The following is a 144179-nucleotide window of genomic DNA, read 5'->3' on the forward strand; positions in this document are numbered from 1 at the left end:
TGAAAGAATACAATAATGCTAGTATTTAGAGATGATCTATTAAGATTTTTGTGAAAAGGCTTATCTTGCTTTATACACATGATCATAAAAACATTTTATTTTTCTAGTAGAAAACAAGATTATATTTTTTTAGCTTAAATGGTTCTTTAATTTGTTGTGACAGCAAACAAAATCACATATGTCATTCTGCTTAATGAATGTACTTCTTTGGGAATGGAAAGGTAGGGAATGATGACTTCATGCTGTTGCCAAAATGGTACTAGATTCATACAATCATTCTGTTGCGGCTTTTATGTATTTTTCACTTCTGAGTCTTTCCTAGTGTCTGAATTCACACAGTCTAAATGAGAAAATGATTAGTCATTACAGTAAAGCAGGATCTTCTTGATGATTTCTAGTTCTTTTCAAACAACAGTATCTATTATCAATTAAACAATTTCAGATAGAAATGTAAGCAAATGGCTAAATTGCAGGATGGTGGGAAAAAGAGGAGATGGAAAAAGATGGGGGGGTATTTTAGGAATAAACCTAGCTTAGACTAAACTGGAAGTCATAGCTGTGCTCAGAGGCAGTGTCTTGTGAAGAAGTAAGAAATTTAGTAGGAAGAAAAAAACTGGGCAGATGAAACAATTTAAATGAATTATAACAGATTCTAGAGTCAAGGCTATAGGTTGCTACATTGTACAATCCAGTGTAGCATATTATGATGTCTAGGTGTAGAGGTCAATACTGGCCAGCAGGCGGCACAGTGGCTCATACTAATGTTTAGTGAAGCCACTAGCTTTCTTTACCCAGGACTGCAGTTTACAGAGTTCTTAGCTAGGAGAATTGTAAAGAATATTGATTTCTTTTCATCTGAAGTCTTTGATGAGAATTGTGGCATATAAGAGATTGGGGGAATATTCATGTTTAATGGGAAAGGTGTGAGCATTGCAGAATTCAACATTGCCAATTCAATTCTCATCATAGAGAAGAAAGTATAGACTGCAATGAGCAAGCAATTCCCATCAAAATTCTAGCAACCACTCCTTGCTTAAGTGGTCCACTCTAGAGGAAGGGTGACAAGAGACACAAGTTCTTTCCCCACAGTTCTTCCTTGTCCTGTGCTTCATTCACCCTGGCTATTTCTATCAACTGCACCAACTCACTCCAAAATATTCTATTTGTGCCCCTCCCCAACAGAATTGCCCCAAAAACAGTTCACTAAGTTACAGCTCTCATTTAAGTAGATGATTTGGGAATCATGTATTTGGAATAAAATCAGTGATTGAAAAGTGTCAGCAAACAGATCATGTCAGACTAACCCAATTATTTCTTTTCTGGACAGGGTTATTAGACTGATTCAGAAGAAAGGTATAGACCTTGTTTACACAGATATATCAAAGCAGTTCACAAAGTCATGCCATTCTTATTAATAAGGTTAAGAGATATGGACAAAATAATCATAAAGTTAGGTGGATTTAAAACTGAGTGGATGCATCTGCCATTGTCTTTGAGAATCAATATATTGAAGTATTGGGCAGCTAAAGTGGCACAGTGGAGAGAGTGCTGGGTCTGGAGGCAGGAAGACCAAAGGTCAGATCTAGTCTCAGACACTTACTAACTGTGTAACCATGGGCAAGTCAGTTAACCCTGTTTACAGTTTCCTTATCTGTAAAGTGAGCTGGGGAAGAAAATGGCAAACTTCTATGGTATCTCTGCCAAGAAAACCCAAAAGAGGTCATGAAGAATTAGACATTATTGAAAACAATTAAACAACAAAAATGGTAAAGTGGAAAGGGAACTGGATTTGGAGGCAAAGAGACTTGGATTCAAATGCTAACTCAGGAAAATATGATCCTGGGCTCACATAACCTTGGAGTGCCTTCAATTACAAAATAAGAAATATGAGTTTAATATCTTTAGAGGTCCCTTCCAGTTCTAAATGGATGCTTCTATTTTTTTTTACTATGGTATATTCACTTGGATGGAAGTCTTTAATGGAGTACCCCAGGATTTGATACTTGATCTTGAACTGTTTGATGGTAGTTTGAATGAAGGCATAAATGACACATTTATCAAATTTACAAATGACTTAAACCTGGGAGGGATAGCATTTGGTTTATATCTAGACTTTCAGAATCTCTACAATAGTTGGTATGGCAGAAGGAGCTCTGGATTTGTAGTGAAAAGACCTGAAGTCCAATTTTGCTTTATTTGCTTACTACCTGTATAATCTTGAGGAAATCTCTTCTCTGTGCTGCTTTCCTCATCAGTAAAATGAGGGGGGAGTTGGGTTAGAAGATCTATGAATCCCTTCCGTCTCTCAACCTACAATCCTGACTCTTGATATATGCTTTAGATGAATGAATGGTTGGGCAGATTAAATAAGATAATGAATACAATGTGCTGATTCATGTTTTTTAAAAAATTGATTAATTATTTTATTTTCATCCATATGTACATGTATATTTTTAAGTTACAAAATTTCCTTCCATTATCCCTCCCTTCCCACTCACCTCTCCTCAGTAGTGAACAGTTGGGTTAGCATTGTACATACATATTTTTGATAACCAAGTTTTGATTCATGTTTTAAATATTGCATGTAAGAGCTATCAGAAAGTATCAGAAAGTTGTGAATCTAACAATTTTTGGTGATAACATGTTCCCCATCTCCCAAAATGTATTTCCTTTGTAAGATGTAACAAATTATTGCTATTGATCTTGGCCAAAAGTCTAAGTAATTTCTTCTCTCCCAATTTCTGGCTAACTGCAATAAAATTTCCTTACAAAGGAACATCACACAAAGGAAACAATGCCCAAAATTTATAAGATTCCCACTGGATCAAGTTTAATTGAAATAGTAGCAGTGCAGGAATTATGATTGCAAGAGAAAAAAATTATCCTTGGGAAACATATATCATTTTGAATTGTGAAAAATGCTCTTCTAATCAACAGTTGGGTCACAGTGATTATTTCAGTGGACCTATCTAAAATGATATGATGGAAAGCTTGCATTCTTTTCTGAGGTCTATGTTTTAAAATATATTTTGAAACCTATTTCTACCTGAATGTGTTCTCAGTCCTCAGAAGTCTCCTAAACAATTTCATGGAAGCCAAGAAAGAGGATGTTATTGGGTTCTCATTGGTTTTCCTAGATGTAGGGAGAATCTGAAGAGGTCAGGAGTTTATTGAGAGAGGAGGAGGAGGGGGGAGGAGGGGGAAGAAGGAAACTGAGAGGAGAGAGAAAGACAGAGTGAGAGATGGAGATAGAGGAAACTAGATAGGGTAAGAGAGAGAAGAGAATGGAAAAAGAGGGAGAAGGGTAAAAAAGGTTGGAAAAATAGAAAGCCTGGGGCACACTGCCTTAGGCTTTAAAAACTAAACAGAGTGATTTAGATTTTATCCTAAAGGTTTTCGGAAGCTGCTGCAATTGGTTAATAAGGGAGTCACATGTCAGATTTATGTTTAAAAAAATTACTTTTGTAGAAAAGTATAGAATGAACTAGAGTGAGGAGAGATTTGATCCAGGGAGACAAAATAAGATGCTGTTGAGATAATCTAGATGAGAGGCAATGAGGATCTGATGGAGAGATGAGGTTTAAGAGATTTTGTGAAGGTAGAAGGAGCAAGGTTTGACAACTATTGGATATGTGGGGTAAAGGAGAATTAGCAGTCCAAGATAATGGCACAGTTAATACACTGGGAGATAGATGGATGCTGCCACTTCAATAAAAATAGGAAAGTTTAGAAAAGGGAGGATTTGGGGAAAAGATAATGCATTCAGTTTTAGACCTGTTGAGAGTTTAAGCTATCTCTGATACGTTTACTTTGACATGTTCAATAGGCAATTGGCAAAATGTAACTGGCGCCCAGGGAAGAGATTAGGTCTAGACAGCTCAATCTATAAGTGATTTGCCCAGAGATAATAGAGAAACCTATGGGATTCAATGAGGCTACCATTCATAAGGTTACCTGTATAGGTTAGAGAAAAAAGAGAACCTAGGGCAAAACCTTGGTAAACACCCACAATTAGGGGCCTTGTTGTGGATATTGGATATTAGCAAAGGGGACTGAAAAGGAGTGGTCAAACACAAAGGAGGCAAAAGAGAAAAGAGCAGTATGACAAAAACCCAGAGAGGAGGAAAACGTAATTAATCTTGTAAAGCAGAAAGGTTGAGGAGGGAAAATCCCCAGAAATACAGGAAATAATAATTTAGAAAAATTCTAGTTGCTATTTTTTCAGTCATAAAGAGAAATTTTCATGGTATAACACAGTGGTATGATCACCAAATTGAAGTACTCTGCTTCCATTGTTTGGTGCTGTGAGAGTATGTGTGTGTTTGTGTGTTTGTGTATGTGTGTGTGTGTGTGTGTGTGTGTGTGTAAGTGATTCATAGAGCCACCAATTTTTACAAATGGAAGGGACTCCAAAAACCATAACCTTTTTCCTAAAAGGAATCTGCACTATAAGATACCCCTGGAAGAGATCATACAGCTACTCCTTGAAGGCCTCTACAGAGTGGGAACCCCAGGGCAATTGATTCTCCTTTTGAATAGCTATAATGATTGATAACTTTTTTCCTGATGGTAAACCCAAATGTGACCCTTTGAGATTTCTACCCATTACTTATGGTTCTGTCTTCTAGGGCCAAATAGAACAAGACCTAATTCTCTTCATCAACCTCTTAAGACTGACATATGAGTACAGCTATCACAAACCCCCTCCCTAGACTTCTTTCTAGGTTGTACACATCTGGTTCCTTTTGTTGATCTCCATCTACCATGGATTCATGGGTCTTTCACTAGCTAGATACTTTCTTGTGGATATATTCCAATCTTTCCTAATCCCTGGTATGCAGTGCTGAACATGATAATTCCAAATGTAGATTTGACTAGGACAAGGGGCAGAAGCACTCTCACCTTTTTATTCTGGATCTCTGACCTTATCTCTCTTAATGGAGTTCATCTCAGCTGTTTTGGCTGCTACATAGTACTACTGACTCTCATATTTTTTTTGCTGACTCATTTTGATCTCCCAGTCCACTAAAACCCCTAGATTTTATTCAGTCAAACTGTTTTCCAGACATACTTCTGCCATCTTGTGATATGTTAAATCCAAGAGTAATTCTTGACATTTATCTTTTTTGAATTTTTGACATTTATCTTATTAGATTCAGGACAATGTTCTAATCTGTCAAGGTCATTTTAGATTCTATATCATCTGAAGTGTTATCAATACCTTCCAGTTTTGTCTCATCTGAAAATCTGAAAGGTGTTCTCATCTAAGTTATGGATAGATGTTAAACAAGAACCAAATATAAATTCCTGGGATACTCTATGGGAGACCACCTGCTGAATATAATGGGCTGTCCATTAATCTAGTCATGCAAGCATTTCTGAATATGTGTGTATGTAAATAACTGAATTTAATTTAAAGTGTACAAAATTATGGCATTTCCTCTCAGCTACCAGTTTCATAACCCTATCAGTTAAAGAAATAGTTTTAGTTTTGGTAGTATTTGTTCGTGATCAATTCAAATTGGCTAATTAAAATCTGTGCTTCTTTTTCTAGATGTTCACAATTGCTTTAGTAATCTGATTTTTCCCAAGAATGAAAATCATACTGATAGGTCAATTAAAATTTTTTTTTTTTTTAGATTTTTCAAGGCAATGGGGTTAAGTGGCTTGCCCAAGGCCACACGGCTACGTAATTATTAAGTGTCTGAGGCCGGATTTGAACTCAGGTACCCCTGACTCCAAGGCCAGTGCTCTATCCACTGGGCCACATAGCCGCCCCTCATAGGTCAATTTTTTCAGATACTATCCTTTCCCTTTTTTTTTTTTAAAGAGATGATGTTTGCCTTTTTTCAATCCAGGAATATCTCTACTATTTTCTACAATCTTTCAATCCCATTCAGAAGTTATCATTCATCTGGTCTGGGTGACTTGAATTCATCAAGGGCTGGTAGGTTTGTTTCTTTCTATTTCCTGACTTATCTGGGGTATCAATTCTCTGTTAGTAATTTTTGTTCTTTCAAAATATTGCAGGGGGTGGCTAGGTGGCACTGGGGGCAGGTAGGTGGCGCAGTGGATAAAGCACTGGCCCTGGAGTCAGGAGTACCTGGGTTCAAATCCGGTCTCAGACACTTAATAATTACCTAGCCGTGTGGCCTTGGGCAAGCCACTTAACCCCATTTGCCTTGCAAAAAAAAACTAAAAAAAATGGCAGAAGTCATTCTCTTTTTCAGAAGAAATATACTAAAATTAAGAATTGAACACCTTTGTCAGCTATCATTTTCACTGCCCCATACAATCCTAAATCTTATTTCTTCTTTGAACCTCCTTTTCACCCCAATAAATTTTTAAGAAACAAAAAACAAAATTTGCCATTACTAAATGTTTCATATTTGAATTCTTTTTCCTTAACAGCCTTGATTCATTTTATTATTTTTAGCATTTCTTATATTTATGTTTTATACAGATCATTTTTTTTTAGGTTTTTGCAAGGCAAATGGGGTTAAGTGACTTGCCCAAGACTACACAGTGAGGTAATTATTAAATGTCTGAGACCGGATTTGAACTCAGGTACTCCTGACTCTAGGGCTAGTGCTGTATCCACTGCGCCACCTAGCAGCCTCTCTATACAGATCATTTAAAATCTAAGTGGAATGTTGAGTTGGATTCCCTTCCATTCACAGATCAAGTTTAATAAGGTCAGACATAGTAATCCATTTCATTTGAAAATGAGTTTTAGAAGAGAATTTGAATATAAAAAGGAGAGAAATTATTTTGTAAACAAGAAATGTTGGGAAAGTTAGATGAAAGAGTCATTTTTAAATGACAGAAGTGTATCCTCAGTTGTAAGTCAGAAGATAATAGATGTAAAGATAACTTTGTATAAAACTGACTAATCCTTACAGACCTGAGTTCATTTACAAAATTAAGGGATTGGACTAGATGATCTTTGATCTGGGATTCCATGATCTGGGATTTGGGGGAAGATAAGATGTGACATGAGTTTTTCTTAATTCTTGAGGCAAAGGTGCCAGAAGCTAGACTTGGAGGAGGGAGAGGAAGTAATTTGTGGTGAATGAATCATTAATCCATGCATCTGGAGTTGAGCAAAGAAATAAAATACAGATCAAAACTGTGTTCTGTTTGGCAGCTTCTCAAGTCCGTTTCTTTCTGGAGGCCAGCAGTATTCTTAAATTGAATGTTTGGCTAGGATACAAAGATGGAGATGCTGTCACAGTAACACAAGGGATTATTAGTCCATATGACTTGCTAGTGGGGTTATAAACCACTCGACTGTGATATTACTTTTAGAAAGGATGCTGTCGCTCTGTAACTGATGTCAAGAAAAGTTTAAGAAAAAATTCCAGTAAACTTTAACCCATACCAAATGCTATGGCTTTAGGGGATTTTTGATAGAAATGAAACTCTAATGTCTTTAAAACATTGAATTTTAAATCTTCTCATTCATTATACAATAAGGTAACTAAAGGACCAGTCATCTTTACTTTGTAAATTCATATCAAAGTGGAAAAATATTATAAGGTCATTGTCAGATTTGAATATCATGGGTTTCCTCTAAATTCATTAACAATTTCTCTCAGAATGTCTTTAATATTCTGCCTTAAAAATTGGAACCTTTTCTCAGCAGGAAACATAAAATGTTCTATCACCTATAATTCAAATAATTCTAATGGCTACACTAGGCTCATGAAAAGAGTTTTTTTCCCCAAAATTGGTAGATGATAAAGATTGGAATGATGTTTTCTGGTAAGTTGTATTAAATGGATAGTTGGATGAAGGTCCTGTGGCAAAGCCAAGGGCTATTAACACAAAAATATTCATTTTCAGAAAATTCTGGGCCTATGTGTCATTATTATTCTCATGAATTCAGAAGATGGAAAAAGTGAAGGGGAAACAACCCAACCTGCAAAATTATGTGTTCAGAAGTTAAGGAAACATCTGCCATTGGGTCAAAGTTCCTTCTTTCTGTTTGTAGTTGCCTTCAAATCTTTTCTTCTGCAACCATCTTCTTTCTACTTCTAATCTTTCCACATGAAATTATGGTCAATTGCTTTGCAATCAAAGGAAATCTGGAACATCAAAATTGGGAATTTTTGTTCTCTTGAATTTCTCTCTCTTTCTTTCTCTCTCTTTCATACATACAACACACACACACACACACACACACACACACACACACACACACACTCACTCACTCACTCCACCACCACCACCACCACCACCACCACCACCACCACCACTACCACAACCAGACAAGAAATTTAGAAGACTGTACTTAAGAATTTAGAGTTAGAAGGGATCATAGAGAACTTCCAGTCTTGGAGCTCCTAACTTTTTTAGTTTCATGGACCCTTTTGGCAATTTAGCAAAACTAGTATCTGCTCTCAAAATAATGTTTTAAAATTTATAAAATAGATTGGATTGAAAAAAAGAAGACAATTATTTGAAATAGTTATCAAAATATATTTTTTGAAATGTTCCAGACCTCAGGTTAAGGATCTCTGACTAGTCCAACCTTTCCATTTTATAAAGAGGTCGACCTAGGTAGAAAGAAGGGCCTTGTTCCAGACAAATTTTGGATTTGAACTAACTCCTTTGACTTAAAACTTTTCAATTTACCAGCAGTCATCAAAAAGAGGCCTCACAAAACTACAGCATAGTGAAGGGAAATAAAAAAGAAGCAACAAGTAAATTATAACTGAGCAAAGGAAAAAGGGCTGTGCACACAGAGACCCAATAACTGTTTGTTGAATTGAATGGTTAACCAAAGAGGAAAATGGAGAGAGCTGTAAGTGAAAATACTGAGGAGTGTTTTTAATTGGCACCAACAGCATGGTGCTTCTTTGTGTAATATTTCCCTCTTGCACACTCAGCATGTATCCCCCTTCCTAAATGATGGTTGGCAGTTCTAGATGGAAGTCACAAGTCAAGTGACAATGATAACATCAGGTGTGTGGGTGGTTAAGGGCAGTAAAATTGAATACAGGGAAAGGGATAAGAAAAATAAAGATTTTCCTGGAAATGTTTTTGATATACTAAAATTTCTTCTGTTTTGTGAAAAAATTCATTCCTAAATTTCCAATTATTGTATAGAATCACAGAACTTTCAATTCCTGTCATTTTATAGTTATCAAAATTGTGACTTAGAAGAGCTTCTGTTCAGAGAAATTCCAACTTATGTTCTTTTTGTACAGAGAAAATGGTAATGATGTTAAATTTTGTGAAACTTGTTGATATTATAGATAGTGAAATGCTCTTTAAGTAAGATTTTTAAGTTTGTAACAAAAATCACAGAAAATCCAGTCCTAGAAGAACGTTCAAACATTCAACTTTGTTTCATTCAGTTTTTTACTCAACAACAAATTCTTAGGAGCAGTTAAATAGTACAGCTCTGGAGTAAGGAGGATCTGAGTTCAATTTAGTCACAGACACTGTAATCTTCATCAGATCACCAACTGTGACTACAAGAAGCCAAACAAATAAATGAACCAAAAAAAAAAAAAAAGGAATTAATTCAGAAATAAAAGATGCATGTGAAAAAGTAAACAATAATACTGCCCATTAAGGAGAAAAAAATTATAGGTGCCAAAAATCTTTTTAGAAATAGTAAACCCTAAAGAGATTGAGAAGAGGCAAAACAGGGTGATTATAGATGTCTTCAGGGAAGAGATTGAATTTGAACTAGGCCTTACTGGATGAGCAGAATTTGGGTATGTCATGAAGAGGTAAATGGATTATTTAGATGGAGAACTCATCAAACTTCTTTAATTCTATGTCCAGAAAAAACATTTTCAGTTTTATCTTATAAAAGATTCCTAGAGACAAGACTTTCAATTCAATTCAATAAACACTTATTAAGCATCTATTATGTGCCAGTCACTGTCCTAAGTGCTGGGATACAAATTAGAAAAAGAGACAGTACCTGTCCTGGAGAAGTTTACAATCTGGGGGGGAAGCTAACACATAAATGGAAGCTGAAAAATTGGAGAATGGGGTGTCTACCAGGAGGTGGCCAAGAAGAGGTGTTGATAGCAAAGAAAGTTATGGAGCAGAGGCAAGATTGAGGCACGAAGGCAGGAATTCCCGGAAACTCATTCCCCCAAAACTCCAAAAGCCATCAAATTATGACTCTAGACAAAATCTTGGGGGGAAGAACCCACAGAAAGACTGAAATTTCTCAGTCCAAGACAATTTAGAAGATCTCCAGGACAAGTCTGTTCCACCAGTGCAGCACAACCAAGCTGGACACTTGAGTCCATGGCAGAGGGGGTGGTTTAATTAACAGGAAAAGCTGGAAGAGGTGGTGAGAGAACTCTGTTGTACCAGAATGAGTGCAGAACAGAGCATTTGCCTCAGAGCACCCCTTCAGTGAGAACCTGCAGTGGGAGATGGCATAGCCACCCAGCACATCCAGAACTTTCAGCCTCTCAACCATAGATGGTAAAGGGGTAGGGGGAGACTGCAGAAATCTCTCTATTCTCTCTGGGGCAGGACTCAGCTGTTTGCCCACACTCAGATCCGGGTTGCAGTTTGGGCTCCCAATCATCATAGTCAAACAGGGACCATCCTCACAGCTCCAGGGCAGAGGGCAGGGCCTGAAGCCTCTCATAAGACCTTGGAGGAATTAAGATCCCTGTGGATTGTCCTCAAAACCCCACAAAGTTTTGGAAGTGTGGTAAATCAGTCATAGGCTGGGGAAATGAGTAAATAACAGAAAAAGAAGAATATGACCATAGAAAATTACTTGGTCCCATGGATGATTCAGAAGATGACAAATTTGAAAACTTTTGCATCCAAAATCTCCAAGAGAAATAGAAAATGGACTCAGGCTATGGATGAAATCAAAAAAGACTTTGAAAAGCAACTAAGTGAGGATGAGGAAAAATTTGGAGGAGAAATGAGAGTGATGCAGATAAATCACAAAAACCAAGTCAGCAACTTGGTGAAAGAAATACAAAGAATACTGAAGAAAATGATATGTTAAAAACAAGTGTAAGCCAAATGGAAAAAGCAACACAAAAGGAAAATGGGGAGAAGAATGCCTTAGAAAGCACAATTGGCCAGCTGGAAAAGGATATTAAAAAAAGCTCTCTGAAGAAAATAACTCCTTCAAATGCAGAATGGAACTAAAGGAAGTGGATGAGTTTGTGAGAACCTAGGAAGAAATAAAATTGTACCAAAAAAAACTAAAAATTAGAAGAAAATGTGAAATATCTCATTGTAAAAACAATTGACCTTGAAAGCAGAACCAGAAGAGAGAATTTAAAAATTACTGGGCTACCTGATAGTCATAACCAGGAAAAAGAGCCTAGACTTCATTTTGCAAGACATAATACAGCAAAACTACCCTGGGATCCTAGAAGCAGAGGGTAAAATAGAAACTGAGGGAATTTACTGATCATCTCATGAAAGAGATACCAAAAGGAAAAACTTAAAGGAATATTATAGCCAAATTTCAAAACTCCCAGGTCAAAGAGGAAACTAAAAGCTGCAAGGAAACAAATAATTCAATTATTGTGGCTCTATAATCAGGATTACACAGGATCTGGCAGCATCTATATTGAGGGCTCATAGGTCTTGGAATATGATATTCTGGATCTTGTTTTACAACCAAGAATCAGCTACCCAGCAAAACTGAACATCATTTTTCAGTGGAAAAGATGGAGTTTCAATGAAGCAGGGGACTTTCAAACTTTCCTGTTGAAACAACAAGAGCTGAACATAAAGTTTGATCTCCAAGTACAGGAATCAGGTGAACCACAGAGGGGGTGGATGAGAAAGACTAACTATAGAAACTTAGTGATGTTGAATTCTTTGTATTCCTGCAGGGGGAAAAGATACTGATAACTCATATGAACTTTCTCATTCATAAGAGCAGTTATAGGAGCATATATAGACAAGGCACAGGAAGGAGCTGAATATAATGGTATAATATAGTAAAAAAGATGGAGTCAATGGATGATAAAGGAAAGTACTGGGGGAAGGGAAAGGAGAGGAGGAAGATATTTCACAAAGGAGTCAAGAGGAAGCTTTTACAATGGAATGCAATGGGGGAAGACAAGGGGGAATGAGTGAGCCATTCTCATCAGAAATGGCTACTTCTGATGAATAATATACACAATTAATAGGATATAGAACTATATCTTACCCTAGAGAAAAATGAGTTAAAAGGGATGGGATAAGAGGGAATGGAGGGAGGGAAGGAGGGAATAGGTGATAGAAGAGAGGGAAGAGTGTGGGAGAGGGTACTCAGATACAACACACTTCTGAGCAGGGACAGGATGAAAAGAGAGAAAGAATAGAATAAATGAGAGTAGGATGGAAAGGAATATAGTGGAGGGAAATACAGCTAGTAATAGCAACTATGAGAAAATTTTGAATTAACTTGTTTGGTGATTTATGATGATGAAGGCAACTCATCTCAGAGATAGAGTCATCGGAATCTGAACACAGACTGAAGTACATTTTTTTCTCTCTTTTTATTATTCTTTGAGTTTCTCATCCATGGTGGGGGAGGGGGGTTTATGATTACTCTCACAACAAGATTATTGTAATAATATAAAAGAAAACATTTTTTAAAAAAGAAAAAAGAATGGAAAGTTACCTAAAAGACTGTAAACCCTCTATAAGGGAAGGTTTTGGAAGATGTTTAATTCTTTGCCTTTCAGTACTCCAATATGAGGGGAGAGACAACTGAGGGTGAATTGAGATGCTGAGTATCAATATTGACTTGAGTCAATCTTCATAGTGATGAGATTTCAAGTGATTAGCTTGTCCTTGCAAAGGGTGGGGAGGAACCTTTGGGGAGGGATAAACCAGGGTATGAAGTTCTGTGGAGTCAAAGCCAAGAAGAGTTGATGATGGAAAATAGAGAAATATGTACAATAATTGCAATAATGTAATGAAAATAACATTGAAAGGCAACTAATGTTTGCTTCTAATGATCAGTATAGGTCCTGAGAATCAGATGATGAACATACCTTCCTCCTCTCTTGTGTAGAGTAGAAGTGTCAAATGTGGGGCAATAGGAAGCCTAGAGTATATATCCACAATACTCTGAAGTGAGCCTGAACCAAATTAAAATATATTGGGAAATATTTAGCAAAATGAATAAAAATAAAATTGATCATGATAATGTTCATATATATGCTTTTCTAAGGCAATATGTAGTCTGTAGTCATCCTCACATAGGAATGGAGTGGCTCTCATTTCTATTTGAGTTTGACACCACTGGAGAAGGGGGGTGCATAAATTCTCAACCTGGCTTGGTGTTGGTTGATTTTGCTTAACTGATTTTTCTTTGTTACAAGAGAAGTTTGGATATCGCTTCATGTGGCAGAGATAAGGTTATATTTATGTAAATTATTGTGGTGATTTGAGTCTGTATCTCCTCTACTTATCTCCAAATCTGCCTTGATCTATTTATTAGCTGGGCAATTCAATTAATTATTTTGTACCTCAGTTTCCTCATCTTTAAAATGAAGTGGTTAGTTTCTAATGACTGAAGTCCCTTCTTGCTTTGAATCCATGCGACTGTATGTCCTCAACCTGGAAGCAGCCCGGTTATAAAGAGCTATAAATGCCCAGCTGGACTTTATATTTCATTCTGGAAGTAATAGTTTTTTTTGAGTGGGAGGAAATGGCATAAATAGATCTATTCTTTGAAAAAGCTCACTTTGGCAACTGAACCGAGGAGGAACTGGAGACTTGAGGCAGGGGATCAGTTAGAGGACTATTGATTGTATTAGTGCTGGAGAGAGATGATAAGGGCCATAGTTTGGGATTTGTAAAAATAAAGTCATCAATAATACTTTTTAAAATTAAGATTCTTAAGATTTTATACATGGAATTTTTTCTTCTGAGGCAAATAGTGAAAATCTTAGTCCTAACCAAGAAGTACTTTAATTTATGTTTTGGATACTACATATAATAGCAAATAGTTTTCTTGTGGAGGGAGATTCTCTGTGAGTAGAGAATATTGGTCATTTCACATCTATGGTTTTTGAATTTTAAGGAGAATGTGAAAAAAAAAGGTGTCACTAGAATGCTACCTTCCACAAAATCAGTAAGCAAGAATTAACACCAGATGGTCAGAATGGTAAACTTTTGCTTAATACAAATGTGTAAATAAAATATTAACCTGACTGTTTGCCACTGAGGGGATTTTGTAACTTAGAAATATACATAGGCATACAGATGAATGTTGAAAAATAACTTTCATAACATGTATTTGGAAAAGTAAAACAAATACAAAAGGTTAAACTTCAATCAACCTACCAACTTTGCATATCTACTGTGAGCTTAGTGTGTGGAGATCTCAGAATCTTCAAATAAGTCATTGATAATTTATGAATGAGCTGTCGACTCCTGTTGCAGCAGGATTTAACTCAGTCCCAAAGTTCCTTAACTCTGGTGCATTGGGTTTGTTTTTCTTCCTATCTGACTACCAACCTTGCCTTAGTCTTGGTAAATAGGTGCCTTAGTGAGTAGAACACTGAACCTGAGATCGAGAAGATTTCTTCCTCAGACACTTTATTAACTAGGCTTAGCTCCCTCATTTTTCAAATGAGAAGATTGGAGTTCATGACACCTAAGGTCCCTTTGATCTGTCTCTAAATCTTGGACCCTGTCAGTCCCCAGTTCCAGTATATTCATTCTGATTCCTATAATGTTTATTTAGCTTTTTATCACCACTATTTCTTGACATTGAGCTTCTGCCTTGGCTCTAATCTTTGAGTGTGGTTCAGATATCATACTCACTATTTTGCCTTGATTCCAAACTTTAGTATATCATTTGGGTCTGAATTATTCCCTTGAAGGGTTATTACCTTTCAACTTCAACTTTAATAACTCACATTTATTACTATTAAAAGCCTTGCCTTGACTCTCCTAGTCCTGGCTTCCAGCCTTCCTCCATGAATCACTGCCTCCTATTGTACTGTTGTGAAAAGAGGAAAACATATTTATTATGTGGGTTTGAGATAAAGCCTGCATCATTTAGTTTGGACTTCAAGATGATAGGAATCAAGATATCTACTGCTTGCCACCTAATATTAGTGTAACCCACTGAAAGGAAAACTAAGTGGAGAAAAAAATTTTCCAGAATATTGAAATGACAAAATCTAATTAAACAACTCTATAAAGGTGTGCGATGACATGGTTCCTCATTTGAAAAATGAGGGAACTGAGGAACAAAACAATAAATTGACTTGTCTGAGGAAGGATTTTAACTGAGATCCTCTTGATTTCAGGTTCAGTCTTCTATTCACTATGCTACCAATTTATCAATGCAGGGTTGGTAGTCAGAAGAGAAGAGACATAAATTCAGTGAACCAGGGTTAAGGAACTTTGTAACTTTAGACAACCTGAACAAGACTATCAGGCATAATGTATTCAATATTTGACAGAGGTTTTTTTTACTGGAGAATTGGGTTTAAGTAGTTTGGATGGATGAAATTGAATCAATGAAAAATTTTACAGAATAAGAAATATCTACTTAAATATAAACATATTTTTGTAGACAAAAAACACTTCACAGAATATTTATTATGGTATATACAACATACTATATTAAGCACTAGGAAAGATATTAAGATAAATAAGACATGGTTAGTAGTTCCCCAAGTTTATAATCTAGTAAGGAGATAAATGAATGAGAAATAATTTAATAAATGTTTATGATGTGTAAAGCAGGAGAAAATCATGATGTCTATTCTCAAGGAGCTCACATTTTAATGGAGGAGACAATACATATAGACATTTTCAGCTTCAAGTGGATGAAAAAGTCGAATGGATTTTTGGGTGCAATGGAAAAGATTAGGATGCACATTCTTTATTGTCATTCCTCTTGATAAACCATATCTATTTCCAATGTTAAACCAGTTGGCATTATCAAGGATTTTGGTGGTGAGAACTTTCTTTTCTAGGTTTTTGGTAGTTGTGGTTGCCAAGAAATGGGGTCTGTAGAAGAAGTTGTTACTACATCTCCATTGGTGTCATGCTCTATTGCATTAAGGCTGGAAGAAGGACCGCTGATGGGGGACATTGCAATTTCTGGGGCAAATGTGATATTTTTCTTTTAGTGGCAGTTGTTATGAGAGAATTGGCTGTCCCCCTCCTCCATAAGAAGTGATTCTTGTGACAATGGATATGTGTGTTGGGCTAGAAATAAAATCAGTGGTCTGAGAGCAATGGTATTCAAAGAGCTTTTGGGTTCAACACCTTGGATTTTCTCCAAAGTCTGTGAGGAGTTGATGGCTTATGTGGTGATTGAAGTTTGACCCACCTGACACAAGTTTCTTCCTACTTGTCTCCCAGGTGACTCATCTACCTTGTTGGTAGCAATAATATGTACACAAGGTAGTGTCATGTAAACAGATAGTAATGATAAACATTAGAATAAGAAATTTGAATGAGAAGACAAAATGGTATGAGATTAAATGAAGGAAAAATTTCCATCACAAAAATATTTTTCTATTTTTTCTGAGGGTGTACAATATATAAGGGGGAATTAATATACTGCTGAAGGTCTCAATTTTCTCATCCTTAAAATGAGGGGGTTTTATGTAAGCTAAATACTGTTATGACAGCAGCAATAAAATATTTATAAAATACTTTAAAATTTCCAAAGTGCTTTGCATACATTATTTCATAATTTTACTTCTTACAGCATATGGATACTACTAATAATGAAGCACCTTTATTTTTTCTTTTTCAACCTTCTTTAATTTATTTATTTATTTTGAATTTTACAATTTTCCCCCTACTCTTGCTTCCCTCTACCCAACTCCCCACAGAAAGCTGTCAGTTTTTACATTGTTTCCATGTTGTACATTGATCCAAATTGAGTGTAATAAGAGAGAAATCATATCCTTAAGAACTGTAAAGTATAAGAGATAGCAAGATCAGATAATAAGATAACAGTTTTTTTCCTAAATTAAAAGTAATAGTCCTTGGTCTTTGTTCAAACTCCACAGTTCTTCTCTGGATACAGATGGCATTCTCCATTGCAGATACCCCAAAATTGTCCCTGATTGTTGCACTGATGGAATGAACAAGTCCATTAAGTTTGATCATCAGCCCCATGTTGCTGTTAGGATGTACTGTGTTCTTCTGGTTCTGCTCATCTCTCTCAGCTCCAGTTCATGCAATCCTTCCAGGCTTCCCTGAATTCCCACCCCTCCTGGTTTCTAATAGAACAATAGCGTTCCATGACATACATATACCACAGTCTGTTAATCCATTCCCCAGTTGATGGACATTCAATCAGTTTCCAACTTTGCTACCACAAACAGGGCTGCTATGAATAGTTTTGTACAAGTGATGTTTTTACCCTTTTTCATCATCTCTTTAGGGTTATACAGACCCAGTAGAGGTATTGCTGGATCAAAGGGTTTGCACATTTCTGTTGCCCTTTGGGCTTAATTCCAAATTGCTCTTCAGAAAGGTTGGATGAGTTCACAACTCTGAAGCACCTTTATTAAAGCACACTGTAAGATTTACAAAGCACTTTCTCTTCAACCATCATGCATTGTAGAATATTGCAATCTCTCCTTTCAAATGAGGAAATAGGGGGGCAGCTAGGTGTTGCAGTGGATAGAGCACTGGCCTTTCAGTCAGGAGGATCTGAGTTCAACTCTGGCCTCAGACACTTAATAATTACCTAGCTGTGTGGCTTTGATCAAGCCTCTTAACCCCATTGCTTTGCCAAAAAAAAATGAGGAAACAGGGATCCACAGGGATTATGTAGAAGTCCCATGGTCATAACTAGTAAATATCTAAACTGGGATTTAAACACAGATCTTGCACAAGATATACAACTGCCTAGCTCCATGCTAAAAAACTTTGGGTACAAACTGGGATTCAAGATTATAAACAGTAGGGTTCTAGAAATTTCATTCTAAATTACTATAGACAATAATCTAGTGAAATGAAGCATCTGAACATGAACAGGATCTGTGTTATTGGCATTGGTCCTAGGTGCTTTCTATTGATGGTGACTAGGCATTGATTTTTAAGCCTGAATTTTGTGACTTTGCTTTAACTTTATTATCCAGATGCAACCAACCCTTGCACATACTGCAATAATAAAACAAAATTGACGTGAAACTTATGAAACTTGTTCGTTTGATTTTGGTACAAGTTAGACATTTTAAATCTGAAACTGAGAAAATCAAAACCAGGCATTGGAGATGACCTAGCTCTCAATGCTAGACTAAGTCAATTATTTATGGATTATTGTTTCGATCAAAATCTGGTCTAGAGGTAGAAAAATAGAGCCAATTTCTAAGAGTAGACATTACAGTCCTATTGACCCCACTGTTAACCACTGGTCCTTAGCAGCTTGTTCTGTACCATCAGAAAAGGATAGAAAGGTAATGTTCACTGCATAAGAAATACCACACTGAGTTAGACAATGATCTGTCTATCCCAGTACTGTGCTAATTATACTAAGACATGCTTTGTGGATTGCCTTTCATGATATAGCCACTGAGTTAAAACTATTTCCCAAGCTTCACAAATGTCAACTAATGAAGTACTATGGATCTGTCATCTGTTACCTAATGAATTTCAGCCTTCCTTAAACCCTTTTTATTATTAGCCTTTCCTTATGTTGGATGAGTTCCATAGTCACTCAATAAACATTTATTAAGCTCCTATTATTTGACAAGCACTGTGTGAAGCACTGAAACACAAGGTAAGGAAAAGTTCTCAAAGTTCTAAGAGACTTAGAGTACCTAAATTTATTATGAACTTTACAAAATTTGAAGCACTATGTAAATCTCCTCTTTGTTGTTGCTGTGCTATTACCTCATCATGTAAAGTAGGTTAGAACTTGCCTAAGAACTATCTTTTTCATAATTCAGAGGATTCGTCCTCCCTAATTCTATTCTTAGAATGTGGTCCTATCAAATGACCTGCAAATATGTCTTTTTTTGCTATCTTAAAGTTGGAATCTGTTAATCATATTACTTAAACTAGAGACATGTTTTAGATCTCTCATGTCATTGTTTAGATTTTAATAGCAACTTTCAATGGTTATATAGTCATAAACTCAATCTAGTTCTACTAAAGGGTAGAAAATATTTTGTTTTGTTTCTAGTATTCTTCCTGATAAAACAATGCTTCATTGGCACTTTTGGTCAGTGACGATAGCAGACCTTTGTCTTCAGTCCGTAACTCAGCTTCCTATCTATAACCAAACATGCTTTCCAATCCAATGGCAATGGCAACCCATTGAAATCATGATAGATACTATCAAAATTTTTCACAAGTCTAAATAAATAGTACTGTCTAATTTTCCTTTATTGAAAAACTTATACCACCAAATGATTTTAATAAATAAAAATAATAATTGCATTTTAGGATACTTTATGATATATGAAATATTAAAATTTTGGAGATTATACCATATGTTGGCTACAAGATAATGATTTTTCTGGCTTGAGTGACACTCATAGACTTATATAATTGAGGTTTGTATTGATAGAAGAAGTATCCATACCAAAAAAAGCTAAATAAACATTATAGGAATCAGAGAGTGAATATACTGGAACTGGGGAGTGACAGGGTCCAAGAATTAGAGACAGATCAAAGGGACCTTAGTTGTCATGAACTCCAATCTCCTCATTTGAAAAATGAGGGAACTAAGAAGTATTCATACCAATGAAATTCCATAATATTAAAATAAAATCATGTAAGTATGATTATACTTTAAGGATCTGGAATTTCTCGTATATAATTACTTCCTCTACCAAAACAGATTGCATTCTCTTTAATGAATTAGTAGATGGCCTTTGTGAGTTTTATGACTCACAGTTTTCCATTACTCTTTGGTCTACCTGTTGGAAAACCTGGTGAAAAACCTCTTTACTCAATTGGTCCTGAGGTTCCCAGCTTTTTTTTTTCTGGACCTAACTCAAAACCTTTGCAGCTTGTTACATCCTGTTAGAACTTGAACTTTACTGATATTGTCTTCTAGGACCTGGGTACTTCCATCCTATAGTGAGACATTGGGGGAGGACTTCAGGGGAGAGTCTTACTATCTACATTTTGTAACTGAAGAACTGATAATCAAAGAGGCTAAGTGGTCAGAGAGGTTAAGATGATCAAAGAGGCTAAGAAAAGGGTTGTTATATCACCCATATTTGTAGATCTTGAGAGTAAAAGAGCTAGAAGTCTAATATTTCTGCCTTACAGAATTCATGTTGTCATCCTCCCAGTATCTACTTAGTTTTATAGTGATTTTATCTTTCTTATAGACTCTATACCCTACCCCCAAAATCTGGTTTTATTAATAAGCATTGTATTTCACTTTTATGCAACCCCAATATTTTTATCTCTAGTAATAATAAAGTATATTACATTTTATGTATAAGTTCTTTTTTCTCTGTTAGTTTGAAAACAATATTGCACTTTCTTTACAGCTCTTCATACTCTCCCTCTCATGAGAAGATATTTAAGGCACCTCCTACTGCCTACATATTGCCGTGAACCATCCCTGCAAGAACAGAAGATTCCAAGCAGTGGAATTAAATTTCTGAAAGCAATAGTGTCCAGTAACTCTGTCAACAGAAATGACAAATTACATAAGGTAAGGAAAATAAGATTAGTGTCAAAAACCAAGAAATGTGATTTGCCTGGATGCTAGATGACTTTGGTCAAAAAGTGAGAAATTATCCAAAAAGTAACACATGTGCCAATGCTGTGATGTGGGAAAGAATAAAAGCAAGTCTGTGGTATGAGATTTTTCTTCATAAAACAGCTTGGAAAGCTGTTTGAGCTGCCTCTGGTAATGTGGCCAGCTGGGTTTTGTGAATAGTCAGAGATATAATCAAGAGACTTATGAAAATGCAGAACTTTGCTACATATTAAAATTCCTGTCGTGAAAAGGGTTCTTAAAATATAGAAATAATGAAATAATAGTGAGTGTGGGGACAGAAAACACAAATCATCAACAGTGATTGATTTTCTATTCTTAAAAACTAAGTTAAAAATGTTCCATATATGAAGACTCATACTTAAGTCATATGTTTAGATGAATATAATGATCTCATAATGTGAAAGTTCCCTCCAAGTCTGCAGAGCATATTTCAGGTATGACTATGAGTCTTGTCCAGGTCCTCTCATATGTTCATCAAAGGTTATCCACCCAATATGCCAATCACCTTCCAGACTTTTTCTTAACATTGTGAAGACAAATGATAGTTATTTCATCATTCTTATCATGTGACCAGATAATCATTTTTCTTTATATATTTATTCTTTGATGACATTCTTTACTTCAATCAAGTGATATTCATTAAGTGCCTTCTATGTGCTTGGCACAGGGGTAAGCACTAGTATTTCATCCTCCATTTTGAGGTGTGTAGCTGATACAGCAGATAAAGTGCTGGCATTTAAGTCAAGAAAATTTGAGTTCAAATTTGAACTCAGACACTTACCAGTCTTGCAATCCTGGGCAAGTCGCTTACCCCAGTTTGCTTCAATTTTCTAAATGGAGAATGAGGATCATAATAGCATCTATCTCGCAGGGTGGTTGGAAGGATCAAAAGAAATAATATTTTAAAAGTGCTTAGCACATAATAGTCATTTAACAAATGTGAATATCCTCACCCTTTCTTTCATAGTTTAAAAATTTTTATTATGCAGTACAGCCTGGTCACATTCCACTTGCCCATAGTCATCTGAGTGATAACTCAGTTTAAATTCTTCAGGAGCTATAGTGTTCCATGACTCACAGTCATACAGCACCCTCAGTAGAATACTAATGCTGTTTTTTTTGATGGTCCTATTCAGAGAGAAGTTTAGGATTATTAAAAGAGCTTTTCTATTTTTCACAATTAATCTATTCTGTTCCCCTCCTTTTCTTAGTCTGTCTTAAATAATTATCTATTTGCAGTGTTTGTCTAAGAGATATATACTGATGAATGAGTATATTGTTTTTTATTTATATTTTATTTTATTTTCCCAATTAGGTGTTAGAAAAGTTTTTCAACATTCATCCTCATGCATATGTATAAGCTACACTATTTTCTTCCACTTTCCTTCCCACCCTTACCCTTTTAGCTGCGAACAGTCTAATGAACATTTTATGTGTACATTTGCATTTAACATGTCTACATATTAATCATGTTCTGTATGAGTAATTAGGACTAAAGGAAAAGAAAATCATGGGTTAAGAAGGAAAAACATAAGAGAAATTTTTAAACAGTGAAGAGTGTTCTCAAATTCTGTAGTTTTTTGTTTTGTTTTTTTTCTTTGTCTAGTTGTGGATGGTATTGTCCTTAATAGGTCTCCCAGGACTGTCCTAGTTCTCTGAACTTCTGAGAGGAGCTGCATTCAATGTGTACAATGTTCTCTTGGTTCTGCTCCCTTCACTCAGCATCAGTTCCTATAATTCTTTCCATGCTTCTCTAGAGTCATGGCTTCTTATATAATAATAATAATAATAAATAATAACAACAATAATAATAGTTGAGTGAGGATATTCAAAAAAGGTTATCTCTGTTATAACATTCAATGCATTTTGAATAATCTTTCTCTAGAGATACCTTATTAGAAGAGAGACTCTAGGGTAGTGTTTTGCTCAGGTGCTTTTAAAATAAACAATTGGATTTTGAATTCTCTTTAATTTTTTCCTAATATATGATGGTAAAGATGTGGTCTATTTTGGAATTTATTTTTTGAAGGTCTGGCTGCTCCTCTCTAATATTGAGGATGACCTTGATGTGTAAGTAAATTATTCCCATATGTATGTGTGTGTGTGTGTGAAAGTAGACAAATAGAGGTTGTTGGTTAATAATGTTCTTTGAGCCTTCTTTTTTGAGGTCCAAGAATTTTTTCCCCTTCTATTTTGTATTTTCTCTTCCTTTGATTTATTGAAAATCAAAACCTCAATTTTCTCACAATCATCTTACTGCCAGACTAGGTCTTCTTTCTCCTCATCTTGGTCTACTGCAATTGCTTTTTCCATTTTTAGTCTCTATGCTTCCATTTCTATCTCCTTTAAAATAACATTTGGCATAATGAAGATAGATTCTAAATATGTTGAATTTACTGTCCTAAATGGTAAAAACAAATTGTTATAAAAATATTTGAAGATCTTTTCCTTTTCTTTAATTTTCATCTTTACATCTTACATATTAATCTGGGCTGACTGTACCTTTTTGAGCCTCTTATCAGACTTTCTTAAATACAGAACTATTTGTCTCTGGATACAGAGTCCATTACTAGTCCTCTCCCTGGAACATCACACTGAGGTACAGTCCTCTTCTCAGTCTATCCTGATTCTATGAAGTGGAACTGGATAATCAGTTTCCAGGTGGTCCTGGTTCATGGCCTCTTCACAAATTTGGACAACTTTATGATGTATCTAGAACATGCTTTTTTCCTGTTCAAAACCTATTCATATGTTAGAATGCTCCAGATTGTAATACTGGTCAGACCCTGTCCATAGTGTTTGCACACCTTCCTTATGTCCTAGGAAAAATGATTCACTGTGATTAAAATTTTTTTTTTAAATTTCCCTTAGAGTGCTGTAATAGAATTCAGTCTGGTACATTTTCTAATTCTAGCTGGTTGAGTTTGGAGAGGAGGAGGGAGATCTTACCCTGCTTCATTTTGCTATTATTTCTATTGATCCATTGGTATGAAAAGAGGACCAACCAAATGATTAGAGGTATGAGTTGCTTGTTTATTGTAGTGAGGGTGGTGTTGGTAGTGCACCATGCTTCCTTGCTGATACGGGAGGAAGAGAAACCAAGGAAGATCTGTGAGGAAAGGCCAAATCGATAATTAGCTCATTTTGCTATTCCTTCATTTTGTCTCCACCTACTTAGAAATAATTCTATTTTAAAGTAGTGTTGTCCTTTGCTGCCAAATCTCTATACCTGGCAGATAAGTCAAGTGCTTCTTTAATACTTCTGTTTCCTCCCTGTTATGAACATTGTTTTGTACATTAAATGTTTGAATTAAATAGTCATCATCTATCTATGTCCTTTCTTTCATCCAAATCCTATTTTATCCAGTTTAAATGAGTAAGAATGAAGTTATTTTAATTGCAAACCATGTTTTTCTAATTTTTATTCTTCTGTCTTTGTATTAATTTTGCTCATTGCTCTAATAGTGCAGATGTCTGACTATCCACAGACATTAAATTCTGGAATCAATAATGAATAATTTAGTGACTTTTAAAATAGAATTACTTATTTTTTTGTGATGTTATTCAGTAACCACCTTGTTGAGGATCTCTTGATTTTTTTTTCTCAAAGAAAGTTGGTTGTGTTCTGCCAAATGTTGGGGTAAATATTATTTCATTGTTAGTACTAGATACAAGGGAGAGAGGATCCAAGATTAAACCCTGTGAGCATTTCAAGTTGTGCCATCATTCTTCCTTTAATATTATATATTATATTGTTATATTCAAGCATAAAATTTCTGTGTGATATAAAAATATTTGGTCTCTTTCATTCCTGTTCCATATCTTCTAACATATTTCACACTGTTTTTTTCTCCATAGAGGTTTAAATATCTATGCTTTATCTGCCTGTCAAAAGCCCTATGCCTCAGTTTGGCACCTTACATGAGCTATATGACCAATTCCATTTATTTCTCTCTAAGCAGGAACACAAAGTCTCAAGGTCAGAGTCATGGTGGAATGATGACAAGCTCCCCTTGCCAGGATCCACCTTTGAATTCATTTCCTCTACTCTATCAACATTGAACTAGCTAGAGCAAGAAATGATCAGAGTTCTCTCATGTTTTCACATTAAATAGAAAGGAGAGATAAGTTTCACTCTTCACCTGAGTCAATGTCCCCTTGCCGTGAGGTGGTACTGGACATTAATCCGGAGCTTCTGAGCTCTTTATCTAATGAGTGACTCTGTGACTTGATATATATCTACCTAAAGGAAGACTGTTTTCTATATTCTGTGCTCCTTTACCAGCTCATCAGAGAAGTGGGCTAAATAACATAAATGGTACAGCCTGACTATAAGAGAAGCTGGGTGTGTTCTGCCAAATGTTGGGGTAAATATTATTTCATTGTTAGTATTGGATACAAGGGAGAAAGGATCCAAGATTAAACCCTTTGGGCATTTCAAGTTGTGCCATTCTTCTTTCTTTAATATTATATGGGACATTTTAGGTTGGATTGATAAAAATTTTAAAGTAATGTGGAATTCTGCCTCTACGATTATAGCTGGAAGGAAATTAGAATGAATATAAATTCAATTGAAGTTATTGTTAGGGAATATATCTAGTTGATTATATTAGGAACAATTTTTATTTATGACATATTTGTACCTTTACAGTTTATAACCTGTCTAGAGTAGTAATGATCTCTGTTTCAATACATCAATCTTTGGAGTTCCTTTTCTTGACCTTATTTTCTCTCTTGAATTTCCTCTATTATTAGTGACCCATGAGCACCTCATGGTTTGATTAGCATTATCAGGTAACTGTGTAGTACACTTCGCTTAGTCTAGAATAGTTATTGATTATTAATCAATGTTCATCCTCTTATATTAATGGAATATTTAGGATTACTTTTTAAATGCTAGACTTATTGTTTTAGGTTCCAGACTTATTATTTAAGGTGGTACAGCAGATAAATGCTCAAACTGAAGTCAGGAAGGACTGATTTCAAATCTATCTCTAGATACTGGCTGGCTGTGCTTCGCTGGGCAAATCAAGTCACTTAACCTTTCTCTATCCTAATTTCCTGTAAAGGGTTAAATGAAGAATCCAAACAAAGAATAAAAATAGCACTTACCTCCAGGAGTTATTTTGAAGTGAAATGAAACAATGTTTGTCAGACATCTTACAAATCTTAAACTGCTATAAATAATATTATTATTATTAATGATTAATTTTTTCATTTTTGCAAGGCAATGGAGTTAACTTGCCCAAGGTCACACTGCTAAGTAACTATTAAGTGTCTGAGGTTGAATCTGAACTCAGATCCTCTTGACTCCAGGGCCAGTGCTCTATCCATTGTGCCACCTAACTGACCCAATTATTGTTAATAAGTATGTTTCTGCATTTTGCAATATACCATGTGTTTTGTGATAGACATTAAATACTTCTTGCTTTCTTGAGTAGATTTATGTTTTTAATGGAGTTCAGCCTGTCAGACCCTCTCATGATCTACAATTAGACATCATTGTGTCTAGGAAAATGGGCATTGTAGGGGTACAGAGACAGAAACTGGTATAGATGGTACCTCGTTCAACTTTATATAATGAGCCTATAGTGTGATAACCATGGAATCAATTGAATTTGGTGTTGGCTAATTGCTAGGACACATAAAGGAGTAGACAGTAGAAAGGGGGTATGTGTGTTTTATAACATTCTGGCCTGAATGTAGAGGTGGATATAGATCATGTGGTGGGGATGAATAGAATTAAGTACAAAGCCGAGGTTTGGTTATAGAGCTAGGATGGGATAGTGTACTTGAATGGCCTAGAGCGGTACCTGATCCTTTCCTCCTTTTTATCATCATTGTAACAAATGAGTTGGTTCAAAGTGTTTGAGTTGGTCCAGGATCATGACTAATTCTGTTCTAATACAATGCCTAGGCATTGGTGAAAACTGTCTAAAAGCTGTGTATTTTTATCATTTCAGTCCAGGAGTCTCAGTGATAAAAGGTACTTCAAATGTAATCCAACCCTGACTAGAAAAATAAACACACAGCCCCCCCCCCCCCCCATGTCTGGAATTCTTTCCCTCTTCAACACTATCTCCTGGTTTCCTTCAAATCTTAGCCAAGATTCTACCTTCTCCAGAAGCCTTTTGAATGCCGTCCCTCTGTCATTGTCTACAATATAACCTATATGTATATATATATATATATATATATATATATATATATATATATATATATATACATATATATATATATGTATATAACTTGTCTGTAAATATACGTATTTGAGTGTATTCTTTCCCATTAGAATTTGAGTTTCTTGAAAGCAGGGACTGTTTTTTTTGTTGTTGCTGTTGTTTTATTTTTGTTTATTTTGTTTTTCTTTATATCCCCAATAAGTGCTTGTTGCCTCCATTCTACAATGTGTCTAACAGGTGGTGCCCCAGCTTTTCCTTGGATACTTCAAATGAGGGGTAAATAACTGTGTCCTTAAGTAGTACATTCCATTTTGCTTTAAATCAGCAAAAAATCAGAGTTTTTCCTTGCATCAAGTCTAAATTTGCTCATATGCAACTTCTATCCATTATTCTTAGTTTGGGATCTGGGAATAAGCAAATAAAAATTCAGTTTCTTTCATGTCTCATGACATTTTTTAAAAAAGATTTGAACAGAGGATTCCTGTTCCCCTTTTTTTCCTCCAAAAGGAAATCTGCTATTTTCTTCAACTGATTCTTAAGTGGTATAATAATGCCTTTCACCAATTGGGATGTCTTTCTCAAGCTATTCTCCTGTTTGTCAGTGACCCTGCTTTTGATGTTCAGGTCAGAGTATAGAATGACCTTCTATATCCTGAATGCGATGCCTCTCAATACAACCTAAAATCTAATTAACTTTAATGGCTACTATTTCACACTATTGGCTCATATTGTACATGCAGTTTAGCTCATCTCAGTTTTTTTCAGTTAAATTTATTCCCATTCTAATATCACTATTTAATGAGTTCCCAGCAGTGAGCTAAGAACACATGAAACTTTCTATCTCTTAATTCTATTCCAGGTTTGGTTACTTTATTCTCACCTAATTTATTCCAATCTTCTTTAGAGTGTTGACCATCTTGGCTTATTCTTATTTATAATACATTATGATGCACCCTTAGATTTTGTCCCAAAATATTTTGTCCTTTGCTGACTTGAAGAATTGCCCATGTGGGTTAAACCAACTAAATTGTATGACTCAGTTGTAGAAGTTAAGGAAGTATTTCCAGATGCTTTTAGGATGTGTTGTTTCACAGCTGGTATTGACATAAGGGAGGAAAAGGTTCAATATTAAACCCTTCAGGCACTTCAGGTGCAATAACTCTCTTCCCTGAATATTTATCTTTGGCATTTTAGGTTTGATCTCTTCATATTAGGGACAAATTTTATTCATGGAATATTTGATGTTAGGAGTAGTGAGACTAAGGGATCATGCAGCCTTTATGACTTGAGAACTTAATAAAGAAAAAGTAGACATGGAATTTCAATACATGAGTCCTGGGAGCTCTTTTTCTTGGCTTTACTCTCTTTCCTTTCAGTAAGTCAAAAGATCAAGGCTCAATTACTGTCCTACTTCCTCTCCATGACTTGTGATCCAAAGAGCATCTCATGACTCTTATGCTTTCAGGAAACTGCAAAGTATGGCTACAACAGTAATTAGTCATTCATCAGTTTTCACACTCTAGAAATTTCAGATTTCACACTTTAAGATTTATAGGAATATTATTAAAGGTTCTAGATTCATATAAGATGGCTCAGTGGATAGAAATTATTTTTCATGAGTCCAAGGAAGGAGAGACTTCAAATGTGTCATCATCTAATGAGCTTAGCCTCTTCTTTCCCTGAACTATATTCTCTGAGCTTCATTTGGGAGAACCTCTTGGCTTGACTCAAATTGAACTTCAGTGGCCATGTTCTGGTAGAAATTTTTAAATTATTCTTATCATCACGAGATCACCAATACACTCAAAAAGAAGTATATTGCCAATGGGCAATTAAATGGATTATCAAATAAACCAGTTAAATATTCTTACATAGCTTGGCCATAGCAAGGAAGATTTATGGCATTCTGAAATCACAATTCACTTCATATCTCTTTCTGTTAAGAAGTTTAGATAAGACCAGTTTTCATTTTTCACTACAAGAAGTTTTTCAGTGGTTGAAATAAAGGTGCTAAATCTCTGTATCCCACCCTTTTCTGTCTCTGTCTCTATCTCTGTCTCTGTCTCTTTCTAAGTCTCTGTTTCTGTCTGTCTGTCTCTCTCTGTGTCCCTCTTGGTCTCTGTCCCTGTCTCTGTCTCTCTCTCTGTCTTTCTGTCTCTCTCTGTCTTTCTCTCTCTCTCTCTCTCTCTCTCTCTCTCTCTCTCTCTCTCTCTCTCTGTGTCTGTCTCGCTCTCTGTCTCTCTCTCTCTCTCGCTCTCGCTCTCTCTCATTCTCTCCTCTGTTCCCTGCCATCACCCCTACAAGTACTTACTTCAGATGGACAATTCATGACACATCAGTTATGCACTTCACAATGGTCATATTTCCAAGACAGATATAGGAGAATTTCAAGGTATCTTAAAACTTTTCACTGTAATTGCCACCTGACAGAAATATTTAATATTAGCAGTAGACTTTAACACAGACTGTAGTAAAATAGTTTGAATTTCTCAGAGATACAACCAAAGATTTTAAGGCTACTCTGGAGTGGTATGGCTAACCCTATAAGAGTTTTAAACAATGCACATGATGTATTTAGGAAATCAGAAATTCCATGTTTACCCAGCCAGTTAACATCAGAATGTTTGGGCTAGGCCGATATTATCTTATTAATATATAGAATAAATCTAATATCCTTGTCATTTTGGTTTTTATTTGGGCATATGTCGATCAGTTTAGATAATTACTAGGTACTGGCTAATATCCTTACCAAGAAAGAACAATTTAAATATTAGTTGATCAAAGGTAGGTTTATACTTTTATTGAGAATGGTAATCTTTTGACTTGTATTTTTGATAAGTATAATATGACTTGTGTAAGACCATATGCCTGGATTACAGGTATTAATATAGAATAGCATTGCTTAAGCCTGTTTCCCAGCTCTCCTGCCTGCAATTTAAGTGCATTATAATTGCTTTATGAACACCAATTATGTTGGGAAGTCATTGTATATGGCATAAACAAATGATTATATTTGACTATAAATAAGGTGAAAAAGACTTTAATTCATATTCTTCCTTATAGCAGATATTTTCCAGTCTCATATAGTTGAGTGGAAATCTGAAACCAATTGAGTTTCTGATTCTGGAGGGAAAAACAACACTCTTTTGTTTTCTCAGTATGGGTAGATTTGTGGTAACAAATGATTGAGATGCTGTGCCAGTCTGGGTAAAGTTACATGATTTATAGTGTTTATGTGAAAACTGCTGCCACTTTTTCACATTGATTTTGATTTTTTTCTCAAATATAAAACTGTACCACATGTTTTCAAAATGTTAGAGGGAAAGTCCTAATAGAGAAAAAAAACATTATTTTGTGTCTATTACAACTAGAATACAGTCATGGTGAGAGCTTTCCTTCATCCTTCTTTAGAAGTTCCTTCTCCCATGAGATGGCTTTCACATGAAATTTCAAACCTTATCATTCAGATTCTGAGAATTTGACTCTCACTACGGGAGAAAGAAGTTTTCTTTTAACGATGATTAGCTGCTAACCAACACAGCAAATTCCTTCTCTGTTTTTTTTTGTTTTTGTTTTTGTGAAACAGTTCAGTAATAGTTCTAGTGGTTCAATATGGCTCATACAAGGTTAATATTATAGTAGGATTTATAACTAGGAGGCACCTGAGAAATCATGGACTCTGACAGCATCATTTTATAGATAAAGATTGCCTTGACTAAAGGTTTAGAAAGCATCCTCATTTAACTTGCAAATAGAATATTACTGGGAAATCTAGTTAGTTAACAACAAAATAGCAAAAGACCTTGATGAATTAGAAAATTGGGTGAAATCTAAGAACACGAAATTGATTAAGAATGAATGTGCACAGCTAGGTGGCACAGTGGATAGAGCACTGGAGTCAGGAGGACCTGAATTCAAATCCAACCTCAGACACTTAATAATTGCCTAATTGTGTGATCTTGGGCAAGTCACTTAACCCCCACCCTTAAATAAATTTAAAAAAATAAAAAAAAGAATGAATGTAAATTTAACACGTAGGCAGCAAGTTTGTCTGAGAAAGATCTAGAGATTTTAGTGGATCACAAACTCAGAATGGGTCAGGTGTATTGTGTGGCAGCTAAGAAAGCCATTACTGCCTGAGGCTGCATTAAAAGATGTGTCATGTTTAGGAATAAGATGATGGTAAGTCTTATTGACCCCTGCCCCTGTCAGGTCACATCTAGAGTAGTATATTCAGTTATTGGTACCACATTTTATAGCAGACATTTTTAACCTGGATAGTGTTCAGAGTAAGACAATAATGCTTTGTATTTATGTCAAATGATTACTTAAAGCAAATAGAAATGTTTAGCTAGGGAAAGATAAAACTGGATGGGGAAAGTTGGAAGGAAGGAGACATGATAGCTACCCTCAAATATTTGGATGTGAGGCAACCAAATGAAGTAATATTTATAACTGTCCAGGCAGACAGTAGGGTCTATAAAAATAATTAACCCTTCCTTTCCCCCCGGCATGTCAAAAGTTGAGATTTGTATTGTTCCAACATAGAAGGCAAAGAAATTGCCTTGGGAAGTTATGAAAAGGCAAAATTTAGCTTAAAGTTAAGGGCGGGGGTTGTTCCTAAAAATTGTAGTTATCTAAAAGTGGAATGGACTGCCTCAAGAGAAGAGGGGGTTCCCCCCAAAATTGAATGAAGTCTAAACAACCATTTAGGAGTTTTGAAGATTAATTTTTTTTTCCCAAATACAGGTTGTACTAGATGGCCCCTGAGGGCTCGGAAAAACTGAAAATCTGTGATTCAAAACTATGGTCCTAAAAAGTGTTTTTTTGCACCAGGTCACATAGAGAGCAAATTGCATTACCAGACTTTAATCCAGGGCTTCTGACTAAAAAAATCAGTGTTTTGGGAGGTACCCCAGTTCACCTAATCCTCACATGACAGCATGAATTTTAATTTTTACTCTCCCTCAATTTTACAAGGACCCTTCTACCAAATGTTATTCCCAGAATCATCCTGACCACGTTATTTTGAGATTCCTTCTTTCTGAATCCTAAAGCATTGTAGAGTCTTCCTAGACAGTAATATTTTCTCTTGGGACTCATTTGACAACACTACTTTTAAAAAGTTCATATTAGGAAGTTGTTCTTTCCTTAGGTTAGATACCCAAACTCAAAGGATGAACTATTACCTCTTCTTTTCTTTTTTGAATACAGAAATGAATAAAAATACATTCTCTATTCTAAAGGACAGTTGAGAGAAATTTCACATTTAATCAATAACATTGATAGACTACTTAGTATTTTCATTGTCCCCAGTAATCCTTTTGATATGTAGGATATTCTTCTAGCTAAAGCTTGTGATCCTTTCATTTTCTCAATTACCAAAAGTCAATTGGCTCTGCTTCCACTAGTTTCTGATCTTATACATGATATGATATGTACATTTGAAGAGCTTTTTTTCTATATTGAATTGTAAGAAACAGTTCAGTGACTCATGGAGTTCTATAGACATTGAAAGAATCCTTTTAAGGGAGATAAGGAGTTGGTGCTGGAGTCAAGGAAATTTGAATTCAAATGCAATTTCATATACTAGCTGTGTGACCTTGGACAAATTACTTAACCTCTGTCTATCTCAGTTTTCTCATCTGTACAATGAGAACAATAATGCCTACTCCCAAGCTAGTTGGGAGGATCAAATGAAATAATATTTCAAGATGCTTTCTTTGTTCAGAATCCTATAATTACACAAGCTAGGACTGGACTCCTTTGGAATTTCACCCACAGAGAGGATATTCTGCCTGGGATCCTTCTGACTGAGACTGTGAAAGGGCTGATTGAATTCGGGTTTCCCCAACCTGAGGTTTCTTTCATAATTCGGAGTCCTTTGATTATCTATTGGTAAAATTTTCTATCTCTTTTGATTATTTTTTATGACATTTCCTATCTCTTTCAAATTATCTTAATTGTAATTATTATAATCCTCTTAGGAATCATTTGTTTTTGTTGTTGTAAGCTTTCTGTGACTTTACCTTTGCTGGAATAATAATAAACTACTTCGTATCTTTCCCCTTCTGGATTGTGTCTTGCTGTAGGTGTAAATCCAAACTAAAACCATTAATCAGACACCTGGCTTTGTTGATAAGGAAACAGGTGGAGTAACTTACAAAAAAGACTCATATAAAATCCTCATTGGAGCCATACCTAGAATGAATAATCTCAATTCTTACTTCACAAGGGTTGTAAGTCTTTCTTTACTCTCTTCTGGAATACTTAGTCACCAGGTTCCACCTGCTGATCTCTCCTTTGCTAGTTTTCATGATGCTCACTACTCCATCTTCAGCCAAAACAATCACTGAGACAAGTGGATTAGGGGGCACTGACCTATCATTCTCCGCAGGTGAATTGTGCCTTTGTTTTATAAGATCCATATGAAATACCTACAAGGCTTCCTTTATAGCATCTTCCAAACAACACACAGTATTAGAGTGCAAGTATCTTTTGTTGCCATAGCAACATGAGCCACCAAAGGCATAAACCTTCCTAGCACAGAGCTTTAAGACCTGCCTCTTCTTTGGATTGTTTAATAGCAATCTCCACATTGGAATGGGTTTCCTGCCATGCTCTTGACTTCCCTTCTCTTCGTGAAGACTGTAAGGGCTAGAAACCCACCTCTCCCAACATCAGCAGTCTTACTCAGTCCAAGCTTGTATAATGTGGATGCAGAATTTGATACAATTTAATTTGATATAAGTTCCATCAGTTGTCAATAGAAACAGAGTTTAGGAAATTGGAATAATCTCATATTTTCTGCCCTGGTCAGACCATATGTGGAGTCTAATTCTATTAAACCAGATTTTTAGGAGAGATATTAGACCACTAGTACATACAGAGTAAGCCTTATTTCATTTGAGGAAGGACTTAATAAGTTGGGTATGTTTAAAAATGGATGAAAGAATCAGGGACTTAATAGGTGTCAGTAATTTGCTGGGTGTTTACTAAAGACTTAACATGTGTCAGGCCTTAGAGATACAAAGATACAAAAAATAATAATTCCTGCTCTCAAGGAACTTACATCTCTCTTTTTTTTGGCAAGGCAATGGGCTTAAATGACTTGCCTAAGGTCACACAGCTAGTAAGTATTAAGTGATTTGAAATCAGGTCTTCCTGATTCCAGGGCTGGTGCACTGCTCCATCTAGCTGCTCCAGAGCTCATATATCTTAAGTTTTTTTTCTTTTTACAAAATATAAAATAGACATATATGTGTATATATATATGTATATATATATATATATACATATATATATATATACAAGTATTTATTGATTGATTTATTTATATAGGGCAGCTCCATGGTACAGTGGATGGAACATTGGCCCTGAAGTCAGGAGAGTCTGAGTCCAAATTCAGCCTCAGACACTTAATAGCTGAGTGCCTCGCATCCAGTGCCATCTCCAATCATCTTGATTCATATCTGGTCACTGGACCCAGATGACTCTGGAGAATAAAGTTAGACTGGTGACTTAGCAGAGCCTCCCCTCACTCAAACCCTTGTCATGGCATCACCTCTCTGATGTGGTATTTTCTGAGAACAAAGGACAAATATCATCATATGTATGAATATATGTATATATGAAATTATGTTTATATAGGTATGTATAGATATTTAATATGTATGTATATTAGATATGTATATATCTCTATCTATCTATCTATCTATCTATCTATCTATCTATCTATATCTATAGTATGTGTTTGTATATATCTATATGTATATGTGTTTTGGGCTCTGCTTCCAGGAACCTAAGGTATCTTAGTGACCATCTCTTCAGAGTGATTTCTTGAATTCTTGACTTTTCTTGGTAATGTCCCTAGGGACTTTCTATCATATTATCAGGGTCATCTTCTCCAATGATTAGAGACAGGATTGTAGTCAGATACATGAGTTCAAATCCAATTCAGAAACTTTGTAATTGTGTGACCCTAGGTAAGTCACTTAAACTCTGTCTGTAACCATTTTTTTCAACTGTAAAAGGGGAATACTAATTGCATTCCTCTGTCAGAGTTGTGAGAGAAATCAAGAGATGCTTTGGTAAAGCAACCAAAGACAACAAAGAATATCATTTTTAGGAGTGGCTAGGTGGTGCAGTAGATAGAGCACTGGTCCTGGAGTCACAGAGTATCTGAGTTCAAATCCGGCCTCAGACACTTAATAGTTGCCCAGCTGTTTGGCCTTGGGCAAGCCACTTAACCTCATTTGCCTTGCAAAAAACTCCCCTTAAATAAAATATCACTTTAATGGATTATTTTTTGTTTTATTGCTCTTTCTATAACTATTTGAAGGGAAATAAAAAGATTACCATGAAAATAATATTAAGTTTTAGGATATTAATTGGTTTTAGGATATGAAAATATAGAAAAATTCTATTAAGAATTCAATAATACTCACTGAATTAGCTCAATAATTTCTTTGATGTATCATCACTTGAATGCAAATATAAACTATGTGAAGAAGAAAAAAAACCATGTTGCAAAATATGAATCAGAAATAAACAATGAGAAAGGTCAAAGATTATATTAAAGTCTCATGCCTATATATCATGACACTTTAAGAAAAAAGAATCAGAAGGTACTGGTTGTACATAATATTATTGTAACAATGATATTGCTTATATTTTACCAGAAAATTACTTTTTTACTTATATGGGAATTCCTTAATTAGCTATTGAACCTTTACATTGTTAGAACAAAGATCAAAATTAGAATAAAAATAAAAGGGGAGGGATAATGAATAATTAAAACATATATCCTGGGGCAGCTAGGTGGCACAGTGGAATGAACACCATCCATGGAGACAGAAGGAACTGAGTTTAACTATGGCCTCAGAAAAGGAAAAATGGAAAAAATATTTGCAAAAGATTTTACAAGAAATTTTACCATCATAAATAGCAGAACTAACTATCAAGGACACTAGGATTTCTTGTGCATAGAAAGTATCCTCCACTAAAAGAATGCCTCATGCCAGAATTTCTAGTCATGACTGGATGAAGAAACTAAGGCTATTGGGCAATTAAAAAGTTTAGGAAAAATGAGCTTAGAAATAGAAATTGAAATGGTTACTTTAAGCATGTAACTTCAGTCCTTGTCTTTTACTGTATAACATACTATCTAGAGAATAATTTGGGTTAGGTACATTGTTAGTTTTAACCCTTTAAATCCAACCTTGAGATAGAGAAGGATTCTTAAATCAGTAAAAGATCCAGGAGCCTAGGAAAATTGGGGGTGATTCTTCTAGACTATTGTGAGATGTACTCCTATAAGAAGGTATGTATCAAATATTAATTTTCTCTTGGTTAATATATAATAACTCCTTTTATTTGATAATTTTATATTTTTAAAAGAATACTTCTTACAAATCCATAAGAAAACTAACACTCCCCACTTGCAATTTTCCTCCTTACATCCTTATTCAGTTTTCTTATATAAAAAATGAACTAGTATAGTTTAGCTAAAATGAATAAATTATTTTTTATTTGAGTTTCAAATAACATTTTTTTCTTTCTACTACATATTTTCTTCAACTATTCCCAAAATATCCATGTCATGTCCAATAGAAAGTAGGAGATACTGAAGTTTAGAAAGCAATCTGTTTTTATTGAAAGTTACAAAACACAAGTTTGGTGTCAAACAATATTTTAAATTATACATCTCACATTGTACTTCCAAAGGTTAGTTTTAGATCTAAAATCATAACAGTATTCTCATTATACTACTAATTGCATAAAGTTAGAATGCCACTATGCAAAGGGGAGGCATCATTTAAAGACACTCAAGAATATTGTTAATTGTGATAATTTTGAGAAACACTGAATTAAACAAATTACCAAACAATTGGGATCTAGGTTTGCTGCCCTTCAACTTTTTTCAGTGGATTACTAAGTCATAGGTAGACAGAATGCTATGGATAGCATTTAGCTAGATTTTTATCAAGTTTTTGATAAAATATTTCATACTATTCTTATGCAGAATATGCAGAGATTAGAAAAAATATGATCAGATAGATTCAGAACCAGTGAGATGACCTAATTTGAAGAGAATTGTTAATAGTTCAAAAACATGACAGAGGGTCTCCAGTGAAGTACCATGGAGATTTGTGTTTTCCTTGGACTGTTTAACTTTTTTTAGTGACTTGAGTACACTCATTAAATTTGGATGGGATGCAAAACTAGGAGTGATAACCAACACAGTAAATTACAGAGATCAGGATTCTGAAAGGACCTTGATAGCCTAGAGGAGTAGTTCTTAACCATTTTTTGTGTCAAGGACTTCTTTGGCAACCTCATAAAGTCTCTGGAGCTCTTCTCAAAATAATGTCTTCAAATACATAAAATAAATTACATAGGAGAATAATTATACCAAAATATACTTATCAAAATATTTTCCTAAAGAAGTTCATACACCCCAGTCTAATAGCCTTGGGCCTGAGTATCACACTAAATATAAGAAAATTTAATTCAATAGGGATAAAGGTAAGATTGTACATTTAGGTAAAAAACAAAAAAACAAAAACAAAAAACAACTCCACAAGATGGGTAAGACATGTATAGACAGCATTTATCCTGGAAAGGATCTTAGGGTTTTGGTATGCTTCCAAATTCAATATAAATCAGCTGTGTGATTTGGACTCTTTGTGACTCCACTTGGGGTTTCTTGGCCAAAATATCAGAGTGGTTTGCTATTTCCTTAACCATCTCATTTTACATATGAGGAAACTGAGGCAAACAGAGTTAAATGACTTATTTATGCAGGGTCACAGAGCTGGTAAGTATCTGAGACAAAATTTGAATTCAGGAAGAGGAGTCTTCCTAACTGTGCTACCAAGCTATCACAGAAGAGTGGTTTCCATAAAAAGGAAAGGGACTCTGCCCTTGCCAAATATGATCCTAAAGTATGGGGTTAAAGGTCTAAGAAAGACATTGAAAAGTTGGGAGGGTTCAGAGGAGAACAATTAGGTTGGCAAATGACCCTGAATTTGTAGATATGTGCAGGTCAAAGGAAGAATTGAGAATATTTAGCTTGGAGGAAAAAAGCACTTCATTATTGTCATGGCCAGAAAAGGGTGTTCTGCTTGGCCCCTGAGAATAGAAATAAGGGGTAGGAGTTCCAGAGACTATTTTTGACCTGATGGCAAGAAATACATTTTAACAATCAGAGTTAACCGAAAGGCAATAGTTTTCCTTGAGAAAGAAAGTAGATTCCTCATCTTTGGAGAAAGGGTAGATGATCAATTTTCTAGTTTGTTATAATGGGTATTTCTTCTTAGACTAAACAACCGCAAAAGTTCATTCCAATGGTCAAATCCTCTGATTCTGTGATACTTTGCTTCTGTTTCTTCATTTTATTGAAGGACAAAATGTTCTGCTTTAAATATTTTGGTGTATGAGGGGGCATTTCTTTCTATCGTTGTCCTTCTTTGGTGTTAATATGCTAAACTTATTTGGTGTAAAATGAACTAAATAAAAGATTCTCTGAATCAAAAATCATAATTTTAAAGGCATAATTCCACATTCCTTTATGGAATGGTTAGACAAATTCACAACTCCACCAACACTGCACAAATGCTCTTTCTCAGCATTCAACATTAACGATTTGTATGTTTTGTCATCTCTACCAATATTCTGAAATGAAGTAAAAACCTCAGAATTGTTTTTGTTTTACATTTATTTTATAATCGATAATTTGAAATAATTATTTGTAAAGTTAATCATTTACAATTCTTTTGAGAATATTTTTTCATATACTTTGACCAATCATTCTTTGGATAATGACTTGGTTTTTACTATTTGTATTAGTTTACTAGATAGTGTGGATTCCATTTCTGCTAGAATCTGTCCCTGTTTTACCATATTATTCCAATGAGGCATCTCATGTGAACTAGTTCCTCATTTCATACCCTTGAAGTAGTTATTGGAATATCAGATAATAAAGGGTGGGGCATATAGTCCCCAAAATGTGTCTGATTCTTTCTATCAATTACATGATTTTTTAAAAACTCAAACATTTTTCGGATATTTTATTTTTCCAATACATATTGTGAACGTTTTTCAACACTTATCCATATGCCTATGTATATTTTGAAGTTACAAAATTTCCTTTCATCCTACCCTCTCAACCCCTTCCTCTCAGCAGTGAACAATCAGGTTAATATTGTGCATACACATTTGTGTTAAACATACTTATAGATTAGTCATTTTCAGTATGAGGAATTATGATTAAGGTAAAGAAATACATAAGAGATATTTTTAAATAACTAAATAAAATGTTTAAATAAATAAATAATAAATTTAAATAAATTTTTAAATAAATCAGATTCTCAAAGATTTTTTTTGTTTTTGTTTTGTTTTGCTTTGTTTTGTTTTTCTTCCTCTGGATGATGATAATATTGTCCATAGAAAGCCTAATACAGTTGTCCTAGCTCTCTGAACTTCTGAGAGGGGTTGCTTCCGTCAGGGTTAATCATCAAACAATGTTGTTAATGTGTACATAATTCTCTTGGTTCTGCTCCCTTCTCTCAGCATCAGATCCTGTAATTCCTCTCATGCTTCTCTAGAGTCTGACCATTTATGGTTTCTCATAGAACAATAGTATTCTGTAATATTCATATACTATGACTTATTTAGCCATTCCCCAATTGATGGGCATCGCCTCAATTTTGGATTCTTTGTCACCACAAAAAAGAGCTGCTATGAATATTTTGAAACATGTAGGACTTTTCTTCTCGATATAGAACTAGAATTGGAATTGCTAGGTCAAAGGGTATGATTAGTTTTCTTGCTCTTTGGGCATAGTTCCATATTGCTCTCTAGAAAGGGTAGATCAGTTCACAACCGCACAAGCAATGTATCAGTGTCCCAATCTTCCTACAACCTCTTCAATATTGATCATTTTCCCTTTTTGTCATCTTAGCCAATGATACCTCAGAGTTGTGTTAATTTGCATTTCTCTCATCAATAATGTTTTGGAGCATTTTTTTTTAGTTTTTTTTTTATTACAAGGCAATGGGGTTAAGTGGCTTGCCCAAGGCCACACATCTAGGTAATTATTAAGTGTCTGAGGCCAGATTTGAACTCAGGTACTCCTGACTCCAGCACCAGCTCTATTCACTGCACCATCTAGCTGCTCCTTGGAGCATTTTTTCATGTGATTATATATAGCTTTAATTTCTTCAATGGAAAACTGTCTATTCATATCCTTTGAAAGACATTTTGTATGTGGAGTTATATAGGTTTATGAGATGGCCAAAGTACTTGATCTATCCAGAATTAAGGACTTCTTCATATCCAGTTTATAGTTTTGATTTCCTAATACTGTTTTGGTTTTCTAATATTGTAGAGGATTCTATGACTTGGTCATAATAAGTTTATACCTGTTATTAACTGATTTGATAAAGAAGTTTGAACCTTCTTTGTCTAATTGTGATGGGTCAAACATCTACCCCGTTAGAAAGGGGTTCTAGTATCCCTTTTTCTTCTTATTGCTATCAACCTAATAGATGATTTAAATACTAGTTGCCTGAGTTAAGTCTTTCCTCCTTTGGTCTCTTCCCTTTCCAATGCATCCTTCATGTTTATGGCCAGATTAATCTTCCTCATTCATTTTTTTGGTCACATAACTTCAGTGGTTTCCTGTTGTCTACAGAATAATGTTGAAACTCTTTTTCATTGTGGCATTCAAGGTCTTCTACAATGTATATCCAAGTAAGTTTTCTCTTCTATCCCTTGATGCATTTTACAGTAGTAGCAATCTAGACAATACTCAATCCCAAGGAATGTACTGTGTTCTCATGATCTTGGACTATGTGGAGGTCCCCACTACTTTAATGTAATATTTTATAATGTAACTATGCTTCTTGTGTGTTGCCTTAGGTGAACTTTATGTCTTTCTGGCACCAAGGGTAATTTTTCATAAAGTTAACAATTAATTAGTTTGTTATTATGTGTAACCATAGGCCAGAAGGATTAAACAAACAGCTTCAGAGCCAGAATTCCACAGAGGCGACAGTTGCAGGGATGTAGGAGGCAACAGCAAATTCAAAGTCTGAGATAGGAAGACAGAAGCAAAAAAGTACAGATTCCCATAGAAAAAATTTCAAGAAAATAACACAGAAAGAGGCACTCTGGTCGACAGCAATATCAACTTTTAGGGTTCTTGTAGAGCAACACACTATCAACTAGTTAGATGGCTCAGTGGATAGCGTGTTGGCTCTGACATCGGGAAAATTCATCTTCCTGAGTTCAAATCTGACCTCAAGATGCTTAGCAGCTGTGGGATCCAGGGTATGCTACTTTAACCCTATTTGTTTCAGTCTCCTCATCTGTAAAATGAGCTGGAGAAGGAAATGGCAAACCATTCTAGGATCTTTGCCAAGAAAACCCCAAATGGGTATACAAAGAGATGAACTGAATAATGTCCTGAAAAAAAAAGACAACAAAAACAACATGCTAACTGAATTCCTACCTCATTCTGCAATAGATTATTTAGCCATAGCCTCTATGTGCTAAAATTATTCATCTCTCTTGGCTTCATCTGACTTACAATTTTAAAATGCCTTAAGGTTTAAAAAGAACTTCCCTCACAACTCTGTTAGGTAGATCATTAATATTAGCCCTATTTTATAAATGAGGAAATTGACATTGGGGACCATACCCAAAGAAGGATTGTTTTGGGATGTTTTTCTAGATTGTTTTTCCTAGTGCATGTCAGAATCATAGGATCACAGAGTGAAAGAGAAACATAGAAATTATGTAGGTCCATCACTATATTTTACAGACAAGGAAACTGAGACCCAGGTGGGTTTTGTGATTTCTCCAGAGTTCATCAGTTGTAAGTACTGGAACAGATACTTCATTGAAAGTCTTCTTAATTCTAAATTTAATACTCTTTCCATCATATTATGCTGCCTTTCTGATCATGTCATTCCTTTGCTAAGGAATTTTCAATGACTCCCTATTGACTCCAAGCTCAAATTTTTAGTTTAGCAGTTAAGGTCAGTAAACAAGTTTATTAAGCATCTACTGCATAATAGGAATTACATTATCCACTGAGGATACCAAAAAAAAAAAGGCAAAAAATAACAACAACCAAAAACCAGTTCCTGTTTCTAAGGAGCTTTCTGTCCCTCACAATTTGGTCTAAGTCTACCTTAACAGATTTTATTTCACAATATTTTTCTTCGTAAACTCTTCATTTCAATAATACTAACCTGCTTGCTAATTCCTGCCTACAGTTTACTGCATCCAGGCCTTTAGACCTTTTTATAGACTAGGTCATATACCTAGAATGTATTTTTTCCCTCAAAGGTCACTGTCAATGGAGCTTGATCTATCTTAATCCCCCTAATTCTTAGCACTTTGTCTCTCCTCAAATTATGTTGCATTTATTTCCTGAGGGAAAATATATCCCCTTCTCCCAGCAGAATGAAAATTCTTTTGAGGGGAGAGGATTTTTTCCTTCTCCTTTTTTGTAGCCCCCTCACTCCCTAGTACAGAGCCTTGAATATAATAGACATTCCATAAATGTTTGTTATTGTTTTTGCTACCCTTTTATTACCTCTGGTTCTTCAACATCCAACAGTCATCATTATAGCATAAGGAGCAGGATTTAGGTGACCCAGGGCATCTGGACTCAGCATGGTCCCCATACAGCTTCAGACCCTTATTAGCTACGTGACCCTGACAAGTCACTTAACCCCTGTCAGTTTGAGCTTCCTCAACTGTTAAAGGGGGTAATAACAACAACTATTTTCTAGGATTATTGAAAGGATCAGATGAAATAACATTTGTGAAGTACTCAGCATATGGTTGGTGCCTAAATAAATCCCTTCTTTTTTCCCCTTCCTGGTTCTAATCCCTGACTGCTCTTATGCAGGCATATTCTTCTCACAAGATGATGATTTCATTGAACTTTTAAAATAATCTAAATAGATAAAGGCAACTTGATAATTAAAGAATAGAAATCTGGCATATCAATAGCTTCAGTGATAATCCCAGATAATTTCATTAGGGTCTGTAGCATGAGGCTTCCTGAATGGAAGAATCCAAACTAAATAGTAGCCTGCTCCTAAAATGGTGCTATAACTGGGGAATAGAATAAATAGAATAAACAGTGGCACATTAAAAATAATGAATTTCTGCACAATAGAAAATGATGATTATGAAGAGTTGAAAGAATCATGAGAAGATTTATATGAACTGATGCTGAGCAGAGTATGTATACCCAAGAAAACAATCTGATAACAGTATAGATAGAACCACAAAACCAAGAAAGCAATATACAAAATGATAACAGTGTAAATGAACAAAACAACAAAATATAACAAAAACCAAGAAAACAATATACAAAATTACAATATAAATAGAATAACAATAAATAGCAATATAAGTGGAAAAAATAAACCTGAACACAATGATTTTAATGATGAGGTAAAAATGAACCTCTCTCCCTTCTTTGTAAGGATAGGTGACAAGCTATATGCAATATTTCATATTCTATCAGATTTAATTAACAATGTGGTCTTATTGAATTGCCTTTTTTCTTTCTTTTTAAAAATTCTTTGAATTAGGGGTAGGGAAGGAAAAAGGAATATATTTGAAAATGCAGGTGATGATGTAAAATGATAAAAAGTTAAAATAAAATATTATTCCAAAATAATATAATAATCTTGTTTTCTCCTTTGTAAGATGAGGAAGGTTAATTTTGATGGCCTCTAAGGCCCCTTTCTGCTCTAAATCTATGATCCTGGCTTTGAAAAATATAAGGGGGAAATCTTTCTATGTGAGTAAACATCATTAAACATCTATAAGAGTTAAGTGGCAAACAGGAATAAGGGAGTACATAAAGAAACTTTGCTCACTTTTTATAGTTGAGTAGACTGGTTAAAAGAAGCTTTTTATTAGACATATTGCATCAGAACCTTGAATCTTTGACATCTTTGCTTTTAAAGAAAAGTGCTTCTGCTGTCAGAACAATTTAACATATTACTTTGAAAGATATATAATTATCATTTAGGAGAAAAAAACAAGTAAGAAGACAATTAGCAGATAAACCAGTACAGTCTGTTGTTAAAAAGGGAAAGGAAAGGACATTTGAAGTTAAAAGAGCAGAAATAGGGTCAGAAATGGTGGGAAGGACAACTCTGTTTTGTCTGTGGACCATTAATCAGGCAGCAATTCAGATGATCTTAAAGATAACATCTATCTCTTTTTTGATGTAGAAAATATGCATTCATTAAGAACTGATCATGTGCCAGACAGTCTAAGTCCTTTACAGATATTAGCTCATTTGTGTTTGGTACTTAATAGGTACTTAATAAATGCTGACTGATCCATTAAGTAATTAATTGATAGGGGAGAGAATAACCTGGGTAGACCTGAGGTGGTGTGGAAATCTGGTTCTCTATTATTCTACTCCCCTCCAAACGTTCTCTAAGTTTCTCTCCAAATCTGAATATCTTGTTTTTACAATAAAGATAGAATGCTTTCAGTGGCATTCTGACCTGATAGAAACAAAAAACAAGACAGTTTAAGAATGGGAAAGTGTGATGTCTGTTTTACCCTCTGGAAAAGGTAAACCTATGTCCCCCCCCCCCCCGCCCCAAACATGATAGAAAACAGTATTTTACTGCATTTAAAATATTGCAATTTCCTAGCAAAATTTGGACTTTGACTTAAATATTTTCTGCACTAGGTGGTCTTTGAATAGCTCAAGTAAAATCATTTATAAGATCCCTTCACTTAAGTATCACAGAGCAAGATTTCTAAAGGCATTTCTATCTTCATCAATCTGTTGTTTCTATCCTTTAAATCATCTTTGATGATTATGAGAGACTTCCCTCTGAATGGCACTGAGTGTGTGTAGAAGAAAATTCTGAGTGAATGACGTCAAATGAATTGGGAATTGATATAGAGGAGAATTTTTTGAAAATAGAAATGGAAGTTGATGTGCATTTAATAAGGATAGGAAAATTAATCTGTCAGCACAATTTCTAATCTCCAAATGCCTTCTGATTCTATTTCAATTTATAAGCAGCAGTTTCCATAGGGAAAGGTATTTAGCATAATGCAAGTGCATCCAAGATTTTGCTTTGGCATTACTTGCTGCACTATTAATATCAAGCAGCATAAGCATGTGAGAAAAGATAAAATGGGAAGATAGAAAAGTAGCAGTGAAAATAACATAAGAATAAATGAATGCAGTACTGAAATATTTTGGCTTCACATTGATGAGAATGTTTTAATATATGAGTGGTATCTTCTCTCTCTCTTCCCCCTCATATTCACTCTATACAGTGGTAGTAGCTGTAAATTCCTAAAAGCTATAGCTCTGATCACATTACTTTATTCTGATCATATCAAACACATTCTGTGATTCTCCATCATCTACTTCTTAGTCTAACATCCAAACTCTTGCATAACTACCAGCCAATTCAGTTTTCTCTCTTCTCCCACTCCTCCCATTTATTTACCCTTCAACTATATTTGTCATTCCCCAAATGAACTTTTTTTCCATCTACGATCCTTTATTCTTGATTAGCTAGGAGTTGTAGTAGTTAGAATAACAGGTCTGAATCTAGGAAGACTCATCTTCCTGAGATCAAATCAAATCAGACCTGAGCACTTAAGTCTGCCTCACTTTTCTCATCTGTAAAATGAACTGGAGAAGGAAATAGTAAGCTACTCTATTATCTTTGCCAAGAAATCCCCAAATGGGGTCATGAAGAATCAGATACAACTGAAAATGTTTGAAAAAAATTAACTTTTGTTCCCCCATTCCTTAGGCTTTCTCCCTCTTCACTTATATCTCCTACACTTTCAAATACATTTCTAGTCAAATTCATCTCTGCATATTATAATTCTACCCATCTTTCATATTTCAAAAGACTCAGAGAAAGGACAACTGGATCTCATGATTTGTGAGTTTAAAAGGAAAATCTACTCAAGAAGGATGGGAAACACTCAACAGTGGAATTCTGATGACAATTATAAATTATTAAAACTTTTCAAAAAGAGAATAGTGCGATTGGAGGGGATTCACAAAGTTTTAAACTAATTCTAAAGAAAATGTACAAAAGATGAAAACAGGCCAAATCAATGAGGATGAGGACAAAAAGTAATCTGTTCTTGTGGGATTACTATAAGGAAGGCAATTTAAGATAAGCCTTCCAGTTCTTTAGACTAGAGATTATCTAGTATAAAAAATGTTTTTATTAAGAACCCATTCTGCAAAACTGTCAGTAGAATGTAAGCTATTTTAGAGTGGGGCAAGTTTTTATTTTTGGGGGGGATTAAGTTAATTTGCCAACAGTTATGCAACTTCCACTGCAAAATCTCTAATAAATGTAAATTCATTGCCACCCAATTCTATCTATTCCACTGATGGACAGATCTCATTGCCATAATAATGTTTTTCCTTCATTTTAGAAGACATGGCATCAGGGAGGTGATGCCATGACAAGGACATGTACTGGATTTGAGTGAGGGGGTGCTGTGCTGAATCACCAGCCTCACTTTCTCCTCCAGAGCCATCTGAGTCCAGTGGGCAGATATGGATCATGTCGACTAGATATGGACCTGGATGTCAGGCAATCAGGATTAAATGCCTTGTACAAGGTCACACAGCAAGTAAGAGTCAAGTGTCTGAGGCTGGATTGAAACTTCTGTCCTTCTGACTCCAAGATCAGTGTTGGTCCACTGCACCACCTCATGGCCCTTGGTCTAATTATTAGGTAAGTTTTCATTATATTTAATCTGAGATGATCTCCTGCAGTTTAGACAATAGAGTACTAGGGATGATAGATGTAGAAATGGAATAGCTAGTCTAGCCTTAGAGAGGTCAAGTTACTTGCCAAAGGTCTCATAGGTAGGAAGTAGTAGAACTATTAAATCATAAGGCCTTGAACTCACTACTTTTTCCAAGATAAGTCTTGTAATAGTCTGAAAAAGAACTGGATATTTTTCTGGATTGTAAGCTCAATACAAGTTGATAGTATGATATGGCAGACAAAAATAATGGCATCTTATTTTACCATAAGAGATGATAGATATAAGAAAAAAAATTTCTTCTGTTGTCTTCAGATCCCATCTAGAATATTGGTACTACAGTTTAGGGAAAACATTGATAAACTAGAGACCATAGGAAGTGAAGAGAATGGTTATTTTTACAAATATTTATTTTCAATTTCATTTATATGAAAGTTAATACGTCCTTCCATTATGAATAGTCTTATACAACTTTGTTTTCTTCAGATCCCATCTAGACTATCATTGCTAAAGTTTAGGGAAAAAACATTGGTAATCTGGAGACTATAGAAAAGTGAATGGTGAATGATTTCAATGATTTCAATGATTGCCAATTAACAATCAATGGAAGCAACTGGGGACATTTAGCTTGCAAAAACAGAAGGTGGGGAAAGGAAGGTAAGGGAACAAAATACTTATTTTAAATATATAATAATGATAATGGTAGTGGTGATGATGGCAATAATAATAATAATAATTTGCATTGATATAGAACTTACTATGTACCATACTAAACACTTTACAAATATTGTTTCATTTGATGTAAAGAAAAAGCTTTCATGCCCTGGAGGGACTGGATTTGATCTGCTTGGCTCTAGTGGACTAAATTAGGAACAACTGAGTAGAAGTTGCCAAGAGAACAATTTGGGTTTGATATAAATTAAAAAAACAAACCTCTCCAACAATAAGAAATATCCTAATTCCCCTTTTAATCTAGATCTTCAATCAAAATCTGGATGACCATTTTTCAGGGATGTCATAGTAGCCATTCATTTTTGGGATATCAGTTGGGATAAATAACCTTACAAATCTGACACTTAGTATTTCAATGATTCTTTCTATTACTTCTACTTCTACCTCTCTAATACTAAATGGAACAAGTCTAATCCCTCTAGCATATGATAGTCCTTCAAATATGTGATGGCAGCTGTCATGTCTCTTAAGTCTTTCCTCCTCTAGGCTCAATATCTCCTGTTCATTACATCAATCCCTACATGGCATGGCTTCTGTTTCACTAAGAATCCTGGAAAAACACCTCTAGAGATGTTCTAGTTTGTCAGTATCCTTTCCATTTCCCAGGGAATTGAAACCTTAGATCAGAAATTCTTTTTTTTTTTTTAAGGTTTTTTCAAGGCAAATGGGGTTAAGTGGCTTGCCCAAGGCCACACGGCTAGGTAATTATTAAGTGTCTGAGATCAGTTTTGAACCCAGGTACTCCTGACTCCAGGGCAGGTGCCTTTATCCACTGCGCCACCTAGCCGCCCAAGATCAGAAATTCTTAACAGGTCTGTTGACTCCCAAGGGGATTATGAATAAATTTTGTGCAATTTTAGATTGGAAAAACATTGCATATTTATTTTTATTAACCTTTATTTTCATTACATCTACTTGAAAGTTTGCATGTCCTTCCATTATGAATAAAAGCAGTACACATTATTCTGAGAAGGGATCCATAGCCTTCACCAGACTGCCAAATGAGTCCTTGTCACAAAAAAGTTTAAAAATCCATATCATAGATGAATGAGGAAAAAGCGAGAGAGCACTTAGCTGCCTTAAATTAGTTCTATTCAAATGGAACTCACATATAAATTACATGCCAGTATACTGAAAGAATTTGAAGATGTAATTGCTGCACATATGATTTTGCAATCATGGGAGAGGAGATATAGAATTGGAGATAATCAAACTCTTTTCTTTTTTGGGGGGGGCAGGTAATCAGATAAATGGCTTTTTCAAGATCACCTAGTAAATGTCTGAGGCTGGATTTGAATTCAGGTTCTTCTAATTCCAGAACCAGTTGCTCAACCACCCACTGCCATTCAGATGCTGCCCCAAATCTTCTTTTTTTTTTTTTAGTTTTTTTTGCAAGGCAAATTGGGTTAAGTGGCAGCTAAGTAATTATTAAGTGTCTGCAAGCACACCACCTAGCTACCCTGCCCCAAATCTTCTTCTTTTTTTTTTTTTATAGGCAATAGGCATGAAGGGAAATACTTTAGTGGTTATATCGATCTGTCAAGAAACAGTTAAGTACCAGTTGGGCTTTTCCTCTCAACTCAGGCTTAGGTAAAATCTGCATATAACCTCTCACTGGGGGGCGGGGGTGCACGTATATAAGCATGCTTGATGTTTTCTTTTCTTTTTTTTTTAATTTATTTTTTATTCTCATTTTGTACAAATGTTTTTTTACATTAATAAAATATTCTTGTTTACAAGTAAACAAAATACCCCTCCTCCCCCATGAATATAGATAGACTTGCTTGGGCAAAGAAAGGGGAGAGAAAAAATTAAAATAAAAAAAATAATAGTGATAATTGTAGGTATGGCCAGGTGGCGCAATGGATGAAGCACCAGCCCTGGAGCCACTAGCACCCGAGTCTATATCCAGCCTCGTAAACCCAACAATCACCCAGCCGTGTGACATGCAAGCCACCCGATCCCCAGTGCCATGCAAAAACCAAAAAAAAGAAAGAAAAAATAGACCCAAAATAAAGTAAAATAGTAATAATAGTAGGGGTGGCTGGGTGGCAGACAGAGCATTGGCCCTTGAGCCAGGAGCACCTGGGTCCAAATCCGGCCCCAGACACCCAAAGATCACCCTGCTATGTGGCCCCAGGTAGGCCATCCAGCCCCACTTGCCCTGCACCCTCCCCCAAATAATAATAACAAAAAATGTGCTTCAGTCTTTGTTCCAACACCAACAACTCTGTCACGGGTGGATCCCATTCTCTATGATAAGTCCATCACAAAAGTTATCTCCATATTCCTCCACCCTATTTTCTCTCTCCTTTTACTCTGACTCTGCTGTAGGGTCACTGAGTGGCGCAGCAGACAGATCCCTGGTCCTGGGGCCAAGAAGCCCTGAGCCCCCATACCACCCCCTAGGCTCAGAATCCACCCGGCCCCGTGGTCCCAGGCAGGACCCCCAATCCCAGCCCCTTGCAGGAAGCAAGAAAGAAAATGTGTTATATCTGGCCACTCTCCCCCCATGGTCCATCCTCTCCTCCCCCACTCACATCCCCACCCCTTCCCCGTGTGCTCCCTGCTCCTTCTTACTCCAGATCTCCACACCCCATTGAGTACACATGCCGCTTCCTCGGACTATCCCCCCTCTCCTTCCTCCCTCTCCCATTCCATTTCCCTTTTTTTCTATTGACTCCATTTTTACACCATATTTTATCTTCGAATTCAGCTTTCTCCTGTGCTTCAACCATAAAAGCTCTCTCTACCTGCTCTATTAACTGAGAAGTTTCAAATGAGTATTATCAGTGTCATTTTTCCATGCAGGAATACATACAGTTCATCCTCATTAAGTCCCTCATATTTCCCCCCTCTCCTCCAATCTCCATGCTTCACCTGAGTCCTGTATCTGAAGATCAAACCTTCTGTTCAGCTCTGGCCATTCCAAAAGGAACATTTGAAATTCCCCTGGTTCATTGAAAGTCCATCTTTTTCCCTGGAAGAGGACATTCAGCCTTGCTGGGTAGTTCATTCTCGGCTGCATTCTAAGCTCTTTTGCCTTCTGGTACATTGTATTCCAAGCCCTTAGCTGCTGCTAAGTCCTGTGTGATCCTGACTGCAGCTCCACGATATTTGAACTGTGTCCTTCTGGCTGCTTGTAATATCTTCTCTTTGACTTGGGAGTTCTGGAACTTGGCTATTATATTCCTAGGGGGTTGGTTTTTTGGGATCTCTTTTTCTGGGGAATCGCTGGATTCTCTCCATTTCTATTTTGCCCTCTGCTTCTAGAATATCAGGGCAATTTTCCTGTAGTAATTCTTTGAAAATGATGTCAAGGCTCTTTTCCTGATCATGACTTTCAGGTATTCCAATAATTTTTAAATTATCTTTCCTAAGTCTGTTTTCCATATCAGTTGTTTTTTCAATGAGATATTTCACATTTTCTTCTAATTTTTCATTTTTTTTGGTTTTGAAGTATTGATTCCTGATTTCTGTTAAATTCATCAATCTCCCTGGATTCTATTCTTTGTCTGAAGGATTTGTTCTCCTCAGAGAGTTTTCTTATCTCTTTTTCCATCTGGCCAATTTTGCTTTTTAAAGCATTCTTCTCCTCAATAACTTTTTGAACTGTTTTATCCATTTGACCTAAGCTGTTTTTTAGCATGCTATTTTCTTCAGCATTTTTTTGGATTTCCTTGACTAAGCTGCTGACTTCATTTTCATGTTTTTTCCTGCATCTCTCTCCTTTCTTTTCCCAGTTTTTCTTCCAACTCCCTCATTTGATTTTCAAAGTCTTTGTTGAGCTCTGTCATAGCCTGTGCCCAATTTCTGTTCTTCTTGGAGTCTTTAGATGCAGGAGCTTGTGTTTCCTCATCTTCAGACTGAGTATTTTGATACTTCTTGGGCTCATTTGAAAAATATTTCTCAATAGTGTTCCTTTTGTTTCTTTGCTTGCTCATTTTCCTGGCCTGGGCCTGGTTTGGGGTGCTTCCTGAGCTTTTGGGACACTCCCACAAGGGTCTCAGTGTGTGAGGCTCTGTCCTCCCTCCTGGTCTGTGAATGACCATAAGCACCTCCCTCTGCCACGGGCCGAGGTGGGGGGCCCTAGACTGTGATCAGGATCTGAATGTGGTCAGAGCCCCAGAGTCCTGTTCCAGGGGCAGAGGACAGAGCTCTGCAGTCTCTCTCTTTACTCCCCTCCCTCAGCTCAAAGGGCTCATGCCTTGGGGGCTCCTGCTTACCAGCTCAGCCTGCTTCCATTTCCTGGATCAGGGCTGGGGAAAGACCATGCTGCTGTGTGCCCTGAGGGCTGGGCTCCACGTGCTTGCTCTGGCAGAAGTCCCCTGCTGTTCCCCCACTTTGTGCCCGGTGCTCCTCGGGTTGCAGCTCAGGAGACTTCCTTGCTGCTGTGAGCTGAGACTCCCAGCGCCCTGGGGCTGCCTCCGGGAGGCTGAAGTTCTTTGGCTCTGGCGGGCCACCCCTCTGGCAGGCTGCCTCTCTGATCCCGGGAAGCAGAGCCTTTCTGCTCTTTTCCAGGTTACCTTGAGTAGGAGAACTGCCTCACTGTGTGTCTTTGTGGGTTCTGTCTCTCAAAAGTTAGTTAGAGTCCTTAGCTGATGAATTTTATCAGAGAGCTCCTAAGACTCAATTCCTTCTTGTTGACATTTTGGCTCTTAATTCAGAATTGGAAAAGTTGTAAGGTCAGTGAACTTGAACAGATAACTATATAAGCATAGATACATCAGTAAGTGTGAGTAGTTAAGTCAATTAAACTTGACAAACAGAGGTAGTGCATGAGCCTGAAATAAGGAAGATTTGAGTTCAAAACTGACTTCAGACACATAATAGCTGTGTGACCCTAGGTACTTAACTCTTTACCTCAGTTTCCTCATCTGTAAAAAAGGAGTGGGAGAAGGAAATGGCAAAGGACTCTGGTATCTTTGTCAAGATAATCCCAAATGGCATTATGAGAGGTTGGACAAGATGGAAACTAGTGGACAACAATAATGTGCCAGGCTAAATGATGAAAATACAAATATTAGCCAAAAAGAAGGCTGTTAGAATATCATAGTGGCAGAGACATTTTACATAGTGAGAAACTTTCTGGGGCATAAAGAAAGAAGTTCAGAGATAGAAGTGGAGCCGGAGTAAACAAGAGGGAAAAAGAAAAAAAAATAACATGGCTGAGGACTGAACTCCTAACATAAATTACATCAATTTCTACTTGTGCTTTGACTATAGCAGAAGGAGAGACAGGTTGACCTGATGTTTTGTTATAGTGCAGGAAAACTAGATGTAAAAAATTATTCTGAAATAAATCACATTGAATAAAATAAGCATTTTAATATTGTAGAGCAAAGAGCTAGGCTTCCTAACAATGCTTCATGTTTCTCTCTTGGAATGCCTCCTACATTTTAAAGATTACTGATGGGATCTTTAAGAATAACACTTGCCAGTATCCTGGGAAGTGGTTCTTCTAGGTTCAGTGATTTGAATTCAACCAAGAAAAGTAGGGGCTTGGGCTTCAATTCCCTTTTTGTCATTTTTAGTTCTAACCCCTCCAGTGTCCAAATCATTTGCCTTCTAGAGAAAAGAAAAGGGGGAAAAAAGAATAGTTTTGACTTCTGTGTCATTTGTTATGTATGTCCTTTCTAGAATCTCAAAGCCCAGAGAAATGAGACCCTTTGTCCAAGGTCCCACAGTTAGTTCCTTGCAGAAATGGATGAAAACCTAGGTCTTCTCAATGATAAACCAATGTTTTTCTCTGTAGCATTCTTCTTTTAGGAAAGGGGCAAAAGATTGTAGGTAGAGTTGCGAACTGATCCAACCTGTCTGGGAAGTAATTTGGAATTATGCCCAAAAAGCAATAAAACTGTACATACCCTTTAATCCAGTAATACCATTCCTGAGTCTGTATCCTGAAGAGATCCTGAAAAAAGGATAAAAATATCACATATACAAAAATTTTCATAACAGCTCTTTTTTGTAGTGTCAAAGAATTGCAAATTCTCATCAATTGGAGAATGAAAAAATTGTGGTATATGTATATAATGGAAAACTATTGTTCTATAAGAAATCATAAGGAATAGAATTTCAAAAAGGCCTGGAAAGACTTGTATGAATTGATGCCAAGTGATATGAGCAGAATCAGAAAAACATTATCCATAATAGACTTGTTCATTTTAGAAGTACAATAATCAAAGACAATTTTAAAAGACTTGTGATGGAAAATATCATCTGTATCCAAAGAAGAAACCAAAGAAGAAATTGTAGAGGTTTAAATGAAGACCTAAGCTTATCATCTTGAATTTTTAAAAGTTTTCTTATGTTTAATGTCATTTTTTCTCTCTAATATTTTCTTTCTTCCTTTTGGATATGATTCTTCCCTTACAACATGATCAATATCGATCTATGTTTAGCATGGTTATAAATGTAGAGCCTATATCATTTTGCTCTCTGTCAGGGGATGGGGAGGGAGAAAAATTATAAAACTCAAAACCTTGCAAAAATGATTGGTAAAAACTACCATTGCATGCTGTTGGAAAAACAAATAAATAAAAATTTAAATTTAAAAATAAAAGAAAGGGGCAAAAGGTGAATTCTGCAACTTTGACATTGAAACCCAGGAAATGTTTAAACTGGATTAATAAATAGATGATTTTTGATTTCTAATTGGTGAACCAGCATTGGTTCCCACTCCAAACTAATCCAATTTTCATCTGTGATAATTTTTTTAAAGATTAAGCTTAAACAGATGGACTCCATGTGTTTCTTAAGAGAATTACTACAAGAGGTTTCAAGTGAATGTAAATAGCAATTCTTTTTGTTTTGATCAGAACCCTGAGAATCTTTCCCTCCCAGACTGATTTTTTTGGATTGCAAAATAGCCTCTTAATTGCTGAAGAACTCTGAGGGTTTTATTCTCCCAGGTTATTTTTTTTGGGGGAAATGGTAATTCTTGGCCTTTTCTCTTTACCTCTCTTTTACCTAACCTTAATGACTGAATGGGTGTTGTTAGTTAAACTAGGACCTGGGAGAGACCTAGCTTTTAAAAGCTCAAGGTTTCCCACTGCATCCAGGGCCAGCTCCAGTCAAGCTGATCCATATCTGGCCACTGGTCACAGATAGCTCTGGAGGAGAAAGTGTAATGCACAGCAACCCCTCACTCAAATCTGAGTCACTTGTATGCCATAGCATCACCTCCTGATGTCATGGTCTTCCTTGAGAATGAAGGACAAACATCCTTATCATCATATGTCTTATCCACCTCACTTTAGAGTGACACACACACTGGCAAAGTGACCCCTAAGCAAAGCATGCAACTTCTCCAGTAATTGTATAAAACTATCACTTACTGGTAAAAAGGAAGGAAATACTTGGACTACTGCATCCCTGCTGGATATCTTGATGATTTCATAGTCATTTATTTGTCATTACAGTTGTTGATGATGAGATCCTTCTTCAGAACCAGAGGCAGCATATTCCAGAAATCAGGAGTAAGCAAGGATGTCTTACATTGCATGCCCTAAGGGGTATGTGTCGGATTTGACCAGTGAATTCATAATGAGGGGTTCTTTGAATGGGTATTGGGATGTGCCATTCTTTTGAACATTTGGAAAGGGAAACATAATAAGTCAGAACGAAGCAATTGAGATCAAGTCAATCCAATTGACTTCATTTCCTCAAGATCTAACCTCTATATGAAATCTTTCCTGAACCCCAATAGTTATTGTCATCTCTCCCAAACTATATTAGATGTATCCATTTTATATATGTTGATATTTATTCACTTTTGTTATTCTTTATATAATTATACACATATTTATTGTCTCCATCATTGTAAAGGAAACTTTTTGCAAGAAGAAATTGTTTCAGTCTCTGAATTTTCATCCTCTGTGCCTAACATAGTTCTTGGTCTAGAACAAGCTCTTGATTAAGGCTTATTGAATGATTGCTTGGCACTGTGCTAGGTGTTAGAGGAAAACTAAAGTTTTTTTGAGACATAATCCCTGCCATCATGGCACTTGGTTAGCATGAGACTTCATTTTTTTATGGTAGAGTCAAGATACAGTGTGCCCAACTGTGGCTGATCAGATCACTAGAAGCTCAGAATGTTTTACCACTGGTCCAACAAAAATAGTCCATATGAACATTTGGGGTGGATTCTCTACATTTGTGTATTTCACATTTCTTTTGAGCTACTTCAATTCTGCTCTGCTCAGACAATATAGCACCTTCTCTAATGATAACCATGAAAGTGTTTACCTATAAAAGTCTTTTAGGCAAGCTTCTGTTTGGCATTTGAATAATATGACCAGACCATTGGAGTTATTCTCTCTGCAGTTTAGTTTGAAAAAGGTTCTCATTGTCTGGCACCTTCTCCTGTTTGGTGATCTTCAGAATATTCTTAAGACAATTCAACTGAATGCAATTCAATTTCCTGGCATGGTGTTAGTTTTAAAGGCATACAACAATGAGCTCTGTAGACCTTCAGTGTGCTAATCAGTCTAGTACTTTCTCTCCCAATATTTTCTTCATAACCTCTCAAAAATGGAGCTAGCTCTGGCAATGCATAATCAACCTTATTATCCATATATATATATATATATATATATGTATATTATGTATATATACATTATATATATATATATATATATATATATATATATATATATATATATATATCCCTGGACAGTATATTGCTAATGAAAGTTGACTTGTCCACAGTCCTCAAAACTCCATTTGCTGTAACTGATAATTCCACATTTGGATGGTGGGGTGCTGGCTGGTGGAGCCACTTGTGTATTCTTGGTGTTAATTGATAGGCCAAAATTTATAAAAGCAGAAGAGAATTGATCTATACTTTGTTGCATCTCAGCTTCAGAGATTACATCGTGTGAACAATCATCTGTGAAGAAAAAAAATCATGTAACATTTCTGCCTCCATTTTAGTCTTGGCTTATAGCTTTAACAAGTTAAATAATTTGCCATCAATGGTGCAGTACATATAGCATTGACCTTGGAGTTAGGAGGATGGGAGTTTGAATCTGGTTTCAGACACTTGCTTCTTACTGGCTATGTGACATTGGACAAGCCACTTAACTCTGATTGCCTGGCATCCAGAGCCATCTCCAGAGGTCCTGACTCATATCTGGCCACTGGACCCAGATGTCTCTGGAGGAGAAAGTGAGGCTGGTGACCTGGTACAGATCCCCTCACTTAAATGCAATTCATGTGATAGCATCACTTCTCTGATACTGTGGTCTTCTTCAAAAATGAAGGACAACTGTTATTATTGTTATTATTATTACCATTATTAAAATTTGCCTTCAGTGTGAAAACTGACCTTGAGGCTATGTCTGTCCTCATTGAAGGCATTTGACAACATTGCTGAAAATCTAGCAAATACAAATAACTAACATAAACAATGTTACATGATCAGGGTTATTATGATGCTTCATTTTGAAATAGGAGTGATACTGGTTTCTCAAAGGCAAAACCAGTTGAACTCTGATATGGTAGATAATATGATATTGGAGGGACTTCCAGTATATCCTCAGGTGACAGACTGTCTTCTACTCAAGGACTTGCTTTAGTTTAGAAGCTTGGTCATCAGATGATAAATTGATTCTTGCAATGGCAATCTGTAAAACACATAGAAACAAGCTAGCTGTCAATCTTGTGAGTCCTGTTTCTGCTTCTGCATTGATTGTGGTAGACTAGTGGACAAGTATTAATTCAGTCTTTGAATCTCAATGTGAAATCTTTGCTCAGGAATATCCATACTACTAGAATAATTAAATCATATGTATTGGGTATTTCACATTTCTTTTGAACTACTTCAATTCACTTTTGCTCATAGAGCACAGTACCTTCTCTGATGCTAAGATATTCTGGGTGGTCCTGTGGCAGTGTCTCCTATATTGCACAATCAATTCCAAAGTTTTGCACACCTTGCAATACTCTTCATCATGTTACAACCACCTTATGTTTGGCCTTCCTATCCTGAAAGGTTCTTCTGCCCCCGGACTCCTAGACCCTTTATTTGGAGCAAGTTCCCTATCCAGTCCCATACTTCTGCAACTCCACTCCTGACTCTATGAACTATGCTCTATGCTTTCTCCTCCAGTGTAGTATGGTAGCTAAAAATGCTGATGCTATTTGGGGCTACATTAAAAAAGATAAATGACTTCCAAGGAAATGGAAAGGATAGTTCCTTTGTATGTTTTGGTAAAACCATATCTGAGGATGAGGTTCAGTTCTAGGAATGGTTATTAAGACTGCCATTCATAATCTGGATAGTAACCAGAGGAGACTTGCTAAAATGATAAAGGTCCTATAGTTCATGTCATATGAAGATCAGTTGCAAAATGGAGAGATATCATGAAGACGAGGTATTAATTTTGTTCTATTTGCCTTCATAGGAAACCTAAATCAGCAACAATGGTCAGGAACTGCAAAGGGGAAAATATAAGCTTTATGAATGATAGAACTTCCTTTCATTTATAGCTTTTCAAAAGTAGGATTGGATGGCTCAGTAAGGACATGAGAAACTTTCTTTCATTGGAAGCCTTCAGTCCAATACTGAATGACCACTTGCTGAGTGTATGATAGTGAGGTTTTGTTTCTGGCATGTTTTGGACTAAATGTCTGGTTATGCTTCCAGCTCTAATAATCTGCTATCTTCTTTCTTTAAATGAAACCAGAAGACATACAGAAATTGTAATTAAATCAAAGAAAATTCACAAATTCTTCCTGGAAGGACAATTAAAGGAGTTGAAGAAGTTGTTTTTAATTATATGCCTACAGACAACAAAGAACTTTATTCAATACTTTATCATCTTGCTAACAGTGCTCAGGATGATTTTAAGTAAGCAGATTGTCATGAAGACAATCTTGCAAAGTCTGAAACAAGAACTCTACAAATGATAAGGTCATCTAAATGAAGTCAACATATAATTTGGTACTTGGTGATTTTTATGCAAGGAGGAATCACAAAGTAAACCTAGAAAGCATGTTGCTAAGAATGGTTTGAAATTAAGCTATTAAAAAACTTAAAGACTTGCTGGTTACTCAGAAACCTTATCTCTTCATCTTATGATTGCTGGCTACATGAAACAGTGAAGAGCAAAGGGAACATTGCATGCAGGAAGAGCAATATTATTTTTAGAACAATTTTGAGGGAATAAATCATTTTTGACTGATATAAATGTCCAAATTAGCTACAAAGGAGATATTTAGGAAGACACTATCTGCATCCAGAGGAAGAACTAATAAAGAGAAGTATTGATAGAATGATTTCACACGCACATATGTGTATATTTTTCTAATGGTAGCCATCTCTAGGGCAGGGGGATAATAATTTTAATTTTATTATATATTTAAAATGTACAACAAGTTATATATAATAGATTTGCAGTTTCATGTGTAATCATCTTTTTAAAAAAATTATAGTATGTTATGAAATGCTTGTTTTATTCTATGAATTAAAAATAAATGAAATGAAAGTAAAAAAGATGTGAGTTTGAAATCTTAACTACTATTAAATACTGCTACTACTACTGTCACTGCTGCAGTAACACACTAAGAATCAAACGTTACAAAAAATGAAAATGATAGTATCTTGACAGGAAATAACTGCTTACTAATGTGGGAGTCATTTCAAAATCAGTTATATATATTCAACTGGATAATATACTGTTTAGAACATAAATTACATTAAAATTAGTAGAAAAATAAATATAAACAGAATGTGATTATGAGCTCCAATCCAACCTATTTAAATAAGTTCTTTTGTTCTGAAAAATGGGAAGTAAAAAGAAGTAAAGGCATTGATATTGAATTATCAATATTAAATGAGTTGAACAGAAATAGTTCAAGAACAAGTTGACTATGAGACTGAGAAACAATTTCAATGATGACACTTGACATACATTTTTGGCTATGTCCACAATTTGGATTTTTTTTTCCTTGAACATGCTTATTTGATACAGAATCGAGTTACTTCCCCAAATTCCCAGCTTTGAATTTAAAAAAAAATATGCCAAAGGAACACCAGGTAGTTAAAATAGAAGCACAGATAAACAGGGAAGTTTTGAAAGTACCTTGTAGGATTTTTAAAGATTTTCTCTTATTTCATTTATTTATTTATTTATCTATTCATTCATTCATTCATTCATTCATTAATTTATTTGTTTGTTTGCCCACTTGCTCGGCCATTTATTTATTTATTTATTTATTTATTTATGCATTTATTTATTTATTTATTTTTAGGAGTCACCTAATTGTCCAAGGTTTGTTTTGTTTGTTTATTTTCTTTCTTTCTTTCTTTCTTTCTTTCTTTCTTTCTTTCTTTCTTTCTCTTTCTTTCTTTCTTTCTTTCTTTCTTTCTTTCTTTCTTTCTTTCTTTCTTTCTTTCTTTCTTTTCTTTTTAGGTTTTTTTATTTGTAAGGCAACTGGGGTTAAATGGTTTGCCCAAGGCCACACAGTTAGGTAATTATTAAGTGTCTGAGGTCAGATTTGAACTCAGGTACTCCTGACTCCAGGGCGGGTGCTCTATCCACTGTGCCACCTACCTGCCCCAATTTTTTATATTTTTAAAAATTTCAACTGATATGAAATGCAAGTTCATAGTTTCACATGCAATTCTCTTTTTGGTTCTGCTATGTATAGGAAAATTATATTTTTGATATTTAAGTTCAGAATATAAAATACTAATTTTTGAAGCTTATGTTTGAAACTTCAAGCATTCTATAAATGTCATTATTCATTTTTCATTATTTTGATTTCCCCCTCCAAAAAACAAACCAAAACCTCTGAAAACAGGATCAGGTTCAAAACAGAGGAAGACAAGGATGGAAGGGGGTGGTAAAGAGAAAGAGGGTAGAACACCTTTTCCTCTTTCATCTCTTCTTCTTGAAATCCCAATATCCTTCCACTTCAAGTTTAGCATGAACATATCCAGATCTTAATATTTTGAACAATTTTATAATATATAGTATCATCTTATTTTGCCAGTGAAGTGTTATCTTCACCTATTACAGGAACAATTACTTTGGGGATATGTATCAGCTCTTTTATTACAATAAAATAACTATTCTGTATATACATATATGATTAGATATAGATATAGATAATCTTTAAAAGAGAATAGACCTTTTATTGCACTGCTCATTCTCTATAATGAATCAGTATTGACAGTATTATTCATTGTAATTTATACCTTTAAAGATTATCTATTTTTCAAGGCAAAGAAATATTATTTTCACCATTTCATTCCTTGTAAAACCACTAGCCAATCTGTTTTCCTTGTTTTCCCAATATCTGCTCATTTTTTTCTTCTTGCCTTGATTTCTTATAACAAAGCACAGTATTTAAATGAGAGAATGTGGGGTATAAATCACTAGATATACATAAGTCCATTGTAACTTTGTTTCATACTGACTTCACTACCTCTGTGGCTCTCAGGAGTCCCTGATTTGGTTTTAGTTGGATGATTTGTTTTTTATCTTCCTGAGTCTATTCTTTAAAAAATCTTAACTACTACTACTACTACTGCTGCTGCTACTGTGGTTGTCCCTGCTGCAGCTACTATCTTACTAGCTAGCTAGCTTTAAGGCTTGCAAAGCACTTTCCAAATATTATTTTATTTAATTTTCACAACATCTCTGGTAGATGCTATTATTATACCTATTTTTCAGATGGAAATAATCTTAGAGGAGTTAAGTGACTTGCCCATGATTATATGGCAGGTTTGAGATGCCAATTTACTTATCAGAAATAAGCAAGAGGTTTTTTCCTCCTTATGCAGCCATACCTGGATAAGCAACATTTTTAATATTCCAAACATGTAAAAGTAATTTTTAAAATGCTGTAATGATTTCATCTAACATATTTTATGGTTAATTATGAATAGCTTTCCAGAGAGCATTTCATAAGATACAATGCTTAGGGAAAAGGTATTGGGCTGCACCAAAAATCTCACTGAAGTCCTTAAATCAAGAACCACTTTGGAGGAGAGAACAAATACCTCCTGAACAATAGGGCAACCTATTTGATATACAATTAGAACAACTAAACCAAATGAACCAAAGGTTTTGTAGTACTTTAATAAATCTGATGTTCCTCCCCTTCTGACAGAACAGTGTTATTACCAAATATAGCATGACATAGCACCATAATAAACAAGGACAGCAAGTGAAGCATGAAAATATATAAAACCTTATTAGTTACTTTAACTTTAAAATGAGGGACTCTGACCAGACAATTTTTAGAATCCTTTCCAGCTTTAATGTTTTTACATCACTGAGAATGAAACTCAAATCCCCCAAAAATCATGAACCTCAGAACTGTAAGATCTCAAAGATTAACTAATTCAATCTTTATCTGAATAGAAATGTTTCTACACATCTCCAATAAACAGGAGGAAGAAATAGCACTGGATTTTGAATCAGAGAGGTAGAATTTAGGCATTAAAGAAAACTCATTTAAAGGACTAAAATGAAAAAACCCTGGGGGTAGGCAGGGACTCAAATCAGCCCTTCCCAAGGAGATAGAAACCAATTGATGGATGTTGTCACATTAGGCAGGATGGTCTTCAGAAGATGGTCCTCAGAATACAGTAGTAGAAGAAGAAGAAAGGATGCCAATATTGGGTCTGTGTAAGGTCATCCTTGAATTTATAACCTGAAACTTTGCAAAAGTTTTTACTCTTTGGAGTCCATGGGTAGGGTCACCTGAGAACTTTGCTTCTTTTAATGGACACCTCAACACCAGGACACTCTATAACCTAGGGAAACCTTAGGGAACCCAGATGATGTGACAGCAAGGAAGTTGATGAGGATCATGAGTTTTGGAACCATCGTTAACTCTGTTAACTCTTCACTTTCATTCAACCCCCCATCCACTCCATTGCCATATCTCATCAATTCTCCGTCCACGGCATCTCCTCTATCTGTTCCCATTTCCATACTCGCATGGCTACTTCACTTGTTCACCCCTTCATCATCTCTTACTTAGACTATTTCAACAGCTTCCCAAACAGTCTCATGGCCTCCAGTTTCTGCTCTCTACAAATCATACTAAAAAAAAAAGCTTTCAAAGGGATTCCTTGAAGAAAATGAATGCCATATTGTTCTGCTTAAGAATTGCTTAATGGTTGCCTGTTGCCTTTGTGATCAAAAATATATTTCTCTATTTGACTTTCAAAGTCCTTTATGACCTGACTCCATCCAACTTTTCCAGCTTTATTCTTCGTTCCTGCCTTTATTCCTCACTGAGAAGAGCCTCAGAACATTTTTTACTTCACCTGGGATTCGACTTTCTAAATTTTTCTGTTTCTCTGGCAATTCTTTTTCTGTCACCTCTGTTTTTCTGACCCCTCTTATATGGTATCTTCTTCCATTAGAATGTAATCTATGTTAGAATAAGGATTCTCATGTTTGTTTTGTGTTTTTGATAAAAACATAAGTGCTGCCAGCAGAGTCTATTTCATTTTCATTTTTTTTTATATTTTCAGTACTAGGACAATAGGTAATGTCTCATAAATGAGATTCTGATTGCTCATCTCTCTCTGATATAGGTGGGAAATGCTAAGACTAAGCCAGCAAATCCCTGGCTCTATAGCTCAAGGCAAAGAAGTTTCCAGAAATCAAGGATCAAGAAATAAAAGATTCAAGAAAAGAGGTAAAGCAGAGTAACCTGTTATGATTGAGGCTTATGGATTTCTGAGTTCAAAAAGAGGCAGAAATTCTTTTCACTAATCAAATATCTATCTACACCTATCCCTATGTATATATATTATATATATCAAATATATACTCAATCAAATAATGATGAAAATGAACTTTCTTTAGATCTGAATTATTAGAAACGTCTCTAGAATTTATTAAAATAACAACATATTTATTCTTATGCTTTTAAATATTTCTAATTTAAAGGAAATTTATTTTGTTAAATTTTTTTTTAATCTGTGGATATGAGCATACAGTTTTGCTTTCTCCCCCCCCATCTTTATGGTTTGTTATATTTATAGCTTATCTAAAACTCAACCTGATCACAATGGACAATCTTTTAAAATATAGTTCTAGCCTCTTTGCTAATATTTTATCCAGTATGTTTGCATCAATATTCTTATGGTATTTACAGATGGGTTGATCTTGGAAATGAGAAACATCACCTCTACACTTGTGACTGGAGCAAAGAAGACAGCAGTCAGGGAATACATCTGAATAACATAGGATGAGGGAACAAAGGGAAATAACACAAGGGAATGATTTGATTTGATTTGATTTCATTTTATATTTCTGTGAAATATGAGCTGAGATCCTCAAGTGTGAGGATGAGGTAAGGGAAGTGCCATGGGGGACTTCAGGAAAGACCATTAGTTTAAGACAGCTGGTGGAGGCAAACAATTAGGGAAGCAAGAATGATTCCTAGTGCTTCAGTGAGGTCAAATTGTGGTTAGAAAACATAAATGTGTAAAGGATCCAATTAGAGAGTTAGGAGGGGGCAAGTTACGAAAAGCTGTAAAGACCAAACAGGAGCTGTTTAGAAAAATGCTCTTTAGGAAAATTTGACACCTGAATGGAGGATGAACTGGAGTGGATAGATGAGGCGGGGAGACCCACCAGCAAGTTAATGCAATAGTCTGAGTGTGAGATGATGAGAAATTTATATCAAGCTAGTGGTATCAGAGGAAAAAAAGATATTTTATGAAAGTAAAATTAAATCAGTCTTGGCAATGGATTGGATGGGGGTGGTGAGAGACTGAAGAAGTATTAGGAAAGTATGGGAAGTCAAGTCATTTGTTGGGTCAAGGACAAAACCACATTACAGAGTATATCTGCAATCTTAGCAGGAGAAAGCTGTATTATTGTCATTTACCGTGGTTTTTAAAGCATAGTAGGCAGAGGAAGAGAAGCAATAATTCTGCAAAAGGAATCCGAGATATGTCATACTTGTGCTACTCATCACAGTTTTGTGTAGTTGTGCCTGAGCTGTGTCTAATACAATAAAAAAAAGGTGAGAGATGATGAAGTGAAGACCAGGGTTATCATAAGGAGCATCACACTCACCCTGATACATTCATAGATTTCTTACAAACAGACACAAAACATTTCAACTCCTGACCCTGTGACTTTATACAAACTACACCCAATTCCTAGGATGACTTTCTTTGCTGCTGGCTCTTGAAATCATTTGCTCTATTCAACTCAAGTGCCAGCTTCTACAAGATGCCTTTCTCAATCTCCCAATCATTAACACTCTCCACAAATAAAAAAAACCCATCTTTGTATTTATCAACTTGTGGGCAAATATGCCCACAAAAACACAATATGTCTTTCACACTCTATCCCAGCACCCTACCAACGTGCAAGTTAGGATAGAGGGAAGGAAAGGGAATGATGTTTATATGTATCTACCATGTGATAAGTGCTATTCATAAATATGTATTTTAAGAGACTGCTGGTCCTGGAGTTAGGCAGACTCAAGTTCTATAACTCTAAACCTGTGTCTGCCTCACTTTCCTCATCTATAAATGGATAATAATAATAACACACATCTTTCTAGGGTTGTTGTGAGGATAAAATAATGTTTGTAAAGTAAGTTGGCAAACTTTGAAGTTGTTATTCATCATCATCATGATCATCATCATGCTACAAGAAGATAAGTGTACAATCACTGATTTATGTGGAATATAAAGTTCTAACAAGAATCAGCTTTGGCAAATTCCAGAGAAGCAAAGTGGTGTTAGTAGCTCCTGGAGCAGAGGCAATCTTCAGCACAAAGAGATTAAGGATAGATGTGAACCAGAAATGGCTTTAGAGGGCACTGCAGTCCTCTGCTTTATTTTTAAGATGAAAAAGCTAAGATCAAGAGTGGCTTGCTCATCGTCACATAGGCAATTAATGGCAGTACAAGGATTTGAACCCAGGTCTTCAGGCTCTCCATACATCACTCTTTCCAGTGTAGTGCTGAGGTGGGCATTTTGGGAAATTTATATGATATCTACTATGCACAAATTATCTCTTTTACCTTCACAAAATCCCTGCAAGGTAGACGCTATTACCACCTGCCATTCCTGTTCTACAGTTGAGGAGACCTGGGCAGACAGGTTAAGTTCTCAGGTTTCCACAACTAGAAAGTGTTTGGGACTGGATCTGAACTCAGCTCTTCCCACTTTCAGACACAAAGTTCTGTTTGCTGAGCTATTAATTGCCTTTAGAGAGGCTGACAAGAAGAAAAGAAGAGAAACAACATCAGTGGATGGTGGATCACTTAGTTTTAGAGAAGAGGAGGAATGTTTTTTTCCTTGACTTACTAGTAAAAGGATAGGTGAAGACATAGGTGAAGAGGAATAAGGCATGAATTCTTATACAAGGTGAGCCTCAGACAATGTAGAAGTATGTGGAGTTTGCTTCTGAGGATGAAAAGTGCATGGGGTCAGAAATGCGGGAGGAAATAGAGATGTACTTAAATGTTTAGGAAAAGTTGCTTTGGAAAGAAAGATGAGTAATAATAGTAGGATTGTTTTGTCAAGGAAGGGACCATCCAGTCCAACACAGTGGTTTTAGAGATGAAGAATCTGAGATTCAGAGATTAAGTGTCTTATCCAAGGTAAAAAAAAAAATAAAACAAACAAATACAACAACAACAACAAAAACAACAACACATAGCAAGTGGGACTACCAGGATTCAAACCCAAGTCCTGTTCCTCCAAATCCCTGTAGACTAGGTGTTTAAATATATAACCTTCCTTAGCATCATGATGCAAAACCAAAAATATAAGCAATGGAAAACATATAGGAAGAAAGAATAGCAGAATTAATAATTAACAAATTAGGGGGCTAAGTGAATCAAGGATACATATCATCTCACTTAATTGCATTGTAATCTCTTTAAAGGGAGAGATTTTTTTTAATATATCTGTGTAATATTCACCATTCCTTGCACAAAAAAGACAGTAATTTGAGAAGTGAAAGATGAGAGTTAAGAAATATTTGACTTCAGGATTTCAAAGAGGGACAAGTGACTTAATGAATCACGTTGCTGTGAGATTAAAAGTCTCAGTAAAGAGGAAGTACAGGTTTGAGGTGAATGGGATAGGTGGATAGGCAAGGAGGTTCTGTCTAGAGAAGAGGGGAATATTGGTTAAGAGATGTAGGAGGTATGGACAATGCCCCATGAGGAGAATAAAAGTTCTGACCTAAAGGACTATCCCTAAGCTCCTCTGAATTCGATGATGGCTTTATCTGCATACAGAAAAATCAGGACTATAGCTAACTGGTAGAAAAGTCAGTGACTTGTCCCCAGACTAGGTCTCCCATATAGGAGAATAGAATAGGCATAGAATAAGCAAATTAGGGAACATTGAAGACAACACTATTTTGGTAAATGGGGCAAATAATCATGATGTGACTTATAGTCTCACTGTCAAATATTGAAAATTAGGAAGCATATGACATGGAAAATTGAGAGGTAATCTCAGAATCAGGAAGACCTGAGTTCAAGTTCTACCATTGATACATATCAGGTTTACATACCCTGGGAAAGTCACTCAATCTCTCAAAGTTCAAAGCAGCTCTGAGCTGAGCATGTAAGTGGCAAGAAAAGTACTGAATTGTATTTGTAGAGGGAGTTTTCAATGAAATCAGAGGTTCAGTTTTTAGTTCTCTATGTAAAAGAATTACCATAAACTTGGCTGATAGAGAAATTTAAGACTAGGATGAGGAATTGAGAAAAGGAAGACCATTGGTTTTGATTTGCTTTTTAGACAAGTTTGGTCCAGGATGTGACTATCTCATCAGAGAGATGAAAGGTGTCAGTAGCAAGATTCCTAGGAAACAAAATAGGGGGATGAAAAGCAGAAGCTTTATGCTAGTTCCAAGGAAAGGCTATAGGCCTTTTATCTGAAATAGCTAGAACCAGCCTATAGACTTTATGCTTATAGAGTATGATGACCTCCACTCTTTCTTCAGGAAGAGAAAGCCAAGAATCTCAGCAGAAGCAGAAGCTGCAGGCAACAGCCCCCAGTGAATCAATGACTGGAGGAGACAGCAACCTCTCCACCACTGATCATTTTCCTTTTTTGTCATTTTAGACAATCTGATAGGTGAGGTGGTATCTCAAAGTGGTTTGAAATTTGCATTTCTCTTATCAAAAGTGATGTAGATGGGGCAGCTAGGTGGCATAGTGGATAAAGCACCAGCCTTGGAGTCTACCTGGGTTCAAATCTGGTCTCAGACACTTAATAATGACCTAGCTGTGTGGCCTTGGGCAAGCCACTTAACCCTGTTTGCCTTGCAAAAAAAGTGATATAGAACATATTTTCTTATGATTAAAGATAATTTTTCATTTCTTTTTTAAAGGAATTTTCATTTTATTTTTAATTAATTGCTTAGTTTTTTCCATCCATATGCTCATGTATAATTTTAAGTTACAAAATTTCCTTTTATTCTCCCTTCCCAAAGCCTCAGTGGCAAACAGTCAAGTTAGTATTATACATACATATTTTTGATAAACATGTTTACAGATTAGTCATTTTTGGTATGAGGAATTAGGATTAAGGGAAAGAAATACATAAGAGATAAGATTTATAAAGCATTCACAAGATTCTGAAGGGCTGAATATTCTTTTTTTTGTTGTTATATTTTGTTTTGTTTTGTTTTTCTTCCTCTGGATGGGGATAACATTGTCCATGGCTGGTCTAATACAGTTGTCCTAGCTCTGAACTACTGAGAGGAGCATTCTGTCATGTGTATCATCCCTCCAGTTTTTCACTGCAATGCAAGGTCATTACTTTTATTAAAGATAGAAATTAAGGTGCTCTTGGCATGATTTTCTTTGGACAAATCTTTGTTGGCTGCTATTTAACACCTCATTATCCTCAGGGTGCTTACAAATGGATTTTTAATGAATTTACCCCAGAACTTTTCCAGGTGTAGAAATTATGCTAGCAGTTCTGTGCTTTTCAATCTCTCTTGATCTTTTTTTTTCTTTTTCTTTTTTCTTTAGGTGCTACCACATTAACTGTGAATTTAAAAGTATTTTCTTCCCAATATAGAGAACCCACAGCAATTAGAATTCTAGATTTAGATAAGCTAAGGAAAATGACCCTACACTTCTTACTAATAACATTATTCTTGGAAAACCCACAATTGGTAGTTTATAATAAAAAGGAACTATTCACCACCACGTGGTATTACTCCATCTGTCCTTTAACTGCATTCCAGATGGAATCAGTCTCTTGTCTCCAAAAGGATAAGGACAAGCAACACAAAAATCTGGCACCTTGTTCATACAAAACCTTCATCTAAAGACCCATAGTAGTTTTGGTCAATAACTTTAATATTCTTGCCAAGAATTTATTAAAAGAGTTTGCTCGTGACAAAATATTCTGTTTTGGCGAATCTGAAGAATCTAAATGTTTTAGTCTTATTTTTTTAAACTTCCCTTTGTGAGGAGAGTAGTGTCTAGTTTGGAATTTTCTCTTTTAAAAAAGTTCCTTAAAAATGCTCCATGCTCAGAGTTCTATACAGTCCCTTGATAAAGTAATTTAATTTAACAAAATACATTTCATGCTTCTGCCATAATGTTATCTTGCTTGTTCCCAGAAGGATTAGAATGAAGCTTTCATTCAGTGTTCTGAGAGATCTTTTAATGTCTTGAGCAGTTAGGGAGCTTAGAAACATTTATTATCAGACAGTGACCAGTTAAGTAGTTCAGGTTGAAATGTCATCGTGATGGCTTAGTTTAAAGCATTGCACAATGAGTAATGATGTAGCTAAAATCAAGCTAGGTGCAAGCCAAGTTCTTTTTGGTCTCACAATATACTTACACCCTTTATGCTACTTGCCTCTCATTTGAATCAAATTAAAAAAAAACCTTTATTAATAACCCACTATATATCAGACGTAGTGCTAAGTGCTAGATATAGCAAAAAGCAAAAATAATCCCTGCCTTCAAGGGGCTCTCATTCCTAATTGCCAAAAGTACGAGACTATCTAATCCAGTTTTTGCAGCATTTTTTGTGTTAGCAAAGAGCTTGAAAAGATCCTTAACACTACTGGGGAAGCTATCTTCCTCCATGTTAGAAGAGAAATCTGTCTTATGATCAGACTTCTTGTATAATTGGATTCTCACATTAGCATGTATAAGGCAGTATAATTTATAAATGTGGACTGTATTTGAATATTTATTTTTCAGAAATGCTAGTTTTACTTTGATCTAAATGTGAATTAAGTCAGTATGGACAGACAAACTGATTTTCTCTTACAGTCAAATATTTAAGTGAAAATAATCTATTGGAGTTAATTACATTTTAAAAGTTTTGATCAATTTTTATGGTTTTCCATTTATATAGTTTTTTTTTAATGGACAGCAGGCTGTTATCTAAAAATGCCATAGAGGTGTAATCTCCAACTAATATCAATGTAATCATTATAATTTCAAGGGGTTGTTCTGGCAAGAACAATCAATTTTTCTATAGCTCTTTAAAATTTGCAAAATGTTTTATATGTATTATTTCACTGAATCCACAAAAAACTCATGAAGTCAGTGATAACTATTATCATTCTCATTTTATGAATGAAGAAACTGAGCTCAGAGAGGTTAAGTGGCTTCAGAATGGTCACACAACTTATAAGTTTGAGATGCAGAATTTTAACCCAGTTCCTCCTGTCACCAAACCTAGCCTCCAAAGCACTATCTCAATGTGGCTCTAGTGAAATTATGATACAATAAATTCATCTTACCCAACCCAGAACTACCAAGAAGATAAAATGGTGCTTCTCAAGCTCTTTTTTTTCTCCTTAAGGATCATGCCAACCTCTCTGGAATTTACAATATTATCATTACAGATACAGGTTTGTAATACATTTGTGATTTCATGATTTGGAAATTCCCTAAAATGATGCCATTTGTAGTCCATTTATGCCTGCTCAATCTGTTTGGCACTGATCCATACCTTCCTATAAATTTGCTATAGTATTTCCTCCTAACATGCCATAGGACTTCCTTATTTTCTTCATATATCATGGGGTTAACAGTGGAACATTCTGATTATCCATGTGTAATCCTTTGTAATTCCCCATGAACCCAGTCCACCTTTACTTTCTACAATATATTTCATTAGTGGCATCTTTTACTCTTGTCCCTTGAAATTCTTTCTCAGTTTTAAGTTGTAGCTAGCTTACATTCATTATACAGAAATCCTTTACCATCTATGTGATAGTCATTATAAATTTTGTAGACTATACTCATATTCCATCATTTCTTGTAGCACCTTCAGAATGGTAGAATTAAGAAGATAGATGATTTGAGTGACATTTTCAATTTTACATCAAGACAATCCAGGACAACCTCCTTTTTTGTTCAATTCTAGGCTCAACTCATTGTCCATTTATATTGTCTGTCCAAATATGTACACCTTAATGGGTCAGCTTTGTAGGCTATCTGTCCAAATATATGTGATGACCTGGTTAATAGATTTTCTTCATCTATTTAGTCCTTTTTTTTTGTATGTATAGATGGTTGGGTTAAACTCTTTTGAATTTTAGAAATCTCTTTTAGGAACTCTATGATATTCCAGGGATTTATAACACCAGCAAAATACCACAGGCAGTAGCATCTGGAGTACCTCACCATCCACATGGACTATTTCTCTTTGACTTGTATTCTGGACTGAATCTCCTTCCTTAAAATAGTCAAGTCAGCAACATTATTAAACCGCTATTGTGGACCAGATTCTATTCCAAGTCCCAGGGGTATAAATAAAGGTAAACATGACTCTATCCTCAAGGAGTTCACAGGAATGGGAAACATCACTGGTGAACAGCTGATTACAAATATCTGATGAGGGTAGTATCTAGGCGGGGCAGTGGAGAGAACACCAGCTCTGGAGTCAGGAGGACATGAGTTCAAATCCTACCTCAGACACTTAATACTTAACTGTGTGACCTCGGGAAAGTCACTTAACTCCATTGCCTTGCAAACTATGCCCTGGCCCCCAATAAATGTCAGGGTATAAAATAAGAAGAAATATATATTTACCAAAAGTGTTTGTCACTATGATCAAAAAGATCCAACAGAGAGTCTAAGTCTTTATTTAACTCATATCTATAGAATTTATTCTAGAATAGATGTTTAATACCTACAACTCGTCTAGAACCTGACTTTAAATAAAAGTTCTGATAACATTGTATATGCATCAATGTTAAATTATAGCAAATCAATCAACAAATATTCTTTCAAAGTTAGTGAATATTGATCTTATTGATGTAGATGTTATGTCTGTTGTTGAGTCATTTCAGTCTTATTCAATTCTTTATGATCTCATTGGGGATTTTTCTTCTCAAAGATACTTGACAAAGAAATGGGTTTTGCCATTTCTTTCTTCAGCTCATTTTTCAAATATCCTGAGGCAAACAGGGTTAAGTGAATAATACAGCATAACACAGCTAGTAAATGTCTGAGGTCAAATTTGAACTCAGGTCCTCCTGATTCCAAGAGGTACTCTGTCCAGTGTGCCATCTAGTGGCCCTATGCTATGTCTGCTAATACAAATAATAATTCACCCACACCTTTTCATTGCTTCAACTCCTCCATGGTCTCCTCTTATAATTTCCCCAAATGTTAACACCCCTACTTATTATAAATCTTCCCCTGACTTTCTTGCCATCTTATAGCTACTAAGAATCTATAAGTAGATAGATAGTAGAGCAAGTAGATAATGGTGACTGTTCAGAAGGTATCCTTTGCCCCTGATACATGATTGACCTGGCTGATGTGGCAGTCATACAACATCTCTCTTATAATATTTTATGCCAATTATTCTGTATAATTTTGGAATCAATCTTTCAGAGTCAAAAGGATATCATAGCCAGATAGTTTAATGTATGCCAGAAAAAAAATCCCTCATTGGATAATGGTGAAATTGTGAAATAGGTGAAATATAATTTTGGTTTCCTTTCACTATCACTGGATAAGTCAAATAGAGCAATGTTCAGGAATATTCCTCAAAAGGAAGGCTAATGTGGATAAAGCTGGGGAGAATGTGGCTTTAAATTATCCATAACAGAATTGTGAAGTTCATTCTATACTAAATTCCCTTTTCACATTATGCTGAAATTTGAGTGGTATAAATAGTCTTTTTCTTAGGCTATTGTATAAGAACTGAAATTGTATCTTGGAAGTAATTTAGAATCATTTTCAAGCTGTATTAATTACTTCAAAGGTACCATTGAAATGGAAAGAACATACTTGGAGTCAGAATATCTGAGTTCCTATCCTAGATCTACTAGTTATTAACTGAGATTTCTCTTGCTCAAGGCTTTAGTTTCTTTGTTAAATGAAGGGATCGGATTATATGATTTAAAAGGTCCTTTCCAGCATTAATTTTTTATGGTTGTACTAGTGGTAGATAGTGAAAAGAGAACTTAAGTAGAAATGAGGATTTATGACATTGGATAATCCAGAACTGCAAACTCAGTTCCAAAGTCCATGAATATGGGCTTTTTCCTCATTGGCTGAGATGGATGTCTTGTCCAACATGAGTTAGTAAGAGAAAAAAGAATGAGACCATCTTGAGATAGTCTTTGGGGGTCTCTTCACTTTAGGCACTTTTGGCTTCCAGATTTAAAAAGGAAGATAGAAAAGGACAATCCCACTTCAGGTTACTGAAGAAAAAGACTCTGGAAAGGCACAAGAGGAGCTTGAAGTATCTATTGTGTCTCTCCAGCTTTTTTTTTTTTTGCTAGGCAATGAAGGTTAAGTGGCTTGCCCAAGGCCACACAGCTAGGTAATTATTAAGTGTCTGAGGTCGGATTTGAACTCAGGTACTCCTGACTCCAGTGCCGGTGCTTTACCACTGTGCCACCTAGCTGCCCCTATCTCCAGCTTTTTACTCTCAAGATTTTGGAAACTTTTTTCTTTCCCATGAGTGAGTGAGATCCAGATTTCTCCCTTGGTTAAGCTGAATTATCTCATTCTTAATGGGAAAATTCTTTTTTAAACCCTGTATTGTCCAATATGTATTCTCTGATATATACCTTCTCTGATTTCTGTTTTGCTACTACATTGTCTATGTCAGTTTCTTTGATAATTGCTATATGTGTTAACTATAGAACTGTTATTTGGCTGAAAAGAGGTCAAACCTTGGATGTAAAATTTGGGTCCTGCTTCCCCCAATAATGAAACAGGGATTGGAAGCTAGATTGAACCTCTGGCCCCAACTTCCTGCTTTCCCTCCTGGCAGAAATTAAAGACTCTCTTGGGAAAGGATAGTGGGGGAAGAGGCTAGATAGATGTCTATTTTGCCTCCCTTCAAACCACACTAAAATACCCTCATGCCACATGTGGGTTATAGCCTTCACAACAGGTTATGACATCTTTGAGCAAAGTCACTTCATGCCATTGATACTCAGTTTCTCCATTTGTAAAATGAAGGTATTAGTCTAGTTGATCTCTGAATCTCCTTCCCTCTCTGTCATTCTGTGATAAGATATGTACTAAAATAGTGCTATGATTTGTCAGTTCCATCTTCTTTCTCCTCTACCCCCCATCATTCCCCCATTCCATCTCTTATGGAAGTTGACAGTTCTTTTCTTAAAAGCAAAACAAGATCTAAGTCTTGATTGGTCCAAAAAGCCACCTAACTGTTGATCCTATTTCTTTGTGGTCTCAGGCTACATTGTTGTGGTTCCCTGTTCACTTAAGAGCATAAAAAGTGGGGCAGCTAGGTGGTGCAGTGGATAAAGCACCGGCCCTGGAGTCAGGAGTACCTGGGTTCAAATCCGGTCTCAGACACTTAATAATTACCTAGCTATGTGGCCTTGGGCAAGCCCCTTTTTTTTTGCTTTGCAAAAACCTTTAAAAAAGAGCATAAAAGCTCAGCCATGTAAAGTCTAATTCCTTCAGAGTTGGTAGAAGTCCCAAGACAAAATGAGTCACTATGCCTTGCCTTGGTGATTAGATAGATTTCCAGATAATTATTTTAGAAGAACTGTATGCTTGTTGAGTAGTCTTCCTATGCTATAGCTAAATAAATCTCTCTCTATCAAGTCTTGAATGATATATGAGAACTTCATTCTATTCCAATATTGGACCTAAACTATCAGTAAAGTGGCCTGAGTTAGGCCTGGCTAGTATCATTTGGTAAATTATTTCTTTGTATATTATTTTCTTCAAAGATAAAAATGATCTCTTTATTTTTTCTTCATAGATTTTGGAAGATAATCTTAGTTTCCAGGAAATGTTTAGAAAAATAAATATTCTAGTGATTGGAATTGTCACTGTACTAAAAATTGGACTTTTCCTTGGGTGTTTCATATAGATGGTCATGATGGTGCTTTCTTTTGCTCTTGGTAAACAGTCCCTGCTTTCCCTCTCAATATGAGCTACTGAAAATAACACTGCAATACTCTTTAATCTTATTTTCATTGAATAAATATCTCCCAATTTTCCTCAATTTTGAGTCATGCTTGCCCGGAAATGGGATCCTATTGAATTATCTTCCAAGTGGGAACTCTTTCTTTATGTGGCAATGATAGATATATAATTTAAGAAAAAAATACAAGGTAAAATGAGCCTAGTCCAAGTTTATGGGATGGATTCAATAGTGAAACTGGATTTCAGATGGAGCCTATGTTTTCTTTGTATTTGTGATGGAAAAACCCACTAAAATCCTCTCTCTCTCTCTCTCTCTCTCTCTCTCTCTCTCTCTCTCTCTCATCTATAGTAAGTAAGCACTGGCTTCTTATAACTCCTTCAAATGAATATATGTCAATCTAGGGATTTCTAGCTGGATTAGATAGTCAGTGAATCATAATTATATCAGATAAGCATAGTTTATCGACATGTAGCAAAAAAAAAATCAGTGGTTTTCTTTTAATTTGCCAAGCAAAATTCAAATAAATACCTTTTTCTTAGTATTTAAGACTTAGCCTGGAGAAAATGGAGAAATCCAACCTTTTTACCATCATATAATGTTGCTACCTATACATTTTTGATTCTAGTCAGGTTGGACAGTTCCCAAGAACACATTCTCTTGTTTCCCTTCCATATCCTTGGTACAGACACTTTCCCTATCTGTCCTCTGACATCCCACCCAGCATTTAAATTCAAATATCATCTCTTTCATGAAGACCTTCAGACCTCTTCACTAAATTTCCTTTGTTACCTCTCTGATGTATTTATCTTATAACATTTTATTTCATAGTTACTATTGTATGGACTATCTCCCTAGGAAGCTATAAGGGCAAGAGGTCAAAGACATGGCCTCCTTCCTAATCATATTCCCAGCACTAAAAGGGGGAGTTATTCTGTACATAGCAGCTGCTTAATCAATATTTGCTGAATTAAATAGAACTGGAAGCATGACAAAATACTGTGGTTACTATATATCATGGCAAAGTGTTAATCCTAATTGGGGTTCATTTTCTGGCTCTCACTCCCAAAAATGAAATGACAGCTTGAGAAGGCAAAGAGAAATAGCCTTGTGATGATTTTTCCTTTAAACTGACAGGAAATACATCTTATGAAGCACTTTAAGAGCCTGCTGCGATTTCAGCAGAAGGGCAATTATGAACATTTGTGTATTAGAAACATACACGTAGAAGGCCTTAATTGCTCAGCTGGAATAGTCATCACATCTAGGATGCTAATATAAAAATCAGAGAATATATGCTACGTTTTTAGTTAGCCAAAATCTTCTGCCTCATATGGGACTCCTAACATGGCTCTGATGATATTCAATATATAGCTCTCCTGGGTATTTCATATACATGTCATTGAAATGGTGTTGACCCTATCATACTTGTATTTTGTTGTGTTTTTCTCTCTCAAGAAATAGATGGAGGTTACTAAGTTGGGCAGAATAAGGTAGAGTTGTTCAGTAACAATAATTCATATTTACATAGTGCTTTAACATTTAAAAGAAATAGCATAGAGAGATGAAGAGGGAATTGTATTGGATTCAAGGAGACCTGAAATCCTGCCTCTTAATATTCAATAGTTGTTTGACAATGGGCAAATCATTAACTCCCCGAGCCTCAGTTTCTTCCTTTATAAAAATGGGATGATAAAAACCATAAGCACCTTCCTCTCCAAGGTTTAGGGATACACAAAAACAAAGCACTTTATATTTGTTATTTTTTATAATATTCATCAAATGAGATTATACATATATACATATACACATACAAACAGCCACAATACATGTAGTATTTTGTGATCTTTAAAGCTCTATTAACATTTCAGGTAATTAGAATGAGAGAGTTAGTGTACAAATAAAATGCTTGGTGAGGTCAGAGGGAGAATATTATTATTGAAGAGGTGTATCAGATTCACAGGGAATGGGAATGAATAGGAATTCATTAGACAAAGCAGGACAGAATAGACATTCCAGTCTACAAAACGGGAGGGAACAAATAAGTAAAGGGAACAGCATATATAGAAAAACCAATGTTTTCAGACAGAAAATAGTCCAATATGCTGAAACATTGAATGCCTGGAGAAGAATAATAGGATATAAGGGTACACTGAGTGGAAATTGAAAGGGGCCCACTTCAAGCTTAATGTCTAGAAAACAAAACAGAACAAATAAACAAAAAACCCCTCAAAAACTTCCTAACAATTAAAACTGGCCAAAAATGTAATGGACTTTCAAGAATGGTTGGAGCTCTTCAAGCAGAAGATAGATGATTATTTATTGGTCTACTAAGAAGTGCTTTCTGATATATAGGTTGGACTATATAGAATATCTAGATGACTACTGAGATCAATTCAGATTCTCTGAAATACTTCTGACCCACCTGATGATTAAAGCTCTTTGTCTTGGTATAACTTGGACTACAAAGTCAAAACACTAGAGAATCAGAAGGAAAGAGTGGACTGTGTAACTGGGAAATGTTTCATGAACTTATAAAAGTCAAACAGATCAGAGGAGAAAATGGTAGCAGCAGGCTTTCCTTGCTGGACATCTGTTTTTGAGTCAAATCTTCTCTTTCCCATGAACAAGAAATGAGCCAGCCATAGTATGAAGTATTTGGAAGTCCATCAGGGACAGGACCCAGAAAGGAAAATCAGTAAGAATTTCAATCTGCACAAAAGGATTTCTAGTCCTATTCCATGAGATGCGGCCAAAACTGGGATTCAGAGTTCATAAGTATGTGATGAAATGAATGACTGTACTGGATTGCATGAGTTGAATATAATTTGGAATATATTTAATTTCCAATATTCCTTTGCTTTTGTAGGAAGAATGATCATGATGGACTTAAATAACTGAACCATGCATTTATTAGAACTCCTAAATTTGGAGCTTTTGTATATAGACATGAAGGACAAACAACAAAATAAACATATAGAATGGGGAAAATTTGAGTCCAAGAGGTGCTTCAGGTGTGCAGCTTCATGGCTATTAGCAACTGGTGGAATAGTCAAATAGAGTGTTGGACTTTTGGTTAGTAATACTTGAGACCAAACACTGTCTCAAACACTAACTAGTTGTTACTAAGCTATCTTCGAGGGTGGGTGGTTGTGAGAATCAAATAATATATGAAAATGTTATACCAATCATAATGAATTGTTTAAATGTTAACTATATTATTGCTTTATTATTATTATTGTTTAGACAAATTTCCAGATCTGTGAATTCATTAGTGTAGGGAGAATCTGATAAGAACTTGATTCTACCAACTCAGATCAATACTTCCTACTGACTTATAGTCTCAGAGACTTGCTCAGGACACTCGGTGGTAATGTGATTTGCCCAGTTACAAAAACAATATTTATCAAAGTCAGGATTCGAACCCAGGTCTTCTTGTCCACACAGAAACTTCCTAACCCATCATGCTCTCCAGCTTCCCTCATGTATCATTTATCATTTTATTGATTCAATGCATAAAGAATAAAATAACGCACGAACATAGCCTTATCCATCACTATGGAATGCTTACTCCATTATGGTAAGATCAAAAAGACTAGGATTCAGTAAAATCTAGTACTTTGGTGAGTTACCTGAGATATATCTATATCTATATCTACATAGATATAGATATAGATATAGATATAGATATAGATATAGATATAGATATAGATATAGATATAGATATATAGATACTAGCCAGTCAATCAATAAATATTTATTAACAATCTCTTATGGGAATTTACTAGGTACTGAGGGTGTGAAATAAAAATTATCTGATCTCAAGGAACTTATAATGTAGCTAAAGGGAACAAATATATGCCTCTATATGTATATATACATATATATGCATATGTTTACACACATACAAAGTCGATGCAAGATAATTTGAGGGAAAAGTGATAGCAGTTTCTTATAAAAAGTACCACTTAAACTAAAGTTTAGAGGTAGGGATGTTTATTAAATGCTTTTTATGTTTCAGGGACATATTATGCACTGGGGATATAAGGAAAGACAAAACCAAAAATAAGCAAATACACTTTCTGCCCTCAAAGACCTTATATGTGAAAGTCAACTTATAAATAAGCAGGCACAGCCAAGATGCTTATAGAGTAGAAGAAAGGTAACCTTGACTATGGAGATGAAGAAAGCCTCCTTCAGAAGACAATATTTGAGCTCAGTGAGAGTAGGGAGTCAAGGACAACCAAGTTGCAAATCTGGAAGACCAATAGGATAATGATTCTCTACATTGGAAAAAGGAAGTGTATGGGATACTCACAGAGGACTACTACCACGGTGTGAGGATCTGCTGATCCCTTTTCAGGGCTGCTCATCTACCTTTGGTGTCCAACTTCACCCAAATCTCACTTGTGACCCCCCAAGAAGCTATAGCCTTGTGCAGCATCCACACTCTGGTAAACTGTCTTGGCAGACAGGTTAACCCAGGTTGAGGGTAACCTTTGGTGAACTGAGAATATCTACCCCAAGCATTGATTGCCTTGCATCCAGGGACATCTCCAATCATCCTGATTCATATCTGGGCACTAGATCCAGATGGCTTTGGAGGAGAAAGCGAGGTTTGTGACTTAGCACAGCAACCCACTCACTCAAATCCAATTCAGATTCATGTCATTGCATCATTTCCCTGATATCATGATCTTTTTCAAAAATGAAGGGCAAACAAAAATCATCACCTCAAATATGTGAACACTTCCCAGTGAAATGGACAGATAAGAACAAATAGTTTCATGAGCCATGAAGGTGATTGAAGAAGGTACTGTGGAACACTATTGAAGATGCCACGGTCATACAATGCATCCTGGGTCATAGCCATTTATCCTGACTTTTGCCTTGCCACTGGACTTCAATGATTCTGGAAGAGAGAGTAATGCTGATGATTTTGCCCAAGTCTGCATCACTTAAATCCAATTCATACCCGTGAAGTCATTGGTCCAGTTTGAAAATGAATGATTAGCAATAACAACAGGGGTAGGAATTCTAAGAGGCAGGATGAGGAGGAAGTATATTACAAGCATGGATCATAGCTAGAGCTAAGGTACAGGGAAAGGAGTTATGTAGTTATATATGAGTAAAAAAGTAACATTGCCTTGAATAGTCATTTATATAAAAATGGGAATGTATGCTAAGCCTGGAAAAGTGGCTGTAACCAAATTATGAAGGACTTGAAATGCCTAACAATAGAGTTTATATTGAGCCCAACAGTAATATCTTATTGATAAGTGAAATGATGAGACCTGAGATTTTATAATCTTACCTTGCAGCTGTGTGGAGGATAGATCAGAATAGCTAAATACTATTGCAATAGTCAAGATGAAAAATTTTAATGGCTTTGTGAGTGAAGAAGAGGTGAATAGAAGATATGTTATTGAGGCAGGAAGAAAAAGAAAAAGATTTGGTGATTGATTAAATATATATGGTGAAATAGACTCAAGAGTTCAAGAGAACATACTAAAGTTGTAAACCTTGGTTACTGAAGAAACAGATATTGGGAAATATGGAGAAACATATAGGTTTGGGGTGAAGGAGTAGAACTATTTTACATATCTTGGAGTATAAAATTTCTATTGGGCAGTTAGAGGTGGAGAGCTCAGGAGAGAGATCAGAACTAGGTTTCTAGAGATAATTAAATTCATATGGTTGATGAAGTCTCAAATAGTTTAGCACTAGAAAAGACAAGATCCCAGGACAGAGGCTTGGGGCACTGATGATGCCCTAATAGGATACTGTGAAATAGAAAAACCAGGAAAGTAGTGTCAGTGAGAATGAATAATATACAGGAGGAGAAGTGACTATCAGTATCAAATGAATGCTGCAGAAAAGTCAAGAAGGTTGGGAACTGAGAAAAGATTTTGCAATTATTAGATCAGTGACTGGTAAATTGGTAAATAGGCAAATTGGCAGAGTTTTACTTGAGAGATAAAGCCAAGCCATATTGCCAATAGTTCAAAAGAGTGAAGAAAGTTAAAGTGGAAATGAGTATAGACAACCTTTTTCTAGAAATTGAGTTGAGAAAAGGAAAGGAAGTCTAGCATAGGAGTCTCAGGGGTTGATAAGGAGTTTATAAAGTGTAGAAATTTGAAAACATTTCTAGGTAGCTGTGGAGGAGCCAATGGATAAAGAATGATTGAAGATTAGAGAGTTGGAAATGATTGTGAGAGCAATTTACTGTAGAAAATGAAATGGAATGGGATCAAGGATACATGGAGAATGATCTGCCTTGTTAAGAAGGGTCACCTCTTTATCAGAGACTAGGTTAAATGAGGGAAGAAGGGAAATGATTTCAAGGATTTATGAGATGATGAGAAAGGGTGTACATGTGAGGGTGGGAATAAGGATAGGAGAATTAAGGAAAGAAAAGGTTTGGAACAATCTCAGCAAGTGTGGGATAAAGAATCGCTTAAGAAGGAGTAAAGGGATTGCTCTAATGAAGTGAAGGCTCAGCTGCTACTAGATAGTATAAACTTGTAGAGGATTAAGTTAGCATGGTTTTTAATTGTCTTCAGTTCAGTTCATCTATGAGTGAGTAGGAGTAAAGAAGATAGATAATGGGAGTCCTCTAGGGTTGAAGTCTGGCAGGGAGAGAGAAGTGGTAGGACATGGGAGCAAGAGATTGGAGGACCGTGTAGAATTGAACTAGTTAACTAAATTGTTGATATTGTGAAAGAAGGAAAGTGAAGCCAGAAATTTAGGAAAGTATTAAGGAGATGGAGGGACTGGAGATTAAGGATGCTGAATAGGTTTAGGAAGAATAAGAGAGAAAGACTGAATGAGAGGAAATTATGGTTTAAAAAGGAATTCCAGAGTTCTTTATTTTGGAAGTTTAAAGATTGTAGTACTGGCAGTATCAAAGATGTGACACTGTGGTTGACTGAGGCAGGAGTACATTGAGTATAGAGTTGATTGAGCAATTGGGTATTTGAAGGAACTTCAACATTTTTCTGTGATAAGAGCAAGAACTGGGAAGAGAGGAAGAATGTGAGGCAGACATAGTTTTCCTTGAAGAAGAATGGAGTTAACATCTAGAATCCAGTAGATAATAACTATCAGGATGTATTGGGTGTGGGGCAGCTCAGTGGCACAATGGATTTAGAGCACTGGCCTTGGAGACAGGAAGACAGGAGTTTGAATCCAGCTTCAGACACTTGATTCTTCCTAGCTGTGTGGGCTTGGGCAAGTAATTTAACCCTGACTATCTCCCATCCAGGGTCATTTTCAGGCATCCTGATTCATATCTGGCCACTGGACCCAGATGGCTCTAAAGGAGAAAGTGAGATTGGTGACTTAGCTCAGCATCCCTCACTCAAATCTAATTCATGTGCTTGGCATGGCATCATCTCCCTGATGTTGTTGTTTCTTTGAAAACGAAGGACAAAATTATTACTATTATTAATTAGGATTTAAATTTGTATAGAGTAAACCTCACAGGAAGAGAAACTACAGATTAATGGTAGCAGAAGAGGAAGTCTGGAAATAACAATGGAGAGTCAGTAGCATTGTCTCCTCTTCTCAGACCCCTTAAATTGATAAGATGAACAGAGACAACTAGAGAGTAGAGTTGGAGGGAAGAAATTCACTACAATTTGAGAATCAGAGAACTTTGCACTTTTCCCAAAATTCTCCTTCATTCTTTTCTTTTTTATATTTTGCAAGGCAATGGGGGTTAAGTAGCTTGCCCAAGACCACATAGCTAGGTAATTATTTAGTGTCTGAGGTCACATTTGAACTCAGGTACTCCTGACTCTGGGCCCAGTGCTCTATCTACTGCACCACCTAGCCGCCCCTTCTTCATTCCTAATAGAGCATATATTCACATCCCAGAGCCTGATAATTTTGCTTCCTCAATAATGGTTAAATTTAGTGCTATCAATGCCATCTGATGATTGAAATAAGACTAAATAAAGTAGATTAATGCCAAATTGTTGCCAGTCTTTAATGCCAGGCAAAGGAGTTTGAGTTTTACTCTGTAGGTGAGTACTTTTTTATTTGGAGCATATTGTTTTTAACGTCATTGAAATTTAAGTTATGCACTTGCTTTACCCAACTGAAATTCTTTTTTTTCTTTTTTTTAAATTTAAGGCAATGGGGTTTTGAGTGACTTGCCCAAGGTCATACAGCTAGGCAATTATTAAGTGTCTGAGACCGAATTTGAACTCAGGTCCTCCTGACTCCAGGGCTGGTGGTCTCTCCACTGTGCCACCTAGCTGCCCTCCCACTGAACTGAAATGCTGACAAGAAAGCAGTGGATTTCAAATATTAAATTTTAAACTATAAATCAAGATTCATACACTCTCTCATATAATAATAGAATAAGATGTTCTTGTTCATTAAATACTTTGCTTAATAAAATTACATTATATTTCCTTTCTGAATTACTGTTTTTTCAACAAATGAGAAATTATAATAAAGTAGCTTGATCACTAATGTGATACCTGATAGTGTGATTGTCTTTGATAATCTACTGTCATATATACTTTAATTTCTTTGATAAGGCAATAATACCTCAATATCACCATGACAAATATGAATCAGTATAATGGAGAAGTGCTGATTTTCAAATATAGTAATAAGTAATTTTCAAATATAGAATAAGACCTGATAGTTTACATTATTTAGAGTATAATTAAAATGTATCTATTATAAAGTTATGAGATAATGATTCTGTGAAACTAATTTTAATATTAATGAAAATGAAATTTCATCAAATACTGAAACAGTTTTTGATTTAAATCTATGACTCAATATAGGGAACTTAACCTTCAAGGAAACTCCATCCACCAATGTAGATTGACAGTAACTAAATAAGAGTACAAATATTTGTTCCTTATTATACATAAATTATCTACTAATTTTATATCTTTTGTCAAAATTATCTGAATTAATATACAACTACATTCTTATCTGTATGATAGTCTTTATCAAATGAATGAGGTTGATTTCAGTTTCATATTGTTAAAAATCAATATGTCATGGTATAAACCTTAATTATAACATACACATATATGCCACACAAATGTATGTATATACATATATCCACACATGAATATATATATATACATACATATATATACTTATACACAAATATACATAGTTATGTTATATATAAAAATAAGTGGAATATCAGATATCTAAGAAAATAATTATGGTTTTTTAAAGTTAGATATCATTTAAATTAATTCAGTTGAAAATATTATGTAAAATGTAAATTCATAAAGAAAAGAGACATGAACTCCTAGCAGGTTTATCAATCCATGTATTTTATACCTATGTTGATTATTTTGTGATGATTTTTTACAAAATAGATATAAACCGGGGCTGCTAGGTGGCATAGTGGATAAAGCACTGGCCTTAGAGTCAGGAGTACCTGGGTTCAAACCCGGTCTCAGACACTTAATAATTACCTAGCTGTGTGGCCTTGGGCAAGCCACTTAACCCTGTTTGCCTTGAAAAAATCTAAAAAAACAAAACAAAACAAACAAAAAAATAGATATAAACCATTGCAGAAGGTATCATATCAGTAAGGCTCACAAGAAGGTTAGCACAAGCAGCTCATTACTGCAATTACAATCTGATTGCATATTTTTCTAATGATAGTAAAAGTCATAAATAGCTAGTATAGGAAGTTATTATAAAGAAGACTTAATTAATAGAAAGTGATCACGTGTCTCCAAGATGGGTCACAAAAACAGAAAAAAAGAATCTAGCAAGATACAAATGTAGCAAAGCAGTTTGTATTGTCATTTATCATTCAGAATTCATGACATTCTTCAACTTTTATATTTCATTACTATTTTAAAAGTGTAGAGTCTTAGCTAATCACAAAATCTCCACAAATGTAATTTCTATTTTTTCCCACAGGTTACTGTAATCACTAGAAAATTAAAGGCATGGAAATTCAGTGTATTTCTATGATTTGACAGAGGTATAGATTCAGAATTGAAAGGATCTGAGACATAATCTAGTGATTTTACAGATAGTCACCTGAAGACCAGTGAAATGAAAGGACTAGTCTAATGTCACACAAAAGTCTCTTTCTTCCATTCTGGCATTCTTTCACTTGAATCTGTCAAATTTAGGGTCTCAGTTTTCTGCCTTCAGTTTAATTATTATACCACCATACCTCCTATACTGGGCTAGACCTGATTTAGACTGGTCACTTTGTAATTTTGGGTTAAAACTGAAATGAAATGAGGTTCTTTTAATTTCAATAGTTAGCAAAAGTAGCTTTAACATAAACTATTTGGCAAAACTTAGGAAACTAAGTAGTGCTGTACAATTCCTTCATAAAAGAAATATGACACGTTAATATGATACCTTAAACCAGGAATAGTCAAAATATTGAAAAAAATCAAAGACTTAGAGTTTAATTAACATTGGTTCAAATTTTTTTTAAATAAAAATATTACCATAGAGACTATATCAATATACAAAAAATTTCTAGAAATCCAAGGTTTGCTCAAAGTTAGGAAAATTATAAACATCTTGACCACGTTATTAATAAGAAAACAAAAAGTAATGATAGTCAATAGATGAGGAAATTTTTTTGATAACTATAACACCATTTCTGTTTTTTTTTTAAAAAGAGAAAAATTAGGAATAAATGCAACTTTCCCAAAATAAGTAGCATTTTTCTAAAACTAAGAATCAGCATTACATGTAATAAGGATAAACTAGAACCCTTTCCAATATCCTCAGGGGTAAAAGAACACTCTTTGACTATCATGATGAACTAATACTTGAAATATTAGCTATAACAATTTGATAAGGAAAAGAAATTGAGGGAATAGCACAGTTAAAGAGAGAACAAAATTATTACTTCTATAGATAATATGATAGTTTACTTAAAGTTGACTCTTTAATTGAAAGAATAATTTCCACAGTGTTGCAGGATATAAGATCAATACATATGTTCTGTATCAATCTTCATTTTCTGTAAACAAACCTAGAAGGAAGAGATAGGAGAATTTCTATATAAAATGACTACTGAATGCATTAAATACTTGAAAATCTACCTACCAAATCACACAGAAAAACTATATGAATTAAATATAAGCACATTTTCTGTAAACAGACCTAAATAATTAGAATAAAAATTGTTCATGAATAGACCAAATCAATGTAATAAAAATAGCAATACTACCTAAATTAGTTTATTTATTCAATTCCCTATCAATCAGTCCATCAAAAATGATTGAACAAATAAATAATAAAATAGAAAAGTACTTAAAAAGGATATAAAATTAGAAATTAATTTAAAAATTCATCTGGAAGAATAAAAGGTCAAGATCCTAAAAGGAAATAATGAAAGTAGGATGGAATGGAGTCTGGCAAGACCACTCCTCAAACTATACTACAAAGCAATAATGTTCAAAATGATTTGGTTGGTACTGGTTAACAAACTTCTAGGGGGAAGGTAGATGCCACAGTAGTTAGAGTGCTGGGTCTGGCATCAGGAAACCCTGAGTTCAAATCCCGATTCAGACACTTACTAGCTGTGTGACTCTGGGCGAATCATGTAACCCTGTTTGCCTCAGTTTCCTCTTCTGTAAAAAGAGAAAGAAATGGAAAATTACTCCAATAATCTTTGCCATGGAAACCCCAAATGGGATCACAAAGAGTCAGAGATGACTGAACAACAACAACAAAAATTAAAAAATGTTGCTCACACAGAAGGAAGTAAATGCACTAGCTTACTGTTTAATAATCCCAAAGACTCCAGCTGTTAGAATAAGAATTCATCAAAAACTACTGGGAAACTAGAAAACAATCTGGTACAAACTAGGTACAAACCAACATTTCATACTAGGGGCAAAATACAAGTGAATTCAAGACTCAGACCTAAAGGATGACATCAAAAAGCTATTAGAAGAGAAAGTTAGAAGTTACATTTCTGATTTATGGATAGTATAAAAGTTCATGACAAAAGAAGAGGAGAGGATTTGATTATATGAAATTTATAAGTTTCTGTACAAACATACCAAAAACAATTAAAATCAAATGAGAAGTAAGTAACTGGAGGAAACAATATTTGAAGTCTTTTTCTCTATTTAAGGTCTCATTTCTAAAAGATCTAGAGGTCATATAGTATATATGTATATATGCATATATAATGGATTCAAATTTATAAGAATGAGTCATCTCCCAAATTAATAGCTCATCAAAAGATAAAGCAAATGTAGATCTCATAGGATGATATCTAGGCTACCAGTCAGTTTATATGTTTTTAATGTATGAAGCACTGGTGATTAAAAAAAAAAAGACAAAGCACACTCCCTGCTTTCAAGGAGCTCAGAATATAAGGAAAGGGAAAAAAACATACAAACAATTATGTACAAATAATATGTAGATAAGATCAATTCGAGATAATCAAGCAGAAAAAGCTTTTCATAAAATATGGGATTTTATATATGATTTAAAGTAATACTAAGAAGCTGAAAGGTAGAAATAAGGTGCTGGGAACAGCCTTGAAAATGTGAGAGAGGGAAGATGAAGTATCTTTTATTATATTGTCATTCATTTTTTGCCATTACATGCAAAGATAATTTTCAACATTCAACTTTTTCATAAGGTTTTATTAAAGTTCCACAATTTTCTACACTCCCTTTCCTTCACCCTAATCTGATATAGGTTATACATGTATAACAGTGTTTAACATATTTTCATTTTACTCATGTTGTGAAAGAAGAATTAAAATTAAAGAAAAAAAACATGAGAAAGGAAAAAAAACTTTAAAAGTTTTAAAAAATGAACATAGTATGCTTTGATCTACATTCTGACTCCCTGCTTTTTTGTCTGCATGTGGATGGCATTTTCCATCACAAGTCTTGGAATTGTCCTTGATCAGTGAAATGCTGAAGGGAGCTTTGTCCATTATAGTTGATTATCTCATCATGTTGCTTTTAATGTGTACAATGTTCTCCTGGTTCAGCATCAGTTCATGCATTTCTAGGCTTTTCTAAGTCCTCCCACTCTTGATTTCTTATAGATCAATGGTATTGGAGATGGAGTATCATGTGGGAGGAACAGCAGAAGTCACTTTACACTGGCTCACAAAGTACCTAAGGGAGAGTAAGGTGTAAGAAGACTAGAGAGGTGGGAGGTTGTGAAAGTACTTTGAATGACAGAGGATTTTGCAGTTGATTCTAGAGATGATACAGAGCCACTGGAGTTTATTGAATGTGAAGAAGGAAGTAACATGGTTGACTTTCAGCTTTAGGAACACATGAGTAAGGGATAGACTGAAGTGGGAAGATAGTTGAGGCAGGAAGACCAATCAGTAGGTTATTGCAGTAATTACAGGTGTGGGGGCATGAGGGACAGTATCAGGGAAGAGGGCACAAATGGGGAAAAATTCTCTAAATTATTAACAATCAGAGAGATGCAAATTAAAGCAATTCTGAGATTCTACCTTCCACCACTAGATTGAAAAGTTGACAGATAAGAAAGAAAAGACAAATGTTAGAAGGGCTAGAGAAGACAAGGCATTCTAGTCTACTATTGATGGGGCTGATTCACAGATCATTCATTGATCCAGTCTATATACTTGATATATATGTATATATATATATATATATATATATATATATCAAGTATGTATATATATATATATATATATATGTATGTGTGTGTGTGTATCCAAATTTAATTATGTTCTATTTCAATATAATTGATTTTTTGGGGGGTAATTTTTGTATTTTAAATATTTCAAAACATTATTTTGAAACAGAGTCCTTAGGCTTAATCCACATATCGAAAGGGCCCTTGGTAGCAAAAAATAAAAGATTAAGATCCCTGACCTAGACATAGAGGCATTTAGATAGTGCAGTGGAAAGAACATTGGCCCAGAGTCAGGAAGACCTGTGTTCAAATCTGACCTCAGATACTTAATAATTACCTTAGCTGTGTGACCTTGGGCAAGTCATTTAGCTCCATTGCCTTGCAGAAAAGCAAATTATTATATTACAAGTGTTATATCTCATTTGATTCTTTTATACATCTTGGGAAGTAGGTGCTATTATTATCCCAACTTTACAGTTGAGGAAATTGAGGCAGACAAAGTCAAATGACTTTCTAAAGGGTCAAACAATTAGTGATTGTCTGAGGCTGTATCTGAATTTAGGTCTACCTGTTTCCAGACCTACCTGCCTAGATTAAAACCAGTACCATTGGATAGTATAGGGACATTACTTCCTCTATTAAATCCTTCCTTGATTTATCTTGGTGATACGAAAGTAATGCTGAGTTCAAGAATAATATGCCAGTAGGAAAAAAACAAACAAACAAACCTCTGTTTGGCAAGATAGAAAGCCTAAGACTACAAAGGAAGCACAGATTGGAGGTCTGTTATTCAAGGACCAGATTATTATAGTTCAGAGAGGCTCATGGCTAGAAAACTGGCTCTTAGATGGCAATATTTTAGGGTTCAGAATAACTCATGAAAACTTGCAAAAAGGGATGGAGAAGTTGTGAGCCACACTGATGGGAGGCAGTTCTCAGATCAATAAGATCATGGATCTTGAAATATTGAAGGAATGGCATTTAGTTTGAAAGAATGAGCAAGTTTTTGGTCACATAAAAACAGAAGTATAAATTTCCAAGTTTTCAATTGTATTTCAAATTGATTTAATGAATCATAAAAAATTCCCCCATTTACCAAATATTCATCTTCTGGCCATTCCTTAGGTATCTATGGGAAAAAAAAAGGAAGGAGGGAATTAAGATAAAAGGAAGTATTTAAACAGAAGACAAATGAAAGAAAAGCAGTTTAGGAGTAGTTGTTTAGACAACCATCATAAAACCATAGATTCGAAACTTGAAGGCATCTTGAAGGCCATTGAGTCTAACTTTCTCATTTTTCAAAGAAGCTGACATGAAGATTTGCCCAGGGTCATATAGTTTGTGTCTGGGGAAGGATTTGAATTCTGGTTTTTCCATCACTTTAATCAATTTGATGCAGCTCCCAAATGAGTATTAGAAGCATGGGATGGAATCCTGCCATTTCTGACCAGTTTAGTGACCTTTGACAAATCTCTTATCTCAGTATTTCTGGGCATCAGTTCCTTCATTTGTAAAAATGATTTTTAAAGTTTCATCCAGTTCTGAAATCTGAAGACTACCTAGGTCTTCCAGAAATATGTTATCTGTTCTTTCTTTTAAAAGAGGATGAATCACAGCATTTCCCTGTTATAAAGAATATTTAAGAATGGGGAGGGGGGGAAAGAATTTTTTTTTTAGCAAAGATTTATGGTTTCGTATGGCAACTATTACTTTATGGACTTAGAATAAGTGAAAAATTAGAGACCAGAATAACTACTTTGCAATTAACTATTCAGTCACAAGGGTATACTGAGTGCACTGAGGGTATCTCATATAGAAATCTTTGCTTTCCTGGCTATTGTAGATATGTCCTTTTACCAAATGTTTGCAGAAGAAGGAGGATTGAAAGTGGGACTATAATATCTGGGTGTAAAAATCCTTTCTCTGCTTACTACATTGACCTCGGGCAAATTCTTCAGTATTGCTTCAAAAAAGAGGGATGGGCTAGATACAGTTAGGAATGGACTGATATAGTTAAGAGTTCTTCCTACTAAATAAATTAAATGAAAAATCCTTCAGAGAACTGCTGCCCTTTTACCCTTTTATTCTTTGAGATGGAAAATGAATTTCATTTCCTAAGCCTCAAAGAGAGGTAGATCGTTTTTTTTTTTAAATCCACAAGGAGAGACTTCCAGTATAACCGGATGGTCCTTAATGGGAAAACTCAGTAACTCTGAAATGAATTTCCATCTCTGTGCAATGAAGATTGTGAAAATTCCTGGAAAAAAATCAGTCTGAGTGCTGAGGAGAAGGCCGCCCTTGGGAAAGTTTACTTTTTTTTTTTTTAGTGACAGGAAGAGAAAGTGAATATCCATCTTTCTCTTTGCCAGCTGGAACTGGGTGGAATTCTGCTGAAAAGCTCGCTATCTTGAAATGTAATCGCTTTCTACTCTTAAACCCAGAACCTGTTAGTCTTCGTTACTGAGCATGCCCAGACACATTATTGGAAGTACAGAATATTTGACTTTCTGATCCAGGTTTTAGCTACAACTAGGGGAAGGCAGGCAAAGAGATTGTGGAATAGGTTGTAAAAGATAGGGACCAGCCCCACTCCTCTGCTCCAGTGCCCCCAAACCCACCCCCTAACCGAAGGTGAGGAAGCATCTAGGGGGTGTGGTCAACCAGACAGGTGTGGGAATAGGCTTCGGAATCTCTGCTTTACCTGAATCTCATCGAAATTCCCTCAAATCGCAAAGGAAAAAAGTGCCCAGCCCAATCCCGAGCAGCTTTTACCCTTCATTGATCCGTAAGCATAAAGGAGTCGCCCAAGAGAGGCGGATGTTTTCCAGAAGATGCAGTTTCTCCCCATGGGAAACTTTGGAATGAGTTGCCTGTGTGCTCGCGCGCTACGGATAGCGGTGGTATGGGCAGGCAGCGCTACGAGAGTCCGTCCCGGGAGGGGTCCGGAGACCGCTCTCATCACTAGAGACGGAGCGCAGGAGCGGGTCCACATCCCCAGCAGGGCAAGAGCGACTGAAGTGGCTCCCACGGCGGCCTTAGGCTGCCCTCCGCAAGCCGCTGGCCGCCCTCGCCAGCCCTCCTAGGGAGACCTTGGGCTGCCTGCCCTGGAGGGTGGGGGACAAGCTTCTCCCAGGGCGGAGGGAGAGTCAGTTCACTTTCTTCCAGGCCCTTGCCACCCTCCTGCATTTCGGTCCCAGCCCATCCCGGGGCCGGTGTGGTCCGCGTGGGGTCACCCCCCAGCTCCCCACGCCCACCCACCCACCCCACGCGGTGCCAGCCCCTCTGCCAGCTCCGGTCCATCCTCTTGGCTGCTACCAAAACGCGGAGAAGTGGACTTCCCAGAGAGAAAAACCCCTTGGTGCCTCCAAGCGCCGGAACTGGGCATGCTCAGTCGGGAGAGTAGGTTCGGGTCTCCTGGAAGCTTTGGCTCTCCCCACCCTCTCCTCCCCTCGGCTCCCCACCCCCGCCCCCTTCCCCAGCCCAGCCTGTAGTAGTTACACACCGTGCACCCAGGGAGACTGGGAACATGGCGCTTGGAGCGATGTAGAAGCCCAGAGAGAAAGGAGATGCAGCCGCCGCTCTTCTGACAGCCAGCCACCAGGTAGGGGCGTGTGGCGGGGCGGCGGCGGAGCAGGGGCGGGGGGCGTCGCGTGGGGTGCGGCGCCCGGACGGGACCCGGAGCATCCTTCGCTGCCGGAGTCCCGGGCGCGGGAGGATGCGAGTCCTGCTCCCTGACAGGGCAGTCGGGCATCTCCTAGGAGATGGATGCGCGGCTGGCGGCTGCTCGGAAGGAGCGGGCGGAGACAGGTAGCTCTGTCAGATCCGCTCGCATCCGCATCTTTGGGCCAAGCTGCAGGCGATCGGATGGGAGGCGGGTTTCTGACCCCCCGCCTGAGAGACGGGCATGGGGAAGCCCGAGAGCCGTGGTGCCGGGCACAGCCGCGGAGCCCCCGCCGCTGCCAGCTCTTTGTGTATACGGGAGCGTATGTCCGGTGGAGACGTAGATAGATGCTTCTACGGACTCGGGCTGGATCCGCGGCCAGAAGAGGAATCCCGGGTGGATTTTGTCTCCTCGCAGGTGTGGACTAAAACACACAAGTGAGGTGCTCGAAGAGTGCTGGGCTTTCCTTTGTTGTGGTGTTGCCTGGGTAGATGTGATTTTAATTGAACAGAACACCCAGAAACTTGTCATTTTAGGCACGTGTGTGGAGCATAATCTAGGGGGATGCTTTTTCCTCTGAACTCTGCCAAAATGATGTAGACTCTTTGATTCCTGATGGGCAAACTTAAATCCTTTGGGGATGTCGGGGAACCTTGCTTCTTTTAGGCTGGCACCGCAATTGGAAGCAATTTCAATGGCTCAAACATGAGGCAAAAATTAAATCAACAAGATAAAATTGCAGTGAAGTCAACAGAACTGTGCATCAGAAAAGAAATTAAATGCGTTCATGACCAAAGGAAAATGGTTACTATTCAATAGGAAAGTATATGGATGAAAGAGACTCTAGACTCTAGGTTCTTAGCTCAGGTCTGACCCTGACTAGTTGCATGACCTTGGGGAAGTCACTTAACCATCCTAGGCCTGAATATTTTTATTCACAAAATGAAGAGTTTATCCTTGATAATCTCAAGAATTTCTTTTAGCTCAAATATCCAACGAATCTACAACTCCAGGATTCATATAATTCAATAACTTATGCCAACTTACATTTGGCTAGAACTTAAAACTTTTTAAAACACCTTCACATCTAGTTTTTCAATCTCATTTGATCCTCGCAATAATCCTGTGAGATAGCTTAGACTGGTACATAATAGACATTTTATTACTGAAAAAAATGAAATACTTGGTAGTCATAAACATTTGGCACTCAGGTGACTCTAAAATGAATACTGTTAAGTGTGAAGTAAATAATAACTCATATGTGTAATACATACAGACACCCACAAATACACACACACACACACACACACACACACACACATATATATATATGATTATATATATATATATATATATATTTTTTTTTTTTACCAAATAAAATATGAACGTTTTGGGGAAATGTGATTAGCTTAAGTAAGCATTGTGAGTATTCAATGTGACAATATTCTGAAGAGTGCAGAAGACAAATTTGCTGAAATAAGAGGAGGTAGTGTAAATTTCATTGCTAATATTAATAGTATAATAAAATGTTTTGTTGACAAATGAGAAAGGGCAAGAAATGTCTGTATTGACTACTTCTCCTTAAATAAGTATTTGTTACTGAGATATGCAGAATTTTAAAACTGTAAGAGACATTAAGTATCATTTAGTCTAACTTTTCATATTCATATAGTTTCTATGGGTTTTTTGTATAAAGTGAATATGAAAGTCTTTGAAGTTTCTTTTCTTGGTGTACTCCACATGGTGAAAAATTATGGTTCTGTTACAGCTAGATTGATGCTATTCTGAGAAGAGAGTTTAACAACAACTATAACATTGGCTGACCCTGATAGAACAGAAAGTCTGATGATTGAGATCATCAAGAAGAAATGGTGAAACATTTTTCTTAATATTTTATGCAGTCTTCTAGATGACTAATTCAAAGTATATTAGAAACTCAGCTGTAATATACTTATCCAGAAGTCTCTTTTCCAGCAGCCTAAATTAGCAGAACCCTAGGTGAGAACTAGATAAGATAGGAGCTTGTAAGTGAACTAAGAAAGTCTTATTGACCAAAAGAGATTTTACAAAATCTAAAAAAACTCTTGACTACTTATAAAATAGCATCTCAAGTCTTTTTATGCTTGCTTTAGAAGTAGTTCTGACAACTTAGTTATTTTTTCCTAAAAGTTGTTGTTAATTTATGAATGAGGAAATAAGTAGGAAAAAACAAGTAAAGCAGACTTGAAAATTCAAAAAAAGATAATGATATGGGCCATCTGAGGATAGGGACAAATGGATGGTGAACTTCTGTATCTACTCATTGATGCTGACAGTGATGTTGACATTCATGATGGACTTGAATCACCAAGAAAAACTTGAATTGTGTTCAGTATATTTAAAGAAGACCAAATCTTTCAGCATCATCAAAACAAAGTTCTTAAAAACTTAGGGTAGCTCACAGGCATCTTCTCTTCAAATAGGTTTTTTTTTATTCATTATGTTTTGAAAATCAAATATAATGTAAAACATTTGCAAGGCTCCAGGGGAAAAAAAAACAGTTTAAGAAAAAGCACTGAAATAAAAAAGCAGGGAAGGTTATACCATTGGAAAGTTGTTCAGTTTTGGGGAATGTAAAGTATATGGAAGAGAGTGATATGAATTAAGGTTGAAAAGGCAGAATATCAGACTGTAGAGTATAATGAATGCCAAACAGAAGAGTTTGACCTTTAACTGGTAGGCAATAGAAATATAACATGACCAAATTAGTATGTAAACAAGCAAGATTTTAGTCTGTAAGCAATGATTATTTGGAAGAAGGGGAAAGAGTAGAGGTATGAAAAATCTGTTTGTTTTTCATTAATATCAGCCATATCTGACTCTTCGTGGTACCATTTGGGAAAAAATACCGTATTGGCTTGCCATTTTCTTCTCCAACTCAGTTTATAGATACTAATATTTATTTCATTTTCGAAGAAGACCATAACATCAGAGAGGTGATGCTATGACAAGCACTTGAATTGTATTTGAGTGAGGGGGTGCTGTTCTTAATAACCAGCCTCACTTTTTCCTCTAGAACCATCTGGATCCAGTGGCCAGAAATGAAATCAGGAGGACTGGAGATGGCCCTGGGTGCAAGGCAGAGTTAAGTGACTTGCCCAAGGTCACGCAGTTAGTTCAAGTCAAGTGACTGAGGTCAGATTCAAACTCTCAACCTTCTGACTCCAAGGGCAGTGCTTTATCCCCTGTGCCACCTAGCTGCTCATCATTTTACAGATAAGGAAATGGAGACAAACAGGATTAAAAGATTTTTCCAGGGTCACACAGCTAGTAAGTATCTAAGACCAGGTTTGAACTCAGGTCTTCCTGATTTCTGATCTTGCATTGTATCCATTGTGCCACCTAGCTTCCTGAAAGAAGACCTGTTCAGAAAATATGATAAAAGTCCAGGTACTAAGGGTCTATGCTGGGATGATGGCAGTGTGAATTGAACGAACTGGTGGATGCCACAGATTTTACAGAAATAACTAATGGGAAAGAAAAGAGAGTCAATGATACCACCAAGATTTCATACTCAGGAATCAGTAGTGTGGTAGATAGAAATAATCATCAAGAATAAGAACAGTAGTATCTTTAATCCAGTTATGTGGAAAATAATTACCAACACTTCTCTGACTTCTCTGAAGGATAGACAATAGGAAAATAGGCTTTACATGAATCTGGAGATGAATTTAAGTTAAATTTAAAGTAGAATTTTCTGATGAGGAAATCATTTAGAGATAGCATGCACCAGCTCTCCATAGAGCTGTCAAAATGATTTTCTTAGAGAACAAATTTGTCTTATTTCCCTATTAGCAAACTCAGATGGCTCTCTATTACCTCTAGATTTGAATATATCTATAATTATACTCCTATCTTTGACACTTTGAAGTCCTTTAATAACTGGCCCGAACCTGCTTTTCTGGACTCTTTATGTGGTACTACCTTTCATAAACACTACAGTCCAGTCATTCTTAGGGCTCCTGAAACACAGTACTCAGTCCCTTTGCACTTGCTGGCCCTCTTTTTTCATCTCTACCTTCTAGTGTCTCTTATTTCCTTCAAGACTCAGTTTAACCTTTATCTTCTACAATATAAATCAGACCATTTTTGATTACTGCCCCCACCCCCCAACCCACCGCTATATGCAGTTCCAATGGCTTCTTTCACAAAATTATCCTATATCACTTTTGAGTGTCCATTTGCACAAACATACTATTTCCTCTGGCTAGATTGTAACAGATGAGAACACCTTTAAGTTAGGTACTTTTTAAAATTATTTTTTGATTTTGTAACTTCAGTACTTTGCATAGTATCAATAGCTACCAGGAGCTTAATAAATGTTTACCAATTGATTAATTGATCTTAGAGATTTGATTATTTGAATATGACTTAGGAATCAAGTGACTTATACTAGACAGGTAAATAATTAGATGATACCTATCAGATGACCATGTGATATTTTAGGTCTCTAATTAAAAAAACATATGCCAGATATTTTACTTACTAAAGTCTTACTTATTTTGAAGGCTACTGAACAGCATCAATAATGAAACAGATGACTATTTTAGAACACCCCACCCCATTCTTATGTTATGGAATCCTTTGGTAGTAGAATATCCATATGAGGGTGACTTAGAGGTTTTTTTTTTTTTTTTTTTTTTTTTGCAAGGCAATGGGGTTAAGTGGCTTGCCTTAAGGCCATACAGCTAGGTAATTATTAAGTGTCTGAGGCCGGATTGAACTCAGGTTATTCCCGGCTCCAGGGCTGGTGCTCTATCCACTGTGCTGCCTAGCTTCCTTGACATAGAGGTTTTTATATTTCTAGGGAAGTGTTAGAAATTTTGTTAAAATCAATAGTTTTGGAAGATTTAAAACCATTGAATGAATCATGCACTTTAACTATTCAACTTAATACTGCCTATGTTTAGATAAATTATTTTTTTTAAAAAAGAGTTCAAGTCATTCCACTGACCATCAGCCTATGTGCAATGTGATAATCCCAGGAGCAAATAATTGACACTTAAACAATCATACAACAAACATATTGGCTCAAGTTTTGAAAACAGATGTCAATTATAGGATTTCTTCAGTAATGTTGTAGTATAAGGACAATTTTTCTAATTATTCATAGGAGTAAATTGACTGTGAAGGATTCTGATATTTTTGGTCCTTTTATGCATATGACTGTTTCTCTGCTATCCCTGCCCCTCCCCTAATCAGATTTGTTTTTGTTGTTATTGTTTAGTCATATCTGACTCTTCATGACTTCATTTGGATTTTCTTGGAAATGATACTAGATTAGTTTGCCATTTCCTTCTCCAACTCATTTTATAGATGAAGAAATTGAGGCAAACAGGGTTAAGCGACTTGTCCTGGGTCATTCAGCTAGTAAATGTCTGAGACCAGATTTGAACTCAGGAAGATGAATCTTCTTGACTCCAAGTCCAGCATTCTATTTATTGTGTCACCTTGTTGCCCCATTGTCATGACAGTATTCAAACTTAAGGAGTTTCAGAACCAGAGCCTGACATAAACTAATTGACAGACTGACTTTCTAGTCTGGGGGGAGGTGGGGGAGTGGATAGAAGGGAGAAAAATTGACCTCTTTGTGTCCATCCCAGTCCTAAAAGTATGTGGGTTCAGTAGTGAAAGCCAATAGATGATCAGATCCATTTTGCAATTAAAGCTCAACCAAAGTTGACAGAATATATGATCAACTTTTGCAATAATCTGTATGGAGCATTACTACCCACAGAAAGATAGTCGTTTTCATAAAGGAAATGGTGAGTATCTGTAGATTCCTGTTTTGCTAGTTGATTGTATTTTGCTGCCCACAGTTCAATATAACATGAAAGCATTTGGCCTCATCTTCTAGCTCAGGAGATGGAAAGAAAGGAAATGATGGAGAGAGAGAGAGAGAGAGAGAGAGAGAGAGAGAGAGAGAGAGAGAGAGAGAGAGAGAGAGAGAGAGAGAGAGAGAGAAGAGACAGAAAGACAGAGAGTGCTAGGGATCCCTGGAAAGGGAGAGTGGGAAATTTATACTTTGTTTAGAGAAAAGACTTTCCCTATTCAGTAATGGGGGTAAATAGTCATTAACCTACAAAAGGAATAGACTGGGAAATAGAGAGAATGTAGAAACAAAAGATATCCATGCTTTTTTTTCTTTTAAGGAGGAGAACTTAGAAATCACCTAATATATAACCTTTCTCATTTGAGATACAGAAACTAAGACCCAGAGATAAGGAATGATTTGCTTGTGGTCATATAGATAATAAATAAATGGCAAAGTTAAGATTTGAACCCTGGTCCTCAGACTTCAAATCACTCATTTATTATATGACTCTTTTATACCAACAGGAAAGTTCCTGAAGTAGGTAGAATTTGAATTGGCCTTTAAGGAATTGACTGGAATTCCTCAGGTAGAAAAGAAAGGAGGATATTCTGGGAATGGGGAATGATAAATCAAACAATCAATAAGCATTTAGTAAGTGCCTACTATGTACCAGGTCCTTTGTGAAGTGCTGAACTACCTAAGCAAAGATATGGAAGCAGGAAAACATGGATAGGTCATGTTCATATAAGACTGGCTTGAGCATAAAATAGATTGGGGGGAAGATAACCTCAAATGACAGAATGGTACCAGATTGTATACTGTTCAGTCTTAAATATTGGGCAAATATTTCTTGGTTGGTAATAGGGAGCCTTGGAAGAATTTTAAAAAAGAGAAGTGGCTAACTGCATGCATTCTATTATCAGAATGAAATATTCTTAAGCACAGGGACTCTCTTACTGACATATAGGGGCAAAAAAAGTCTAGACCTGGTCTGGGAGTTCTTTAGTATAGGTAACTCTGAAGAGGAAACTCCCTTTACTAATACAGTTTGGCTCTTTCAGCATAGTGAAATTAAATGATGTGTCCATGACTTGCCTATATGTGTCAGAAGTCTGGATCTTTTTTACTCCAAGGAAAATTTTTGACTACACCATGTTGACTTTTGCCTGGCATGATACATTTAGGCATTATTTATATCTTTAAAAAAAAGACTAAGGATAAGTTCCTATTTTGAATATACCCAGATAGCTCAAAACAGTTATGATAACACTGGCTCTGTGTAAAGCATTTTTTAATTTTCAAGATTCTTTCTCATATGTTGATCCATTTCACCTTCACAATAACTAATAGGGGTACATATTCTTTCCATATTTATTAAGAGCCTACATATTTCAAAGTAATATACTTGATTTGAGGATTTGAAGATAACAAAAAATAGAGTTTTTCCCCCTAGAGAACTAATATGCTATTAGTGAGAGGTATCATAAACTTAAAGTATGATATAAAATAAGGAAGGACTGGAATAGAAGATATAATCAGGCTAAATAATGCAGGAAAATTTGAGGGAGACACTTAGAGCAGGTAGAATTGTCTTGTTATATATGAGGAAAACAAAGGTCAGGTTACATGACTTGTCCCCAAATAGATATAATGAATTCCAGTTCTGTGCTCATGTAGCTCTGCAATTTTGAGTATCATGTTATTTTTGTTTTTGTATTAGAGTGTTAAAAAATTGGCAAAAGCAAAAGAAACAAAGAATTCTAAACAAAACCTACATTAATAAGTTTTTAATTTCTATCATTTAAGCAAACCAAATGTAGCACGTTCCTATATATTTCTACTAGAATAAGAATATATAATGGATGTTTTGAAAAGATTTAAGAGGTCAAGGCAAAATTTCTCCCCAGCAGGCATGGGGAGAGAAAATAATTTAATACTATTTGCATACCAGGTCAAAAGGCCAAACATATCCAGGAAGCTGAAGAAAATCTTAGTCATCCTGTAAGCTCAAAGGGGCTAAATAAATGAATGGTTTTTTCATAAATGGTATGTGGATGTAACATGTGGTCACTGAAGATGTTAACACACCCACTGCTATATTTCCCAAACCATGAAATGAATGTCCTTGATTGACCATGTGCTTCTACTCTGAAAACAATTGATTTTTTATGCTGAAAAACAGAGTATTATTCAGTTCTTCCCATGTCAGTAGTATCCTTGTTTCCATAGTAACTAATGTACATTTAAAGAGGAAAAAAGGATGGGAGATTTACTAAGAGAAATGAAACAAAGTATGTGACCCAACAAAGGATTTCCCCAAAAAACGCTATTAGGAATACATGGGGAGAATATTAGAAGGGTGGGAGGGATCTTTAAAGACTGAAGATAGTAATGGGAACAATTGGAGGCGAACACTAATGTTCAGTTACAGTCTTTATTAATGCCAATCAAAATCCTATATCTTCAATATCAATAGAAACAAATTGACTGGGCAGGAAATTATAGGGACTATCCAGTCCCAACATGTAAACAAATAGGAGGTAGAGGATCCAGGACAACCTTTCATCCTGACATGTACATTTCTAGAGTTTGAAGTATAATGTGGAATTGTACTTAGAAATGGAGAATCCTATTTTGTTCCCCTATATCTTAGAATATAGGGGGTCACTAAGGGTTCAGAACTTGTGTTTCTCATCCTATAACAAGTTGAAGGAATAAGACTGTACACAGTCTTCCTATAGCTTCTCCATCTTTGAGAAAGTAGGGTAGATAGTGGAATTAATGTACTCTTTTGTTACTATAAAATTTAAGTAATAGATTAGAATTGCATTTTTAAGTATTCATTAAAAATTAGAATAATATAATCTTGTATTTGACATCAACTTCAGAGGGCATCAATCTAAATTACCTATCTGATAAATGAATCCCTTCAATTACATTTCCAACAGGTAGTTCTTCATTTGAACACATTGTTTTTGAGAGAAACAGAGAACTCATTACTTCTTGTTGGAGATGCAGTGAACATAAGCTTCTTGAGATGAGGGATCATTTTATTTTCTGTATTTATATTCTCAGTATCAAGTTTTAATGCTTGATGCATATTAGGTGCATACTTCAGAAATCTTCTTCAATAATTTTTCACTTATTTTGGATTCTTCGGGACTCCATTTGGGGTTTCCTAGTCAAAGATACAGGAATAATTGTTATTTTTCTCCAATACTTCATAAATTCTTATTAATTATTGATCATTTTAAAAAAAAGCTTGTTCTATTTTTTTAATCAGCTCTAGTTGTTAGGAAATTATTTTTCATACTGACCTGAAGTGTGTGACCACATAACTTCTGCCCATTGATTTTGGAACAGAATAAGACCAAGATTTTTTTTCACATGATAGCCATTTAAAATATCAAGACATCTATTATGCACACTCCATCCCACCTTCCCTTCTCTGAGCAAAATGTCCATAGTTCTTTCAAAAATTCTCCATTTGCATGGTTTCAATTCCTCTCACTACCCTTTCTGGTCATCCTCCTTAAAATTTAAGGTAAAAGACCTTTTTAGAAAGAAACATTTTCAAAACCTTCTATTAGATTTAAGTCAAGACTAAAGTTTTCTCTGCAACTTCACACTTTAGTTGAAATACATATTCAGAAACATTTGGTGGAAAGATTTTACATAACTAGCTATGCTTTAGCAACTAACTTTCCAATAAATTTTTCAACATATGAGGATTATAAAACCTTCCCCCTCATGCCTCATTTGGAATAACCCTAAAAAAGAAAAACGCCCATGAGCTCCATGGAGATAGATACTATATTCTTAAAATAAGATGGTGTCATTGTTCATAAAACTTCTGACATCATTTGGAAAATTAAACTATTCAAGTATAAACATGCCTTCTGCCAGAGAAGCATCAAAAAATCTAGAAATAATATACGTTGTGTAGGATGGATAAATCAGAACAAAATCAGTCCCCATAGTGAATGAAAATAATGACTTTAGTATACATTATATGGCAATATTGAAATGTAATTAAAAACTAATGAATCCAGAAATTGTCACTGGATTTTTTTTGGTGTCAAGGGGATAAACTATGGAGGTTTCTTGTCAAGGTTTCAGATTTTATTCTAAAATTATTGCCCTTAGTTGAGGAAGGGTTTTTACAATACAGGAGCCAGTGTAAGTAGAGATTTTATTTGTTATTATCAAGAATTTTTTCCCTCTTGTTCTGACTTTGGGCCCTTTCAGTTGGTCAGTTAAAATATAATAAAGTCAGCTTTCAAGACTCAATTGAAATTGTAGATCTGAAAAATATTGATGGGAAATGATGGTGATAATAATTAAAATAAACAAACATTTGTTTCATATGATTGATGATAGTGGTTGTTGTAAACTTCTCTCCTTTTAATGATATTCTTTATCTGGGTCAAGCTAATACAAATGTAATCAATTTTCCACCTATAAGTGTTAGTGCTTTTAAAATTCACTTTCAGTTCTCTCTTGATTGAGAACAAATATCCTGCTTCAGGGTAAAGATAAGGGAATTTGATTCAAAAATCTTATACTTACTTAAATTTAAAATTTAGAAAAACAAGTAATTTCAAAAGTAACCCTAAATCATAATATAATTTACCTCCATTAAACCCACATGAATCCCTCATAAACAGAGAACAATTTGAAAATTTTTGTTCTGTACCAACTGGCTTATAAAAGAAGTTGGGCAAGTTGTCTATTAGTGTGATGTCAGGAGGACAGGGATGCAGAGGATAACAGAGCCTCTCTCAAGGCCTTCTCTCCTTTGTGCCTCCTCTCCTCATGTCAAAATGAAGAAAATCTTTACCATTTTTTTTAACTTAAGGTGATTTTTGGGGTGTTGACTAATGAAACCTGTTACTGCTTGCTAATATTGAAAAATGAATCAGTTAAATCTGAACCTGATCTTATGATCAGCCAAAGTGGGTAAAATATTCATTGGGACTAAGGCATTCACCCATGTAATATAATTTTGTGCTTTGAGGGCATTTGAGTACCAGTTAGTAAGCTGTCTCTATACCCAAGGCATTAATGGGACCCTGATGCCCAAACTAATGTACTTCACATGGGTGATCATTGCAGTTTTCCTAACTCTTCATAGGGCTAGATTTCAAAAAGTTAGGCAATATTCAGAAATGGAAATAACTAAAAGCCTTTGAGCATCTGTGTAAGCTTCAAGCAAATGACTCCCTGAAAATAAAAAAAACAAACAAAACAAAAATAAAAATAAAAACCATAGGGATCATTGGGGAAGAAGGCTAAAATAAACACTGAAAATAACCTTTTTAGGTGAAGTATGTGAAAATGAGTTCTTGATACTATCATGGGATTTATAATATGGTCCAGATGGTCATATTAATCATAATAGCACATTCATATAGTGTTTTACATTTTGTAAACTGATTTCTTCACAACAGTCCTATGAGGTATGTACTGTAGTCATTTTTATATTTTTAGTTATTTTGTTTTTCAATTGTGTTCAACTTCATGTCCTCATTTGGGATTTTCTTGGCAAAGATCTGGAGTGGTTTTTCCATTTCCTTTTCCAACTCATTATTATACAGATGAGAAAACTGAGGCAAACAGGGTTAAATACTTGCCCATGGTCACACAGCCAGTAAATATCTGAGACCAGACCTGAATTCAGGAAAATGAGTACTCCTGAATCTAGGGCTGACACTCTCCGCTGAGCCACTTAAGACATTATTTCCATTTTATGAATGAGGGAACTGAAGTTGAAGAGGTTAAGTTACACAGTTACTAAGTATCTGAGTCAGTAATTGAATTCATGACATCTGATTTCAAGTCTAGTTTGCTGCCCTCAATGCCACATTGCCCCTCATTAATGAGACACTGTCAAGGAGTAGGGTGAAATGGAAAAATGACCAGTTTTGGAAGAGCATCTGGGATCAAATCTTGGAATTTATTACTTATGCAACCTTGGATAAACCATTGAACATTTTTGTGACTCTCTTTCCTAATCTGTAAAGTAAGTCAGGCAAAACCTAATTTCTAAGGGTTTTTCCTCCCTCTCAAAACTTTTCACTTAAGAGTTTTTGGGAAGATAAAGAAATTGTTTTATAATTGACCATTTACTCTGAAGAATTAATGAGTAGCATAGTGAAATCAATTCAATGAAAATAAGACTAGAACTCTGCCTATCATATGTATAACGCTCATGGATAGATGGAAATATTGAATAGTTTTCAAGGAGATAACATGGGCATGGTGGATAGAATGTCAGTCTTGGAAACAGGAAGATATGGATTTGAATTCTTTCTCACACATTTGCTAGTTGTCTAACTATCAAAAAGTACCATAGACTCTCTGAGCTCTAGGTTCCTCAAATATAAAATGAAGATAAGTAATAGCACCTAACTCTCAGGGATATTGTAAGGATCAAATGACCATTTTCTATAAAATGCATTGTAAACCTTAATGTAACACTATTCTAGTAAAGTACCATTATTCTAGTAGATATATGTTGTGTATATGTTGTTAATCATTTTCAGTCATATCTGACACTTTGTGACCACATTTGGGTTTTTCTTGGCACAGATACTGGGGTGGTTTCTGTTTCCTTCTCCAGTTTATTTTACAGATGGGGAAACTAAGACAAACAGTGAATAGAGTTCTAGACCTGAAATCAGGAAGACTCCTCTTCCTGAGTTCAAATCTGACCTCAGATAACTACTAACTTATTGGTCCTGGAAGAGTCACTTAGCCCTGTTTGGTTAAGGTTGCTCATCTGTAAAATTTGCTATAAAAGGAAATGGCAAACCAAGTCAATATCTTTGCCAAGAGAGTCAGATATGACTGAACAACAATAACAATAGAGTCTACGGGGATCTATGGGATGTTTTTAAAGAGGGAGATGCTATGATCAGTTCCATACATTAGGAAGACAATTTTGACAATCTGAACATGAGAAAGGGATAGTCTAAGAGACTCACAGGATTTCATAATTTGTTTAGTGAAAGAGTGGAAAGACACAAGGAGGCTTGAAAAATGATTAGCTTTCTACTGGGGATATAAACCATGTACATGAATGTAGTGTGTGTTGGATAGGAGTAATTGATGTTTGTCCTTTGTTCTCAAGGAAGAACATGGCCTCAGGAGGAGGTAATGCCATGACAAGCACATGAATTGGATTTGAGTGAGGCAGTGCTCTGCTAAGTCACCAACCTCACTTTCTCCCCCAGAGTCATCAGATCCAGTGGCCAGATATGAATAAGCATGACTGGAGATGGTCCGGATGCAAGGCAATCAGGGTTAAGCGACTTGCCCAGGATCACACATCTAGTAAGTGACCTGTGTCTAAGTTTGGATTTGAACTCCTATCCTCTTGACTCCAAGGTCAGTGCTCTATCCACTGTGTCACCTAGATGCCCCAATAGGGGCAATAAACTGATCCAGAAAACTCTTAGGTGACTGGGAAGAAAGTTTTTGTTAACTGAAAAAGGGACTTAGGGAGGGTCAACAGAAGAGGGATCCATACCCTAGTAGAGCCTGCTAAGAATCACTTCAGTACCTCCCTGCAGAGAGGTAACTTAATGGTGTCAAACTTGGTGATTTTCAGATCTGGACACTAGAACTGGTAACTCTGACAGTTCTTGGGAGCCCCAAGATCCCAACTGTTATTGAGAATCTCCTTTTATGTCCACCTTGCATTCTGGGTTGTGGGAAGAATCATTATTTGGGCAGTAAGTACTTGGAAAAAGAACTCCTATGATCTCTTCTGTTTCCAGGAAATATTTGAAGAGAGCCTGTGAAAGAACCCCAGAAAGTGGTTAGAACTAGCACTCAATACATCATTCTCGTGATATCAGTGGTCCTCTTTGAGAATGAAGGGTGAACAACAGAAGAACTTGAATAATTTGCTATGCTCAGTAACTGCTTGTAACCATTGCTATGACCAGTGCTTAATGTTAGACTTTTCTTTGGCTGCCCAAGCTCCAGAGTACCTAGTATGCAACATTCTACCTTTCCAAGACTGGTTCAACTTCATCATCCCATTCCATTACTGAGCATCAATTATTACTTTAATATTGAAATTATAAAATGTTGAAACAGATAGCCTGATTTTCTTTGACATTCTCTAATGAGGAGAAACCCAGTATTTCCTGAACTAGTACATTTCACTTTTGACATCAATTAGCAATTAACCAACTAGAATTTATTAAGTAAAACTATGCCTCAGATAGGGAAGCTAGGTGGCACAATGGATAGACTGCTAGGTCTGGAGTCAAGAAGACTCAATCTTCCTGAATTCCATTTTGAACTCAGAAAATTACTTAGTACCTGTATGACCCTGGGCAAGTTACTTAATCCTGTTTACCTCAGCTTCCTCATCTATAAAATGAGCTGGAGAAGGAAATGGTAAACCATTCTAGTATCTTGCCAAGAAAATCCCAAATGGAGTAATGAAGAGTCAAATATGTCTGAAAAACAACTGAACAACAACAATGTTCCAGATACTGTGTTAAAGTCCAAGAAAAAACAAGTAGCTTCATTCTAATAGATGTGACACTCTTGTAAGTTCTGGGCATCTGAACTCCAAGCCAAACTCTCATGAATCCAAACCAAACTCCCCTCCTGTAAGTCCAGTTAGGACTCTAAGAGTACTTCTAAGAGGTTGAAAGTGTATTTTCTAGCCATTTCAGCTAGGATTCTGATTCTGGTTCATTTTCACTATGATTATGGATTGATTATCATTTAGTTGGCCAGACTCAATAAATTTTTAGGGTTTTTTTTAACCAAGATAGTACAGTAACAACAGTTTTTATGAAACATCCCTCCAATCTCTCCCTCAAGTATATATAGGGTCTAGAGTAAGCAGAAACTTACAAACGGATAACTTTATAGGTCCTGCTTCCTAGAAGGTCTTTTTTCCCTCTGGGTGTAGTTTCTTTGCTGGTCTTTTGAGGAAGCCTTGAATGTATGTCCAGTCTATCCTTGACTCTTAACACAGACTCTGCCATCAATTGATCTGAGGATATTGTTAGGATACTGAAGAGAAGGAGATCCCAAGATCTACTTTTAGCCAGGTTAACACAGAAAAGTGTCATGGGTGAAAGGAAACCTTCACAAGATTGAAGCCATCTTCTTTTTTCTTATAAAGTGTTTCCTTCTCTTAGGGACTCAAATGGAATGCTTCGTTTGCTTTAATCTCAGGAATGACTCTGGTGATTTGTAGATAACCCCTATGGTATGACCAGGATTCCTCAGCCTATCTAACTACTCTTCCTGTTAAACATTCTAGTTCAAATTACTGTTAGCAGTTAGGCCAAAGCCTATGACTGAGACTTTTTCTCATTCCATTAAGATGTCAAGGCATCTTATTACTTATTTTTAGTGGGTTGGGATGATTTGATTAAATAATTCAATTAATCCCATCCTTATATGTATACTTATAAAGAGCAATTGAAGATAACCTTAAAGGGAAAGGCTCCAGACTTTGGAGGGGACAAGGAAGGAGTTCCCTGCAGAAGGTAATACTGGAAAACCAGGAATTCTAAGAGGTCGAGGTGAGTAGGAATATTATTTCAAGCATAGGAGGCAGTCAATTCAAAATCATAGGGATGAGAAATGGGACATTTTGAGTGAGGAACAGGAAATATTCTTATATGGAAAGACCATATAATACTAGAGGGGAGAAATAGAACAAAGAGGTCAAATTGTGAAAAAATTTTAAGTTAATATGTAATCATTAGGCTACAGGATGCCCCTGGAGTTTTTTATTTATTTATTTAATTTATTTATTTCCACATTACTGAAATAGTCTAGTTATCAGAGTAAACATAAGCCCCCTCCACAAAAAAGAAAAACCTCACAAGAAATAAAGTGAGAGAGGAAAAAGAAAGAAAAATTGTGTTTTAGTCTGAGTCCATCAGCTCTATCTCTGGGATGTATTGCATTTTTTTATCATAAGTCCATCGGAGAAGTGTCCATATTCTTTCCCACAGCTGCTATTGCTAATTGTATTTCCATCCATCTATTCCTCTCTACTCCTATTCATTCTATTCTCTCTCTCCTTTCACTTTGTCCCTCCTCACAAGTATGTTATGAGGAAGCCAAATGGTGCAGATGACCCAAGGCCAAGTTCCATCCCAGACACCCAACAACCAACCAGCTGCATGGTCCCAGGCAGGCCACCCAACACCCCCCCCCCCCAAGTGTGTTGTATCTGAAACCTTTTCCCACGATCTTTGCTCTCTTCTATCACCTACTCATTCACCCCTGCCCCCCATCCTCCTTATCCCATTCCTTTCCTCTCACTTTTCTCTCAGGTAAGATGGATTTCTATGTCCTATTAAATGTTTATGTTGTTTCCTCACTGAGCTATTTCTGATGAGAAGGAAGGCTCACTCATTCCCCCTCACCTTCCCCCCTTCCACTCCACTGCAAAAACTATTACTTGACTTTTTTACATGAAATATCTTAGCCTATTCTACCTCTCCTTTCCCTTTCTTCCCAGTATATTCCTTTTTCACTCATTAACTCCATCTTTATAATATATTATTCCTTCATATTCAGTTCTCTCCTAAGCCTTGTCTATATATGCTCCTTCTAACTTCCCTAATAAATGAGTTGTCAGTATTTTCTTCCCATGCAGGAATACACACAGTTCATCATCATTAAATCCATCATAATTTACCCTTCTTGTTCATCCTCTCTATGCTTCACCTGAGTCCTGTACTTGAAGATCAAACTTTCTGTTCAGCTCTGGCCATTTCAACAGGAATGTTAGAAAGTCGCCTACTTCATTGAATGTCCAACTTTTACCCTGAAAGAGGATGTTCAGTTTTTCTGGGTAGTTGATTCTCTGTTGTAATCCAAGTTCTTCTGCCTTCTGGAACGTCATATTCCAAGTCCTATGAGCCTTTAGTGTAGATGCTGCTAAGTCCTGTGTAATCTTGACTGTAACTCCACAACATTTGAATTGTTTCTTTCTGGCTGTTTGCAATAGTTTCTCTTTGACTTGAGAGTTCTGAAATTTGGCTATAATATTCCTGGGAGTTATTTTGGGGGGATTTCTTTCAGAGGAGATTGGAGAATTCCCTCAATTTCTATTTTTCACCCTTTACTTCTAGGATACCAGGTCAATTTTTCTGTAGAAATTCTTTAAAAATGAAGTCAAGGTTCTTTTCCTGATCATGACTTTTGGGTACCCAATAAATTTTAAATTGTCTTTCCTGTATCTGTTTTCCACATTAATTGTTCTTTTAATAAGATATTTCATATTTTCTTCTGGTTTTTCATTCTTTTGATTTTGTTTTATTGCTTAATAATTCCTCACAAAGTCATCAGCTTCTCTTAGGTCCATTCTATATTTGAAGTTATCTTCAGAGAATTTATCTCCTTTTCTATCTGGCCAATTCTGCCTCATTAAGTTTTTAGATTGCTTTTTCCATTTGATCTAAACTGGTTTTTAACTTGGTATTTTTTGGTAACTCCTTGTCCAGGCTGCAGACTTAGTTTTCATGAATTTCCTGCATTTCTCTCATTTCTCTTCCCAATTTTTCCTCCACCTTCCTTACTTTATTTTAAAAATCTTCCATAGCCTTGGAGGCTTTGGATCCAGAAACTTTGACTTTGTCAAAAAAGTGTGTTTTGATCCTGTGTGGGATCAAAGTAATTATGGTCAGGATCTTTTTTCTTCTGTTTATTCATTTCCCCAGCCTGTGTCCTGGTTTTGAGGTGCTTTCCAAGCTTTTGAGTGTTATTGGTACACCCTTGCAGGGACCTCAGTTCCTTCAAGGTCTTATGAGAGGCTCTGGTTGTTCTTCTGGCCTGTGCTCTGGTCTGGGGATGACCACAAGCACTCCATTCTGCCCTGGAGCTGTGAGGGGTGTCCCTGCTCTATGGCAATGGGAGACCCAAGACTGAGTGGACAAAGCACAAGAGTCGTGTCCCTGGGAGAGTGGAGGGACCTTGATGGTCTCCCCAGACCCCCTTACCTCCTATGGGCTGAGCACTTTGGGAAGCAGGTGCCTGTGGCTCCACAGACCTGCTTCTATTTCCTGGGTCAGGTCTGTGCTGGCCTGGACCCTGTGCTCACTCTAGCAGAGTTTTCCGATTAATCTTCCAAGTTGTGCTTGGTGATCCCTGGGTTGGGAGGTCTGGATACCACTTCCACTACCATGAGTCTAGGAGCCCCAGGGACCCAGGGACCCTGGGACCCAGGGTTGTTTCTGAAAGGCATTCATTCTGGTACAGTGATCTTGGATGTGCTGCTTCCCCTGACCCCCAACACCAGTGAAACAGAGCTTTCCAAGTTACCTTGGGGTGGAGAATTGTTGTCTCACTGGATCTTTCTGTGGGTTCTGCCTCTCCAAAATTTAGTTAAAGTCATAATTTTAAGACCTTTTGGAGTTTCTTAAAAATGAGCCTCTGGGAAAACCTGCCTTTATGCTGCCATCTTGGCTCTGCCATGACTCTGGGGTTTGAATGGGGTGGTAGAATGATCAGTCTTTTGCTTTAGGAAAATTATTTTGGCAGTTGGGTGGAGAATGCGTTGGAGTAAGAAGATATATGAGGCAGATAGAAGAATTAGGGGGCTTACTATAGTAGGCCAGGTAAGAGGTTTGATAAGGAGGTGACTTAAGGAGGCAGCTCTGTGAGTGGATAAATAAAGACTTATTTGTAAAAGAGCAGTAAAGATAGGAATGAGATTTGGCCACTGATACAGGATGTGTGTGGGGGGAATAATAGGAGAAACTAAAGGTGAAAACATGGAAAGAAAGATGAATTCTGGTTTTGATATGCCAGATTTTAGATTCCTAGAAGATATCAGCTTCAAAATGCCAGACAGGGAGTTGTCAATGTTGGACTGAAGTTTTGTGGAGAGGCTATGGCTAAAAATATAGTCATTTTCCTAGAGACAATTTAGTCAACAACACCTGACTATTAAGTGAAGCATGTAGAGTTTTGGGGTATACTTGTTGATTAGTATTTGACATAGATAAAGATCCAGTAAAAAATGAGAGTAGGTGGGTAGATAGGAAGAGAGCCAAGAGAGAGCAAAGCCACAAAACCCAAGTGAAGTGAGATTATCCAGGAAGAGAAGGTGGTCCACAAAAGTGGATTTTGCAAGGAGAGCAAGAAGGATGAGGATTGAAAAGGGCTGTTAGATTCTGCAGTTTTGAGATCACTTGCAAGTCTGAAGAGAGAAGTTTCTGTTAAGTGAAGTAGGAAGTAAGATTTCTGAGAGTTTAGAGTGAATGAGAAGAGAATATGCAGAAGCAATGATTATATAGTTGGCTTTTTCACTGAACAGGAGAGGAGAAATAGAGGATAATATCTAGTGGAATTGGTAAGAGCTAGTGTGTTTTTTTAAAAGTTTTGCAAGGCAATAGGGTCCAAGGTCACACAGCTAGGCAATTATTAAATGTATGAGACTAGATTTGAATTAAGATCCTCCTGACTCCAGGGCTGGTGCTCTATCCACTACTTCACCTAACTGCCCATCTTTTGAGTTTTTAAAAAAAAGGGATGGGCATTCTTAGGTATATTTATAGATAACAGGGAAAAAAACTGTAGTTAAAGTAATATTGAGGGTTTGATGGAGAGGATTGATAGAAGAAATCTGCCTGAGAACATGGGATGGGATAGAATGGGATTGGATGGGATAAAGGACACATGTAGAAATGTTGGTCCTGGCAAAGAGAAGAGCCACCTCTTTATCAAATAATAAAGGAAGAAATAATAGGCTGTCTAGAGATGTGACCTTAAGAGAAAGTGAGAAGAGGGATCTCATAGTATGCAATTTCATGTGTCTAAATCAACTGTTCTATCAATTTATATTAAGGATTCCCTAGATTCTTTGATCTGTAAGCATCTTTTTTATTTACAACCATAAAATTAGCCCTGGCTCATATTCCTAATGGAAATAGACTGGGCCTGCCAAAACCAGGACCATTTTCAAAGGAAATTAGGAAATTAAATTCATAAATTAAATTTCTTCTGTTTCTACTTTCTTTAATAAGTTTCCTTGAAAGTTAATGTTCAGAGGGTCAGGGCATCCCCTCTACTTTGGAAAGATGAGGACCATTTGAAATTCAAATAGGTTGGCACTGCTAAATGCCAAAGTATTACTACAAATTTTGTTGATCAAATTTCTAGGGTCCCAGTGATATGTAAAAATTATTTTTCAGATAGTTGTTTTTGAAATAAAGTGACCCCATCTCTTATAATTTTTTATCTCTTGTTGATCTGATTTTCATCTTTTTATATGCATGTCTTAATTTTGCCATTGTATTCCTCTTTGTTTTTTGATTCTCTGCAAGAAATAGATCAATGTCGATATACTGATTTAGTCTGGAATCAAAATGAAAAGTCATTTTCATATTCAAAATCTAACTTAGTGTGTGGGGGGGGGAATTTATGATAATTGCCACCTAAATGTTTCTTAGGGGAAAGATACTTATGTACTTAGTTTTTCCTAAGAAATATTTAGGTTGCTGGTAAGTTGTCTTTCAGAAAGATGAGTTGTTGTACCCTCAAGTTCTTAACATACTGACACTAGCTGTGTTTATGTGTCCATATTTTTGCTCTTAGCATGTATTAAATCTCAGTAGTTCCTATGTTTCTATTTAGTACTAAGTATAAGTTTGAGTTTTAACCTGGTGGGGAAAAATAAGACTTTCATATATCATATGATCTGACATGTTGAGGTACAAGATATCTTACTGGCCATCTAGTCATTTATCATTAACAGATGAAGGAAGTGACACCTAGGAGAAGTCGTAGAATCATAGATTATGGTAGCCTAGAGCCAGAGCTGGTAAGGGTCCATCCTCCCTAATTTTATATATCATCTCCTGCTTGGATGATTGCAAAAACCTACTGATTGGTTCCTTTGACTCAAGTCTCTTCCCCACAACAATCTACTTTCCAGTCAACCACCAAAGTGACTTTTCTTTCTTTTTTTTTAAGGTTTTTACAAGGCAAATGGGGTTAAGTGGCCTGCCCAAGGCCACACAGCTAACTAATTATTAAGTGTCTGAGACCGGATTTGAACCCAGGTACTCCTGACTCCAAGGTTGGTGCTTTATCCACTATGCCACCTAGCCGCCCCACTAAAGTGATTTTCATTTTCTTTTTTTTTTTTTTTTGGCAAGGCAGTGGGGTTAAATGACTTGCCCAAGGTCACACAGCTAGTTAATTATTAAGTATCTGAGGCCAGATTTGAACTCAGGTACTTCTGACTCCAGGGTTGGTGCTCTATCCACGATGCAAAAATGATTTCCTTAAAGTGCAGGTCTGACCATGTCAACTCAATAAACTTCAGGTGTCCTTATCACCTCCAGGATCAAATACAAAATGTTCTGTTTGTCATTCAAAGCTCTTCATTACCTAAACCCCTCCTACCTTTCCAATTTTATCATACCTTACTTCCTACCATTTATCTTTTGATTCACTGACTCTGGCTTCCTGACTGTTCTACCAAAAAGACACCCTATTTCTTGGCTCTGGCCATTTTCTCTGGCTGTCCTTAATGTCCTTAATGCATGGAATGTTCACCTGCATGAACTCTGAAGATTCTTTTGAGTTGAAACTATCCATCTTTTGCAGGAAGCCTTTTCAAGTATCTCTAAATTTTAGTGTCCTCCCTCTATTGATTATTTATCCATATATGTATGTATATATATTATATAATATATATATATGTAAAAGTTGTTTGCATGTTGTCTCCCCTATGTAATCCCTTGTTAAATTGTGCATTCCTTGAGAACAGAGAATCTCTTGCCTCATTTTGTATGCTTAACAAAGCATAGTGCCTGGCACATTGTAGGCAATATTGATTGATTGATTTTATATGACAAAACTGAGGCTGAGAGAAATTAAGTGATCAGTGACTTGGTGCTACTATAACCTGTGGTCCTATGATCTCTCCTGGGCTTCAGTCCTTTCATCTATTATTGAGAGATTTAGCCTAGATGACCAATAAAGTTCCTTCAAGAATTCAGTATCTATGATTTTTTTTTTTTTTAGTTTTTTTCCAAGGCAAATGGTTTTAAGTGGCTTGCCCGAGGCCAGACAGCTAGATATTATTAAGGTTGGATTTGAACTCAGGTACTCCTGACTCCAGGGCCTGTGCTCTATCCACTGCGCCACCTAGTCTCCCCCAATATCTATGATCTTCTATATCCACTCCTAATTTTTCCCCCTGAACTCTGGGTCCTCACCAACTACCTGATAGTTCCATCAGAAGTCCTATTGGAGTCTCAGACATAACATGTCCAAACTAGAACTCTTCTCTTCCCCCCCTCCCCCAATCCATTCCTTCTCCAAACCTATTTATTTAAATAAATAAATCTATGAACCTCTGACTACATTTGCTACTCCCTTGTGCAGGGAGGCAAAAACTCTCTTTTTCTTGGGTTCTAGAGGATCATTAACTGGGGTAGTTTTTCTCCAAACTAAGATGTAGCCTGAAAGATGATGTGAAAGATAACAATAAACAAACAGTTTGCATAGCACTTTACATTTTGAAAAGTAAGTTACAAATATTATATCATTTTATCCTCACAAAACCCTGGGACAAAGGTGTTCTTATCTCTATTTTTACAAATAAGGAAATTTATTTGTAGGTGGGTAGGTTACATAGATACAGTGCAGGATCTGGAGTCAGGGAGACCCTATTTCCTGAATTCAAATCTGGCCTCAGACACTTATTAATCCTGGTTATTCATTTTGAGAAAAGTTACTGAATTTATTTTCTTATCAACAATAATTGTTCCATGAACAATTCATGCCGTTTTCTTCTGGAATGGAGTAAGCTTGGTTTTTCAGAATAAGATCTTATTAATTCAGACCCTTTTGATTTGGAATTTGTTGTAATTCAGAGTGACATTGAACTACAGTGAACAAAAGCTTTGTTAAGTAGGAAAAAAATCAAAACAAAATCCCAGTAATAGAAATATATTTAATTTACTCAATAGACCATTTTTCAAAGGCATTTTGTATATGGTACTTCTATTTCATAGTGTACTTATCTATTCATTAAAATGAGTGTGGAGAGTTATCTTCTAAATTATAAAACCAACCAAGACTAAGAAGTGGGGTTTTTAGATTTCTAAGGGACTTTAGAGGTCATAAGATCCATACTCTCTCTATTTTTTTAAAATTTATTTATTTTGAATTGTATAATTTTTCCCCTAATCTTGCTTCCCTTCCCCCCACCCCCACAGAAGGCAGTCTGCTAGTCTTTATATTGTTTCCATGGAATGCATTGATATAAGTTGAATGTGATGAGAGAGAAATCATATCCTTAAGGAAGAAAAATAAAGTATATGAGATAGCACCTACTCTATATTAGATAGATGGAAAGACTAATAATTACAATTCTCAGGAAAGTCAAATAATTTGTCCTAGCTCACCTGGGTAGGTAGCAGTGGAACTGTGGCTAAAACTAAGGTCTCTCAATTCATTGCAGTGTATTTTTCCATTATATCACATAGCTCCTTCTTGAATTGTGATTGGATATTATGTTTAATCAATCAATTAATTAATCTTTAGACTGGATCTCCTTATCTTGCAGTACATGAGTACTGATCTCACTACTGTTTGGCATGTAATCTTGGAGGACAAGTTCCATTTCTGTCTTGGGCTGGCTCCTCTTTCCTCAGTCTGGCAGTTGTAACCATTCCACACCCACCATTTGGTTCTGGGACTTTAGGGCAAGCACACGACTTAGGGATTTCAGAGCAGTACTCCCAAATTCAGGAGATCTACCAAGGGACTCCTGTTCATGATGGAATTTTAAAATCTATTAATTCTGACTTCACTGATTCAGTTTGCTTTTGCAACTTACTCTGAATTAGTACAGTTTTACTAATTTTTTGTCTTTTGTGATGCCATTCTCTTAAAACAAAAAGAATATTCAACATTGCATTACAGACAAAATAGGCCATCAACTTATCAACATGATGGAGTTGTCTTATTTTGAATTTTTTTTTGAGAGATGATGAAGTGTTATTATTTAGAGCATAGAGTAGAATGTTGAAATGTTGTTTCTCTGTAGGTCAATAGGATTACATTTAATTACATTTTTAATGAAAATAGAAGAGAAACTACACCTGTACAGTAGAGGAACTGTGGAAGAAAAAATGAGATATTTGTACAGCATTTTGTCATATACTAAGTGTTGTCTTAGACATTAATTTGATCCTCATATCAATCTCCAGGGCACTTCAGATAAAAAAAAGTTTTTATTATTCCCATTATACAGATATGAAAATTATTTATCTGAAAGGATATAACTTTTCTAAGTCACACACATAAATAGTTGTCAGTATCAGAACTCAACTATTCTGTTGCTTAGGTCAGCATTCTTTACTCTAAATCTCATTTTTGGACTATTATGAACAAAAATAAAAATTGTAAACTTAGACAGAAATGGCAATTGATTTTCTTGGGGAAGGGGGCGCAATCGGGGTTAAGTGAATTGGACTTGGTTCTTCCTGACTCTAGGGTCAGTGCTCTATCACACCATATAGCTGCTCTAAATTATTTACATTTTAAAGAAAAATACTAATGAGTGTAATGTCGCACAATTACATTTTTAAAAGATGGTCTTTTAAATTCTAAATTCAGAATTTAAAAATCATGTGATATTTTCTATTTTTGTCAAAGAACTTTGTCAGAGAATTTCTCCAGAAGGATGGGTAGACTCATAATATTATCCTTGGATTTATGTAGCATCTTTCTTTCCAAGGAATTCAAAACATTTCTTATATCTATCTACACAAATCTTGGTGTGCATATAGATATTCATGGACATGCATGCATATTTTTATTTCTACTCATTTTTTATACTGTGAATTAGGTAGTGATAAATGGTCCATCCATTTAAAAGGTGGGGATGATCCAGCAGTCTTAACAAATTGGTGGGTTCATCTCTTTGGATATTTCTTCCAGTCTTGTAGACTAGAGAACATTTATACATGCCCATTCTGAGGAATTCTGATTCTTTTCCTTCTCTAACATTTTCAAAAGAGTACCAACTCAGTGTACTTTGGAGTAGGGAGGAACTTCTAGTTGTCCTGACCATGCAATTATACCAGTAGGAAATAACTGGTTGCCCACTGTTTTATCCTTTCCTTTATAAAGCAGTACAACCACCAACTTCTGTATAGTCTTTCCTGATTTCCCCCAATTATTAGTACCTGTCCTCTCAAATTTTCTTTATTTGGCTACTTATTGTATACTTGTATTTATTAACTATATAATTACTCTGAAAATTATATATATATGTGTCTGTGTGTGTTTACATATATACGAGGAGACATATTGATAAAGATATATCTATATTTATCTATCTGTATCAAGAGAGAGACATAGAAAGAGAAAAGAGAGAGGAGAGGAGAGGAGAGGGAGGGGAGAGAGAGAGAGAGAGAGAGAGAGAGAGAGAGAGAGAGAGAGAGAGAGAGAGAGAGAGGAGTCTTATCTAAAACCTCCCTCTATTAGAATATAAGATTGTTGTGAGTTGAAATTGTATTATTCTTTGTCCTCGAATCAGAGTGGGCCTTAGTAAATATTTATTAATTTCTAATGCATTTAGCTGTATTTATTCCTTAACTCTCAACAAGACTATGTTACACGAGTGTATGAACTATGTATTAGCAAAACTTTATGCTTAATTATCATTGTTGTGTTTTAGGCTTTATACTTAGGCTTAATAAATGTTCTCTGATTGAATGTCCAGTTGTACTATGGCAATTAACTGTTACTCAGCAGAGTAAATTAAGAAAGCAAAGTGGATTTTTTAAGTCAAATTTATTAATGAAATCTTGAATTAATTATATTGATAAAATATATAGATTTAAATTAGAGCATTAATTATTTTGTTGGAAATTAGAATCAAGTATTTATTAAGGACATTCTAGAAATAAAAAAATTGGCCAATGCTGACTATAGTTGGGTGATAGCACTGCTATTTTTAGCAATCTGAGTATTTTAATGCCATAAGACACAGAAGTATTGATAAGTCAACACAGACTATAAAAGTCAAAGAAAGAAAAATATTTATTTTATCTATTTTTTATTACTTCTTACTACTAGTCCCAGGCATTTGTCTCCTCTTTGAAGTGTAAGTAGTGTTATTTCTGGAAAGCTATTTGAAGATTTTCTTTCTCATTTCCCAGAAGTCAGTTATTTTTAATAGATACCTATGAAATATACCTTTGAAAAATACCTAAAAATATTGGTTCCATGAAGTCAATAAAATAATACTTAAATGTTCATATTTTCTCTCATAAAATGAGATTGGAAGAAGTGGCCAATCATATATAATGTACATTATAAAACACTGATATTTACTCTCTAGTTCTTTCCTTATTTCCTCTTACATGTTTCTTTACTGACCATTGCCATCTATGAGTCCTCCAAAATGACTTGGGCAAAGTTATATAATGTCTTTACACCTTAATTTTCTCACTTGTAAAATGATGGGTTTGTACTAGATGGGATCAAGGATTCATTCAACGATTGAGCCTGTGACTATGAGTCCAGGGTCCCTTCAAAATATTTTTGCCAAAAATTGTTCTATCCCCTAACTTTTGGGCATAAAAAAAATGACAGACCTTGAGGAAGTTACTATGAACATATAACTCAATCTACTTTTGCATTTATTGTAGACTTATGCTTGCATAATACCATTTCTTACAAAGTTTATAATGCATATGGAAAAACAAATCAAATCATTGCATTTTTAAAAGAATACCGATATCATTATTCTCCAATTCTTTCCTTCTTTACCTGCCATTTCTTTTCTTCCTCTTTTCTACTCATACTTTCTCTACCCTATGTCATCTTTGCCTTCTTGACTTGTTTCCTGGCATATTTGCCATAGATTTCTAATACTTTTATTCCATGTATACTGTGTCTTTAAATATCGAAACAATGTTTGAATATTACAAAAGATGAAATCCAGATAAAATAAGATCTCACCTGTTGAAGGTAAAAGAATAGACCTGATTGTTAGTATGAATTACTGAAAAATAAGCATAAACTATTTAAGAGTGAATAATTATTGCTTTGAAATATACACAGTGGGTTCAAATCTACTGCTAACAATGTGTTTCCAAATAGAAGTGTTCCTGGATCTACTTAAATAATAGCTATGACTCTGCAAAGTAGCATTATTTGTATACTAGCAATGAATAGATAACATTCAAGGTACATTAATCCTCATAATTAGCTTTGATTATATGAAGGCATAGACATTGTAAATGCATTAAAATATGATCTATAGACTATTCACACTTCTCAAGCCAGTGTTATCACACCCTTTTATTTTTCTCCATCAAATATCTGCTTATTGATAGCATGCTTGGGACCTCAAGCAAAAAACATGTTTTCATTCATTTTTTGCTCCCTTGATTTGCACAAAGGAATATTCTTCCTCCTCTCCTCTGTCTCTGGGAATCCCTATCTCCCTTCAGATATTTGACTCTAGTGTCATCTCCTACAATAGACTTTTCCTATTTTTTCTAGATTGGTGCCTTACCCTAAGAAGCTTCTTTATTTTCCTTAGTATATGTATTCAGAAGAATGCAAACTCTTTGAGGGAGGGGATTATTTCATTTTTGCTTTTAGAATTCTTTTTTCTTGTCTCTAGCTTCTAGAATTGTGTCTTTCATATAACAATTTTTTAATAAAATTCTTGTTGAATTGAGTAAAATTGATTCAAATAACTACAGACTGGCACAGCAATTCAAAAGAAGACATGGATTCAAGATCTACCTCTGACAGATTCTGTATGACCAAGGGGCAGCTCCCTGGCTCTAAATATCTCTGATTGAACTTTTTTTTTTTTTTTTTAGGATTTTGCAAGGCAAATGGGGTTAAGTGGCTTGCCCAAGGCCACACAGCTAGGTCATTATTGAGTGTCTGAGGCCGAATTTGAACTCAGGTACTCCTGACTCCAGTCTGGTGCTCTATCCACTACGCCACCTAGCCGCCCCAATGACTGAATGTTTTCAGAGACAGTGATAAGCTACATTTGTATAGGAAGTTTCCTCATCTGGGATCTATCATTGAACCACAAGTCTAGAACCAATCTCAATTCTAAAACATAAATTTTACTGGTTGAATTAAAATCTTGAATTAAAACAAAGTTAGGCTTCATGTTTAAGAGGTGTTATGGTATATACTGAAGAGAGAGAGAGAGAGAGAACTGATTTAAGTTATGAAAGTCTGGAATCATGAATTCAATATACTCTAGATGTGATTAAAACAAAGAGACTATAAGCAAGCCATGAAATCAAAATAGGTCCCTTTCCCATGATGTAAAAATATTATTGATCTGTATTGTTAGAAGGAATTCCTTATAGTAGCTAAATCAAAGGACAAGACAAATCCATATTATGATTTTCAGATTATATTCCATCATCTTACACAGACTGGATATATATTTTATTTTTCATTATCATCTTCATCATCATCAAAATCATCATTATTTATTTTTGTTGGATGGTCAGAATAATGATCCTTTCTGGGCTTCAGTTTCTCTACTTTTAAATTGAGAGTATACTGGATGACCTCTAAGGTTCCTGCTTAGCCTAAATCTGTGATCCTATGAAGTTGTTTTAGGCTATTTATCAGGTGTTTAATGATATGTTTTGTTCTTTTTCACTTTTAAAATTTTTATATAAATATTTTGTTTTCCAATTTGAGATAATAATAGTTTCTACCTATCATTTTTGTAAGGTTTTGAATTTTATAATTTTCTCCCATCTCCCTTACCTCTCCCCTCTCTGCCATAGAAAGCAATCTGATAATCTTTACATTGTCTTCATGATATACCTTGATCAAAATTTAATGTATTGAGAGAAAAAACATATCTTTGAGTAAGAAATAAAGTATTAGAGATAGCAAAATTATGTAGTGCATAAGATATTTTTTTAATTAAATGGTCTTCATTTAAACTCCAGTTTCTTCTCCAGATACAAATGGTATTCTCCATCACAGATACCCTAAAATTGACCCTGATTATTGCACTGATGGAATGAGCAATTCCATGAAGGTTGAACATCACTCCATGTTGCTTTAGGGTGTACAATGTTCTTCTGTTTCTCCTCATGTAACTCAGCATCAGTTCATGTAAGTCTTTCCAGGCTTCCCATCCCTCCTGATTTCTAATAGAAGAATAGTGCTCCATCACACACACACACACACACACATACACACACACACATACACACACACACACACACAAACATATATATATATATATATATATGTATGTATATCACAATTTGTTCAACCATTCCCCAATTGAAGGACATCCCCTTGATTCCAATTCCAATTCTTTGCTACCACAAACAGAGCTGCTATAAATATTTTTGTTCTAGTGATGTTTTTACCCTTTTTCATGATCTCTTCGGGGTATATATAGATCTAATAGTGGTATTTCTGGATCAAAAGGTATGCACATTTTTATTGCCCTTTGGGTATAATTCCAAATTGCTTCCCAGAAAGGTTGGATGCATTAGTGTCCCAGATTTCCCACATCCCTTCCAAAATTGATCACTGTCTTTCTGGTCATACTGACTAATCTGAGAGGTGTGAGGTGGTACCTTAGAAATACTTTAATTTGCATTTCTCTAATCAGTAATAATTTAGAGCAATTTTTCATATGACTAGATATAGCTTTGATTTCTTCTTCTGAAAAGTGCCTTTGTATATCCTTTTACCATTTGCCAATTGAGGAATGGCTTTTTTTCATGAATTTGACTAAGTTCCCTTTATAGTTTAGAAATGAGTCTTTCATCAGAAACACTAGTTGTAAAAATTATTTCCCAATTTCCTACATTTCTTTTGAACTTGATTGCAGTGGTTTTGTTTGTGCAAAAGCTTTTTAATTTAATGTAATAAAAATTATCCAGTTTGTTTTTAATGCTGTTCTCCATCTCTTTCTTAGTCATAAATTGCTTCCCTTTCCATAGGTCTGACAGGTAAACTATTCCTTGATCTCCTAGTTTGCTTATAATATTTTCTTTTATGTCTTAATCCTACACCCATTTTGATCTTATATTGGTATAGAGTGTGAGATGTTGGTCTATTCCTAGTTTCTTCCATACCATCTTCCATTTTTCCCAGAAGTTTTTATCAAAGAGTAAATTCTTATCTGAGCAGTTGGATGGACTCTGGATTTATCAAACATCAGGTTATTATAATCAATTTCTGCTGTCTCTTTTGCACCTAGTCTATTCCACTGATCCACCACTCTGTTTCTTAGCCAGTACCAGACAGTTTTAATGACTGATGCTTTATAATATAATTTTAGATCTGATAAGGCTAAGCCACCTTCTTTTGCACTTTTTTTCATTAAATCCCTTGATATTCTTGACTTTTTGTCTCTCCATATGAATTCAGTTACATTTTTTTCTAGCTCACTAAAGTAATTTTTTGGAAGTTTGATTGGTATGGTACTAAATAAGTAGTTTAATTTAGGTAGAATTGTCATTTTTATTATATTATCTTGGCCTATCCAAGAGCAGTTGAAATTTGACCAATTACTTAGAACTGATTTTATTTGTGTGAAAAGTGTTTTATAGTTGTTTTCATAGAGTTTCTGAGACTGCCTTGGAAGATAGACTCACAAGTATTTTATAAAATAACTCTGAAGTAATCTTAAATGGGATTTCTCTTTCTAGCCCTGGCTGGTATTTCTTACTAGTAATATATAGAAATGTTGAGGATCTCTGTGGGGTTTTTTTTTATATCCTGCGACTTTGCTAAAGTTGCTAATTATTTCTAGTAGTTTTTAAAATGATTTTTTAGTGTTCTCTAGGTATACCATCATATCATCTGCAAAGAGTGAGAGTTTTGTTTCTTCCTTCCCAGTTCTAATTCCTTCTATTTCTTTTTCTTCTCTTATTTCTGAAGCTAACATTTCTAATACAATATTGAATAGAAGTGGTGATAACAGGCATCCTTGTTTCACCCCTGATCTTATTGGAAATATCTCAACCTTATCCCCATTGCATGTAATGCTTAGTGATGGTTTCAGATAGGTACTGCTTATTATTCTAAGAAACAATCCATTTTATCCCTATGCTCTCTAGTGGTTTTAGTAGGAATGGTGCTGTATTTTGTCAAAAGCTTTTTTAGCATCTATTGAGATAATCAAATGATTTCTGTTGTGTGTCTCAGTGGTATTGTCAATTATATTTACAGTTTTCCTAATATTGAACCAATCGTGCATTCCTGGAATAAATTATGCTTGGTCATAGTGTATTATTCTAGTAATAACTTGCTATAATCACTTTGCTAAGATTATCTTTAATAATTTTGCAACCATATTCATCAGGGAAATTGGTCTATAATTTTCTTTCTCTATTTTGACTCTTCCTGGTTTAGGTATCAGTGTCATATTGGTGTCATAGAAGGAATGAGACAGAATTCTGTCTTCACCTATTTTTCTAAAGATTTTATATAGAACTAGAACCAAATGCTCCTTAAATATTTGGTAGAATTCACTTGTGAATCCCTCTGACACTGGAGATTTTTTCTTAGGGAGTTCATTGTTGCTCTGTTGAATTTCTTTTTTCTGAGATAGGATTATTTGGGTATTTAATTTCCTCTTCATTTAACCAGGGCAACGTATATTTTTGTTAATATTCATCTCCATTTCACTTAGTTGGGCATACAGTTGGGCACAATGATTCTTAATTATTACTTTAATTTCCTCCGCTTTGGTGGTGAATTCACTTTTTAAAATTTTTATACTAGTAATTTTTTTCTTCTTTCTTTTTATAATTAAATGAAGCAAAGGTACATCTATTTTATTGTTTTTTTCATAAAACCAACTCTTGGTTGTATTTATTAGTTCAATAGTTTTCTTGTTTTCAATTTTATTAATTTCTCATTTTTTTTTTTGCTTTTTTAGGTTTTTGCAAGGCAGTGGGGTTAAGTGGCTTATCCAAGGCTACACAGCTTGGTAATTATTAAATGTCTGAGGCCAGATCTGAACTCAGGTACTGCTGACTCCAGGGCCAGTGCTCTATCCACTGTTTCACCTAGCCACCCTAATTTCTCCTTTAATTTTTAGAATTTTTAATTTGTTATTTAATTAGTGGTTTTAAATTTGTTCTTTCTGTAATTTTTTAGTTGCATACTTCACTGATTTCCTCTTTCTCTATTTTATTCATTTAAGCATTTAGAGATATAATATATATCCACTAATAACTGCTTTGGCTGTATCTCATAAGTTTTGGTATGTTGTCTCATTATTGTCATTGTCTAGGATGAAATAATAAATTCTTTCTAAATTTGTTTTTTGATCCATTCATTCTTTAAAATGAGGCTATTCATTTTCCTATTAGTTTTAGGTCTATCTCTCCATGGGCCATCATTGCACATGATTTGTATTGCATTATGGTCTTAAAAGGAAGTATTCACTATTTCTGCCTTTCTGCATTTGATTATGATGTTTTTATGCCCTGGTGCATGGTGTAGGTACTATATACTGAAGAAATAAATGTATATTCATTTCTATTTCCATTCAATTTTCTTCAAAGGACTATTATGTCTAGGTTTGATAACATTCTATTTATTTCCTTAACTTCTTCTTGTTTATTTTATGGTTAGATTTATCTTAATTCTGAGAGAGTGAAGTTGAGGCCTCCCCAGTAGAATCTATGTCTTCCTGTAACTCAATTAACTTCTTCTCTAAGAATCTGGATGCTAGGGGCAACTGGGTAGCACAGTGGATAGAGCACCGGCCCTGGAGTCAGGAGGACCTGAGTTCAAATGTAACCTCAGACAATATTTACCTAGCTGTGTGAACTTGGACAAGTCACCTAACCCTATTGCCTTTCAAAAACTAAAATAAAAAGAATCTGGATGCTATATCACTTGGTGCATCCATATTTAATATTGCAATTGCTTCATTGCCTATGGTACCTTCTAGGATGATATGCTTTCCTTCCTTATCTTTTTTAATGATATCTGTTTTCATAGTAACTTTGTCTGAGATAAGTATTCCTACCCCTGCCTTTTTCACTTCAGCTGAAGCATATTATAGTCTCCAAATTTTTACTTTTACTCTGTATGTATCTCTCTGATTCATATGAGTTTATTGTAAGCAGCATATTATAGGATTTTAATTTTTAATCCACCCTGCTATCTGCTTACATTTTATGGGAAAGTTCATCCCATTCACATTTAAAGTTATAATTACTATCTCTTTATTGCCATCTACATTATCTTTCCTCTGATTGTATTTTTCCTCTTTTTCCACCTTATCCCTAATTCCCAGTATTTTGCTTCTGAATACTACCCCATCCTTCAGTGTGTTTTCCCCCTTATATTCAAATCACTCCCCTTTCTTTCCCTTTTCCCTTTCTTCTTTCCCTTCTTCTGTCAGTTCATCTTTTCCTGCCCCCTTCCCCCTTTCCCCTCTTAAATACTCGAAAGGTAAGATAAGTTTCTTAATTTAGTATGTGTATGTTAATCCTTCTTTGAGCCAAATATCATGAGAAGAAGAAGATTCAGGCAATTCTCATCTCCTCCCTTCTTCCCCTCTATTGCTGTAGGTCCTTTTCATGTCTTCATGTGATATAATTTACCCCATTCAATATCCTCCATGCTCCTGTCTCTTTACTGTCCCCCCTTTTTAAGGCAATATTATTCTTAAATTATTTCATTAGTCATGGACAAGTCATGAGTTTCACTTACTTCTGGCTAAGTATGTTCTCTTTATATAGTGACAGTTCTGAAGAGTTATTAGAATCTTTTTACCCAGGTGGGGTTATAACTGTTTTCATCTTATTGAATAACAGTTTTTTCCTTTTTCCCCTTTTTACCTTTTCTTATATCTCCTGAGTCTCCTGTTTGAAGTCCAAGTTTTCTGTTAAGCTCTGGTCTTTTCATCAGGAAAAGCTGAAAGTCTCATATTTCATTAAATGTCCAATCTTTTCCCTTGAAAGAGAAGGCTTAGTTTTGCCAAATGATGAATTCTTGGCTGCATTCCAAAGCTCCCTTGCTCTTTGGAATATCCTATTCCAGGCCCTTTGATTCCTCAATGCTGATGCAACCAGCATTACCTGTGTATTCTTGACTGTGGCTCCTTGGCATTTAAATTGTGTTCTCTAGTGGCTTGTAGGATTTCCCCTTTATCTGATAGTTTTGGAATTTGGCCACAATATTCCTTGGTGTTTTCATTTGGGGATTCCTTTCAGAAGGGGTTTGGTGTATTTTTTCACTGACTATTTTGCCCTCTGGTTCCATGATAGTAGGGCAATTCTCCTTCACTGTATCATGAAATATGGATAAAGACTTTTTAAACCTCAGTGTTTTCAGGAAGCCCAGTGATTCTTACATTGCATCTTCTTGATCTATTTATTCTCCAGGTCAGTTTTGCAGATTAGGTATTTTACATTTTCTTCTAATTTTTTGTTTTAATGATTTTGTTTAACAGATTCTTGTCTCATGAAGTCATTAGTTTCCAAAGATTACACTATCATTTTTAGAGAAGAATTTTCTTCATTTACCTTTTGCAACTCCTTTTCCAAATGGTCAATTCTATTTTTGAAGGAGTTTTTCATTTGCCCAATTGTGGTTTTGAGAATATTATTTTCTTTGTGCACCTGTCCACTTGTACTTTGAAGGATTTATTTTCTTGTTGCAAGATTTTAATTTTCTCTTGTGTCCCCCCCCCCCAACTTTTCCAAATGATTTTTAAACTCCTTGAGTGGAAGCAAGCTCTGGGCTTGAGACCAATTCATATTCTCTGAAGTTCTGGTCCTCTCTGAATTAGGATCCTTGTCTTTGAAGTAATATTCAATAGACACCCCACCACCACCACTACCACCACCTTTCTGTTGATCTTTCTTCATTTTACTGGGTGTATTGTTTTGGGAGAAGGGCTGATTCACAGACCTTTGGTGTTGAGATCCCTAGAGGCTTTGCTCACTGGGCTTAGTAACTTCCAGTGGTCTGGTCAATAGACATGCTGGAGTGTCTGTGACCTTGATCTGTAGCCCATTGCATAGACCTGGTTGGGGAGGCAGCAGGATCCAGGTTATCCTTGAACAATGTGTGCTGGACCCTCAGGCTATATAGTTAATCTCCTTAATCCTTTGTCAGCACTGGGGGAGATCTGCTGCCCACACCTGAGTCTGGGGGTGTGTGGGAAGTACCTTACTGTGTTTGTTCTGGGAAGAGTGATTTTCTCCCACACGAATTGGGGAAGAGGAAACTCAACTGGAAATGGGGGTGCTTCACTGAAAACATGGGGACTCATGGCCCTGGTCTTCCAAACCAGCTGAGCTGATTGATTGATGTCTAGCTCTACTCTGGAGCTCTCCTGCCTGCCACTCACACAGCTAAAACTTCCATCAATGAGGTCAGTCCTCTGACCTCACCCTGCTACCCCCGCTGGCTCTCTGCTCCAGGTCGCCCATGCTCCCCTGTGACAGACTTTTCTGTGCGATGTTCTCCTAGGTTCTTCTCTGGGTTCTGTGGATCCAACTTCTGATAAGAGATTTGCTTCATATTAGTTCTGAGGGAAAGACAGGAGAGCTTAAGATAGCACCTGGCTTCTCTCTGCCATCTTGGCTGGAAATCTTCTTTTTTTAAAAAAAATAGAATTTTACTCACCCCCCCCATTATAACAATTATTAACACTTTTTAAAGTTTTGAATGACAAATTCCATCCCTTCCAATCCTCCCTGCCCACTCTCTGAGGTGGTAAGCAATCTGATATAGGTTATATGTGTGCAATGTAGGTGTTTTATAAAAGTCATATGATATATTCTCCTTTCTTAGACTACCTCTCTTTTTTCTTTTTTGTTTAAACAATTTTCCATGCTTTCCTCATTAGCACTGTCATCTTCTGTTGTTGAAGATATCACATTATTACTTCTTAAAAAGAAATCTCCCTAATCCAATAAGGCTACATCCTTTTTATAGGGTGAAATGTTTCCCCCTACTCTATCTCAAGAAGGTGTCTGGACTAAAGTACTTGCCTTGAGTTCTTTAGATTCCCTTCTTACATTCCTGCTGACATGCCCTTGCTTGTCATTTAATGTTATCTGGACATGATTTTGTAAGTGACCATTGATTTCCTATTAAAGGAGCTCTGTAGTTTCAGGCAATAGCAGCTGTTGATTCTGGATGACATTGCTTAGTAAACATAGATTGGAAAGAAAAATAAAAAAATGATTATTCTTCTACAGTGCTGACTCTCATAAAATGCATGTGCATTAAGCTGTGAATTTCTATTTTCTCTGTGTTTCCAGATATTCCAAGGAGACTTGGGATCCCTGTCTCTTCTAATAATAGTTCCTCTTTCTCCATGACATTTAATCTTAATCATGAGGATGGTTGATTGGATAGACTGTTATCAGCTGCTGAAATGATACCCCCAGCTTCCATTTTATAATCTGTAGCCTTCTTGATCTTCTAACATCCTATTCCATGACCCTAATTATATAATGCCTTAAGGTTTGCAAAGTGCTGTTTGAAAATATCAACTCATTTTATTCTCTAAACAACCCTAGAAAATAGGTGCTATAATTATACCTATTCTTTAAGTAGGAAACTCAGGAAGACAGAAGTTATGACTTGTTCAGGATCACACTCCTATGAATTATCTCATGAACTTGGGTCTTAATGGTTCCCAGTACAGGACTCCTTTAGCTGATTTCTGTATTCTGGGTTTCATCTTTTAAGAATTGCTGGATTAATGTATCAAATGTGTAAATTTAGGCTGCATATTTTTAGCTGAGCAATTCACAATAGTCTCTAATTCTAGTTTTATTATTTTCCTGTCTCATTTCCCTAAATGACAATTTCAGACTTAGCCTTTCTTCTTATGCCCCTAAACCATTTGATTGAGTTCATGATGATCTATTGTGAGGTTCTTCAATTTCCTGCATCCACATCTCCTAGCTCTCATCCTTACATCTTGTTTTTTAGAGGAAGAGGGGATGCTCCTCCTTGACAAGACCAATATTTCTATTTGAGCTCTTCTTCTTATCCCTTCCCAATTCTAGGATATTCCTCCCTTAATCAAATTTCACGTGAGTCTTCAATTTCTCTTTTTCCACTAAATGCTTCTCTAGTTTCACTTATTTCTTTCCTCTTCAGTGATAATCATAGCTGACATTTATAGAGTATTTAAATGTTTTCAAAACAAATATATTTCATTATATCTTCAATAGCATTAAATAAATCATTATTTAAGTATTATTATTTCCTTATTATAGCTAATGAACCTGAACTTTAGAGAGGTTGAAATAACTTTCTCTTGATACTACAACTAATTACACTAAAAGTCAGAATTTGAACCTGGATTCTTCTAACTCCTTCTACTACACAGCATTTCCTACCTGACTATAAAACATCCAAATATACATTTGCATAATGGAGAACGACACAGAAGATCCTTTCCATTCTTAAATATCATTAAATAAATTTTGTTTAACTATTAGATTTTGTGAAAAGCTAGCCTATATTCAAAGCCTTTAATTTTCTTATTACCAGCTCTCTTCCTTGCAATATGGTTTCTATATCCATTCACTAATCTTCTGAAATAGTTTTTTTCAAAGCTCATGCATTACATACTTATCATTATCTTCCTCAACCCTCCACTCCTTGACAATAATGTCTTCCACTCCTTGATTTTCTTAATTTTCTTTCCTCCTTTGTTTTCTATACCACCCACATTCTCCTTCTCAAGCACTCTCTCTCTCTCTCTCTCTCTCTCTCTCTCTCTCTCTCTTCCTCTCCCTTTCTTCTTCCTTCCCTCCCTCCCTCCTTGTCTTTCTCCTTCCCTTCATCCCTCTGCCTCTCCATCCATCCATCAATCCACCATCTATCCATCTTTCTATCCCTCCCCTGGTTATCCTACATATCTGATTTTTTTCCTGTTCTTTCAATTTTGGTCTATATAACCTGTTTTTCCAAACATTGTAAGGTGGATGCTCTTTATTGTTCTGTCCTTATTTTTCTCCTTGGAAAATTTCATTCATTTCCATGTTTTCAAAAATGATCTTTTTGTGCTTGACTCCTAAATATCTATTCCCAACCCTAATATTTCTACTGGACTCTAGATGTGCATTTTCAGCTTGCATGTTGGTCATCTTCCTAGAGATGTCCTGGTGATACCCTCAAGCTCACGATGTTGAAAACTGTATTTATATTTCTAGCAAAGATGCTATAAAGTCACCTGATAACCCACACTAAAATTTTTTGACTCTTCCTTTGGAAGTTAAGAAAACTTAATGAAGAAAGCATTTGAACTGGGGTTCACATCATGTCCCTAGGATTACTAGTGGTGTAAGCATAAGTAAGTCACAACCTCTGAGCCTCTGTACCTATCTTATAGGGTTTTTATAACACTCACATATGATAAAATACATGAACAAATTTGTATGTAGATAGCTAATTTTATTATAATTGAATCTGTTAGCAAGTTTGGTTGATTCAGTTTCCACATTATATTTTGATTTCTCCTAGTGCCTATACTTTTCTAGTTTGGGGTAGTAGGAAAGAAGTTAGACATGGAGCTAGAAGTGACCTAGATTCTAATTCTGCCTACCTGTGTTTACTACAAACCAGTAGAAAAGTAATAACCTTTGTTAGCGTTATTTTCCTTATTTGTACATTGGGAATTATAGTACTTGCAGGACTCTTATGAAGATGAAATGAAATCATGAATGCCAAATGCCTGGCAGACCTTAAAACATCATATAAATGTCATCTTTTTATATTTAATGATTTGTTTATTTATTTTCACATTACTACAATAATCCTGTTGTGAAAGTAGACATAAATTCTCCCCCTCCCAAAGATTGAGAAACTTCAAGAAAAAATGAAGTGAAAGAAAAAATGTACTTCAGTCTATGTTCAGATACGTTTGGCTCTGTCTCTGGGATAGGTTGCATTTTTTATCATAGGTTCATCAGAGAAGTTGCTTCAGTATTTTTCCCACAATTGCTATTGTTAACTGTATTTCCCTCTATTCAATTCCCCGCCCTTCCCATTTATTCTATTCTCTCTCTCCTTTCACCCTCTCCCTCCTCAAAAGTTTGTTGTATCTGACTACCCTCTCCTAAGATCATCTCTATCATCTACAAACCCCTCCCCTTCCTCTGTCCCCTTTCTCCCATCACCTTCCTCTCCTTTTTTCTCTAGGGTAAGATACATTTCTGGACCCTATTGAATGTGTATGTTATTTCCTCTCTGGGTCATTTCCAATGAGAACGAAGGCTCACTCATTCCCCCTCACCTTCCCTACCTTTCACTCCATTGCAAAAGATTTTCCTTGACACTTTTGCATGAAATATCTTAGCCCATTCTACCTCTCCTTTTTCTTTCTCCCACAACATTCCTTTTTCACCCATTAAAAATGTCACTTTTAAAAGAAAATGGTACTACAGACCTTCGTTCATATCTACCAAAACTACCTTAATGATTTTCTAATAAGTCTTCCCACTTTATAAGCCTTCATATTACTATATGATTATTCTTTTCTATTAATCTAATCTGATAATGCCATTATTCAACTACTTCCTTGCTTGCTAATTACATTTTAAATCCCTTAACCTGGTATTCATATTCATCAACTTTGGGGACCTCAACCCCACTTTCCTCTTACTCCTTCAAAAGCAACTCGTATATATAATATATGCCGAAATATACACATACTCATATTTTTGTATATATATATATATATATATATATATATATATATATATATATATATATATATATGTAAAATGTTAATTTTGGTTTTGCAAAACTTTATTTCTACATTTGAGCTTCAACAACCCTGTAAAGTTTTATTATAATTTATTTACAGATACAGAAATGGAGCTCTCTGAAAGGTTAAGTGATTTTTTTTTCCAGAATGACATAGCTACCAAGTGCTAGAAACAAATTTCAAACCCACATCTTTCTGCTGTCCCAGTCAGTCTAGAACTCCATCCATTATGCCACACTTAGTCACTGTCATTAAGTAGTTTGTTAGGTACTATGATTACAAATACAAAAAAGTGGAGATGGAAGAGGAAAGGAGAAAGTACAGGTGGGAGAGGGAAGGAAGGGAGGGAGAAAAAGGAAGGAAAGAAGAAAGAATGGAAGGAGAAAGAGAGGAAGGAAAAAGGGAAGAAGGAAAGACCTCTATTCTTTAGGACTAGGAGCTTACACAATTTGTTTGAATGTATAATATGTACATACATGACTATTTATAGAATAATTACAAGGTGGCTAAATGCATAGGAGGAAGGACACTTATATTTTGTCCAGGTCAGAAAAATGCTTCTTATAGAAGGTGATTTTTGAGTTACATCTTTTCTACCTTTTCCAAATGTCAGTTACCTAAGCCTAAAAAATTAAAAAAACCAAAAAGATTCTCAAATTCTGTATTTGGAATTTGTGCCTATTATGTGTCCAGTTCAAATGCTACATCTTTCAGGAAGCCTTTTGAGCCTCCACTCTCTTAAGTATTTTGTCTTTCTAATATTTTTAAAAATTTTATTAAATTTTTAATTTATAGAATATAACATTTCACTAAGATAATAAGATGTTGCACATAAAACTACAAATCTATTACATACAACTTGCTACTCCATTGAAATATATGATAAAGTTATCATATACATTTATTTTTCATTTTTCCCTTCCTCCTAGCCCAAAAGATAGACACAATAAATATATAAACATATAGATATATATCTATATATGTGTGTGTGCATTTCTAGATATATTCATATTATAAACTATGAATTATAGTTGTTGCCTACCATTTCTTATTTGCAAATGAATCTTATTTTCTCTGCTTGACTATATGAAAACAAGGACCATGCTAGATCATGAAAACAGAGCCTGATTCTAAATTATCTTTCTTCTCCCTGCCTGTATCTAGCACAGGTGTCTGAATGATTCAGTTGATCTATTGTTGGAGCTGGAGTCAAGAAACCTAAGTTCAGACCTGGCTTTAGGCATTTGTTAGCTGTGTAACTGAGAAAATCACTTAACTTCTCTGTGCCTCAGTTATACAAACTCCATCTTCTCAGGGTTGCTGTAAGGATGGAATGTGATAATTTTTGTAAAGTGTTCCCATAGGGCCTGGCATATATTAGGTGTGATATAAGTGCCAAACATTATTAATTAGTTTATTGAATGGGATGGATGGTTAGTTGTTCTGTGTTTGGGTTTAAAACCATTCTGGTTTGTCAGTCATCATAGATTTTAGAATCACAGAAGCCAGAGATGGAAAGGACCTCAGAACATATCTAGTCCTAACTCAGGGTCCCTCTACAACATACTTGACAAATGGTCATTTCACTTTTTTATGGAATACCTCCAGTGATAAAGGAAATCATTACTTCCTTAAATAACCAATTTTTCCTTTCAAGTAGCCCTTAATTGTAAGAATGTTTTTCCTCTTACATCGAGGATGAATTTGCCTCTTTGTAGGCCCAGCCCCCTGCTTTTAGTGTTGCTTTTCTGAATCAGGTCAGCATAGGTTAATCCCTGTTGCATGCAGCAGTCTTTCAAATACTTGCAGACTGAAATCATCATCTGCCTTCATTCCTCATCCCTTTATCTGGACTATGTAATATAGTTGAAAAGAGGTTCCCCCCATTTTAAAATTTGATAGCTTTATCCCTTTCTGCTGTCATTTGTTATAGGTTATTCCTGTGGGGATGTGCATGTGTTTAAGTGTATTTTTGTTCCTCTTGAAAATGCTATGAAGACCATCCTTCAGGTTGATGGAATTTCCCATTTAGATCTATCAGTTCAAAAGCCATTTCCTCATAATTTTTGTCACTACTTATTTCTTCAAATAAATTATTTCATTGCATATGACAATAGTTTTTTATGCAAATTATCAATGTCAAAAGAATTGGTGATGGTTATGTTTAACATACTTAGGGGAATAAACTTTTTGAACACTTAAAAGCTACTGTAACAATATCTAAGAAAAATGCTAATTGCAAATGACCTTTATTTTCCACTAAACTGGATTTGCTTCACCATCCAGTTAATTTGTAGTTTGTGTTACTTTGGAACTTTAACAGTGAGGAAACTACATTTATCTTCAATAATTTAATATAACAAAGACTTTAAATTCATGATAGGCTTTCCCAGTTTGTTTGAATGAAGTCCTTCTGTGTTTGTGTTAAATTAAGTTTGTATTTAAATGAACATAACTTTAAAATTATGAAAAGTGATAATCTATCTTGTTTTTCCTAAGAGACATGTTTTTTCCTAGTTGTCAGTACCTTTTTTTTTTTAACAAATCCTCTTTCCTCTACTTCCTGATGGGATTTCAGGGATTTTCAAGTGATTAAAAACCTCTAAACATCATTATAAATGTTTGAAGAGACTAGAGGTTCAGGCTATTTACTTTAATCAAGGGTATATTGTCAAAGCTTTTATGATGAAATTATTATGATATGCTGATATCTCTTAGACCTAGAAAGATTTGAAAGTTTGGGGAGGTTTCAATTACATTTGAGGAGGTCCACTAATATATCTCATTGAGCACCAGGGTAAGCAAGGAGCAAGGGACAAGGCACAACAATTATGCTAAATGTTTTCACTAGTCACTTTTATAAATGGATAAATGGATAAAGACTTCAGATGTGTCTCATTTTCTTTCAGCATCCTAGAAAATGGGTTCATGATTCCATCGAGTGGTTCTTGATGTGATTAGATCTAGCATCAAATATAATAATGCTTATATTTTTAGATGGAATATTTTTAGAGTAGATGATTTTCCCCTTGGGAGTAGTGGGAATAATGATATTCAGAAGTGCTTCTTATAAATACTAAAAGGTCTCTGAGTTGCCTGAATTCTCAGATTCCTCCCTCCCTTCAGCTCATATTCCCAACTACCAAAATACTGTCAGATAATGCTGTAATTATTTTGTCATTTTCTTTGAGTAATTCTGATTCTATATTGAACATCATCATCTTAATCAAATGGAATTTTTTAAAAATGATTTGTATATAAGTAAGATACTATATACTAAGCATAATAGCCTATGATCTTTGTCCACCAAGGACTTAGTATATGATACAGGATATCTTAGTTTTAAGCTTTAGCTTAAAAATTTCCTAATCGTTAGAATACCTTTCTAGAGATATCACATTTATTTTGTAATGGAGGTTAAATTTAGAGATGGTTTGATGAAGTCCTGTTTTGTTGGTAGTTTTGATTTAGTACCTTCTGGAAAAGGAAGTTAACAATGATCTAACAAAGGTATATCAAGCACTTGTGGGTCCTAGTTTTTTTTTTTTTATCTGATTGTTACAGAATTTGTGATCTTAGATCCTGGTGCATAGATGACTGAAAAAAACCATTTTAATTGATACTGCTTACTCCATAATTGCTCTGGGGCATGAATTCTTAGGGAACATGATCAGACTCAGTCCAGAATGGATTTTTGAGGACAAGATGGTACAGTCAAAGATTGGAAGTTGGAAAAATCGAGTTCCAATCTTGGCTCTTTTACTAATTATCTGTAAAGTTGAGCAAATCATAAAATATTTTCTTTTAAAAAAATAAACCATTTATTTATTTATTTTCATCAATCTGCACATGTATATTTTTAAGTTATAAAATTTCCTTCCACCCTCCCTTCCCACCTCCCTATCCTCAGCAGTGAACAGTCAGGTTAGCATTGAACACACATATTTTGATATACATGTTTACAGATTAGTAATTTTCAGTACGAGGAATCAGGATTAAGGGAAAGAGTTACATAAGATAATTTTTATAAAGTGTTCATCATATTCTGAAGTATTGGTTTTTGTGTGTGTGTTTTGTTTTGTTTTGTTTTGTTTTTTCTTTCCCTGGGTGGCGATAATAAATAACCAGTCTAATACAATTGTCCTAGCTCTCTGGACTTCTGAGAGGAGCTGTTTCCATCAAGGTTCATAAACTATTTTCTAAACCTTAGTTTCTTCACTTGTGAAGTAGGTAGGTTGGACCAGACGACCTCTAAGATTGTTTCTGACTTCAAATCTGTCATTTCTTGTCTTGTGTTTAACCCCCAAAGTACTTTTATAGAGATAACTAATATTGTTAAGATATAACAAATCATAAAATAATTCATGGAATAGTTGAAATTTTATCTACCTAGAATGATAATGTGGGCTGTCATTCAGAATTTGAAAGCTAAGCATGGTGAAATACATTCATTGCTTACTTACTAGTCATATTCCTTACTCTGTAGAAGTCTGTCCTTTGTTGTGTACAGTGGGTGTCATATTGAAAATACTTATCCCATAGAGGACTGAACAGATTTTACTGGCTCATTTTTACAATACAGGGTGTCTAATAAAGGCCAACAGAGAGATTGGTTCTTTCCAGCTGAGTGCTTCCTTCCAAGAATACAGGTCATGCAATTCAACTTGGGAGGAATCCAGGCCTTACAGTTCAACAAGTCCCAGTCACTGAATCCCATCCCTTAGGAGATACCAAAAGAAAGCTCCAAATCTATCATTTTATCTTGGAGGTAACCTCTGTCCCTGAGACTTAAGCCAAACGTTGGCTTTTGTCCTCTTAGCTAGATATTCACATCTTGTCTATTGGTAAAAAATGCTTTCAAAAGTCCCAGACAAAAATGTTTGCTTTCATTTAAGGTCCACAGATTGCTTGAAGAACCTCCTTAATCAAAGGAAAGAGAGCAAGGATCTATTAAGAGCCTATTATGTAACAGTGCAACACCAAGGCTTTAGCAGATATTATTTCATTTAATCAATCTCTTATGTGTTGACTGTTTTCTGCCCTCTTTGGCATAAAATTCAGATCTATAGAGAGCACTTTTGTGCAAAATATGAATTTTAAATCAAAGGTTTTGATAGTGGTTGAACATTAAACTTTAAGAACAAAAATTGAAATTGTTCAATTATGCCATATCAGAATAGAACACAGACTCAGATCATTTGCTTCGATATTTAGAACTCTTTTAAAGAAAACCTCTACTCAAAACCCTCTTTGGTTCTTCATTTTGATAGTAAAGAATCCTAGTTCTCAAGGATATCACCAATAAAATGCAAGGTAGGGAAGAAATAAAGATTTAGTGAAAAGTTTACTATAGTTTCTACATCAGAAGTCTTGTGATCAAATCCTGTTATAGTATAGCCACTTCTTAGCTATGGGAACTGGAGTGAGTGGTCTAAACCTCCTAGAGAGATTCAATTTTTTCTTCCCAGCATCTTAGACACATGGAGCCTAGTCCTAATACTTTAGAGTCCTCACCCTAAAACATGAAAATGTAATGTTTGAACTAACCACCAATGAGGAGGAAATTAAAGAGACAATTCAGAGCTACTTTGTGGAACTATATGTCAATAAATTGGACAACTTGTGTGAAATGGATGAATATTTTAAAAAATACAAACTGCCCAGATTAACAGAAGAGAAAATAAATTACTTAAATAACCCCATTTCAGAAAAAGAAATTGAAGAAACCATCAATAAACTCCCTAAGAAAAAGTCTCCAGGTCCAGATTCATTTACAAGTGAATACTACCAAATATTTAAGGAACAATTAAGTCCTATTCTACATAAAATATTTTAAAAAATAGAAGAGGGAGGAGTTCTGTCAAAATCCTTTTATAACACCAACATGGTGCTGATATCTAAACTAGGAAGAACCAAAACAAAGAAAATCATAGAGCAATCTCCCTAATGAAATATTGATGCAAAATTCTTAAATAAAATTTTAGGAAGTAGACTACATAAGGTATTACCAGGATAATACACCATGATCAGTTTGGATTCATACCAGGCAGGCAGGGATGGTTCAACATTAGGAAAACACTCAACATAGTTAAACATATCAATAATAAAACTAATGGAAAGTATATGATTATCAATAGATGCTGAAAAAAACCTTTGATAAAATACAATATCCATTCATTTATATCTTGAAGGTAAGAATTTTTTAACTTCCCCATCAGTTCTTTGTTAATTCATACTACATGTACTGGTTTCTCAGATTTTTATCCACACCAGTCCATATTATATACCTTTGTTTCCCTTCACATCACTATCATGTAACCTTTTATGTGTTTTTTTTTAGTTATCTGTTAATTTACTCTGTTGAATTAATGAATATAAGGTGAGTGGCTCTCAGAAGGGACCATCATCAGCTTGATGGTCACATTAACAGATTTTCAAAAGGAAATTCTCTTTTCCACTGTGGGCCTCAAATTCATCTAAATTTCCATCATTTTTTTTTCATAAAATGAGAGAATGGGCTTAGATGATGTTTAAAGTCCCTTCTAACTTCTCACAGTTTGAATCAATAATGCCAGGAATAAAAATGTGGGAGTTTCAGGCACAAGGGGTGGACCAGTGGAGTACATATATTTGGAGAGAAGGGTATTACTTTGTGTTCTTTCTATCCCATTGTTGACCATATATGATCACATAACACATAACACAAGTTCTGCAGTCCTTTTTATAAACCTGTTTGAAATTGGTGGACAGCTGTTGTGAAGGATATTCCTCATCATGTTGTCTCACCATTCTTTACCTTAGCTTCTGGAGGAAGAGTGGGGAGGGTCACTGTTTAATTCATTGACCTTTCAGTAACAAGTCTTAAGGTTTATAGGTTCGATGTAAGAGGGTAATAGTCATGGGATAAGCAGAGCACTGGACCCAAGGCTTATGCAAAAATATAGAATTACCTTTCCTTAATTTATGGCCTGGGTTTTTATGATTCTGAAGTATTTATTCAATCAACCACCAAAATTTACTGGGTTGGTTATGAAACCTTGAAGTGCAATATGCACTGGTGTCTACATGTTTATGTACTTTTAACTGCAAATTCCATTTGAAGGGTCTGCAGCTTCTCCTAGTAAATCATTGAAAGCCATAGTTTGGAAGGGAACTTAAAGATCATCTAATCTACCAGAACCTCTCCTTTTATAGAGGAAGAAAGTGAGGCTACCAGAGAAGTTGAGTGGTTCATTAAAGGGAATAGATAGCAGAACTAGAGCTCAAACCTAGTACTTTATTGACGACACCATGATTACATATGTGTACACATGTTAAAATGCAAGCATGCTTATGCTGTATTTTACAGGTTCCATTTTTCCCATTTCTAGATACCAGACAAAAAAAGAATCATAAAAAGAAATATATCTGATATAGAACAGAGACAGCAAGCTAGTTCCATAATTTCAATAGTTTGTGATCTGATTCTCTCCTCAGAGTTTCTAAGACTTGCTCTCATTTTATCTTTTTAATAGCCTTCCAGCTCTGTCTTTGAAATTGACCTTTTCCCTCTTACCTTTCCAACGATGATGATATGATGATGACAACTAACATTGACATTATATTTCTGCTAAGCATTTATCCTCATTATATTTTACAAGTGAGGAAACTGAGGCAGACAATAAATGACTTGCTCAGGATCACACAGTCAGTAAGAATCTGAGACCAGATTTGAACTCAGATCTTCCTAACTCCTGACCTAGTTTTCTGTCCGCTGTACCACCAATTTGCCCCATCATGATAGTGCAATATGTCAACTATTTTTTTTTCCTTTGGGGATAGGGAGAGGCAATGATCTAGGAGAGATCTGATCTAGCTACATACAAACTATTTTATGGTTTCTCTTTTGTAAGAGTAGAGTATAGATTTCAGTAATTTGGTGTTGCTTCCATTAAATTAAATTATTCATGTTAAAGAGGGAATAAAACATATGTTGGTATATATATATATATATATATATATATATATATATATATGGAAATATTATGCAAATAAAATTTTATCTTTTTTTCAGATTTTGGAACTTAAAGTTGAATAGTTTAAACTTTGGAGGTTTTGGGACCATAGAACTATGAATGCATGTACTGTGTATTCAGAAGAAAGAACATTAGTCTATCCTCAAGACTACTGTATCATCTAGGCTACCTTTAAGGGGGAAAGGAAAACTATTTAGTGACATAGTTGTGAACCAGGTTGAACTTTTTTTTTGCAGGTACTGAATATATACTGAGGAAATGAAGTTGTGCAGAAAGCAGGGACATTGGCTGTCATCTTCTTGGTAAAGTTGAGTAGCCAAGGAATTAGTTAATTGGCTGCTATTCAGGAATTCTACAGATAAAGTACTTGCACAAGCCTGACTTGTCTGTTGTAAACTGGTAGCTCATCAGCTTCAGTGAATTCTACTAAGAGTTTGTAGTGGAGAAAGTGTCTTCAATATTTACGAAGATTTTCTTAGCTCTATATCCAACTATATATAGAATAACTGAATGTTTTTCAACTGTCTTTTTCCTTCTCGTGGCTTCTCTAGTTTGTCTGATATTCTTTTCTTTTTGTGGTCAAGAATCAACCTTTTGAGAAACTAGCCACTTATCCAAGGACATGGATAGGAAGCACTGAACTATTAGAGAGAAACCTGTAAGATTATGGCAGGTACATTGACTTAGGTCCAAGATTATCTTGTTGTATGGAGCTCACCTGGGGGCATGTTTCCAACTCACATCTGATTTTAGTGATGGTTGTATCACTTATAAGGAATAGAGACTTGGAGAGAAAGACAGAGAATACAGCTAAGTTGCCCTTGTAATACCCTTTGATCCAGGTATACCACCATTAGGTCTGATTTCAAAAATGATTAGGGAAAAAGGAAATTTAAAAAACCTATATACTCTAAAAGGTTCGTAGCAACTCTCTTTGTGGTGGCAACAAACAGACACCTGGGAATTGTGATGATGCCCATCAATTGAGGAATTGTTAAACAGGTTGGGGTATATGATTATAATATACTACTGTGTTTTAAGAAATGATGAACCCAATGATCTTAGAAACCTAACCCTAATGAAATAGAAAAGTGAAATGAGCATAACCATAAGAACATTGTATACAGAAACAGAGGTAGTGTTTTAAGAATGAATGAGAAAATAAATTATTTTGATTATTATAAATAACCGAATTAACTATAAAGGACATAGACGAAAGAGACTATCTGGCTCCAGAGAACTGATAAACAGATGTTAGAATAATTTTATATACATACACCTATTTGTGTCTAGTGACAGCTATCTTGGGAGGAGAGAGAAGAAAAAATGGAAATGTACATGATAATATTCAAAAGTATTAGTAAATTATATATAACAGATTTGAAATTACATGTGTAACCATTTTTACTATATTTTTATATTATACTTGTCATAGTAATGCTATAAAAATTATTCCATAAATTAAAAAAGTAAATTAAATTTTGAAAAAATTGCTTGAATAATTTAATTGTAGTATATCCTGAAAGTTGAATGTTTTTATTGTCACCAATACTCTCACTAACTTTTTTAAAGGAAATAATCTTTTAATTGAAATTTTATTTTATTTTCCATTAGTAGTTTTTCAACATTCATCCATTTGCAAATTGGTGGTACAATGGACAGTAATCTGGGTCAGAAATTAGGAAGATCTGAGTTCATATATGGCCTCAGCTACTGTGTGATCCTGAGCAAGTCACTTACTGTCTACCTCAGGTTCCTCACTTGTAATATAAACACTTGACAGAAGTGTTATGTAAATGTTATCATCATCATCATCATCATCTTTGGAAAGATAAGAGATAAAAGATCAATTTCCAAGAGAGCTGGATAGCTATTAAAATGATAGATGGAATGGGAGCAAGACTTACAAACTCTGAGGAGAGAATCAGATCGCAAATTATCAAAATTATGGAACTGATTCACTATCTCTGTTCTATAACAAATATATTTCTTTTTATAGTTCTTTTTTTCTTGTTGGATACCTTAGAAATGGAAAAAAAATTGGGGCGGCTAGGTGGCGTAGTGAATAAAGCGCCGGCCCTGGAGTCAGGAGTATCTGTGTTCAAATCCGGTCTCAGACACTTAATAATTACCTAGCTGTGTGGCCTTGGGCAAGTCACTTAACCCGATTTTCCTCACAAACACCTAAAAAAAAGAAATGGGAAAAAATGGTACCTGTAAAATACAGCATATGCATGCTTGCTTACATTTGTACATACATGTAATCATGGTGTAGCTGAATATGTCATCATTGATTATCTCACAATGTTGTTAATGTTCTATTGGTTCTTCTCCCTTCACTAAGCATCAGTTTGTTTTATTCTTTCCATGTTTCTCTAAAGTCTGACCACTCTTGATTTTTTTAATACTCCAGAACAGTCATATATCATAACTTCTTCTGTCATTCCCCAATTGATGGGCATACCCTCAGTTTCCAATTCTTTGGCACTACAAAAAGAACTGCTATAAATATTTTTGAACATGTGAGACTTTTCCCATTTTATATGATTTCTTTTGGATATAGGCCTACTATTGGTATTACTGGGTCAAAGGGTATGTATAATTGGTTTTATTGCTCTTGGACAAAATTTCAGATTGTTTTTCAGAATGGTTGGATTAGCTCATAACCCCACCAACAGTGAATTAATGACACAATTTTTCCACATTTTCTCCAACATTGATCATTTTCCTTCTTTGTTATTTTAAGCCAATCTGTTATTTTAAGCCAATGAGGTGGTACCAGATAGTTGTTTTAATTTGCATTTCTATATTCAATAATGATTTGGAACCTGTTTTCGTATGAGTGTATATACACACACACAAATATATATATATATATATATATATATATATATATATATATCTTTAATTGGGAATTATTTGTAACCTTATAAATTTGATTCAATTCTCTATATATTTTCAAAATGAGACCTTTATTAGAACTTTTAGCTGTGAAAATTGTTTCTCAGCTTTCTGTTTTCCTTCTAATCTTGGCAGCATTGGTTTTATTAATGCAAAAACTTTAATTTTATATAGTCAAAATTATCCCTTTTGCAATTTATAATGTACTTTATTTCTTGTTTAGTTGTAAATTTCTCCTCTTTCCATAGATCTGAGAGTTAGAGAATTTCTTGTTCTCTCTCTCTCTCTCTCTCTCTCTCTCTCTCTCTCTCTCTCTCAGCAATGAGGTTAAATGACTTACTAGGTAATTATTAAGGGTCTAAATCTGGATTTGGATTTGAACTCAGGTCCTCCTGCCTCTGGACCTGTACTCTATATCCACTGCACCACCTATCTGACTCTATTTCTTGTTTTCTTAATCATTCTATGTCATCACCCTTTATTGTCTAAATCCTGTACCCATTTTGACCTTATTTTGGCATAGGATGTTAAGTGTGGACCTATGCCTAGTTTATGCCATACTGTTTTCCAGTTTTCCCTTCATTTTTGTTGAATAGTAAGTTCTTATCCCAGAAGCTTATGTCTTTGGGTTTGTCATCTAAATAATAGCTTTCCTTCTACTTTTTTTTGCTTATTTTGCTGGTTGAGCTTGACTCCTGGGGTATCGGGTATATAGTTCCAAACTTTTTATGCTTGGGCCAGGATCTGACCCCTGGCTTATTGCTTGCCAAGATGCTACCTATGCAGGCCAAGTGTTGCACATGGTTTGTTTTCTCCTTTATGTCCAGGTTCTTCCTACGCAGTGCTTCGTTCCCAACCCAGTTCCTGTTTGTTACCCCAGTGGTTCCAGGGCTTAGACTTTGTCTGGGGTTGGGACCTCCCTGCTGGGCTGCTATCAAGCTATCAAGCTGGACTTTCCTGTGGCTTTCCCAGTCTCCCGCCTATGCTGGGATGTGTTTCCCTATTTCCACCAAAGAGAACGACATTTACTGAAGGTCCTCCATGATATCTTGAGTTAAGAATTTGTTTTGCTCTTTTTTTGGTGGGATCTGAAGCTTTAATGTCAGTGTAGAGACTTCACTTAATAGTAGTTCTATAGAGAAAAGTCCAGGAGTATACTAACTTTGCACCACTATCTTGGTTCCCCCTCTTAGTTTTCTAGGAAATAATTTTTTTAAAAATGTTCTTGATCTAGTCTATGACACTTGGATCCTTTGTTTTAACCTCATTCCTATGTATGATTTCATGATACTCTTCATTTGGCAGTGGTGTGGGGATATGTTCACCTCTGTTACTATTTTCAATTCTGCTCAAGTCAGTAATGATACAAATGATATTAGGAAGTTATTGGGGAGGACAAGAGATTCTTTCATTGTGAGGTTTCACTAAAGAGGACAGAGGTCCATATAATAAAGTCCCAATAGGGAAAACTTTGCTTTTATACTTCATAAGGATTTCTGTCTGATTTGTGCTTTGACAATCTTGTATATATGGCTGATGTACTGTTAAAAGCTAAGATGAAAAAAACAAACACTGAAAATTTAAATTCTTCTTGACATAAT

General features: G+C 35.6%; 2 long non-coding RNA genes across 3 annotated transcripts in view; both read left to right on the plus strand.

The window, feature by feature from the left end:
- The first annotated feature begins 20537 nt into the window (after window positions 1-20537).
- Window positions 20538-63095, plus strand: LOC141514845 (uncharacterized). Its single transcript, XR_012476129.1, has 4 exons — window positions 20538-20611; window positions 46339-46643; window positions 47164-47334; window positions 62975-63095. It is a non-coding gene; the product is annotated as an uncharacterized LOC141514845 (long non-coding RNA).
- Window positions 63096-107109: 44014 nt separating this feature from the next.
- The window catches only part of LOC141514849 (uncharacterized), a 75406-nt gene continuing 38336 nt past the window's right edge, over window positions 107110-144179 (plus strand). For both annotated transcript variants that reach the window (XR_012476130.1, XR_012476131.1), the window contains exon 1: window positions 107110-107468. This is a non-coding gene — a long non-coding RNA (uncharacterized LOC141514849). The remainder of the gene's footprint in view (window positions 107469-144179) is intronic.

This window comes from Macrotis lagotis, chromosome 1, assembly GCF_037893015.1.
Source record: "Macrotis lagotis isolate mMagLag1 chromosome 1, bilby.v1.9.chrom.fasta, whole genome shotgun sequence".
NCBI lineage: Eukaryota > Metazoa > Chordata > Mammalia > Peramelemorphia > Peramelidae > Macrotis > Macrotis lagotis.